This window comes from Equus przewalskii, chromosome 10, assembly GCF_037783145.1.
Source record: "Equus przewalskii isolate Varuska chromosome 10, EquPr2, whole genome shotgun sequence".
Taxonomy (NCBI): Eukaryota; Metazoa; Chordata; class Mammalia; order Perissodactyla; family Equidae; genus Equus; species Equus przewalskii.
The window spans coordinates 48,896,117-49,018,012 of record NC_091840.1 but is presented as its reverse complement, the minus strand read 5'-3'; the positions used below and the strand labels follow the sequence as shown (position 1 = coordinate 49,018,012).

The following is a 121,896-nucleotide window of genomic DNA, read 5'->3' as shown; positions in this document are numbered from 1 at the left end:
GAGCTTGGAGCTTTCAGCTCTGAGGCATATTTAATGACCGAGTTGTGTGCCACTAAAGACTCTTTTCTACATGTAGATCCTGATGTCTCTTGAGCCTTGTGCTCTCAACAGCTCGTAGATCCTGTGATGTGTGGATGACCCACCTAACAGGGAAGGCAGGACCTGAACGAACGAACTGCAGTGGCAGTGGGAGTGACCCGAGGAAAACATAGGCATGGCCTGGGAAGAGAGGATGGAGCCATGGGCTTCCCAGTCAGAGCACTTGTCTGACTCTGTGTCATTGCTCCATTCATTGCCTGTGAGTGACCATGAGCTCCATGAAGCCAGGGACCATGGGGATGTGGAGCCCTGGCCCCAAACCCTGCCGCAGAAACACTTCTAGTGTATAACGGGTTGTTTTGAATATTTTTGAGACCAGCCAAAGACAGCTCCTGGGCCTGGGCTTTGTGCCGGTGATGACTTGCCCAGCTACCCCCAGGGATCCTTTCCTTCAGACCAGGGCTTTCCAAGTACCTTCCCATCTCTCCTGTCCTCCTATAGTAGGTTGTGAACACACACATTTTCTCAAAGTGTTTGGGTGAGAGAAGAATTGTGCTATAGCCTGTGGCTTGGTCAATGAGGAGCTCGTAGATGAATTAAGAGACACACAGGACATTCTTGAATTCCATCAGACTCAGCGACAGAGGCAGCCGTGTTGATGTCCTGGACTGTGGGTCAGGCTGGGGACCTACAGCTAGGGTTACTACTGACTATGTGACCTTGGGCCAATCCTTTCTCTTTGGAGGGTCTCAGTTCCCCATTAATAAGTGAGGGAATTAATAATGCTAGAGTAGGTGAGGTGAGATTAGTCTATTCCAACATTGTCAGTGATGAGATAACTGGTGCCACCTCTGAGCGAGGCAGTTTGGCAAGACATAGAAAGTCATGAGAACATTCACGTCCTTTGATACAGTGATCTCACCCCTTAGTAATGACTTCAAGACAATGATCTAAAGGATAAAGAAAAGCTCTTTGCAGTGCTGTTTTTCATGGCAGAAAAACTGGAAGCAAACTCAATGTCGGAACAAGAGGAGAATAGCTAACTTCGTGATGGTGCCTCCACTGCATGGAATCGTGCGCAGCCGTCAGAGAGGATTGTTCTGAAAATTCTTAAGTAGCTTGAGGGATGCTGTGATGATCTAAACCAGTCAAAAAAAGCAGGATTTAAAACCACGTGTGCTAAGATGACAAGATGAAAATGTGTTCCCGCAGAGAAGGGCTGGAGGGGGAAGAGTAAAGAGGGTCATTTTTGCATTGTTTGGATGGCAAGATCATGGGGCAATTTGTTCTCATTTTTCCAGAATTTGTGTACCGTTGTTATATTATTTTTTTATGCAACAAAAGCAATGAATAGATGAGAAAAATCTAAGTAATTGACCCAGTGGCCACTTGCAGGATTAACAATACCCTGTGATGTTCTGATCAGTGCCCACGCAGACAGAGGACCTTACCCAACTGTCTGGATGACCTCATGTTGCCTGGCAACCGCCTGCTCCACAGCAGTTGCTAGGAAACCAGGAACAGAGCCAGGACTCCTGACTAATACCCAGCGTCCATACTGCCTGTCTCTTCCCCTCAGGTTCTCCCCGATAGGGTCATGCTCCTATTGAGGCATTCCTCTTCCTCTCCTGCTCTCCTCCTCCTGCCTCCCTACCTGCCTGGGGCTTACCTGCCAGCAGCACTCAATGGGCTCCACAGTCATAGAGCCCACGTGATCACGGGTTCCATAGGACCCTCTTCCTTCCCCTATTCCAGGATTAGGGCCTAGGCTAGAGTGTGTGCATGCCTGAAATCTTAAGTCTGTAGTTACCTCATCATTGAGACAAGTGGCAGCCTCTCAGTGGCTCTAGGGCTGGCAAACCCTTCTCCCACTGGGGAGTGATTCTCTCAGGAAAGGCACTGAGATCAGCCCACGCTCCCACCACCCCAGCAGAGTGCCTGACCCAAGGAAAGCATTAAATCCATGACCCTTGATTGAATTCTTTGGCTGGGCATCACACGGACCTCTCCCTGTTCTAAGTAGTTCACTTTAAAGAGAAAGAAAAATTCCTCTAGAGTGGATCCACCGGAACACAGTAATCCTGGAGAACCCCTAATCTTTCACCATTCTTGAGAATGATCCATGCTACCCTGCACTTCTCATTCCCACCACCTCCAACGCATTGCTCTACCTCCATCCTGAAGAAGTCACCTTCCACCTCTACCTGATCCCCAGTGAGTGCTCCACTTGGAAGGAGGTCCAGAAAGGCTGGGCCAAGGTGAGCTGATGGCAACCATGACATGCAGCCAGAAGGGCCTCTAGGTAGGTCCTCTTCTGGGAGCAGGGATGGGCTCTTATAAGTGGGAACGTTGATGTGAGTGAATGAACCTGCCCTGTGCTCAGCCCTGGACTAATTCCCTGGCTTATAGAGGCCTTTCTTGGATGGGCCCCAGCCTCACCACTGGGTCCTAGATTACCTTTTGCTGACCCACCCACAAATCAAAATGTTTCCAAAATCAGCAATGTTTCCAGTGTCCATGATCTGAGTTTCTGAAGGATCGCACGTGTCTTCTGAGAACTGAGGAAGTGGGGAGAGAGCCAGGTAAAGGGCGGGCCCTCTCTTCTAGGTGGGACGATTGTCACCAAAGATTGTCAGTCAAAGAACTCCTAGGATGAAGAGTGTTTAATGTGCAAGGGTGAGAGTTTTGAAGGATGTGACACGTTGTGTTTTCCAAAGGTGGTTGTACCAATATATATAACCCATCCTATGAGCTCTTCTTAAAATGTCACCAGCTGAGAGGTGGGGTCTAGTTTCCGCCTTTGAATCTGAGTGAGGGCATTGTGATTGCTGTGATCATCAGAAAATGGCGGAAGTGATGCTATGTGACTTCTGAGGCGAGGTCATAAAAGGACACAGCTTCTGCTTCTTTCCAGCTGGCAGTCCCAGCTAAGCTTTTATTTTTAGTGTCTTGAACAAAATAAATTTTGTCATTGTTTAAGCCGCTAAGGCTTAGGGTGCGTTGTTATATAGCCATAATGACTGGAAGAGTGGGCAACTGGGATTAAGGCAGAGCATGGTTACATGAGAAACTAGGCAGGAGACTAAGCTGCTTGCGGAGAGGAGTCACTCTGGGAAGGTTGCCCCAAGCCCTGGGCCTGATTTCAGGATGGTCGTCCCCACTGGAGGACAAAGGCCTCCAGCACGTGGAAGCTCTTTGAGCCCATGTAGACCAGCATCTGGCTCCCAGGAGATGCTGTCTTTAACACTGGGTCTGACTGCTGAGAAAACATGTGGGTCATCATATTCGGTGTTGACTCTGTGTGATCCATGGGGCTTTGCTGAGCTGCACAAAGATACCACTGTGCACGTGACTCAGAACCATCCTCCCCCACAAAAGAGGACAGGGCTCCACCTGCAGCGGAAAGTTCAAAGTCAAAGCTGCCTAGAGGTGGGACGAGATGGCTCAGAGAGTGTGAAATTATCACTTGAAAATTTCAAGCATGGGATGGCCACCTGTATGTGGTAGTGTTTTACAGCTTTCCTAAGGTATAATTGACTTACAATAAACTACACATATTTAATGTGTAAGTTTGATGTTTTGCCTGTGTACACACCCTCAAAACTATTGCCACAATCACAATAATGAAAGTATCCATCCTTCTTCCAAATTTTCTTGTGCCCCTTTGGAATCCCTCCTTCCATTCCCTCCCCAAGCCCCCTCCTCCTGCCCCACCCCCAGAGAACCACTAATCTGCTTTCTCTTACTATAGGTTTGTTGGCACTTTCTACAATTTCCTGTAAATAGAATCACACAGTGGGTACTCTTTTCTGTCTAGCTTCTTTCACTCAGCATCATTTAGAGATTCATCTTTGTTGTGTGTATTAGTAATTTGTCCTTTTTATTGTTGAGTAGTTATGTACTACTCAACATTATATGGATATGCCACAATTTCTTTATCCGTTTATCTGTTAATGGGTATTTGAGTTGTTTCCAGTTTTGGGCTGTTACAAATAAAGCATCTATGAGCATTTGTGTACAAATCTTTATATGGACCCATGCTTTCATTTCTCTAGGGTTAGCTCCCGGGAGTGGAACGGCTGGCCCTATAATCCTGGCTGGCAGCACCCAGAGAACCTAACGGGGAAGGGTATTTGTGTGTGTGTGTCTCGTTGGAAGGATGCAGACTTTCACTGAAGCCCCCTTACGCTTTACAACACGCTTCCTCACTCTGCTTTCCCCATTGTGGCTGACATTCCTGAACTGTCCATCTGGGTCGGTCTCTGCAGAGACCAAATATTCCGCCTTCCTCGGGGTCAGGGAGCAGCCGTGGCTCAGTGGGCTGGTGGGGGTGGGAGAGATCTGGGGGCCTATCTGCTCCTCCTACCGTCTTTCAACCAGTCCTGCGGCTCTCCGCTTCCCCATGCTCACTCCAGAGCTCAGAGCCGCAGCTCCCGCCCCTTTCTCAGATTGTGCGGTGCAAATCGGCTTCCTTGGGAACTGCAGGCCTGGCTTTCAGCTTCCCCTGAATGATGACGCTTGTGTTCATCTGCTTCCCATCTTCTAAAATTTTTGTTGACCTCTCTCATTTGTTGTATTTTCTCCAATTCCCACTATTCTTCTGGGATTGTACTTGTTCTATTCCTTTATGGATGTTTTAGTGGATGTCAGGATGGCACGCGGATAACTGTGTAGATAGATCCATATTTAACCGGCAGTTGATGATTTCCGCAGTGTAGACCATGTATATGCATGCATGCATTCGACCATTTATTGAGTGCTGTCACGTGCCAGATACTCCTCTAGACACTTGAAATACATCAGTGATTTATGCTTAAAAGATAGAAAAACTGAAACAATTCGGGCAGAGTAGAGGGGGTTGGGAGTAGAGGGTTGGGGTATATTGCACTATTGGAAAGAGCGGACACGGTAGGCTAGTTTGTGAATGTGAGATCTGAGTCAAGCTTTGAAGGAGGGAGGGAGTTAGATGGAGCTATGGGTAAGGGTGGGGTGGTGGCGATCATTCCAGGCAGAAAAAATAGCCATTAGAAAAGCCTTGAGGTGGAAGTCTGGCAGGAGCAGATTGAGAGGAGCTGGAGAGATTTGGCAGAAGGGGGATGAGGGGGGTAGATCCTATTTTTATAAACAGTCATGAACCCTGTGTGTGTGAATGTGTACGTGTTGTTAAAGAAAACTGTTACTCACAACACTTGTTAAAATGATAAGGCAGATTTTATTCAGGACTATTGTGTGATAGGTATAGGGACTACTGTGATGGGGTTTTGCAGGAGGGGAGAGAGATTGGGTTCAACTCTGAATACAGGGGAAAGTTGGAGATTTATAGCCAAGGAGCAGACTGGGGTGAGGGTGGTGGTGATGGTGGGGTGTTTGTTGGTGGATGGAAACTACTAAGAGGGTAGGGTAACTCTTTGCTAAACTGAAGTAGCAAGATTCTTGCTGAAGGCAGGCCAGTGATCAGCTATCACGTGGGGGATGGTGGAGGATGAGGTGGGTTGTTTTTTTTTTTTTGCTGAGGAAGATTGGCCCTGAGCTAACATCTGTGCCAATCTTCCTCTATTTTGTAGGTGGGTCACCACAGCACAGCCCCGCCCCACCACCACAGCACAGCCACCAACAGTAGTATGGGTCTGCACCTGGGAACCAAACCCTGGCTGCTGAAACAGAGTGCACTGAACTTAACCAGTAGGCCATGGGCCACCCTGAGGATGAAGAATTTCGGGAGTGATCAGATATCAGGGGTGATCACATAGCAAGGGTGGGGGATTCTGGCTAAACTGACTTCACAGGATTCCTGCAAAAATTGGACAATGCAAAGAAAGACGCAGAAGTTCGGAAGTCAAGGCTAGTTGGGAAGAGCATTCAGAGGAACCTGAGTAAAGTTTGGTCAAGGAGAGGCAGCGTGTGTAAACTACATGATCACAGAGATAGGAAATAGGGGTGGAAGGAGACATAGACGGTTATCAGAATCCTTGTGTTTGTAGGGCATGAACCTGCAGCGGTACTGCAAACAGCAAGGATGTCTGTGGGCAAACGTCCCACAAAACGACACCTCCTCGGGAAAGTCCTCCCTGAGCATCCCAGCCAGAGTTGTTGATCCCCCCCTCTCCCGACACCTCCCCCGCAACTATTACACTCCCCAATTTTTATTTTCTTAAAAGCCCCTAAGAGTACCTGAAATTATCTTACAAATGTATTTATTTACAGATTTCTTCGGTCCTTGTCACTAGAATATAAAGTTGCTTGAGGGCAGAGACACTGTAGCTTCTGGTACCACCAGCACCTAGGACAGCCTCAGGCGCAATGAAAGTAAGGTTTGTTGACTGACTGTCTAATGGTTGTTCACTGAATGAGTAGCTGTGTACCAGCCCTACACCAACAACTTCATACACATTGGCCCATGTCATCCTCAAACAACCCTTTGTTTGTGGTGGTATACCCGTCTTAGCAATCTGAAAACCGAAGTTCAGAGAAGTTAAGTTTAGACTTTTCCAAGATCACGTATCTAGTGGGTAACAGAGCCAGGATTCGTGTCCCAGCTCACTGCCTTTTCCTCAGAATTTCAACTGTCGCTATTGCAGACGTGCAACTGTTCCCCTTGTTTTTTTCTAGCCTTTCTTAGGGTCTTAGGGTCTCCAAGACCTGCCCCACTTATCCGCTGGCTGCCACGGGAACGGCTCCCGATTTGCCAATACATTTCCAGAGCTTCCGGCTGCGACAGGCTGGCGGGGAGGGGAGTGATGGTGGGGGAGATCCGGGCAGGGGCCGACGCACTGTCTCTGAGCCCCTCCTCGCGCGCCCCATCACGGCCCCTCTTCCTTTCCGCGCGCCCCCGAGCGTCCCGCGCGCCCGGCCCCTGCGCTCATGGATGAAGCGCGGCTGCGCGGGGTCCGCCCGGGCTTAGTCCGCAGAGGACCGGAGCAGGCCTTGCGCGTCGCCCCCGAGAAAGCTCGGCTGGACGCGCGCTCCTGGGAGGCCTCCCGTAGGAGGACGCGGCCGGAGCTGCTCTGAGAGGTCGCGGGAGGGCGCGGGGGCCTGGGCGTCTCCCGGGACGCGGGCGCCACTGTGTCCCAGGCTGCGCTCTCCGCTTCCCTTTGATGCGCTGTGGGAGTCACATCTTCAGCTCGCCGAGGCCTCCGCGCAGGTCGGGAGAGGAAGGACCAGACGGCCCAGAGGCGGGGGGAGTGGGAATGAAAATAGGCGAGGCACTCGGCTTGGCTTCCGCGGCTTGTGTTTGGGGGTACTCACTACTTCGTCACCTCGTGATTTGGGGGAACAGTCTCTATTCCATGTCTAGATATCCGTCTCTGTACCTATCTGTCCTGTGTTGTCTGTTCTCCCAGGAGAAAAGAAGAATCGATGACTGGCAGCTGCCATCAGCAGGCTAAGGTGCAGTTTGCACTGGGACATTTTTCCTAACTTTGTTTTGGGGTTGTTGCTTAATCATACTTTGTGCACTCACATGTTTTGTGATTTGGGAAGACGTCCTGAATACCCTACTTGTTTTCCGGTCCCTGTAGAACAGGATATCGGGGGATGGGGCCGCAGCCCACCAGCCGCTCTCCTGTCGGGACAAGTTCTTTCGGAGCTCTGGGGGTAACCTCACCCCTCGTGGTCCTTTTGATGGGTGGCCCTAGGGTAGTGGGTTTGGGGAGCCTGGAAAGTAGAGGCCCCTTTGGCCGCTCCCTCTCGGCCGGAGGAGTCTCTGCGCCCCTTTCCGTTCTTGCCCTGTCTGCAAGTCTGTGGGTGGGCTCGAGTTCTCTTAGGGATGAGCCAGACCCGAGCCTGCAGCCTTCCAAAGAAGGCCCCACGGGCAGGGTCGGCGCCCAGGCCCGGGCTGGGCCGGAGCCCTGTGATGCTGCATCGCCCCAGGAGGAGCCAGCTGTGCCCCCGAGCTGGCGCAGACAGAGCTCGGAGCGCGGGAACTGTCCGACCTGAGTGCGCAACGGGCGCCGCCGGAGCGCGAGACGCGGTGAGTGGCGTTTGTCTGGGTAGCGCGCTGCGCCCCCAGGGGTTCAGGCTGACCCGGACTGTGCCTTTTCCCTGCTTAGGCTTTCCTGCTGCTGCCAAGCCGAGCCGAGCCTCATTGCCAGAGGAGCTGTCCTGATGGGAAGCACGCTCGGGACGTGTTCTGCACGGCGTGGGACCCCTGGCTGCACACCTCCCTGGATGGAGACCTATAGCTCGCGCCCGGCGCAGAACTGGGGGGTCCTGGCCGGGGTCTGCGGGAGGGCTGTCCTCGAGGACTGTGGCGGCAAGCTTATGCCAGTGTGAAGAGATGCCTGGACGCTGAAATCCGAGAGATCTGTTCGGCGCTACAATACCTCAGGTGAAGGGTGGTGTTTTGTTGGAGAAGACCGTGGGAAGGGAAAAAGGATCAACAATGCACGGGGCGGGCAAGACCGGCCCTTATGGGAAAAATGCGGGGGAGGGTGGGGAGGGTGGGAGTGGAGGACAATTTATTTAACTTTTTAAAGAGTATCGTCACTTGAGAATTCATTCATTGCTGAACTTGGGCAAACGTTGGTTGAATGTCCGCCCTGCGCCTGCGCTGTCGTAGGCCCCGAGGGTGCTGGGTTCACGCGTGCATGTGCCGCTACCGGCGGAAGTAGTGGGACTGTGGGCGTTGGTTTTGTCTATGGGGGGTGTGTGAGGGGGGGGGGAGGGTGGGGGGGGCGGGGGAGTGGGGGGGGCGGGGGGGGCGGGGATACTATTTGGGTCACTTTATGAGCTAATTGTGTTGGGGGCCTTGTTGGTGGGTGCCTGTGCTGCTGCCCAGTCCCAGGCTAGAGGCTTTGTGGGTATTGCCAGGTTTGTATCCAAATGGCGTTGTATAGTTTGGAAATTGTCGCTTGGGAGCCGGAGCAATAAAGCTCTTTTTTCTGCACATGGACCAGCCTGAGGTCTTTTTGCACTCCCAAGGGCTGAAGCTGCTCACTAGCGAGCACTGAAGACCTTTGGCCCTTGAGCAAAGAGAGAGATCCCTGCCCTGCTCGGACAACGCCTTCCAAGGACTGGGCTGGCCTGTTCTGATGGGGGCAAGGTGCCAAGGGGAACAAAGGCTCTGGGGAAATTCTAGTGTCACGGAGGGTATTGCCGCTCACACTCAGGCTCTAATCAGTAGGGGCTGGCCCTGCAGAACTGAATCCTTGCAGCTGGCCCTTCTCTGGCCTTTTACTGACCTGTCAATATCTGAGCTCATCCTTCGGTGCTCCTTTCCCCCTCATTCCTCCTAATAGCAGGACTTCTCCTGCCTTTCCTGTAGTCTGTCCTTGTCTTCCCATTACGCCTCGGTGGCTCCCTGTGCTGCCCCTCCCTATTGTCCCACAACTCGATATACAGTCTAAATTCTGTCTCCCACATATTCCTCAATCTTAGGCCCCCTGTCCACCTAGCATTCTGCCCTGCTGTTCCCCAATTTGGAGAATGCAGTTTCATGATATACAAATGCCCACTGGCCCCTAATAATAGGGTAGGGGGGAGGTCATGCTGTGGCAGTGCCTGATTGGGACCGATTTGGGCCCCAGATGACCAAGGGTCGCTAGAACCAAATGTTGTTGTTATAATGAGGAGCTGGCTATAGCGCATTAGTGGGAGGGGCGTAGAGATTTAAGGGGGCCTGGGAAGGCATTAAGTTCCTGCCTTATTCCAAAAGGGATCAAAGGCAGTGTGCTTTTTTTTAGGATTCTTGGTTGCAAATAACAGAAAAGTCGTTGGAACTAGCTTAAGCAAAAGAGGGGAAATTATAAAGAAGCAGTATGTCTTACGAAACTCAAGAGCACAGATGTATTGTGGCTTTAGCAACACAGTGGAAGCGGCGACAGAAGACGGGGTGTTCCAGGGCGCACACGGTCTCCATCCCTCACCCCTGCTTCTCTCTGCCCACCTGCTTCATTTTCCTTCCTACTGCAGCCTGGCTTCCTCCATTAGTCCCAGAAGCTGCCCCCTGCTAACATCTCCTCTGTGGCCTGTCTGCTGGGGCTAGGGGAAAAGAGTCAGTTGGACGCACATGGCTATTCCTGCAGCAATTGAGCCTGTAGCGGGGAAAGGGGGCAGTTCTGAAAAAGAAGGGAGGGCCGGGCAGGCAGCTGAGTCCATTACACTCCACTCCTGACTGCCCATCACAGGAGGACACACACACCCCCCCTCACAACACACAAACGTTACACACACCACTCCCACAGCTCAGCTTTCCTTCATCCATAGTATTTCAAAGATGTCTGGGCCAACACAATCTACCTTTGTTATGCAAAACAGCAGTTACTGCAGGTGCTGAAGGGACCCAGTCCCCAGACGTGCCTGCTCCTGCAAGCAGAGGTGAAGGAGGGCCTGGATAGTCCCGCTGTCAGCTATCCTGGGAACGGGCTAATCTGGGGGCAGGAGGAGGTGGATCTCACCCCTGTGGGATACATGGGTCTGGTCCCCACACCAAAGTCATTTTGGTCAGACTTTGGTACAATACCTTGGCACGGATGATCACAAGTAAGGCAGAATACAGATCCTGAAAATACCTCTGCTTTTACCAACAGGCTGCATCCCACTGGTTAAAGAAAATAGTTTCTTGAAACTCAGTAGATGCCACAAGAAATTTAAAAAAAAAAAAAGAGAGATTTCAGAAGGCCTATGAAGAGGCATAGAAGCCTAAAGTTTTGGGCAGCTGAAGTCTGTCCGATAGTAAGACAGAATGACCTAGTCCCAAATTTATGTTCTCAGCCCGATAGTGGGCAATCGTAAACGAGTCCCCGGAATCTCTAGTTTCCCTGCATTTCCATGTCTAGAAGATGGTGAGTGGTTCATCTGACAGAGGCTTGCATGGTGGTTAGGAGGGCGGACTGTGCAGCCAGCCTACCATGTGTTGGATCCCAACTCCACCACCTACTTTCTCTGACACTTTGGGGACGTTACTTAACATCTCTCCGCCTCAGTGTCCTCGGGGAAATGAAGATGTCAGTAGTGCCTGTCATCATTGGGTTTGTGATGGTTGATTTTATGTGTCAACTTGACTGGGCCACTGTACCCAGATATTTGGTCAAACATTATTCTGAATCTTTCTTTGAGGGTGTAGTTGGATGGGATTAACATTTAAATGAGTGGACTTTGAGTAAAGCAGCTTGCCCTGCAGAATGTGGGTTAGCCTCATCCACTCAGCTGAAGGTCTGAAGAGAACAAGAGACTGACCTCCGCTGAGCAAGAGGGAATTCCGCCAGCAGGCGGCTGCAACATCAGCTCATCCTGGGTCTCCAGCCTGCTGGTCCACCTTGCAGATTTTGGACTTGCCAGCCTCCATGATTGTGCAAGCCACTTCCTTCAAATAAATCTCTCTCACTATATATATATGTGTCTATGTACACACATCCTATGGGTTCTGTTTCTCTGGAGTAGCCATTAGGGTTCCATGGTTTATACATAGAACACTTTTAGAACAGGGCAAGGATGGGTGGCCGCACTGGCAGACTCTGACTTCAGCGTCACACAGGTCTGGGTTCAGCTTCAAGGATGTCTGTGCCCTCTTGCTTGTTGAACATATCCCTGGGCTATTGAAAATAGCAAGGGAGTGAGGGCTGTTTGGGTCTCCCCAAGGTCGGGTACTCCTTAGAGATGACATGGCAGGAAGTTGAAGGCTGCCCCCAGACACCCTGCCTGCAACGATTCTCTACTGTGTCGCCTGCCCCAACCATCGTCACAGCCCCAGCTGGGAGCTAACACTGGAGGACAGTGTCAGGGGCAGGCCCTGAACTACCAGGCTCCACCTGTGGCTTCCTGGTGAACAGGATGAGAGCTTCCTCCAGGGTGATCTGGGTTTTACCTTGAGAATCCGGTAAATTAGAACCAGTTAATGGGCAGTGTCTATAGGTAATGTGGTGCCCAGTGCAAGGCAATGGAAGCAAAGAGTTTTGTCCTGAGAGAATTCTTCCCTGCTTCTGGGAGATCTACACGAGGGTGTTAGCCACATTTGGAGAAGAAGCAAGCTCTAAGACAAACATGGCATACCTTTTTTCCTTAAGATAGCCGAGGTTATCAAATTCAGAGTCAAGTCGTATACCTGCTGAATTCACCAGAAAACTGCTGACACAGGGAGCTGATCTGGAATCCATTCAAATCAGCAAGATCTCTTGTCCTTGGAAGCAGAGAGCCGGAGTCTTGGGTGCAGAATCCTGACAATATCATGCCTTCTGCACAGGCTTATCCTACCTGGGACCAGAAAGCAGTCATAGTTACCTGGATCTTAGAAAAAGAACATCCTTCTCAAATATGAGTGTCCTGCTAGACTCCACTTCCATCACAAGAGAGCTCCAAGAGCTGGGATCCAAAAGTTCAGGAACACCCTCGTCCAGAGGAAGGTCCTAACAGAGTCAGCCAAATTTATCGAACCTGTTAGCAATGTGGCCTGAGCAAAAAAGTCAATGAGTCCAGAAGGTGACACCTCTGGCACACGCTTACAAAGCAACTGGGACTGATGCCACAGGTGTGGACCCTTCCCTTCTCAATCTTTTCAATGTTCATGCACTAACTCTGTTGAATTCTCTTTTGGGGTGGTTGTGGGAAGTATAGATATGCTGACCTCTCTCACTCACCCAGTGAAGAGTGAAACCAAGAGATTATATCTACCGCTTATTGTGTACTTACTATGTGCTAAAGGCTGATCTGGGCACATCCATGTATTGTCTCATTTAACCTTTGGAACAGTCCTCAGAGTCAGGGAAGCCAGAGAAGAGAGACCCCCCCACCCCAGGCTGTGCAGTAGAGGGTAAGAGCAGGGGGTGAGGCCCAAGTGGACGGCAGGAAGGAGTGGCTGAGGGAGGAAGGTGACTGAGTGGGGAGGGAGATGCCATCAACGTGTGCTGCTGTGTGTTGGGCATGGGTAGCATGAGTGAAGCTTTGCTCTCGTGAGTTGAGAACAACATTGGTATAAATGTTTCAACATCAATGGATTCAATTCTGAGATTACTGAATCACTGGGGCCCTGGGGGTGGCCTACTAACTTGGGGATTGTTACTAGGGTGGGCCCCGAATCTCATGGATGGTATGGTGGCCAGGAAGGGAATTAAAGGATGTATCTAGGGAGAGTTCCTTTATCACTTACCTATTCATAAATCCTCACTTGATACCCACCATGTGCCAGGGAATAAACTGATGAGCAGATTAGACACAGTTCTTGTCCTCAGGGAGCTTACCATCTAGTAAGGGAGACCAGCAATGAAGCAGGAGGGACAATGCCATGTGCTGAGCACTCTGATGGGGTGAGGGACACAAGGTGTTGTAGGGCCACAGGGCCGTGGCACCAAAGCCAGGTCTAAGGGCATGGAATCACTTTCTACAGGAGAAGACATCTAAGCTAAGACCTAGACTCCGTTCCCCCTTTGGTCTCCTTCTTCACCCCGCTCCTCTCTAGGAATCCATCTAGACTTCAGAAACAACAAAGCACAATTTGGACTAATAGGAAAACCAAGCTCAACACAGACAAATGAAAAATAAATCTGCTTTTGCCCCTGTTCACAAGCCATTCAAAACCCCCAAGGTGTCCATTTCCATTGTCTGTCTCCAGCCAGAAGTGGCTAGTCCCATGTCCCCCGTGCTCCTCCTGGCATCTGGATGGCACAGGGAGGGCTCTGGGCTTGGCTGCTGTGGCCACCAGACCAGGCTCTTGGGTTAGGCTTCTACAAGGTCTGCAGAAGTCCTGCCAGCTCCAGATGGACATTCCCTGAGATGCTGCCATCCCACCTGGACAGCCGGCAGGTGAAAGCCAAGGGAGGCACTGTGGGTACCCAGCAAAGACGTCATCAAAGCTCCATAACTTTAAGGTTGGAACGCAACTCGGATGACACCTTGTTTCAAGATGAAGAAATGGAGACCTGAAGAGTGGTGAGGCCGAGCCAGGACTCACAGTGGTGTTGAGACTTCAGCTGCCGAGCTTGCTGGCAGTCCCCAGCTCTCCTCCATGGCCCCACTTCTCCCAGAGTTCCACAATTAGGTGAGGATGGGTCTCCTTCAGGGCTTGGTAGAATTTGTCTTTGCAGGCCCAGTCCCAGGACTTGCTGAAGCTAAACAGCTTGTGCATCTGGCTCGGCGTGGTGGCCTCAGCCCGCACTTTCTCATACTGCTCTTCGCTCAGCACCAGTCCATGCAGCTTGTCCAGGACGGGGTCCACCGATGTCACTCGAGCCACCAGCTGCTCCCGGTACCGGTCCACGAAGTGCAGCGAGGCTGGTGCAAGTCCGTGTGAAGGTGAGACTGCCAACAAACAAAGAAGGGCTTCACCACGGCTTCTACCTCCCATGCCGCGCCCCCCGCCCCCAGCTCTCTGCACTCACCTCAGCTGCATCCCTGGCTCCTTCTCCCCCTGTAACCACCAGAAAGGCACCTCTGCCCTCTGTCATGTCAGCATCTAGCCTAGCACTCTGCTTGAGCTGGGGGTTGGGGGGGTTAGTGGGGGGCGGTTCATGATGGAGGCGTTTGAGGCTGTCCAGTGGGAGGTGCCAGGGCCTCCATGGGCAGGAGTAAGGGGGATGGGGAGGGACTCTGCCCCAGGGCACACACCACTGTCCAAGGCTTGATCCCTTGTGAGGTTTGCAATGATGGAATCCCTTTCTTTCTCTCTTCCCTCCCTTCCAGGACCAGATAGTACACTCCAGAACTGCCATGGCTCCTGCGATCTCTAACAGCTGTTACTGACCTTTCAGGGCTGGAGGGACCGGAGTCGCGGTAAGTCTGAGATCTCCTGGAGGAAAACAGATATGAAGAAGCATCTGTAACAGTGCTAGTTATTGACACAAGTGATAATCCTCAAAACTCTTACCCACTTCTGAGATTCTTTGATTCTGAGAACTAGCTACAGACAAATTCTGATAGAATCTAGAGTGAGGGCTGGAAAGCTCCTTCGAGATTATGTGGGTGAATCCCTTCCTCATGACCACGGAGAAACTGAGGCCCACAGGCCATGACCATAGACAGGGAAAGAGAGAGAGAGAGAGAGTGGGAGAGAGGGAGAGAGAGAGAGAGAAGGCAAGTAAATGAGCAACAGCAGTTTCTTCCTCCACACTCTAGACATGGTTTAATCCAGTCTTGGCCTGAATGGAATCCTGGTGGAAAAATAACTAAGTCCCTTGCTAGGTAGCTTAAACTATCTGAGATCTCCTTATCCTGAGCAGAAATGTACCTCCTTGTCTTTGTTTGGCCTTCTAGACTCACACCGTTCTGGATTTTGATGTCAGAATTAAGAATCAAGATCAAGAAAATCTTAGCCCTTGGGAGGAAAGGGTGAATTTCAATAGGAAAAACTACGGCAACAACAACCAATGAAGAGGCTTAAACAATTACTTTCATAAGGAGAGGAAGGGGGAGTCCACAGCAGCTCGTGTGGACAAGACCTGAGATTCTGAGCAGACCCCCAGTTCAGTGTGACCTGACAGTGTGGGGAGGTGGACACCAGGAGAGGGCAGCTCCAGTTGCGGGACTGGGAGCACCGGGTTCATTCATATGGAGGGAGGATGGTGTTCCACATCCTTCCTGCTGACTGGACAGCATGGAGTCCATCCTGACTCATCTGCAAACTGGAGCATATACTGAGGAAGGTGACTGGGTTGCAAAGAATCCCAGTTATTCGAAATAGAAGAGCAGTGATGGAAGGAACTGGAAATGTTTAACTGGCATAAGAGGAGGCTTAGAGAAGGCCATGATCACAGTTTTCAAGTATATGAAGGGTTTTCCCATGAGGAAGGAAATAGACTTCTGTCAGCTCCAAGGGACAGAGTTGAGACTAAGAGGAGGAAGAGATTGGCTTAATATGAGGAAAAAGAATAATTTTACTACTGTTTATTAAGGGCCACCGCATGAAACATGTTCCTACATCATTTTATTTAATCCTACAAGTTAGGCATTATGATCCTCATTTTACAGCTGAGGAACCCGAGACTCAAATGAGTTATTTGATTTTCCCAAGATCACGCAGCAAGTAAGTGCCAGAGTGGGTTTCAAACCCAGGGGCGATGCTGGGGCTGCTTAGTTCTCTACCTGTGATGGCACCCAAGCCAAGACTGAGTGAAGCCCACTCTTTCCCACCACACTGTGAAGCCTGTTTGTCGCAGCTCGGAAGCCAGATTCACCATATTTCAATAGCTGACAATGGCTGGTTGTTCCTAAAACTGTTTAGGGTATTTTGGTTCTTGGGGGTATTGGTGCTGGACTAAGAGGCTGTAAAGTTTCATCCACCCCTGAAAATTCATTATTTGATTCCCTCTTGCCTACCTTGAAAATAACTGAATGATCCAGGTTAGAGTATCTGATATTGCCAAAATTGGCTCAAGCCGTACAACCCTATAACCACCTACTTCTTATTCTTTCATCTCACATCCAAGCTATTGTGAGAAACTTTGCCAAAGGCCTTGTGCATGTTGAAATCTGTTAATTAAAGGGCAGTGTGGAAACACCATGGTTCTCTCCCATGGTTCTTGGGAGAGAGCATGGAGCTTAGAGTCAGATTAACTTGAGTTCAAATTATTATCATATCAGCTGTCATGCAACTAGAAAAAGCCACGTTATTTCTTTGAGCTATTTTTTTCCCATCAGCAAATTGTGATTATACAAACTACACACACACACACACACACACACACATGCACACTTTAATTGACTTTCTCTCTCCCACCTCTAAGCTCCCTGGACTTGTCTCAACTTTACCTCGTTTCACCAAGGCCTCCCATACCACAGTCCCATCTTTCTTGTCTCTCATTTGCAGCTTGATCCCTGTCCCGAAATGGTCAATGTAGAACTCAGAGAAGAGCTGGGATTCCCCAGGGCTCCGATAACAGAGTTCCAATTCCTGCAGAGAGAAAGAGTCGTCATGTGAGAAGCCACCGATCATCCTGTAAGTGAGATCTTTCTCCATCTGACATCCTCTTGGCCCTGCTCAACCCCACAGGGACACTAGGATGATCAGTACTGAAATTAATCATTACCTTCAGACACTGCTCTTTTCCTAATTTCCCACAAATCGTGACTCGGAAGGATGAGGACACAGCTGGGACCCCATGGATGAGTCAGGACTCATCCTTAAATGTAGTGCTCGCACATCCTAAACCAGATCCTTCTCCCTCCACCTTGAACCAGATCCTTCTTCCTCTGTCTCCCCTATCTTGACCCCAAACCCTCATTTCTCCAGCCCAAATCCTCTCTTCTCATTGGATCCTAAACTTGACCCACTTTCAATCAACAGAAAATTTATATTCATCTCCTTTCCTAAATCACATCCAAGACAGAACTCTTGATTCCCAACTGTCTTCCAAACATTCTCTCTCCCCACTTTCCCCAAACTCAGTAAATGGCACCACTGCCCACTCAGCACTCAGTTTCCAGATTTAGGCATCATCCTTAACTCCTTCCTTTCCCTCCCCACAGGCCAAGTCCTATTGGCTCTACCTTCAAGATATGCCGTGAATCTATCAACCTTTCTCTGTCTCCACTGTGACCTTCCCAGTCAGGCCGCCATCAACTGCTGCCTGCAGTATTGCAATAGCCTTTCCACTTGTCCGTGTTTCCATTCTTACCCAGCAGCCAGAGGCATCTATATGAAAGTAAATCGGGTCTTGTATTACCAAGTTTAAGACCCTCTAAACGCCTGTCATTGCTCTTAGAACAAAATCCAAACTCCAGGTCAGGGCTAATGGGGTCAATGGACCCTACAAAACCTCTGCCTCTTGTCTGGCCCCATCTTCCTCCTCTCTTTTGCTATACTCATTAAGCTCTGCCACACTGGCCTCCACTTTGTCACCTGGAGGTATCAAGCTCCCTCCTGCCTCTATGCCTCTGCTCCTGAAGTACTCTGCCACAAACCTCCATGTACCTGAGCCCTTCTTGTCACTCAAGTCTCACAAATGTCACCTCCTCAGAGACACTTCCCCTGACCACCCAGTATAAAGTTGCCCAAGTCACTCTCTTACATGGCTTGGTTGTATTTTCTTTACAGAATTTCATGGTTCGTGGTCATTATTTCTTTAATTATTTATATAGGTCTCACCCCACCAGGATGTCATCTTCCCAAGTACAAGGCTTTGTCTTTTTCACTGAATTATCCCCACTGAAGATGGTGCATAGTTGGCACTGGGTGAATGTTTGTTGAATGACTGAATCATGTCTCTCATCCCTTGTTTACAACTGATATAGCAGGAAAATCCAAGGTATTTATCCTTGGATTCATGTTTCCCAACTCAAAAGATATATCACTTCCTCCTAACTACTGGATATCTATTCCATTTGTCATTGTCACATGAGATGGCTCAACGATTCATCTCACAACAGAAGGAGAAAAGAAGTCAACCACAGACTACCATTCAGTGGACCCTCTGATCCTAAGCAGCAAAATCTGGGCAGGGTGAAGATTGAATGTCATGGACGAATGTCCAGTGGCCTGATGTCATGCCCCTGTGGCTGAAAGGGGAGACTGAGAAAGAACAAAAGCCTGCCCGTGACATCCAGGGACTGATCTGATGCTCACAGCCAAAGCTCAGTGTTATTACAGTCTCACCTGAGGCTGCCATCCCAGCCATTTTGTCCTTGTAGGACACACGCAATTTCACAGAATGTCCCCTTCAGACAGGTCACTGTGCAACCCACAAAATGCCAAACATCCCTTCTTCCCACTAAATGAGTGACTGCTGTGTAAGCAATTATAGCTTTGTCCTTGCTGTGTCTGCCCTCCCTAGAGATAAGATTTGTTGAGGTTCCCAATCATAGAACTGCTCCTGCCTTCTGACAACACCCAATCTAGAGAAAATCTCCATTTCCTTAGGCTTTTCCCCAAATTACCCAACCAAGGCCCAAATCCTATACTGAGTTCTTTCCAATGCTCTTGTACTGAGAGGCCACGCCGTTCCCCATGGCTCATATTCTCTTACTGCAGTGAGTAATAAACCCAGAGTGTTCAGCTCCAGATGTGTTCCTGGTGCTTTCGCCTGGAGGACATTGACATCCTATAGCCCAACACTTCTCAGTACCCCTAAGTCAAACCCCATTGTCGTCCCCATCCTGAATGGGACCCTCCTTCTCACTAGCTTCCTTTCTCCCAATCTTTGAAGCATTCCTGCTCACCCTAAGTCCCTCTTGCTGTCTGCCCAACTCCATTTTGCCTTGTCCCTGGGAATGCTATGAGACCTGCCCCACAGGTATTCCCAAGCGTGACCTCTGATCCCAGTGAGGGGCGAACATCTGGGCTGCTCACCTTGGGGATTATTTCTAGCTTCTTTGAACCAGACACAGTGTAGCGGGAGCCCACGTAGAGTGGGGTCAGCGGGGGTGGCTTGTGTATTCGCACAAACTGGAACTTCTTTTCTTCATCGTCTATGGCCTAAGGAGCATACAGAACAACGATCAAGGGAGATGTGGCTGTGTCTGGTGTCTGGCTCAGAGATTCCGTCCTATGGAGTCTGGTCTGAATAAAGTAACGTGGTGCTTCTCTGTGTTTGTGTGGGAAGGGGGGGCTGTACCACCCCTGCACCCCTCTCCCCCCATGCACTGCTACACAGAAAGCCCACCCTTGGCCTTGGCTAAGTTCAGGGGGGGTCTCGGGGCATTGCTAGAGAAGAAGTGAGAACTGGGGAAAGGAGAGAGTTCTGGGCATGGGGCCTTCCCATCCTTTTGACACCTGGAAAGAGTCTGCAAAAGGTTGCCCAGAGATGAGTGAGGGAGCAGCAAACCCCACTGGGGGAGACCTTAGGGAGCCAGGAGACCAGTCCATGGCTGAGCAGGGGGCAGGATTATTCACCCACTTCAAGGTACCCTTTTATAAAGAGGCCTATCCTTATTCCCAGTTGACCCATCTGGGGGGCTCTCTGGCTGCATTTCATGATTGCTCACAGCCCACCCTGGCCCGCCCTTTCTGGCTCTTAGTCCACCTTCCGAATGGTGCAGTCGTTGGGGATCAGGTAGAGGTGGAAGGTGACTTCCTCAGGTTGAAAGTGATAGTACAGCAACACGGTGGAGGTGACGGGAATGAAGGGCAGGGCAGCATGGATCATTCTCAGTAGAACTCCCACCGGGGAGAAGCTGGGGTTTTCCAGGACTGCGTAACATGGCTCCACCCTGGCCGGCTTCTCCAGGAGCATCCCCTCCTCTTTAAAGTGGGCCACTTGGAACAGGGAGATGTCCACATGGGCCCCTGTCAAAGAATGGATTCAAGAGGTGAGGATTTAGTACCCTGACTGAGTCAGGCTTGGCTGGAGCAGTGGGGTCGCAGGGTGTAGGCTTAGTGGCCTTCATGGGGCACTCAGCCAGGGAAGGGGGCATGGCTGGGTCTGGAGCCTTTGGGGGATGTCGGCAATACTGTCTCCAGGGTGGGAGCACTGTAGGAACTCCCTTGAGCCAAATCCATACACAGGCCCAGTCCCTGGCCCTGGAGCTGGGACAGACACTGACCCCATGATAACCTGTGCTGGTGTGAAGTCTGTAACTGTGAGGGCCGTTAGTGATGCTGGCAGGTTTGTCTCCAGGCAGCTGGAGAACAAGGAGGAGGGAAGGATAGTGGAAATGGAGTGACCAAGCGTAGTGTACATTTGTCAAGTATTTGGCCACCCACCGTTCAGACTCTTCCTGTCAGGAAGAACCTCCTTCTCCACCATGTGTGGATCTTGGCAGGAGACAAGCTGGTCCTCCCACTCAGGAAGTCTCTACTTCCTGGTGGCTATGACACAGGTGTGCAACCAAGACTTGACTAAGTGGATGCTCCTAACCAGGCCCTTGATCTTGAGGGGGTGAAGCAAAGATGAAAAGACAGAGATTCTCTTGGCAGCAGCAGTAGAGTCAAGAGTCCAGTGGCCACCATGGCAGGAGGGTCCTGCTGTGGCTGTGTCTGCAACAGAGGTCTCCCCATATTTTTCTTTGTGTGACCTTGGCTATGTTCTTGGTTTCTCAGCACCTTTTGGTGCTGCATCTTTTTTTAAAGGCTTGCCTAATCTTTTGTTAAGTCTATAAGCTACTCAAGAATCATCCTATACATTCCTTTTCTGCCTAAATCAGACAGAATTGGTTTCTTTGATTGCAGCCAAGAACGCAGATCTGTGCACCAGGCGAGGATGTTAACACCACAAGAGAGAGCGTGAGGGATGAAGGCTGGCAGTGGGAGCAACCCTGGCCTAGAGGTCAGGAGTCCTGGCTCCATCCCTGTGTTGCCTGGCAACTGCCGCAATGCAGGTGGTTTCTGGCAACAGAGGGGCATCTGGCAAGCCAGACAAGGCTCTTAGGCTGCATGGGCTCCAATCAGAACACTGCTGAGTGATGTTAATGCCAGAAGGGGCCATGGAGACCATTACTTAAGTTTTCTCATTTATTAATGGCTTTTTTGGGGTGAAAAATAACACCACAGTGGTGTACACAATCTGAAAAAGTGTGGAAGAATTCACCTGTGATCTCATCAAACAATACAACTATTACCATCTTTCCCTTTTCCATTAGTCTTTCTCTGCAGCAACATCTTTCCACGTTTCCATTGTAGTCCACGTAGCTTTGTCTCCTGCCTTTCCCAGGTCAGGTTAAATTGTGGCAAGCATCTGTCAGACCTTTTTTTTTTGTGAGGAAGATTAGCCCTAAGCTAGCATTTGCTGCCAATCCTTCTCTTTTTGCTGAGGAAGATTGTCCCTGGGATAACATCTGTGTTCATCTTCCTCTACTTTATACGTGGGACGCCTGCCACAGCATGAGTTGATAAGTGGTGCGTAGGTCTGCACCCAGGATCTGAACTTGTGAACCCCGGGCCACCAAAGTGGAATGTGTGAACTCAACTGCTGCGCCACTGGGCAGGGCCCTGTCAGACCTTTCTAATGACTGCAGCATACACTCCCTGCTAGTGAATGCATCATCCTGGAATTCACCACTCACCTCTTGTTTCAGTGTTGAGGTTGCTTCCAGCTTATCTCCATCATAAATAGTGCTGCCATATGCACATATTTCTGCAGAGAGCTTTTCGATTTCCCTTGGGTTATTGCCTTGGAATCAATAAGTCCCAGGGGATGAGAAAAGTGTGTGAAACGATGAGAACATTTTTTTTCTTTTTAAAGATTGGCATCTGAGCTAATACCTGTTGCCCATCTTCATCTTTTTCTTCTTCTTCTTTTCTCCCCAAAGCCCTCCAGTACATAGTTGTATATTCTAGTTGTAGGTCCTTCTAGTTGTGGCATGTGGGACGCTGCCTCAGCATGGCTTGATGAGCGGTGCCGTGTCCGCGCCCAGGATCCGAACTGGTGAAACCCCGGGCCGCCAAAGCAGAGCGGGTGAACTTAACCACTCGACCATGAGGCCAGCCCCCTGGAACATTTTTATGACTTGTCCGCTTTAGCCAAATTTCTTCTCCAAGAGCGGGTGCCACTTTGCACTGCCACTGGTGTCACTAAGTGGATGGTCTCACCTTGCCCTTCACAGCACTGGAATGTCCTCACAGGTCAGATGGGGGGAACTGAAACCCTGGGAGGGAAGGGCTTTTCCCGAGGTCACAAGCCTGCCAGAGCCCTATGACAAGAACCCTGCCCTCTGACTACAGTGGTGGCACTTTCAGACTGCTCTGTGCCACGCTAATTTTGGCTGAATTCTGGAAGGTGCTGTGTGTCTCCAGCTCACCTTCTTGTTAGGGTGACCAACTGTCCTGGCTTGCCCAGAACTGAAAGGGTTCCAGAGATGCAGGACTTTCAGTGCTAAAATCAGATGACCCCAGGCAAACCAAGATGAGCTGGTCATCCTACTATGTGTGCATATTGCCCTTTCCATAGACTGTAACAGAATCCCTTTATCCAAACTTGCTGACTGAGTATATTTGTGCTAACCGATTGGAGGGAGAAAGGAAGCAACAGAGAAGATCCTGGTCTGAAGGGGAAGAAGGGTGAGTGGTGACTGGGACAGGTATCACTGGCATAAAGACTTTCTCTCTGGAGCTGCCTTTGACTGGTCTCATTAGAAATATTCAGAACCAGCCATCACAGGGTAGGAGGGTTTCTGTGGCAGGATCCGGGGCCCAGGGACTCACATCCCTTTATTAAACAAAAGTACACAATAAACTTCTGTTTACTTGTGCTCCTCAATCCAGGCCCCGTGGTTATGGCTGTGAAGAGGGACAGCACGGGCTCTGCAATCCTGGAGCTCATGGCCCAACAGGGAAGACAGACAGCAAATAGAACAACGAGCAAAGCTCACACGTGCTGTCCCTCCTCCTTCCCAGCCTTGGGCCACTGCCACTCCCACAGTCCAGGAGTCTGAGGGCTCTCTCTCATTTAAACCCTGCCCTTGGCCTTACGGTCTGATTCCACTGCCCTACCCTTCCTGCTGATGTGTTCTCAGCACCTTCCAGGCTCAGGTGAGCTGTTGAGGGTAAAGTGACTTTCCTGCTGGAGGAGGGGCACCGGGAGCCCCACTACATAAAGGTGGGGGCATAGAGGGCTGTCTGGCCAAGTGGTTAATGACATGGGCTGCCGGAGTTTGACTCCCAGCAAAACCACTTACTGCCTCTGAGAGTCTGAGCAGGTTACTTAACCACTCCTTGCATCACCTGCAAAGTGGAGCCAACAACAGCGTCCACCTCCTAGTGTGACTCTGAAGATTAAACGAGTCTGTGTCCGCAAAGCACTTGGATAGAAGGGTGACATGCTATGGTTATGGGTAAAATGCAGCTTGACCAAGAGCATCACAACCTGGCTGTTGTGGTTCTTTCTGTTTCTTCCTTAAATGACTTGGCCCACTCCTCCTGGTAACCCTTGGGGTCTGGGAAGGAAAAGCTACTCTGATCTTTTGAAGATGCATTTTGCTGAACCTGAGTAGTTTTTGGACTTTATTGCTGTACAGTTCAGAAGGCATTGGTTCCAGAGAAGCAACAGACTCGAGGCATGTGAAATATCATGGTAGTTCCCAGCAATCTAGAGCAGGTGCATTCCTGGGGCAGGCAGGGAGGGCGAGACGGAGGAGCAGGGAACGATCCCACCCAGGTGGCTGTGTGAGTACCCTCCTTCCCCACGGGCAGCACAGAGGAGCGAGCACACCAAAGTGAGTGAACTCACTTTCCTGGAGGAAGGGCTGTGTGGAGAGCAGGGGTCTGTGTGTGCTGGGGGAGATGGGTAGTGGGGGCGTGAAGGACCTGAAAGGACAGGGCCAGCTTCATGGGCACGTGGCCTATGCAGTCACACAGAGCTCTGTACTCATAAGGGCCTCACGCTTGGTTTAATGCTCTACTGTTGCCATCTTGAAACTTAATAACTTTTGAACAAAGGGCCCCCTGTTTTCATTTTGCTCTGGACCTCACAAGTGATGGAGCTGGTCCTGCAGGAGGATGAGACTGCCCAGAGCGGCGAGTTCTGTGAGGCCCTGGGGTGAAGCTGAGATACTAAAAGCTCTAAGCTCCTTCTATAGTGGGAGAAAACTCACCGTGGAAAGTTGATAACTTGATATAGGACCTCACCAATGACAGTGAAGAAGCAGCCAGTGCCCAAATCCTAAATTAGTATCGCATTAGGCAGTGAGGTCATTGTTTCCAGGACAACCGACAGCTGCAGCCCAGGCAGCAGGCAGCAGGGATTCCTGGAGGGGCTGGGATTCCTGGCTGGGCGTGGCCATGGTGAGCTACAAGCAGCCTTTGTGCATTTCACCTCTTGCCCTGTGTACGGAATCCAAAGGGAACAAGTGCTGTCCGGGCACAGGGTGGGGTCCAAAGGTGGTCTAGGGAAGGCTGATGGCACATGGGCTTGGGCAGGTGTGGGGTGGGTGTGGATGTAGCTCTCGTTGCAGGGTTAATAGGACCCCAGCTCTGGGAAGCATCCTCACCTCTCTGAGCTTCAATTTCCTCATTGATACAAAAGGGAAAAATCATAGTACCTAACTTACCAGGTCGTTACAAAAATTGAGATGCTACCAATACATATGGAACTGCCTTGTGTGATATCAGGCACAGAACGCTCAGTTAATCGTTCATTTGTTATGATTAGCCACGTCCCAGGAATCCTCAGAGAAAGTGCCACCAACTTGGTGAATTCACTCCTGTCCGCATCTGGCCTTCAGCCTATAGGCTTAGGCTAGATTCCTGTGCCCTTGGAGGGCCACTTCTTCCTTGGGCAAATCCCATTTCCTAGGCCTACCAGAAGGATGTACAAGACTGACCAGGGCATGGTTGGGGTGTCCTCCTGACAGGGCGTGGCGGGCTCACCCACCCCTGAGAGCTGGTGTGAAAGGGGGCCTGGGAGCAGGTGCTAAAGTCACGCTGCCCTCTCGGGCACTGCTGGTGCCTTCTGGCTCCAGGCCTTGGACGCAGCAGGTTTTTCCTAGAATGTCTTGGCGTAGAGTGGAGCGTGGCAGTGTAGCCCTGAGCATGGCAGGCCAAGGGCAGACCAAGTGCTCTCATTGCTGGGCAGAGCCGAACCCATTGACTCCATGGGCCAAGCCCCTCTGTCCCTGGCAGAGACCCCCTGGGCAAGGTCTCACTTTGTGGGAGGGGCAGGATGGCTGCTGTAGCGGCTATATTTACCACTCTGCAGATGGTCAGGTGCGAGGAAATAACTTGTCCTAGCTGTGGTCTGAGCCATCAGTGCTGGCTCCCCAGCTTTCCCCCATGTGGTGGGCCTCTACAGCCCCTGGAGCTATCTTGCTCCTCCCTCCCTCATGCTTTACTCTGGAACCTTCCCTAATGACCCTGTCTGTCCAGCCATGTGCCTCCGGATCCCCGAGTCTTTCCCCTTGGTCCTGGTCATTTCCCCGCCCCATGCTCTCTTCCTGGTGTGCAGCTCGAATTGTTTACTAAGCCTTGTGGTCTCAACAAATGAGCCTTCCCTGGTCCTGGGTGCTGGGCAGTTCCCTGCTTGTTATTTTTATCATTCCATCTTTTTCTTTCTACTAGTTTGTAAATTATTCTTCTTGCACATATATTCTTTGATTATAATATATATATATATATATATTTAAAGATTTTATTTTTTTCCTTTTTCTCCCCAAAGGCCCCCAGTACATAGTTGTATATTCTTCGTTGTGGGTCCTTCTAGTTGTGGCATGTGGGACGCTGCCTCAGCGTGGTTTGATGAGCAGTGCCATGTCCTTGCCCAGGATTCGAACCAACGAAGCACTGGGCCGCCTGCAGCGGAGCACGCGAACTTAACCACTCGGCCATGGGGCCAGCCCCTGATTATAATATTTTTGACCCTAATATATTTGACCCTAATATTTTAATGTAAACCTAACGTAAATCAGTCCCTTGACCTAGAGGTTACCAAATATATTTAACTATGGGGCTGGCACTATAAATTAATGTATCAATCAATATACCAATGAAACATTGAAAACATATCCCCCTTTATTTCATACATATCATAAAAGTGCTTATAACTGATATAAGCTGTAACACAAATTGTTTATTAAATCATTCTATCATAATTAAGTGATGCTCCTGTTTGAGTCATGATCTGACATGGGGAGCTGCATCAGACTCTTCTAACTTTCTCATTAAATTGATAGACTCTGGGTGCCTGGCACTCAGCACTGGCTGGGTGGGCCCCTGATGCCCCCTGTGCCCACATGGCCTGGTATGGAAAGCCCGTGCTGTAGCCCCTGCCAACAACAGTGCTCCTGATGCCCCCTCCTGCTGCCCAACAGGCTCGGACCCTCCTGCCTACCCTGAGTGTCTGGCCTGATACTGCCTCGGCCACGCCATTCATGCCTGCACCACACTCAGGCCCTGTTACTCACCTCTGTGGCCAGCACTGTATGATGTGAGGTCATTCGTGGTCTCAGAAAGTGGAGAATTTCTTTCCTGGCCAGTTCAGAAGTGTTTCAGCATTTTAACCTGGACAGCACTACTGGTGCAGTCTTTACCTTCCTTCTGAACAACACAAAGACCTTAGAATTCTGGGGCCGGCCCCGTGGCTGAGTGGTTGTGTTCGTGAGCTCCACTTCAGTGGCCCAAGGTTTTGCCAGCTCGGGTCCTGGGCATGGACATGGCACCGCTCATCAGGCCATGCTGAGGCGGCATCCCACATGCCACAACTAGAAGAACCTATTACTAAAATATACAACTATGCACCCGGGGCCTTTGGGGAGAAAAAGGAAAAATAAAAATCTCAAAAAAAAGAACCCTTAGAATTCTTTAACACTCTTCTTTGCTATTGTCGTTGGCATTTTCATTCTCTTTTAAATCCCTGGCATCAGACATTATTATTGTTGATTTATCCAGTTCATGTTTTCTTAGACGTACCCATACACATCTCAGAATCTTTGCTGACCGTTCCATCTTGCACTTCACACCTTCCGTGTGGGATCATTCTCCTTTTGCCTGGGGTACATCCTTTAGAATTTCCTTTAGTCAGGATTTGCTTGTAGAAAGCTCTCTTGGTTTTAGTTTGTTTTAAAAAAATCTGTTTTATTCTCTTCTTAAAAAAAATAATTTTTCTGTGGTTACAATTTTCTTGATTGACGGCTATTTTCTCAGTAGATTGAAGATGTCATTGCATCGTCTTCTGCCTTCCATTGCTGCTGTTCAAAAGTCAGTTGTCTGCCTAATTGCAGTACCTTGCTAGATAATTTATCTTTCTTTCTGGGTGCTGTCAAGACCTTCCCTTTGACTTTGGTATTCTGTAGTTTCATTATAATGGGTCTAGTGCTGATTTCTCTCTCTTTTTTTTTTGATTTTTGAGATTTCTCATTATGAGAAGTCACAACTTTCAGCAATTCTAGAAATTTCTTAGAAATTCTCTCTTTGAGTACTGCATCTTCTCCATTCTCTCTATCTTATTCCTTTGGATTCTGATTAGATGCATGTTAAGCCTCCTCATGCCATCCTCCCTGCCACTTAATCTTTTTTCCCCTATATTTTCTATAAATTCAGTTTGTTTCCAAACTCAGTTGACAATTTTTAATGGTTTATTGCTTCTTGCTCATATTTTTTAAGACTACTTATGGCTTTAAGCATATGAAACGTACTTATTTTGTGTTCTGTTCGTGGTCATTTCAATGTCTGAGTCTTTATGGGACTGATTCTGGTACCTGTAGTTTCCATTGATTTTCACTTATGGTACCTTGTTTGCTGTTCCTGAGATTTTTGACCGTGAACTTATATTTCTTGGCACTTTATCTGTGGGAAGTCTCTGGAGGTGAGCGAGGTGGGCATAAGTCCATTACTCTTTCTGACTACATATCCTACTGGGAAGCCCCCCTTTCGTGGCTGCAGCTCTCAAATGGAATCTGGTGACATGGTTTCTTCTCATTACTAGTCCCTAGGTACCCCAACATTCTTGTGAGTTCACTTAGACTTACTTTGTAAATAGTGCTGTCTTTGAAAAATCTCTTCAAAAACCTCAACAGCATATCATCTGTTTCCTGCTGGGACCGTGAGTGATACAAGCTATGTGAAGAGCACTTACTAAGTGCCAGTTCTTGTTGCTATGGAGGAGAACAGTTTCTATATAGGGAAACTTGCAAGGAATTCAGGCAAAAATAATTATGAGGCTGGGAGAGAAATATACTTCAAAAAAGGTATGCCCAGAGCACTGGGGAATGAGGGAAAAGCCGTCCCCACTCTACAACCCTCTCAGTGTCTCTAAGGAAGCCCCGAGCTCCTCCCCCAGCATGTTGCCATCCAAAGCCCCCTTCAGGCCTGTTCTCTCCACCATCACTTCCCTCCACCCCTCGCTCTTGCTTACCTTGGAGGACCACAAAGTGAGGGAGGTACACAGCTGCCACAGCTCCTGGCTCAGCCTTGATGTCAAACAGAGGCCCTACCACCATCCAGCTGTGCTGTGGGACAGTCCTGTCCAGGAATTGGCCCCAGGCACAGAATTCAATCTCGATGGTCACTGGCCCTCTCACCACAAAATGGAGACCTGTGTTGGGCCAGCGGTAGGAGCCAGCCATGGGGAGGTGAACTCTGGGAGAAACAGGGAGAGGTAGACACTGAATTACTCTACACAAACTCACTGAGCGCATCGTTGATGCCAGACCCCATGCAGGGCACTGTGGATTTAGCCGAGTGGCTACAAGCTGAGATGTTGGCGTCAGACAGATTTGACTTTGAGTCCTGGCTCCTTTTTGTGTATGTTTGAAAATTTTCCTAATAAAACCTCTTTTTCCATAATAAAAGCCCCCATCTGGTATCTCAGCCCTGTGCCTGCCTGCTGGCTTGGAAGGGGAGGGGACCTGATGAACTGTGGGTGGGGTGCTGACCGTCTGTGGGGGCCCAGTGTAGGGATGGTAGGGTGGCAGAGGCCAGCCTGGGCTAGCAGAGCCCGCTCACTCACCGGTACAGACTCCTCTCTTTGTCAACCACCTCGGTAGCCACAGGACCCATGGGGCCCCAGAAGTCATCTTTGGTCTCCAGAGGCTCCACGTGCGGGTCCCCCGGAGAGGCAGGAAAAGGCAGAAAGAGGGGTTGCACCTGTACCACTTGAGGGGAGCTGCTCTCTGGAACAGGCAGGGCAGTGGTCAGCTCTAGGTTCTTCTGTCTGGTCTCCACCAGCCCTTGAAGGCTGGACCTTGGAGGGGCCCCTCCCAAGGTTGATCTGCCTGGACTGTGGCAGGCATGTGTCTGCAGCCTCTGTTCCTGCTTTTGGGTTGCCCGCCTGCTCTCTGGGGAGGCCCAATCCTGCTGCCCCCTGACCCAACCCCTGCCCACCTGCCCTTTCCCAAGATCCAGAAGTGTCGCTTTTCCCAGCATGCCCCAGGTGGGCAGCTTATGAGAGGAACATGGCTCAAAAGATGAATGGGCAGGAATGGAGAGGTGATGCCCAGACCTCAGAAGCCCAGAGTGGGCCTTCGGAGACTGGGCCCTGGCTCAGAGTCTGAGACATGCCACATATGTTCTGGAGAGGAACAGCCCCAGTTCCCGAGGCTGGGAGAGAGGGAAGCAGAAAGTTCTAGGAGTGGGAGACTTTGCATGGGGCGGGCTCTCTTAGGTGAGGAAACTGCCCTGTCCTGAACCAGAGGCAGGGGGATGGAGGGGATGACCTTCCACAGCTGCCCCAGGAGCCATCCTGTTGTGAGGCTGTCAGCCTGGCCCCTTCAAACTACCTGATTCTGCTCTCTGCCGCTTGAGTGAGCACCTGTTTTCACTCATCTCTCCTCCATCCCGGCCTTCGTTAGGGGTCGTCACACTCGGCTTCCTAGACACAGAGTTAGTTGTTCATTCTCCTTGAGATCTTGGAGGAAGCTAGACCTGTCTACGAGGCATCCTTGCTTAAATTCAGCTCATCTGAATTTGAACTCATGGCCCCCGTCTGAGCTTTTCCATAGTTCCTGTCTCTGTGAATGGCCCCCCATCTGCCCAGTCATCCGTGCCAGAACTGGGGTGTCGTCCTGACTCCTCCCATGCCCCCTCCGAAAGCTGACTGATCTCCTAGTCACTACCTCCAAAATAGCTTTCCATTCTATTCTCTTCTCTCCACCTGCATGGCCTCCACCCTAGTCCCAGGCCTGGCGTCTGTGCTTGAACCACCGTAGCATCCTTCTGCTCTTGCCCCTCTCCAGTGCATTTTCTACACAGCAGCTGATCTTGAAATATGAATCTGGCACATCACTTCACTGCTGAAGCCCTGAAATGTCTCTTCATTGCTTTTGGGGTAAATTGAAAGTTCTTAACATGGCCCAAAAGGCCTTACTGTGCCCCTGTGTCCTCCACCCCCTAATCCCACCTGTGTCACTCTCCCCTACTCACTCACTTCTAGACCAGCGCTGCTCAAACGCGGTGTTGAAAATCACCTGGAGGGCTTGTTAAAACACACATTCCTTGACCCCCCCAGAGATTCAGGTTCTGCAGGTCTGGAGTGGGGCCCGAGACTGCATTTTTGACGAGCTCCCTGGTGATGCTGATGCTGACACTGCTGGTCTATGGCCTACACTTTGGGTAACACTGCTCCAGACACCGGGCCTTCTTCTATTCCTCAAAGGAGCTAAGCTCAGAGCCTCTACCTCTGCCTGGAGTTGACCCCTTCTCGGCCCAGCTAACCCCTCCCATCTTTCAGAGCTCAGCACAGTTCCTCTGGACAGGTGGGCCCAGCAATACACTCACACTGACCCCGGGTGCGATTATACAGGCTGGGGGTCGCTTGTGCCCGTCTCCCTCCTGGACTAAGCTCCTGGCCCTTGCTCACTGCAGTGTGTCTAACATACCGCGGGTCTGCAGGGAACCGTTTCACCAGTGATGAATGGCTCTTCCTCCTAAGCCTAGGCGCCCTTTCCCTTCCATTTCATCTGAGACACAGTAGCCAAGAACCCCGGGGCAGGCCAAACCTCACTCTGGCTGCTGTGGTTTCTTGGTTTTCTCCCGGCTCTGCTCCCTTTGTCACACCCCAAGTCTCTCCCCCATCTCTTGGCTTTGGGCCAGCTGCAAAGTTCTGGGTCTCCCCGCCTTACCATCTGCTGAGGATGAGCAGCTGAGCGTTCTTCTCCAGGGCCCGCAACATCTCCGTCACCTCCTCATTCAGCTGGGTCTGGTCCAGCCTGCAAGCACAAAGGAAATCGAGTTCTCCTGGGACCCCCATACGACCCTGAGGTCCTCAAGGCCCAGAGGCGAGGAATCTGCCACCTCCTTTGGGAGCCTGTCACAGGTTGGTTTCCCTGGGAATCGGGCTCTGAGATGGAAAGTAGAGTGAGGAGGTTTATTAGGGTGTCTTCTTGGGTCAACATACAGGGCAAAGGAAGAGAGGGAAGCAGGATTGCACAGAAGGGGAAGTTGGGCTGTGATGCAATCTCAACGCAGACCTCAGCCAACTCTGCGGGGGGTTCTGAAGCTGGGATGGCCCTTCAGAGCTGTCCCAAATTAGGATGAGGGGCTGGGTCTTTATACCCTATCACCAGTCAGTCATTGGACGTAGGCCACCCCAGGAAGGTGAGGTCGCCTTGGTTGAGATGGCCATCGTTGGCAGAGGCCAGCCCTGTAGTTGGCTGCCAGTAGCATTCCCAATGGCTAGGGGTTACGGCTTCGTTCCTGAAGGGGATCAGGGCAGCTCTTCACAGCGTCCGCCACAGAACAGCCATTTGCCCAAATGACCACCTGGGGGTAGGTCCTGGGATTTGCTTCCCAGGGGATAGAGGTTTGTTGGAAAGAGAGTGCCCTGTTTCCATCTCGCAGGCCGTGTGTTCTGGGGCTTCCCGTTGGATTTGGGATAGCCGTTGCCCTCTCTGGGCCTCTGTGTCCTCATGTCTAGCACGGAAGGACCTGCTCTGTCTGTTGTGAGCCATGGACAAGGCAGGTGAAGAGACCTGGCGCCCTGTAAAGGGTGGGGCACACCTCACTCATGACTGCCATCAGAGCTGTTCTCCGCCTGGGGAGGGGATGGAGCCCACGATGTCAAAGGTGGTCCTTCTCAACCAGGTCCCGGGTTCCAGGAAGGAAGGAGGCAGAAACCTTCACAGGGCATCAGAGAGCAAGCTGCCCTGAGGCAACCAAGATTTGACCAGTCCCTGGTCAGCTGGGGCATGAACCGGATCTGCCTGCAAAGGCCCAGCTCTGGAGAGGCCCTTCAACACAGAGGAGATGGAGAGAGCAGAAATGCTCGGTGGGGAGTGGGCTGGGGAGCGAAGGTGCCATCCCCAGGGATGCAGTTCCCTGGGTGGAAAGGGTCCGAGTCAGCGTGGAGAGCTCCCACAGGCGGACTGCGAAGCCGGTTACCCTGCTCTGACCCCTCCTCCTTTAGGTTGCAGAGTCAATGAGGGAGGCCTGGCTGAGGAAAGCCAGGGCCCCGCTTCACAGAGCCCCTTCGAGAGCTGGCTGGAGCCTCAGTGCAGGACCAGAGGGGTCCAGACAGGTGGGGCTCTGGGGCCCCTGTCAGCTCTCTGAGTGTGTCCCAGGGCCCCAGCCAGGAGCTGCAGGGAGTGTCCAGCCAGAAATAGCCTGTGGACTTGTATTCAGGACGTGAAGGAAAGAGGAAGCGGCCGAGAGACAGCTTGGGGAGTGGCTGCTCAGAGAAGGACGCGGCTCTCGGGGCCTGCAGGATGGGAGATGAGGGCTGGGGTTCACCGCACTCTGGCCACATGGGTCTCCCGTGCTCTGAGCCCGTTTCTGTCCCGGGGCCTCCCCCATATATTCTCTTTGTCTGGACTGCACCCTCAGACTGGGCCCGGTCAACTAGTTCTGCTTTAGATCTCGGCCTGGTGTCGCTTCCTCAGAGAATCCCTCGCTGGCCCCTCACTCTAGTTCCGTCCTCCCCGCATGTTACCCCTCACATAAGGCACTGCGCTTTCCCTTCACAGCACTCCGTGGAGTTTGGAAATACATGTGTGCGTGTTAATATGTGAGGAAAGTCTATCTCGTTCCCACTAGAGTGTAAGCTGCAGGAGGGCAGGGCCGCGTCTGCGTGCTCACTATTGCATCCTCAGGGCCTGGTCCAGTGCTTGATAGGAGGCGTGCAATGAATGAAGGAACGAGTGAAGGGACGGAGGAACGGAGGAATGGAGGAAGCACCGCCCTGGAGTGGAGAAGTGAACCTGGGAGTCCCCTCAGAACACTCGGCCTCACTAATAGTTATCCTCTCATCCGGCTCAGCTCTATTCCCACCACTGTTCTGGTTTTTACATGCCTTTTGTTTCATTACAGTCGATGAAGCAGTTATGATAGACCCATTATACAGATGAAGAAACTGAGGCTCAGACGAAGACCTGCCCAAGTCACGCGGCCTAAGTAAGTGGCAGCGCTTGTAAGGAAGCCAGGCTGACTGTGCTTTTCTTTGTCCCTTTCCCTTGCCCTGTCCAATTTCATGGCACCTGCCTCCCTTGCCACCCCTCCCCACCACTTCCCTGCCCTCTGCCCAGAGGCACCCACAGGGCCTTACCACAGGAGCATGAGTTGGCAGGTAGGACGTCTGAGCCCTTCACAGAGCAGCTTCACGCCGAGGTCGCCCAGCTTGTTCTGCTGCAGGTCCAGCTCTGTGAGCCTGGAGCCGGCACTCAGCACGGAGGCCAAGTCCTGGCAGAAGCCAGACGTGAGGCCACAGCTGACCAGCCTGCAGGAGAGATGCACACAGGCCCACAGGCATTATCCTGAGGGCCCTCTCCTCCGGGTGACTGGGGTCTGGTTTCCCTTTCTAGTACCTGTGGCCCTTTGGTGGTCCGCAGTGACATTAAAGGAAGATAAAGAGATGTCTGGCTTGCAGTGAACTGGGAGACTTACATTTTCCTGCTGCAGCCAAGGAGCCACTCAAGATGCAGGCAGCCTTCCTTCCTCACCCCTGCATGAGTCCCATGAATCCTGCCCACTCGCCATGCCAATCTCGGACGCTTAATTGACCCATTGTCCCATTGTCCCACTTGTCTAAGTGTTAACCACTTTGGCCCTGCCAAACACATAGCGTCAGCTGACGTGGGATGCTTGGTGGGTTTCAACATCCACTACACGGGAGAAAAAAGACCGAGCTTCTAATACAAGAGCAAGGGTTGAGGAGGAATCTGATTGCTTTAGTTGGAATCAAGGGTGCATCCTGGCCACGCCCCTGAGCTCTCACCTTCTCTCTGCCCCGTGGTGGGAGGGCAGCTCCCTCCGCCTCCCTGCGCCCACCCCACAAAGTAGTGTCAATGAGGAGCAATTACAGCAGTCGCTGCAGCACGCAGCTTGGCTGTCTCAGACCCTGGCAAAGGTGCTTGACTCCGGCGTCCTCGAGCACATTGCAGCTCAGCTCCAGCTCCGTCAGGGTCTGGCTGGTGCTCAGCCCGGAGGCGAGGTCCTTGCAGCCTTCAGCTGTGAGGCCACAGCTGGCCAATCTACGGGAGACATACACCGGTGGCCTTGACTTTACTCACCTGTTGATTCCACAAACACTCACAAGCACCCATTGAGCAGCTACTCTGAGCCAGGCCTGTGGGCTGGGCAGAGGTCAGTAAGACCCCAGTGCCCCTTGAAATGCATAGGTTCTGAGGGATAGACATAGAAACAAATAACAGTAAGTCAGTTTTCGGCTGTCTTTTGATCAAAACCCTCCCATGTCTTCCAATGTCATCAGAATTAAAATCAAGGTCCTGTCCTTGTCTATGGGACCCTGGAGATCTGACTCCTTGTCATCTCTGTCCTCATCTCATATCCCTTTTAGCTGCATCTTCACTGTTCCTTAAATATTCCAGGCATGGTCCCACCTCAGGGCCTTTGCACCTGCTGTTTCTTCTGCCTGGAACGATCTTCTTACCTGCTATCTCATGGCTTGTTCACTCACCTGCTTCAGGTCTTTGCTCAAAAGTCACCATGGTGAAGTCTTGCTTCACTGCTCTCCCTGTTTAAAATTACACACCCAGCCCACCCCCTACCCTTTTCTGCTTTACTTTTCTCTATAGCCCAAACCACATACAATATATTTTACTTATTTATCTGGCTTTTTGTCCCCCCTGCTCCAGAATGTAAGCTCCATGAGGAAGGAGTTTTGCCCATTTTCATTGCTAGTTGTAGCTGAGTGCCTAGGGCAGTGCCTGGCACATAGTAGGCACTTAATAAGTATGTGGTGAATGAATGAATGCAATAGTGTCAAGGAGGGCAAGCCAGGCGCAGCTGAAGGCAGAGAAGGAGTGACTAATTTTGACGAGGGAAGGAGGAGAAGACGTATGTGTCCTTGAATGACGAGTAGTTCACCAAGATGAGGGTGGAGGAAGGGGACCGGCTGGCAGAGTGGATGTGAAATTACAGCGTGTGTTTAGTTTAGTGACATTGGCATAAAGGCTACACGAGGGGAGATGAAGTTTGAGGGTAAAGCTGGAAAATATCGAGATAGTGGTAGGTCTCCCATGTCATTATTAGCTGTCTGGACCTTGTTCAGGTGGCAGTGATGAGCCGGTGACAGTTCTTGAGGAGGGTAGTGATGTGTTCTTGGCACTGCTTTGGAAAGATGCCTGACAGCGAGTGGAGGATGGTTGGATGGGGCGAGGCAGGAAGCAGTGGTCCAGGTGGGAGCGGATGAGCACCTGGGTCAGAGCAGTGGCTGTGGGAGACTTTTCTGGTGGACCCAACAGCGCTCGGTGCCTCTAGATGTGGGGATCGGGGAGGCTTCTCCAACAGGTGCAGAGCTGAAGCTGCTGCCACTTACTGAGAGAGTCAATGTGAGAGGAGGCAAGGTCAGCTTCATGGATGTACAACCAGTGCAGTTGCACATGGTCCTGTCCTTGGGGTTTAATAATCTGGCTGCCATCTTGAATTTCTTAATAATTTTTCTTTGAATTTGTGTTTTGTAATTAAAGTCTGATGGGACACTGGAGCTTTGGCTCCTGTGTGTCCCCATCTCCTGCCACCTCCCTCCTTCTGCCTGAAGAGTTCTTGGCCACCCACTCCCCTGTCCCCTGATGCAGTGGGACCTACCCTAGCCTTTCCTTCTGCCCATTGACCATTGTCCCCATGGGCGCCCGGATCAGGCATGGTGAGGATCTGGGTTGGGCATCTTGGAGAAGGGCATGGAGGCAGCCATCCTGCTCTGGGCTGGCAGCACCACGGCACATTTGGTGATTTGGTGGGGGCAAGTCTCTCACCCACTGCTGATCCAGATACCTCGTGCGTCCTGGTAGTAATCTGGTGGGGGATCTCCTATCTACTTTGGGTTAGGGTGGCAGTCCTTGGGGGTCTCCCATGTGCTGTGGGTTGGGGTGGTGGGTGTCTGGCTTAACTTTTTTACCCACTCTAGGGCACGGTGCATGGGTCTGGCGGCTGGTGGGAGGAGAAACCTGGCATCTGGTGGGCTGTGTGCACACGCTGAATTGTTGGCAGTGCTTCCAGGCAGCTGCAAGGGTCTGCACACATCTGCTAGCATCCCCGTGTGAGAGACAGTGCAATATTAAACAGCAAATAAAAAACACCACGATAGGTTGAGAGAGAGACTGTGGAAGAGGAAAAAAATTTCTATCTTAGTCTTGTCAGTGGCATTTTTTCCTGATTTTTGAGCAAGGGCACTGCATTTTGATTCTGTTTCTGGATCCTGAAACTTTGTAGTGGTCCTGAGAGGAGGAGCAGGTTTTCTTTGGTTGGGGGTAAGGTCTAGTTTAGAATACGCTGAGCTGAGGAGCCTCTGGGACACTCTGGAGGGGGGCATTGGGTTTGAGCCTGGAGCAGCAGATGGAGACTTGACAGGTGCCTGTGGGGAGGGGTCACGGGGTGTGGTCGTGGGAGAGGCTCTGCCTGAGGAGGGAGGAAGCTGAAGGTGGGGCCTGCTTATCGTCCTGGTTGGACATCAGAGGCCCCCACTCGAAAATCGCTGTCTTTCCTCGCTCACACAGGACCTGCTTTCCCTCCTCCTTGGTCTTTCTGGCTTCCTCCTGGATTTCCCCACCCAGCCTGGAATCCCAGGTCAGCTTTATCAAAGACACGTCCCAGCGCCTGACATTTCAGAACGCCCTTGGCCATTGGTTGTGTCTCCCCAGACAGGCTCTGGCTTCCTTCTCTGCCCCCAACCTTGAGCTGCAGAATGTGGCCCAAGAAAGATAAGGATCCAGTTGGCAGATATCCCTACTGACGTGGCTCTGTGCCCCATCATCTACCACGCCTCGTAGCTTCGCGCCTGCTTTCCTGACGGCTTCCTCCTGCCAGCCCACACCCTCCCTGGCTGATGAGTTCCACCCATCTTCTTGTCTGATTTCCTGCTTGTTGACATGCGGGTTCCCACTGGGCATATTCCTGCCCCCAGGACCCATCTCAGCTTCAACAAACCCTTCTCTTGAGGGTTTACTCATCCTTGAATGACTCATCATTCAAGCTATGCTGTGTGTTTTCCCTTTCCTCAAATCCCCAACTCCTCCCCAGCCCCACCCAGGATGCTTGGCCTTGGACTTCAGTGAGGAGGCTGAGGTCACCTGACCGGGGCAGTGGAATGGGCTGGTGAAGGACACAGGCTGTGGAGCCACATGGACATGGGTTCAAATCTTGCCTGCCAGTTCGAGTTGAAGACTGGGGGCAGGTTTCTTTATCTTCAGGTTTACTGATCTGTAACATGGACTCACCATGCGTCTTGCCCAAAATGGTTGCAAAGGTCAAAGGAGATAATATATGCCATGTGCTTAGAACAGTGCGTAAAGAATGCTGCTGCTGTGGGACCTGAACTCCTCGACTTCCCTCCACCTCTCCGTCCTCAGCTTTCATGCGGCCTCACATTTCAGTTTTCATGAAGCCCCCCTCTTTCTCTTCTGTCCCAGAGGGGGCCAAGGCTCTTCCTTCCTGTGTCTTTGATTCCACGCCCTTCTGCTTCCCCCGTGACATTGCTCTTTCTGGCATCCCCTCTTTCAGATGTCCAGCCTCTCCTCTACCAATTTCTTCTTCTTTGTCTGTGGAATATGCTCAATTCTGCATGCACACAAAAAACAAACACCCCAGCAACCTTGGTTCTAGCCTATTCAACTTATTTCAAGAGAAACTCAATCATTAGTTAGGTCTTTGCTTGAGGGTCTTAGATAGTCTTGCATCCACAGGCAGTAAAGCTCTGAGTTCATCCGTATAGAGCCAGTTTTTCTAGTGGGAAAAATATTCACATCTGCCTGTTCCAGGATTGATAATCTTGGGGAAAACTCCTTCTTTTTATGACAGAACCCCAGTGAGCCAGCATGAATCAAGTCCTGGCTTTGCTAATAAAGAGGTAGTGTTGGTGCTGGGTTGTGCCCTCAATGGGTTTGTGTCCTGGTTCTCTCATTTCTAGCTGTGTGAATTTGGGCAAGTCAGTTAGCCTCCCTGAGCCTCAGTTCTTATCATCTGGAAAATGGAAATAATCATCCCTGCTCTGCCATTTCCATAGGTTTTATTTGAAGGTCCAAGAAGATGATGGATGGAAATTGTGAAATTCTAAACCAATGTAAGAAGCACATTGTAGATTGGTGTCTTCCCAATAGGGTGGGAAATTTGAGGTGGAACCAGGATTTCTGAGTCCCTTCAAAACCATTTTCTCTTTCCCTTTCCTACACTCGGGGGGTTAGCACTGGAATGGTTTTAGGAGTGATGGGGCAGCCTCCTGTGGCCACAGGAAGTTACAAAGGCTGGCTTTACCTCCTTACTCTGCTTGCTCAACTTCTCCCACTAAGACCTTCTTCAGTGAGCAATCCCCAACCCTCTGCTTTCTCCCAATCTCTCACCACTTTCTTTTCTTCACTTGGAATCTAGCTTAGATTCCATGGTCCATCACTGGTGATATCATGAATGTCTTACCCTCTTACCCTTTAATCACATCCCTCTGGCTAAACCCAAACTCTGCCATTCTCCAGCTCCCCCATGCCCACTGCCACCTGAGTAACAGGGCTGATGGCTGACATCAAGAATCATGGCCACAACTCTCACATGGGACTCAACAAGACCTGGCAGGCAGAAATCTCCGACTCCACAATGGCCACTTCAAGATTTTACCTTCCCCAAACATGTAACACCCCAACCCTCACACTCTCAGCAGAAAACTCAACTCCTACTTCACAGAGAAGAATGAAGCCATTAGATGGGAACCTGTCAGCTTCCCACACTCAAACCTATGTGCCTATGTGCCTACCTTTTCCCTGTCTTTACCCGCCCTCCTGTTACAGTAGAGGAGCTGTTGCCTCACTCCTCCAAGGCCAGTCGTCTGTCTCTCCCTCTGAGGAAAGGGAGACCATTAATTACTCCTTCTCCTTTTGTATCTTTCATCATCCCTTCTCCGCTGCCATTCAGACTAAGGTCTTTTCCTTCTTAAATGCAAGCAAGGATACACACACACCCCGCTTCCTCTGGCCATTCCCACATTCCCCTCTGCTTCAGTTCTTTCCTCTTCTTCACTACCAAAGTCTTTGAAAAAAGAGTTTGTATTTGTGGTCTCATTTTCCACCTTCATCTCCCTCTTCCATCCAGTCCAACCTGGATTCTGGTGCCCTCACATCACAAAAGCTGCTTCTGCTAAGGTAATCCAATAGACAACTTTCAGCCCTTATTTTACTTGCCCTCCAGCAGTAATGGCCCCTGCAGGTCGCAGCCTCTTTGAAATCCTCTGCTCCCTTGGGTTCCATGACACCACATTCTCCTGGTGTTCGTCCCACCTCCCTGGCTGCTCCTTCTCAGGTGGCTTTGTTGACTATTCTTTTCCTGGTCATTAAACACTGGGGGAGGGGGTTCCCCAAGGCTAGACATGAATCTTATCTTTGCATCTGAATTTTAGGAGCAGCTTGACCATTTCCACAAAAAAGGCAGCTGGTATTTTGATAGGGATTGAATTGAATCTATAGGTCAGTTTGGGGAGTACTGACATCTTAACAACGTTCAATCTTCCAATTCATGAACATGGGATATCTTTCCATTTATTTAGGTCTTATTTAATTTCTTCAATTACGTTTTGTAGTTTTCAGTTTACAAGTCTTGCTCTTCTTTTGTTAAATTTATTCTTAAGTATTTTATTCTTTTTGATGCTATTGTAAATGGAATTGTTTCTTAATTTCATTTTTGGATTGTTCATTGCTAGTGTATAGAAGTACAATCGATTTTAGTATGTTGACCTTGTAGCCTAAAACCTTGCTGAGTTTGTTTATTAGTTCTAATAGGTATTTTTGTAGATTCTTTAAGATTTTCTACATACAAGATCATGTCAGTTTAAAATATAGTTTTACTTCTTCCTTTATAATCTGGAAGTTTTAAATTTTGTTCTCTTGCCTAATTGCCCTAGATAGAATCTTTAGTATAATGTTGATTAGAAGTGGCAAGAGTGGATATCTTTGTCTTGTTCCTGATCTTAACAGGAAAACATTCAGTCTTTCACCATTAAGTATGATGTTAGCTTGTGTTTTTTGTAGGTGCTCTTTATCAAGTTGAGAAAGTTCTCTTCTATTCATAGTTTGTTCAGTGTTTTTAACGTGAAAAGGTGTTGGATTTTGTCAAATGCTTTTTCTGTGTCTTTTGAAATGATCATGTGGTTTTGGTCCTCCATTCTATGAATATGATGTATTACACTGATTGATTTTCCTAGGTTAAACCAACTTTGCATTCCTGGGATAAGTCCCACTTGGTCATGGTGTACAATCCTTTTTATACGTTTTTAGCATTTTGTTAGGATTTTTGCGTCTATATTCATAAGAGATATTGGTCTGTAGTTGTTCTTTTTTCTTGTGATGTCTTTTCTTGTCTTTGATTTTGTTATCAGGGTAATGCTGGCCTCACAGAATGGTTGGCAAGTGTTCCCTCTTCTATTTTTTTGAAGAGTTTGAGAATATTGGTGTTAACTCTTCTTTATTTTTTATTTTATTTTATTTTTCTTTTAAAGATTTTATTTTTTTCCTTTTTCTCCCCAAAGCCCCCCAGTACATAGTTGTATATTCTTCCTCGTGGGTCCTTCTAGTTGTGGCATGTGGGACGCTGCCTCAGCATGGTTTGATGAGCAGTGCCATGTCCGCGCCCAGGATTCGAACCAATGAAACACTGGGCCGCCTGCAGTGGGGGGCGCGAACTTAACCACTCGGCCATGGGGCCAGCCCCTAACTCTTCTTTAAATGTTTGGTAGAATTCATCAGTGAAGCCTTCTGGGCCTGAGCTTTTCTTTGTAGGAAGGTTTTGCTTACTAATTCAATATTTTTACTTGTTATAGGTCTATTCAGATTTTCCATTTCTTCTTGAATCAGTTTCAGTAGTTTGTGTTTTCCTAGAAAATTGTCCATTTCATCTAGGTTATCTAATTTGTTAGCTTATAATATTTCATAATATTCCCTTAAAGTTCTTTTTAAATTTTTCTGTGAGGTCAGTTGTGATGTCCCCTCTTTCATTCCTGATTTTAGTAATTTGAATCTTCTCTCTTTTTATCCTAGTCAGTAGCTAAAACTTTTTCCATTTTGTTCATCTTTTCAAAGAACCAACTTTTGGTTTCATTATTTTCTGTATTATTTTTCTACTCTCTATTTTATTTATTTCCATTTTAGTCTCTATCATTGCCTTCCTTCTCCTTGCTTTTGGTTATGCTTGCTCTCCCTCCCTCTCTCTCTTTTTAAGTCTTTTAAGCTAGAAGTTTAAGTCATTCATTTGAGCTTCTTCTCCTCCCCCTCCTTCCCCTCCTCCTCCTCCCCCTCCTTCCCCTCCTCCTCCCCCTCCTCTCCCTCCTCCTCCTCCTCCTCCTCCCCCTCCTCTCCCTCCTCGTCCTCCTCCTCCTCCTCCTTCTCCTTCTTATTCCTTCTTCCCCTCTCCTCCTTCTTTCTTAAACAGACTTTATTTTTTAGAGCAGTTTTAGGTTCACAGCAGAATTGAGCATAAAGCATGGAGAGTTCCTATATACCCCTTGATTCCACATGCATAGCCTCCCCCATTATCATCTGGCACCACGGTGGTGCATTTGCTGCAATCAGTGAACCTACATTGACACATCATAATCACCCAAAGTTCATAGTTTACATTATGGTTCACTTTTAGTGTTGTACATTCTACGGTTTTGGACAAACATATAATGGCACGTATCCACCCTTACAATGTCGTACAGAATAGTGGCACTGTCCTAAAAATTCTCCATGCTCTGCCTATTCATCCTTCCCTCCCTACTAACTCCTGGCAATCACTGATCTTTTTACTGTCTCGATAGTTTTGTCTTTTCCAGAATGTCACATAGTTGGAATCATACAGTATGTAATCTTTTCAGATTATCTTCTTTCACCTAATAATACACATTTAAGTTTCCTCCATGTCTTTTCATAGCTTGACGGCTCATTTTTTTTGTGCTGAATAATATGCATTGTATGGATGTTGCACAATTTATTTATCCACTCACCTACTGAAGGACGTCTTGGTTGCTTCCAAGTTTTGGCAACTGTGAATAAAGCTGTTATAAACATCTGTGTGTAAGTTTTTGTGTGGACACAAGTTTTTAAGTTATTTGGGTAAATACCAAGGAGAATGATTGTTGCATCATATGGTGAGAGTATGTTTAATTTTGTAAGAAACTGTGAAATTATCATTTAAAGTGGCTGTACCATTTTGTGTTCCCACCGGTAATGTATGAGAGTTCCTATTGCTCCATATTCTTGCCAGCATTTGGTGTTGACAGTGTTCTGGATTCTCACCATTCAACTAGATGTGTAGTGGTATCCTTTCTTCTTTTTTTTTTTGACATAGGCATTGATAGCTATAAATTTTCCTCTAAGCACTGCTTCAGCTGCATCGAATAACTTTTGGTATGTTGTGTTTTCATTTTCATTCATCTCAAAGTATTTTCTAATTTCCCTTGTGATTTCTTCTTTGATCCACTGGTTATTTAGGAGTATGTTGTTTGATTTCTGTGTATTTGTGAATTCTCGAAATTTTCCTTTGCTATTGATTTCTAATTTCATTCCATTACGGTCAGGGAATATGATTTGCATGATTCCAACCTTTTTAAATTTGTTGAGGTTTGTTTTATGGGGCAATCTTATTTTTGCATAGAGATTTTTTTGATACCTGCTTGACATCTCCACTTGGATACCTCAAAGGAACTTAAAAGAAACACGGCCAAAATCATACTCATGACATCCTATCCTTCAATCACTCCTCTCCCAGGATTTTCCAACTTAGTGAAGGTGCCACAATCCCATGAGTTCTTCCAGCCATAAACCTCAGGTCATCCTTGATATCTCCATCTCCCTTTCTCCATAAATCCAGTCCATTACTGAGTCTGGCTGACTTTACCTTTATACATCTCTTGAACCCACTCACTTCTTTCCATCTCCACGGCCAACACTACAGTCTTAAGTTATCACTATCTCTTACAGAAACTATTGTAATTTTCCTTAGTCCAAGCTCTCACCATCTTTACAGGAACTACTGAAATTTTCATACGAACTGGTTTTCTAACCTGAACTTCTGCTCTCCTGCAATCCATTTTTCACATTGCCATCTGTTTCTACTTTGAAAATGTACCCATCTTGTTAACTTCTGCTTAAAATCCCATTGCATTAGGAAAAAAACCCCCAAATTCCAACAGGGCCCTGGAGGCCTTGCATAGTCTGGCTCCTATTGATTTCTGTAGCCTCATCTCACCACTTTGCTCTCTCTACCCCCCAGACACATGGTCTTCTTTCAGTTCCTTGACTGCCCATCTTCCCTCCTGCCACAGGGCCTCTGTACATGTTGTTCCCTCTGCCTGAAACTTTTTTCCCTCCTGCTTCACTTGGGTAAATCCTCTGTATTCTTCAGATCTTTTTCAAGCTTCACATCCTTCCTTAAGGAAGTTTTCCACTGGAGCCCTTATCTGGGCCTGTAATTACACATTTGTTTGTGTGGTTCCTTGATTCAGGTCAGTCTCTTGCAAACTCTGTGATAGAAAAAAATCCTGTTTGTGACTGTTTCCTGTAGTAGCCCTGGCACCTGGCACAGTGCATGGCCAGAGAAGGGTGCAGTGAGTATTTGCTGAATATAAAGACCGATCTCCCATCCCAGACTTAGGTCCATCCCGGTTTCAGAACAGAACACAGGCCAGACTCACCGCAGGGTCTGCAGGTGGCAGCGAGGGTGTCTCAGGGCCTCACAAAGACTCTGTACTGCAGAGAGGCTTAAGAAGTTCCCACTCAGGTCCAGCTCCTTCAGGCTCCCAGTGACCTGGAGAACGGAGAAGAGAACCTTCCAGCAGGCATCTGTGACTGGGGCCCGGCTCAACCTGAGGGAGGGAGAGAGGGACAGGAGAGATGTGACTTGTGTGTGTGGTGTCTGAGGTGCACAGCCCTGCACAACACAGTGGGGCTGTGCTCTCTGAGAGCCAGGCACAACGGACAGTGCTGTCCCCAGGACTGACCAGCCTCCCCTACTGCCCCTGCCGCCCTGGGCTAGGTGCCCCTCCTCTGTGTGGCTCCTCATTCTACAGCCCTTGCCATTCTGTACCGAAGTGTTCAATTTGTGTGTGTGTTTCTGCCTCAGTGTGGGAGTTCCTTGAGGGCAGCGGCCGATGTTTCCCATCTATTTAATCTGCAGTGCCCAGCATTGGGCCTGGCACAGAGGAGGAGCTCTGGGATCCGGACAGCCTTCCTCCTTTCAATGCAGACACACCTGTCTTCCTTTGGCACAGACATTCTGAGTCCCAGTGCCAGAAAGGAAAGGAGGAGATGGGAGGAGGGAATCAAGCCTGGGATTGGTGGTTTGAGGATGACTGTGTGATGGCAACGTGGTACATGACCATAGATACTGTTGTCCAGGTTGACTCACGTGGGACCCTATCCCCTTCCAAGGATAGCAAGACCACAGAGAGAGTCCCCAGGAGAAAGATGGCCAAAGGGAATGTCCCAGGAGAGACCATCTGTAGCTGGACGGGGGAGGATGACAGGCTTCTCCTGGGAGTGTTTGAGTAGGTCGCCTCATGTAATTGCCACCCATTTAATTCTCCATTTTCACACACTACTTTCTTAGTCTCGTCTACTTCCTGGGCTTCAATGACTCAAACTCTATTTCAAGGTCCAGATTGGCATCTCTACTTTCTTGACAGATATCTCCACTTCAACACCTCCATAGCACCTTGACCTAATACATCCCAATATGTCCCCAGCTTGATTCATCTTCGCCCTAAGTCTGTGGGGCTGTGCAGAGGTGAGCAGCAGAGGCCCTGGAACCAGCTGCCTGCATATGAATCCCACTTCTCTCTGCCTCATTTATTCTCCTCGCATGCAAAAAGAGGCAAGAGTTCCTACTGCAGAGGGTTTTGTGAGGATCAAAAGATATTACAGAGTATCCCAAAAGTCTTAGTGCTTTTTTTTTTTTTTTTGCTGAGGAAGATTAGCCCTGAGCTAACGTCTGTGCCAGTCTTCCTCCACTTTATATGTGGGTCTCTGACACAGCATGGCTGACGAGTAGTGTAGGTCTGTCCCTGGGATCCAAACCTGCAAACCTGGGCTGCCGAAGTAGAGTGACCAAACTTAACCAATACACCATGGGGCCGGCCCCTTCATGCACTTTTAAGCTTTAACAGCTCCAGAAGTACAAATGCTTCAAAGATACCCCCAAAACGATCATTGCCGACAGCCATCCAGGGCATGTCTGAGCAGCTGAGGGAGCAGTTGCTCAGAGAGAAACATGTCAAGAGAGAGAAACAGAGGCAGGTGGGCTGTGTGGAGGGGAAGTACAAATGCTTCAAAGATACCCCCAAAACGATCATTTGAAAGTTTAATTATTTGAATTTCTTTCACATTTATTTAGTTTTGGGAAATTTGAATAATACATTTTTTAACTTTTTGTTTTGGTCAACATTTGCTATCTTTAATCAGAGGGACTGAAAGAAAAAATTAAAGATTTATTATTCAAAATGCACAATGCTTAATTATAAGCCAAAGACCTGGAAGCTGCCCATCCTTACTGTCTCAGGTTGGCCCTCCTCTCCCTTCCACAGCCCTTGGCCAATCCACAACGTTTCCTCCTGGCATTTTTCTTCGTTTATAGCAGCCTCCTTGTTATTCTGCCCGCCTTGTCTGGCTGACTCAGTGCCTTTAAAATCTCCCTCCTCACTTGCAGCTGAAGCCTCTGACTTCCCCATGGGCTCTCTCAGCTCATTTGCCACCATCTATTCCAGACTCTCTTGCTCCAGCCCAGCGTCACTTGTTCCTCTTACATCCCACCTGGCCATGTCTCTGTGCCCGCTCAGGACACTTCTGAAGGTCTGCACGTCATGCCACCATCACTTGTAACACCCATACCCAGGTCCTTCAAGGCCCAGTTCAGGTTTATAACCATGAAGAACTAACAGGAAACAACCTAAGTACCCAAAATAGAGGAATGGTCACATCTGTGGTGGCATCTTCCCTATTGAATATCACGTGGTCATTCAAAATGATGTTGTACCAGGCTACTTAATAACATGAGAAGATAGCCTTGATATAAACATAAGGAAAATAAAGCTGACTGTAGAATAAAATGTACAGTGTGTTTCAGTTTTGCCGTAGAAATGTGCATAGAGAAAAAACTGGAGGATATACTTCAATTCTTTTTTTTTTTTTAAGATTGGTACCTGAGCTAACATCTGTTGCCAATCCTTTATTTTGAGGAAGATTAGCCCTGAGCTAACATCCACCGCCAATCCTCTTTCTGCTGAGGAAGACCAGCCCTGAGCTAGCATCCATGCCCATCTTCCTCTACTTTAAGTATGGGACGCCTACCACAGCATGGCTTGCCAAGTGGTGCCATGTCCGCACCTGGGATCCGAACCAGTGAACCTCGGGCTGCTGAAGCGGAACGTGTGCACTTAACCGCTGCGCCACCAGGCCAGCCCCTGTTGCCAATCTTTTTTTTTTCTTATTCTCCCCAAAGCCCCCTGGTACATAGTTATATATTCTAGTTGTGAGTGCCTCTGGTTGTGCTATGTGGGACGCTGCCTCAGCATGGCCCGAGGAGCCGTGCCATGTCCGTGCCCAGCATCTGAACTGGCGAAACCCTGGGCCGCCAAAGTGGAGTGCACAAACTTAACCACTCGGCCACAGGGCTGGTCAGATATATTCTTTATGGCGATCATCTCTGAGTGATGGAATTCTGGTTCGTATTACTTTTTATCATTTTGCTTGTCTACATATCCTTATTTTTCTACAATGAGCATGGGTTTTATTGCGAGAAAAAACTTAAAAAATCTGAAAATAAAAAACCCAAATCCAACATTTCTTCCCCTGAGACCCTTTCCTTTTCTGGTCCACTGGTGTGGTCACTCCCTTCCTCTGGCCACCATCGGGCTGTGTCCATGCCTCTGTTACTACAGGCATGGCATTCTCTTCTAATTATTGGACGGATGGCTCTCTTCTCCCCCAAAGTCTGAGCTCCTTGAGGGGAGGGACTGTGCTTTGTTAATCTGTGATCTTCAGGGCCTGGCATAAAATCAGCGCTTAGTGAATATTTATGGAATGAATCATCTGAAGGGGGAGATAGACACATAACAGTACTAAATGACCAATACTGCAGCGAAGTCGGGGAATCTGGGTGGGGAAGTTAATAGTGGTGCTGGGGTTGGAAGATGGTTAGACAAAGCTACTGTCATGCTCAGATGGGGCATTTCAGGTGGAGTGCCTCGGGCAGCCATGCATCACCGACACAAACAAGGAAGTCAGTTTTGCAGGAAAAAATAGAGACTCCCTTTCGAACACACACATTCCAAGGTGATGGGAGAGAGCTCAGGGCCAGTGTCATTGCCGACAGCCAGCCAGGGCATGTCTGAGCAGCTGAGGGAGCAGTTGCTCAGAGAGAAACATGTCAAGAGAGAGAAACAGAGGCAGGTGGGCTGTGCGGAGGGGAACTCAGGACAGCGTGCGGGTGGAAGCACGCCCAGAAGGGAAGGTGGCGGTAATCACAGAGGCAGGAGGAGAAGCAGCGGTACAAGGCAGGGCCACAGCGGGTCTGCCCTGAAGTAGGCGGGCACGCCACACAGTTGGATGCTGCTGCAGAGCATCTTAGGTAGATAGAGAATGGCAGTCAGATTTGACAGGTAGAAGTCACCGGTGACCTTGATCTTTTAGCCCCCAGTGCTGAGTAGGGTGGAACCGACAGAGCAGCTGGAGAGAGGGGTGGGTGGGGGTACTCACAGAACCACACTGGAGGGCCTCCACGCCTGTCTGTGTGGTCCACTCTCATTCAGCTGAAGCCTCTCCACATGGTGGCAGAATTTAACACAGAAAGTGAACACCAGGAGCTCCATGTCGGTCTGGACGTACATCCTTGTTCTTTGGAAATGGGCCATTGCCTGCATCAGGAAGTCTTCGTCCTGAATCTCATACAAACAGCGGAGCACCTGCAGCGAGTATGGTGGCAGGGAGGGATGCCCTCGCCGCACCTCTGCCTCCACCTTCTGCAGCAGGTCCCCCTTCCTCTCTTGAGACAGCTTGCACCTGAAGATGTGCTCCATCTTTCTCACCCCCTGCTCACTCAAAAGGCCGAATAGGAAAGGTGTGGTTGGTGTCCCAAACGGGTCATGCCTCTCACATTTTTCTAGCAACTTTTTTATGCGTCTGGTGCTGTTAAGATGATCACTTTTCTCCTTATCCCCCAGTGCATAGGACATTGCTGCAAAGAACCCCTGGAAAAACGGGTGAATGAAGCTGTATCTCTGAGAGGTGGGGTGCTTTTGAAGAAGACCCATCTTTAGGAGAGTGGAGATGCAGGCTCCATCTAACCTGTGCTTCCTGAGGTCGTTCAGACTGAACAGGGTCTCTCCTTGCCCGACTCCCTCAGCAGCCAGAGAGCAGAGGCACCTCAGCTGAGTCCTGAGGGGCTGAGCTGGGAGAGCCTGGGAAAGGTAGTGCAGACAGAGGGCCGTGGTGGTCTGGGATGTCAGTGAGAGTTCTTCCCCCCGCTCCATCTGCTGCTTCAGGCAAGTGCAGACCATCCAGGACACGAAGGGCACGAGACACAGGGTCAAGAGGGCTGGGTTTGACTCAACCAAGCTAAAGGCTTGAACTGCTTGGCTTTCTTCTGTGAAATATCTGTAGAAATATTCCTTCCTGGAGGACTCGGAGAATCCAAGGACTTCCACCCAATGTGGGTGCTCCAAAGAAAGAATGAACTTCTGTGGAGCTGGGGTCCGAGCTGTGACCAGCAAGGATGCCTCGGGAAGTAAGACTTTCCTTAGCAAACTGTGCAGTACTCTGGGCACTGGCTGCCGTAGGCTCCAGTCCTCACAGAGAGGCCTCTGCTCCTCCAGGACCAATTCTGGCTCATCTAAACCATCGAGGATGAAGAGCATCTTTTCCTGCTGAGACCGAATGGGAGGCGCTGGGGCAGCGCAGTCTTCTCCCATGAGCTTGGCAAGACTCACTGGCTTGGATTGGGCCAGCTCTGTGCAGTTGAAGTAGAAGACGTGCTGGAAGCGGTCCCTGTACAGCCGACCTTCCTCCCAGGCTCCTCTCACCTGTCTGGCCAGTGTCGACTTCCCGATTCCAGTAACCCCATGCAGTACGACTGTGTGAGGCCCTCTCTGGGTACCCAGGCCCGGGCCAAATAAGTCTCCAATCTCAATCAAATGTCCTTCCTCTTCTACCACCCCGTGAGGACAGCATCTCCTGACCAGGGACTCATGACTTCCGGGGTCAGATGTGTGTAGAAGTAGTAGCTGCACGAATTTTTGGTGCAAATCTTCATTTTGCCTTGACTGTGTGGGGCAGGGCGTCTCTCTCCATTGCTTCTGGTATCTTTCTCTGATTCCTGAGTAAGGGAGGGAAAGATGGAACATAAAGGTATAGAACAGATTTGTTCGTTTCTTCCTTCATTCACTCATTCCACAACTGTGTTACGCACCCACTTCGAGCCCCACTCCGTGCTGGCTGCCGACACCAGTACACTCTTGCCAGGTCAGTGGAAGGAACATGGGCTTTGGGGGAGAAGATCTCAGCTCAAGTCTTGACTTCACCAAGTCATATTCCCTGTGTCACTTTCCTTCATTCTACAAATACTAGTCAAGGGCTTACTATGTGCCAGACACTGCTCTAGAGGCTGGGGATAAAGAGTGGACAAAATAGACATGGCTGTCTGCTCTCGTTAAGCCCACGACCTGAGCTGTTAGCCCCACTGAGCCTCAATATTCTCATCTGTAAATTGGGCATTGTGACCTCTCCTTTTAGGTGGGCATGGAGGAGTAAAAGAGACAATGGGTGGTGTAGCAGATACTATTGGTTCCTGACAGTGTCCCCCTCTGCACCCACCGTTGAAGAACATGCCAAGCACGTCCTTCTGCAAGCACCTGTGGTTGTCCGTCAGAGGGCTCTCTCTCAGCCCATGAGTGGGGCGGGCCAGAAACACTGGGGAGTTAATGCTCCAGAAGGAACCCTCAACCAGTGACAGATGGCAGTCCGTTGTCCCCCCAGAGAGTGTGTTCTACACTGTCTTCTAGAGATGCCCAGCACTTCGAACCTTGGTTGCTCATAGAGGTAACCTGCTCCACAATGCAGGTTGCATTGGTTTCCCACCTTCCCTGCCTCGCGTCTCCCTCCTGCTTGTGCTTCCAGGGAATCACTTTTTATCAGGTAAAATCACTTTTTACCTGATAAACCACCTACACTCAAGTCCTGTCTCAGGGTCTGCTTCTGGGGGAACCCACCTGAGACACACAGGAAAGTGCTTTGTGAACTGTGAGGAGCTGAGCACATGACAGGGATTGTCCCCCAGGGAGGGGCCTCAAGCTTACACCTTAGTCAGATTCCAAATAGAATAATTGTTACAACTCCTTCCTTTCTTCCCTTCAGAATATTTTGAGTGCCTCTCACTTCTCTCCTTAGGGGATTTTTTTTTTTTTTTTTTGCTTGAGAAAGATTGGCCCTGAGCTAACATCGATACCAATCTTCCACTATTTTACATGTGAGACACCGCCACAGCATGGCTTGATGAGTAGTGTGTAGGTCTGCTCCCAGGATCCGAACATGTGAACTCTGGGCTGCCAAAGTGGAGTGCGTGAACTTAGCCACTAAGTCACTGGGCCAGCTGCTCTCTTTAGGTGAATTTTTGAGAGGATGCAAGTGACTCATCTGGGATCCTGAAGCCCAGTTCATCTTGGGGAACCTGTTGGGCCCCCAGAGTTCAAGGTTACCTGTTCTATATTTGTGGGTGTACTGAGAAAAGTCTGGGGGAGAGTGGGGCATGTGGGATCAATTCACACTTTTAGCATTGATGAGACAAGAGTGTCAGATGGCCACCCCAACCCGTGAAATCATAATCTATAGATCCACTTTTATTGTCTCTTGTGAGAACATTTCTGGCAACGTGAAAATCTTCTTGGAGCATCTGGGTCGTGGCTATGGCCTACCCCACTCAGGGTCTTGTGTCTGCCCAAGGTGCCAAGAGAGAGCTTAGCTCTTCTTCGTGCCATATTCTCCAAAGCATCCTAGTTTAATGAATCTGTTAGCATGCCACATAACTAAATCCTCTTGATTTAGTAAAACTTAAAAAATACCCCCCCCGACCAAAACCTATAACAAATTGCATTTTAATATTATGCTTTAGACCACGGATTGGCAAACTCTAGCCAAACCCAGCTGGCCATCTGTTATACGACGTGTGACTTAAGGACGTCGTGTCACTTATACGACGTATTACATTTTTAAATGGTTTGAAAAAATAAAAAAAAAAGAATAATATTTCATGATGTGAAAATTATATAAAATCCAAAATTTAGTGTCATAAATGCAGTTTCATTTGTAATACAGCCACGCCTATTTGCTTATGTTATGTATTATGTATTAGTTGTTTGTGTATTATAGCCTATTTTTATGTGGTTACTTTCAGGCTCTGAGGGAGAGTTGAATGTTTGCAAAAGAGACTGCATGGCTCACAAAGCCTGAAATATTTACCACCTTGTCTTTTGCACAAAAATATTTGCCTATTTTTGCTCTTCATATATCAAAATGCTCACCACATAGTTTTTGCACTTGCACTGTTTTTGGGATATTATTTGGTTCAAGTTTTTCACTTGAAGAATTCCCTTAGAATTTAGAATCAGAGGAGAGTGGCATCAGTAAGATGGTGGAGTAGAAGATACTAGTCTTTGTCCCCTCACAAAAAACAACAATTAGACCCCAGAGTCCTGGATGTTCCGTGTGTGCCTGTGGTTCAGACCCTGGCTCTGCAGCCATTCTGTGTGCATCTGTGCATCAGACACCAGTGCCATTACCACTGTAAGGGTGCCTGCAAGCTGGACCTAGCACCAAGAGGAATCCCTTCAGCTGTGATATCCCCTGTGGAAGAAAGGAAGATCAAGAGGTCTCCAGCACCCTTGGGCACTGAGGACCCCTGCAATCTTTGCCAACACTGACTTCAGCTGACGGGGCTACACCAGGACTACACAAGAACTTTCCCTGGAACCAGAACTGCCACACCTCACCCAGCTGGCACCCTTGCATCTACACTTAGGTAAAGGTCTTTCCCCACCAAAACCAGTCCATAAAGTCTAGAAGAGGGGAATATTCCATCAAATGCACAGACATCACACAAGGAGGCTATAAGAAACACAAAAAATCAAGGGCAGGACACCACCAAAGGAACACAATAATTTTCCAGTAACCAACCCCAAAGAAATGGAGACTTACAAATTGCTGAACAAAGAATTAAAAAATAATTGCTTTAAGGAAGCTCAGCTACAAGAAAACACAGATAGACTACTCAATGAAATATGGAAAACAATACATGAACAAAATGAGGAGTTCAGAATGAGAAGTTGAAAGTGAGAAATCACAAAAAAGAACCAAGAAGAAATTCTGGAACTGAAGTATACAATGAATGAGATGAAAATTGCAACAGAGGGCATCAACAGCAGACTTGATCAAGTAGAAGAAAGAATCTGTGACCTCAAAGACAGGTCACTTGAAATTATCCAGTCAGAGGAGAAAAAAGAAAGAAAAATAAAAAAGAGCAAAGAAAGCCTACATGAATTATGGCACACCATCAAACAAAATAATATTCACATTATGGGAGTCCCAGAAAGAGAAGAGAGACAGAAAGGGGAAGAAAGCTTATTTAAGGAAATAATGGCTAAAAACTTCCCAAATCTGGGGAGAGAAATGGACATCCAGGTACATGAAGCTTATAGGTCCATAGACAGATTCAACTTGAAGAGGACTTCACTTATACACATGATGATAAAACTGCAAAAAACATCAAAGACAAAGAGAATTTTGAAAGCAGAATGAGAAAAATGACTAACCACATACAAGGGCACCCCTGTAAGGCTATGAGCAGATTTCTCAGCAGAAACTTCACAGGCCAGGAGAGAGTGGGATGATTTATTCAAAGTACTGAAATAAAAAAACTGTCAACCAAGAATACTTTACCAGGCAAAGCTTCAGAAATGAAGGAGAGATAAAGAATTTCCCAGATAAATAAAAGCTGAGGGAATTCATCACCACTGGACCTGACTTAGAAGAAATGCTAAAAGGAGTTCTTCGAGTTGAAATGAAAGGATGCTAATTAGTAAAATGAAAGCATGTGAAAGTATAAAACTCACTGGTAAAGGTAAATATATAGTCAAATTTAGAATACTCTGATACTGTAATGATAGTGTGTAAATCACTTAACTCTATTACAAAGGTTAAAAGACAAAAGTATTAAAAATAACTATAGTTACAGTAATTTGTTAATAGATAGACAATATAAAAAGATGTAAATTGTGACATCAAATACATAAAATGTGAAGGGAAAAGTCAAAGGGTATAGGTTTTCTATGTGAGTGACACTAAGTTATTAATAGCTTAAAATGGACTGTTGTAACTATAAGACGTTTTATGTAAGCCTCATGGTAGCCACAGAGCAAAAACCTACAGCAGATACACAAAAGATGAAAAGAAAGGAATCAAAGCATACCACTATGGAAAATCATCAAATCACAAAAGAAGACAGAAAGAAGGGAAAAAAGGAATAAAGGAACTATAAAACATCCAGAAAAACAATTAACAAGATGGCAGTAGTCATTCTTTACCTATCAATAATTACTTTAAATGTAAACGGATTAAATTCTCCAGTCACAAGACATAGAGTGGCTGAATGGATAAAACAAACAAACAAACAAGACCAGACTATATGCTGCCTACAAAAGACTCGCTTCAGCTTTAAAGACACACAAAGGCTAAAGTGAAGAGATGGAAAAAGATATTCCGTGCAAGTGGAAACCAAAAGAGAGGAGGAGTAGCTATAATTACATCAGAGAAAATAGATTTTAGGTAAAAAGCTATACCAAGAGATAAAGAAGGTCTTTATACAATGACGAAGGGGTCAATTCATCAAGAGGATATAATAATTGTAAATATATATGCACCCAACATTGGAGCACCTAAATATATTAAGCAAATATTAATAGATCTGAAAGTGGAAATAGACAGCAACACAATAATAGTAGCGGATTTCAAAACCCCACCTTCAATGACGGATAGATCATCCAGACAGAAAATCAACAAGGAAATATTGGACTTGAACTACACGTTAGACCAAATGGACCTAACAGACATATACAGAACATTCCATCCAACAGAAGGAGAACACACATTCTTCTCAAGTTCACACAAAACATTCTCCAGTATAGATCATATGTTGGGTCACAAAACAAGTCTTAACAAACTTAAGAAGATTGAAATATATCAAGTACCTTTTCCAACCACAATGGTATGAAACTAGAAATCAATAATAGGAGGAAAGCAGGAAAATTCACAAATACGTGGACATTAAACAACACACTCCTAAACTATCAATGGGTCAAAGAAGAAATCAAAAGAGAAACCAAAAAATATCTCGAGACAAATGAAAATGGAAACACAACGTGCTAAAGCATAAGGAATACGTCAAAAGCAGTTCTAAGCGGGAAGTTTATAGTGAGATATGTCTATGTTAAGAAAAAAGAGAGATCTCACATAAACAGCCTAACTTTACACCTCAAAGAACTAGAAAAAGAGGAACAAACTAAGTCCAAAGTTAGCAGAGGAAGGAAATAAAGATGGGAGCAGAAATAGATGAAACAGAGACTAAGAAAACAATAGAAAAGGCCAATGAAATGAACACTTGGTTTTTTGACAAGATAAACAAAATTGACAAAAGTTTAGCTAGATTCACTAAGAAAAAGAGAAGGCTCAAATAAAAACAGGAAAAGCAGACAGTACGATTGAAACTGCAGAAATACAAAGGATCATAAGAGACTAATACGAACAATTATAGGCCAACAAATTAGATAACCTACCGGACAGCAGCGCGTGCCCCAAGCTCTCCGCCTCCCCCCGCCCGCCAGCCCGAGGCAGCCCGAGCCCAGCCCGCGGCCCCAGCAGCAGCGCCGAGAGCAGCCCCAGCAGCAGCGCCATGGCCGGGTGGAACGCCTACATCGACAACCTCATGGTGGACGGGACCTGTCAGGACGCGGCCATCGTGGGCTATAAGGACTCGCCCTCCGTCTGGGCCGCCGTCCCCGGGAAAACCTTCGTCAACATCACGCCAGCTGAGGTTGGTGTCCTGGTTGGCAAAGGCCGGTCAAGTTTTTTCGTGAATGGGCTGACACTTGGGGGCCAGAAATGTCCTGTGATCCGGGACTCACTGCTGCAGGATGGGGAATTTACCATGGATCTTCGCACCAAGAGCACCGGCGGAGCCCCCACCTTCAACATCACTGTCACCATGACTGCCAAGATGCTAGTCCTGCTGATGGGCAAAGAAGGTGTCCACGGTGGTATGATCAACAAGAAATGTTATGAAATGGCCTCCCACCTGCGGTGTTCCCAGTACTGACCTCGTCTGTCCCTTCCCTCCACCACTCCCCACTGCTTTTGCACCCCTTCCCTTCCCTTCCCATACACACACATACACCATTTTTATTTTTGGGGCCATTACTCCACATCCGTTATTGCTGCCAAAACCACCTGGGCTGGGGGCCGGGGCTGGATGGACAGACACCTCCCCCTACCCATACCCCTCCTGTGTGTGGTTGGAAAACTTTTTTGTTTTTTGCGTTTTTTTTCTGAATAAAAAAGATTCTACTAAAAAAAAAAAAGCAAATTGGATAACCTAGAAGAAATGGATAAACTCCTAGAAACATACAACTTGCTAAGACTGAATCATGAAGAAATAGCAAAATTGAGTAGACCTATAGCTATTACGGAGAATGAATCAATAATTAAAAATCTCTCAAAAAGGAAAGCACAGGACCAAATGGCTTCACTGGTGAATTCTATGAAACGTTGAAAGAGGAATTAATGACAATCCCTTCTCCAACTCTTCCAAGAAATAGAAGAGGAGGGGGCACTTCCAAAGTCATCTTCTGAGGCCAGCTTTAACTTGATACCAAAGCCAGACAAGGACGCTACAAGAAAAGAAAATTACAGGCCAATATCCCTGATGAACATAGATGTAAAAATTCTCAACAAAACACGAACAAACTAAATTTAACAGCACGTTAAAAGGATCGTACACAGGGGCTGGCCCCATGGCCGAGTGGTTAAGTTCGCGCGCTCCGCTGCAGGCGGCCCAGTGTTTCGTTGGTTCGAATCCTGGGCAAGGACATGGCACTGCTCATCAGACCACGCTGAGGCAGCGTCCCACATGCCACAACTAGGAGAACCCACAACGAAGAATACACAACTATGTACCGGGGGGCTTTGGGGAGAAAAAGGAAAAAATAAAATCTTAAAAAAAAAAAAAAAGAAAAAAGGATCGTACACAATGATCAAGTGGGATTCATCTCCGGGATGCAGGGAGGGTTCAACATACAGAAATCCATAAATGTGATACATCGCATTAGTAGATTGAAATATAAAAATCATAAATCATTTAAATAGATACATTTGACAAACTACAACAACCTTTCATGATAAAAACTATTAACAAATTGGGAACAGAAGGAACGTACTCAACATAATAAAGGTCATGTTTGACAAACACACAGCTAACATCATACTCAGTTGTGAAAGGTTGAAACCTTTTCCTCTAAGATGGGGAACAAAACAAGGGTGCCCACTCTCACCACTCCTATTCAACGTGGTACTGGAAGTCCCAGCCAGAGCAATAGGCAATAAAAAGAAATAAAAGACATCCAAATCAGAAGGGAAAAAGAAAAATTGTCTCTCTTTGTAGGTGACATAATCTTATATTTGGAAAACCCTAGAGATTCTACCAAAGAAACCTGTTAAAACTAATTAATAAATTTAGTAAAGCTGCAGGGTACAAAATCAATGTATTAAATTCAGTTTCATTTCTTTACATCAATAATGAACCATCTGAAAAAGAAAGAAAGAAAACAATCCTACAATCCCATTCACAATAGCTTTAAAAACAATAAAATACTTAGGAATAAATTTAACCAAGGGGTTGAGAGACCTGTACACAGAAAACTATAAAATACTGATGAGAGAAATTGAAGAAGACACAAACAAATGGAAAGATATTCATGTTCTTGGATTGGAAGAATTACATGGTTAAGATGTCAAACGACCCAAAGTGATTTATAGATTCAATGCACTCTCTATCAAAGTTCCAATGACATTTTTCAGAGAAATAGAAAAAACAATCCTAAAATTCTTATGGAAACACAAAAGACCCCCAAAGGGCAAAGTAATCTTGAGAAAAAAGGAACAAAGCTGGCAGTCCCACCCTTCCTGATTTCAAATGTTATTACAAAGCTATAGTAATCAAAACAGTATGGTATTGCCATAAAAACAGACACACAGACCAATGGAACAGAATTGAGAGTCCAGAAATAAACCCACACGTACATGGTCAACTATTTGATTTGGTATTCGACAAGGTAGCTGAGAATACTGAATGGGGAAGGGATGATTTCTTTAATAAATGGTATCAGCAAAACTAGATATCCACACGCAAAAGAATGAAACCAGACAACTATCTTACACCACTCACAAACATTAACTCAAAATGGATCAAAGACTTAAATGTAAGATCTGAAATCATAAAACTCCTAGAAGAAAACATAGGGAAAATCTCCTTATCATTGGTTTTTACAATGAGTTTTTGGATGTGACACCAAAAGCACAAATACCAAAAGCAAAAATAAGCAAGTGGGACTACATCAAACTAAAAAGCTTCTGCACAGCAAAGGAAACGATCAACAAAATGGAAAGACAACCTACGGAATGGGAGAAAATATTTGTAAACCATATGTCTGCTTAGGGGTCAATGTCTAAAATATGCAAGGAACTTAATACAACTCAATAGCAAAAAAACCAAATAATCCAGTTAAAAAATAGGCAAAGGACCTGAATAGACAGTTTGGTAAAGAAGATATACAAATGTCCAGCAGATGCATAAAAAGGTGCTCCATATCGCTAATCAATAGGGAAATGCAAATCAAAATCACAAGGAGCTGTTACCTCACACCTGTCTGAAAGGCTATTATCCAAAAGAGGAGAGATAACAGATGCTGGTAGGGATGTGGAGGAAAGGGAACCCTTGTGCACTGTTGGTGGAAATGTAAATTGGTGCAGCCACTATGGAAAACAGTATGGAGGTTCCTCAAAAAATTAAAAATAAAACTACCATATGATCCAGCAATCTCACTTCTGGGTATACACTGGAAGGAAATGAAACCAGTGTCTTGCAGAGCTATCTGCACCCCCATGTTCATTGCAGCATTATTCACAATAGCCAAGACATGGAAACAACCTAAGCGTCCATCAACGGATGAATGGATAAAGAAGATGTGGTGCATATTTAGGATGGAATATATTTCAGCCATAAAAAAGGAAGGAAATCCTGCCATTTGTCATAACATGGTTGAAACTGGAGGGCATTATGCAAAGAGAAATAAGCTGGACAGAGAAAGACAAATCCTGTATAGTATCACTTACATGTGGAATCTAAAAAAAAAAAAAAATCCCTAAACGTCATTTAAACACAGAAGCAGAAAGAGGAACTTCGGTCATCAGGCCCGGAGGCCGGGGTGGGGTGGGTGGAGGAAGTGGGGATTTGCTGGTCAAAGGGTACAAACTCTCATTTGTAAGATGAGTAAGTTTTGAGGATCTAATGTGCAGCATGGTGATTATAGTTAGTAATACTGTGTTGTATGTTTGAAATCTGCTGAGAGAGTAAGTCTTAAGCATTCTCACCACACACACACACACGTATGTGAGGTGATGGATGCATGAATTAACTTGATTGTAGTAATCATTTCATAAAGTGCATGGACATCAAATCATCATATTGTACTCTTTAAACATAATAAAATTTTATTGGCCAATTATACCTCAAAGCTGGAAAAAACAAAAACTTAGAATCAGGGAAAAATGTATTTTTCTCTAAATGGTCTTTTCTTTTCTATTGAGTAATAGGTATCATGTAACCCATTATATTTCTCCTTTTGCCCTGGTTGCTAGGATGCTCAGAATTAATAGATGTTTAATTACAGCAACTAATTAGTCCCCATGACTTTCACATTTACGTTTTCAATTTTAAGGTTATTGCATTTGTATATTTCTGTAAGATGCCTCTTACATCTTAATCATTCTTTCTTCCTTCCATCCTTTCTTTTCTGAATGGGAGGCAGTGTGACTAATTAAGCCAATTGATTCATTTTGAGTCTGGACTGCATTTTAGGACCATGGATTCTACCAGTTTACTCCTATCTGGGTGCAGAAAATATCCTTTTAACTTAATATTGCTCAGATTTCAAAGGAGGCATCTCTAAGCATTGGGATCAATGCTAGAGAGGTGCCTTAGCAGAGGGTAAGACCAGGACACCAGGAGCCTGCGTTCCTGTGACTGTCCTTGTTGCCTATATGGCAGAGGGAGTGGGCTGTAGGGGTTAAAGGCAGGGATTACGGCGTTAGAGAAAGCGAAGGTTGAATTCCATCTCTGCCACTACTCACTGAAATTTTGCCTTTTTGATCCTCAGTCTTCTCATCTCCAAGGTGGGATAATAACAACATCCATCTCATGGGGTGGTTGTGAAATTTCAGTGCACTATGCAGGTGAAGCACTGGGCACAGAACCCCACACAGAGAGAGTGTCCAGCAAGCCCATCTGGCCACGTGACTCGTTCTAGGTCACTTGGAGGGTAAGAAGCTCAGTGGAAATCAAATCCTTCTCTTCTGACCCAGACCAGTGCCCTGTCCACTAAACCAGGTGATGTGTTTTCTGTACCGGATAATGCACCTGCATTTTTGTTTCCAGGGGCCTTGTGGACACGGTGCCTTAGCCAGCTGGAGAGACTCCAGAGGTGGGATTTCTGGAGAGAGGTTTCAGATGTTTGTGAAACTCTCTGTGCTCAGCCTGCCAACCTGGCCCCCATCACACCTTTGCCTCACTCAGTCCTCTCCAGAAGCTCGACAGGGCCTCACCTGTGCTGTGTTTTCCAGATGTTTCAGCCAGAGGCCACGCAGTCCTGGGAGGCTCCTGCTTTCTGCACGCCAGCATGGACTGAGGTGGGAATTCCCAGCCCCCTAGCACCGCTGTGGACGTGGGGGCATTGGGTGACTCCTGGCTTGGTGACTCACAGACTGGGGAGTATGGAAAATCTTGGAAAGGGAATGAGGGTGGGTTTTCTGGGGGGAATGACAGGAAAGAAATTACCATTTACTAAACATCCATTTTATTTCAGGCTTATACATTTTGAACTCTTACAACAATCCTGTGAGAAAGGTTTTGGTCATGCAACTTTTAAAATCATAAAGATAGAGATACAATTTTATTCTCTCAGTGGCTGGTCTGGAACTTCCTCTTGGTGGAAAATTCCTCTGTTAGGTAGAATGATTTTGATAAGCCACTTGGGGGGCTAACTTCCCCATTTCAAGTAACGACAAATAGTTACTAAGTGGCATTCTAAGGAGGTGGGTCCTCTTTATTGCCAGGCACTGACACTTGGGGCATGCAAGTTGGGGGTAGAGCAGAATTGCTCCATGTCATCAACAAGGGAAGAGCCAGTGAGACTGGGTACTGAGTGGAGGAAGGGCAAGAAAGAAGAATGCTGGTGGGGGCAGAAGAGGGGACCTTTGTGGGGAGAGAGATGTGAATGGTCTAACCCTCTCCTCCTTCAGAAGAGTTTATATCACAAACTCAGACTTCTGTGCAAACGGATTTTTAGTTTGGAGTTCAGAGACTTGCAAATTCTGTACTGTGGAGTGGGAGGTGGTGTGCAGAGTGAGAACTGAGTAGTATGAAGGCTCAGAGAGGAAACTGAGACACAGAGGGATGAAGCAACTTGTTTCATCTCACACAGCAAGCGGGTGAAGTTAGGGTGAAAACCGAGGGCAAAGGAGCCTGGGTTGTGACCGTCACTGGCAGGGCTTGGGAGTGGGAGGGGTGAGAGTGGGCACAGAAGGAAGGGAAAGAGAAAAGGGGCACAGGGGGCCGGCCTCATGGCCGAGTGGTTAAGTTCATGTACTCTCCTTCGGCGGCCCAGGGATTTCACTGATTTGCATCCTGGGGATGGACATGGCACTGCTCATTAAGCCATGCCGAGGTGGCATCCCACATGCCACAACTAGAAGGACCCACAACTAAAATATACAACCATGTGCTGGGGGGATTTGGGGAGAAAAAGCAGGAAAAAAGAAAAGATTGGGAACAGTTGTTAGCTCAGGTGCCAATCTTAAAAAACAAACAAAAAAAAAAAAAAAAGAAAAGGGGGACAGGGAAGCTGGGGGTGGGGCCTTCACAAAGCAGCAGCAGAGTGGAGGGAGAAATCACTGCTCCAGGAACACCTGGTTCTAGGCTCGAGCCCCGGCTCTGTCTCCAGTGCTGTGTGAGTGTGGACTACGCACTGGTATAAGAAGAGGAAGAGGCGTGGGTGTAGTTGAGCTTTGCGGTTGGATGACTCAGGATGGCAGAGGTCAGAATCAGAGAAGTCAGGAAAGGAAACTGGTTTGGGCTGAGGAATGAGCCTACCCTCCTTTTAGGGTTCATCTGGAGAACAGAGTCCTCCTTGGAACTTTCTGGACCACCCTGACCCCAAGAATCTTCAGAGTCCACAGAGATTATGCACTACGCTCTTCCTGGGTGAGGACCATGTCTGCCATGGCACCCTGTTGCCTGGCCTGTGTGGGTCTCAGTTTCCCCATCTGTCAAATTGGAGGTGGTACACTTTCAGCACTGGAATGTTCTTGAAAAGTCATTCCTAGGCCTGCGGCTCCCTCTGCCCCATGCTGGCTCCTCCATCACTCTTTTGCAATTCCCTCTGCCCAGGGCCCCATGCAGCTACAGGCCCACCCAGGTGGGCACCTGCTGGCTGCCTCACAGCTCCACCCAGGGGGCCAACTCAGTGAGCCTCACCTTTCCAGGTGTGTCCAGATGTGCCAGGCAAGTGTCTCAGATTCTTTCTCTGTGAGTCTTGGAGGAGCCCCGGGGCCTCAGGGACCCAGTGCCCCAGCACCATGGTGGAGGTGGGGGCACTGGAGAACTCCAGGTTGGGTTTACCCAGGGAGGCATGGAGTGAGGAAACTTGGACTGTGGGAAGCAGAAAAGGAGGTTGGAGATTGCCAGAGAGCAGGGGCTGGAGCCAGGGGACTGAAACCAGGGTTCCTCATATGCAGCAGGTCTCCTGCCTTAACCAAGAGCCGTCAGGAGAAACCAACGAACCCACTGCAGCCTGCCCTGACCCCTCCAGGGGCTCTTTGGAGAAGGATGCCCTGGCACTGCTGGGCAAACGTCCTGATCTGGGGTCCAGGAAATCTGCATCTTTGCCCTGGTTCTGCCTCTACTTTCCCAGGTAAGTCACGACTCCTCCTCAGGCCTCAGCTCTCCCACGTGGGGCTCAGAGCCTTTGCCTGCCCAGGCTGCTGATGGTTCTAGCAACAGCAGGGGCAGCAACAAGAGCAACCGAGCTCCTATCACTGAGCACCTGCTAGGTGTTAGACGCTGTGCTAAACATTCACCATGGATGACCTCTTCACCCCTCACACAGTCCAAGGAGGCAGGCACTTACTCCCCCAGCTTACAGAGGGAGAAGCAGAGGTGGAGAACAGTGAGGCCACTTGCTCACTGTGGTGGTGCCAGAACTGGAACCTGCTGCTGCCTGATTCCTGTCTGTGCTTGTGACACAAGGCCAGGCAAGTGCCCGCTTGGGAGCTGGGCGTGAAATCCACACCCCTCCTTCTGAATGTCAGCCTCCCTCTCTGGCCCTCTGAGCACTCCCTCCCAGGTGCTGTGAGGACCACAGGAGATCCTGGGAATGCACTTTGCTAGAACAGGGGTCCAGCAAGCACCCCCAGCAAGCCTCTTAGCTCCAGCCTAGTCTGAGCCTGGATTACCCCATTGACAGGGCTGTCCCAAGTCAGAGGAAGGTCTGGGGCGGGGGCCCAGGAGATTGACAGCGGGCAGAGGGTGATTTATGTACTCACTTGGTATGGAGGCTGCCTCTCTGTGGGCCTGGATGCTCACCCTGCTCAGGTCCATCCTCCTCTGGGTGAGGAGGGCCAGGTCCCAGGCCTGCCGCTGTCCATACAGAGCCACCAGGCGTGAGGCCACCTCTGGGCCACTGGCCTCTACTTGAGCCACAGTCTCACCGGGAGAGTGCCTGGAGTGTGCATCAGGCAGCCGAAGCTGGAACTCCTTCGGCTCCTTCTTTTCCCTTGACTCCAAGTACCAGGGCCATTGCAGCTCAGCTCCACCGGCCATCTCTGCCTGGGCTGGGGGGGCCTTGGGGATGTTCACAGGGGAGGGGTTGGTGGTGAGGGGCGGCAGGCAGGGAATGGTGGCCTCCCTTGGCCCATACCATCTCCCAAAGCAAGACTCCCATGGGGATCATTCCTCTTAGCCTGGTAAACTCCTATTCAGCATTCAGAACCCAGTTTTGTAAACCCCAGGGCATCTGCCAATAGATGGTGTTGGCAGAAGGGAGGGAAAGGGGAGTGGTAGGAAAAGCCTTAGGAAGGAGGAGCCCAGAGATAGCTGGGAGACACTGGAAGAGGTCAGGTTACTTGGGTGGGGCCAGTCAGGAGAGTGAAGGGGTGGGAACGGGAGGCTGGGTGAACGGGACTTGGGACACTCACTGTTCTGTGCTCCTCCGAGTCTTCTGTCTCCTGGGCCTGGACTCCTGGGACCAAGTCTTGAGCTGCCATGCTGACAGGAGGAGGGGTTGGGGGAGAGGCGGAGAAGACGGTGGGCTTTTAGAGCCCAGGGTTGAGCTCAGGCCTGCCGACTCCCAGGTCTCCTCAGACCTCTCCTGGCCCTGGGGCACCAATGGAGAACTGAGCTCACTCAGCCAGGGCGGGAACAAAAGTCACCCAGAGAAAACCACATGGGGGTGTGGCCAGGGGAGGGAGCGGCATCACACGCCTGGGCAGAGCAGGGACACACAGCAGGGCCCGCAGGCCACATCCGCGGGAAGGCAGGGGTGGGCTTCGGCAGGCCGCTGTGCCTGGAGCAGAGTCTTCCAGGAGCACCCCGCCAGCCCACCCCCAGGGCCTGCCCACAGAGTGGGTGCAGACTCTCCAGGCAGGTGGGTGTGGGGTCTGGCCCGCTCTCAGGATGGAGGGAGCCCCCTGAGTCTGCCAGGGCAGCTCCTTATTGCGAAAACTTACAGCCAGGTTAGGGAGCATCTTTTCCAGCTTCCCATGGTTTTTGGGGCTGCCTGAGCCCCGCTGCATATCCTGCCATGATACGAGGGGCACCCAGCTGTGTGTTCCGGGGCCCAGGGGGCTGTCTGCCTTGTGGGCAGCTCAGCGCTCAGCTAGTAAACACGCCCTGAAAGGGGGACAGCCTCTGCCTCCTCGCTGCAAAGCCAGGCCTCTGGGGAGCTGGGCAGGGCTTTCCTCCTCTTTATGGTCAACCAAGGAAGACTCCCACCAGCTGAGCTGTGTGTCAGAAATGGAGGGCAGACGGTAACTTACCCATTTCCTGTGGTGTAACAGTTTCTAGAGATGCTCTAATTTGACGTGGGCTGCAGGAGCCCAGGCCTACAGAGCTTCAGCCCACGGCTCACCTGGACACCGGGTCCTTGTGTGGCTGATCCATTTCTCTGAGCCTCAGTTTGTTCGTCCATTAAATGGGAAATCGCAGGTTTGCAAATTAAGCAAAAGCTCTGAGTAACCTGTAAAAATGTTATGTAAATGTTATTATTGTTATTATTATTATTTTTTTTTAATGGCCAATGAGCACCCTTGAGGACATTCTAACAGCCAGACTTACAAGGAGCGGAAAGTGCTGCCCTAAAAGGTGAGATGATCGCAGAGATTCGCTCCCTCCATGAAGGGCCCTGTGACCCTGTGTGGTGGGAGTTATGGCCTGGGAGAGGGATGTGGGTTTTTTTTCTCCTGACACCAACCGATTCTGACATCAACACTCTGGACTGAATTCATTCCTGACAGGAATCCCTGAGAGTTAGTGCAGACCCCCGGGTGGAAGGGCTCCGTCCCTCAAGACTGCTCCCCACTTCAGACACCAGTTACAAATGGCATCCCCAGGTTACCCCCTTTCTATCTGACCTAGTGACAAATTCAGAGGTCCCCACAACACCCCATCAGGTTCAATGATTTGCTAGAACGACTCACAAGACTCAGGAAAACACTTTACTTACTGGTTTATTATAAAGGATGCAACTTAGGAACAGCCAGATGGAAGAGATGCAGAGGGCAAGGGTTAGAGGTTTCAGGAATGATTGATTAAACTGTGGGCCTTGGTGACTAACTGATTCTCCAGCCCCTCTCCCTGGAGGTGGAGGTCGTGCCTTGGTCTTTCTGGCCACCAGCCCCCATTCTGGAGTTCCCTAGGGGCCTCCAGCCACCAGTTGTCTCATTGGCATACAGAAGGCTCTCTCCTGATTGCAGAGATTCCAAGGGTTTTAGGAGCTGTGCGCCAGGAACTGGGGACAAGAACCAAACATTTGTTTTTTATCGTATCACAAGGGGGCTGCCAGGATTTTGGGTAACATGGGAGACCCCAGGTCTTGGAGGCCAAGGCCAGGCAGAGAGAGGCCGATGGAGCAGAACAATAGCAGAGAAAGATGTTCCTGCCTGTCCTCACACGCCTCCCCAGCCAAGCAAAATCCCTGGGGGCCCAGTCACCTGTCCCCCTTTCTCTGTGACGTGAGTGTGTGAGCCTCAGTGCCCCTATGCTATCAGACATGGAGTCCGGGAATCCTGGACTAATCCTTTCATTTTGGGCACGTCAAGAAAGACAGCGGAAGGGGGCACGGGGGCCCAGAGAAGAAAGCAGACGTACTCAGATCAGACAGCACGACAGTGGCCAAGCTGGGGCTGGGAGCCAGGTCTCTGGATACCCAGGTCAAGGATTTTTCCTCTTCTAGTACATTCTATTTAATTCTGGGTCAGCCGGGTTGGGGTGTAAGGATGTGGGATTTGGAGTCAGAAGGCCCAGCTCTGCCCTTAGCAGTTTTATAACCTTGGACAAGTCATGTAACTTGCTAGGCCTCAATGTAGTACCCACATCTGTAAAATGGGGGTAATAATGCCTACTGCACAGGGTATAAAACCAAGAAATGCATGTGAATGCAGGAAACACCGCTGCTGGAGCGCGTGGTTGGTGCTCAGTACGAGTTCACCTCTCCTTTTTTTCTTATTTCGTCTGCCAAAATCCTACTCCTTTTCTAGGGGCCACCCCAAATGGCACTTCTCCTGTGAAGCCTTTCCTGCTTTGATCTTCCATCCCACGATTCATTAAGCATATCCCAGGATGCCTTGCAGTTCAGCCATCAGTACCGGGAGGCTGGGTAGTGCCATGGAAAGTGCAAGGGGTTTTCATCTGGTGGGTCTGGGATCCAAGGCTGGCTCTGCCACCAGCTGAGTGCGACCTTGGGCAACACCTGCCTCTGTCTCTTGTCTGTAACGTGAGCTAAGTCCCAAAGTACTTGTGACAGTTAAATGAGTAAATACGAACGTGCCTAGCGCAAGACCTGGGACGCAGCAGAGGGTCAAGAGACCTCAGTTAATTTCTCCTTCTTCTTAAGATTGTGGGTTCCTTGAAGGCAGGTAACTGAGTCTTGTTTGTTTGGTAAGTAGAAAAACAGCTTAATACTTTGTATGGCATTGGTATCTAGATAATCTAGTTAATGAAGAAGTAATTTAAAATATTACTTTCATTTAATTTTAATTTCCAAGTAATATATGAATACAGTGCCATCATGAAAACTGCAAGCAATACAAGACGTTGCTCCACAGAGGTTACCACTGTTCCTAGTATGTTCTATGTCCTTCCAGATAGACAGACATGTAGACACACACACACCTTTATAAAATATACAGCTTGGTTTTGTAACCCAACGTATGTTTTGTTCTACAACATGCTTAATTTTTTTGTTGCATGATACTTGATGCTTACAGAAGAACCCTGCAGGGCACGTCGTCCCATGTGCCTTCTAGGATAATGCTGATGTCTCTTGGGATACAGGACTAGAAGCAGAACCCAGAGGTCATGCACCTTTTATATTCTAGTAAAAACCCTCAAGCCACCCTTCCAGATGACCGTGACCATATTCCTGTCCAGCTGCCAAGGGTGCATTGTTCCCCCACACCCTTGCCCACAGGCAGGAGGCGCAATGTACCTGTGCCCATCTCCCCGATGAGGAAGGAGGTAGAGCTGAACGTGGTGGGGATTTGATTGCTGATGGTGCGCTAGATGGTCAGAGCCCCAGGCTTTGTTCCCAGACTCCTCCTCTTCTCTAGCTGGGCTCACTCCCCTCGTGGCCTCATCCAGAGGCTTCTGATGCGGGGGCGGTGAGCCAAGGATTCGAAAGAAAGATTTCTTGGACTCTCAAGGTCTGGCAGTAGTGCTCTTTTATTTAGTGAATAGTATGGAATAGCATAGGGAAAGGACCCATGGGCAGGAGGAGCTGTTGCTGCTGCAAACGTGGGTTGAGAGTAGGGCTAAATTTAAGGCATCTGTATGTGAGTTATCTCTTTACAAGACAAAGGAAAGAATATGTTAAAAAGTCAATAAATGGTATCAGTGCAGGTGGGGTCTGGTTATTGGGTGGTCCTATAACTTTAGATAAGAATTGGACCTGATTAAGTCAGGATGTCTTATGCTTCCCCGAGGATGTTGGTGGTGGGGGGAGTCAGCTACATGAGGTTACCAGACAAGCACAATAAACAAGACTTAAGTCCTTGCTGTCCCCATTAAGAGTTTCTAGAGATAAGGTCATCCCCCCTTCCTCCTGGTGCAGAGAGGGAGACACCCCCACACGTGGAGACTTCCTTTACAAATGCAAATGTCTCTCATCAAAGAGTAAGCAAATTCCACTCCTCAGAGCCTCCTTCCTGTCTGCAGTTTTTAAAAGTAACCAGCCTAAAATAATCCTCATCACCCTCCATGGGCCGATGATTCCCACATTTGTATCTTCAGCCCTGATCATTCCTCAGAATTCCACAATCTTTATCCAGCAGCCTCTTCCACCTCCCCACTTGGGCAAATCATAGCTGTCTCCAGTTGGACACCCCAGGTTGGAGGTCCTGATTTCACCACCTCCATCCCCTCCCTCCCTCCAGCCTTCCCTGCTCACACGCTCTTCATTTCAGGAAGGGACTGCTTGGGCCCAAAACATTGGGGCCATCTTTTTTTTTTAAATTTAGTTAATTAGTTAATTTTTATTGCAATAACATTGGTTTATAACGTTATATAAATTACAGGTATATGTCATAATGTATTTCAGATTCTGTGTCGATTACCTCGTGTTCACCACCCAAAGACTACTTACCACCCACACCACAAACACGTGCCTAATGACCCCTTTCACTCTCCTCCCTACCCGCTTCTCCTCTGGGAGCCACCAATCCAATCTCTGTCTTTATGTGTTTGTCATTTTTATCTTCTACTCATGAGTGAGATCACATGGTATTTGACTTTCTCCCTCTGACTTACTTCGCTTAGCATAATACCCTCAAGGTCCATCCATGTTGTCACAAATGGCCCAGTTTCATCATTTTTTTATGGCTGACTAATAGTCCATCGTGTATAAATATCACATCTTTATCCATTCATCCCTTGATGGGCGCCTAGGTTGTTTCCAAGTCTTGGCTATTGTGAATAGTGCTGTGATGAACATGGGGGTGCATGCATCTTTACACATTCACGTTTTCATGTTCTTTGGATAAATATCCAGCAGTGGAATAGCTAGATCGTATGGTAGTTCTAGTCTTAATTTTTTGAGGAATCTCCATACTGTTTTCCATAGTGGCTGCACCAGTTTGCACTCCCACCAGCAGTGTATGAGGGTTCCCTTCTCTCCACATCCTCTCCAATACTTGTTTACTGTCTTGTTAATTATAGCCATTCTCATGGGAGTGAGGTGATATCTCATTGTAGTTTTGATCTGCATTTCCCTGATAGTAAGTGATGTTGAACATCCTTTCATGTGCCTATTGGCCATCTGTATATCTTCTTTTGAGAAATGTCTGTTCAGATCTTTTCCCATTTTTTAACTGGGTTGTTAGTTTTTTTGTTGTTGACATGCATGAGTTCTTTGTATATTTTGGATATATTAACCCCTTATCAGATATATGGTTTGCAGATATCTTCTCTGAGTTGTTATGTTGTCTTTTCATTTTGTTGATGGTTTCCTTTGCTGTGCAGAAGATTTTCAGTTTGGTGTAGTCCCATTTGTTTATTTTTTCTACTGTTTCCCTTGCCCGGTCAGACATGGTACTTGAAAATATGCTACTATGACTGATGCTGAAGAGCATGCTGCCCATGTTTTCTTCTAGAAGTTTTGTGGTTTCAGGTCTTACATTCGAGTCTTTAATCCATTTTGAGTTGTTTTTTTGTGCATGGTGTAAGATAATGGTCTACTTTCATTCTTTTGCATGTGGCTGTCCAGTTTTCCCAACATCATTTGTTGAAGAGACTCTCCTTTCTCCATTGTATGTCCTTGGCTCCTTTGTCGAAAGATTAGCTGTCCATATATCTGTGGGTTTATTTCTGGGCTCTCAATTCTGTTCCATTGATCTGTGTGTCTGTTTTTGTGCCAATACCATGCTGTTTTGGTTATTATAGCTTTGTAGTATATGTTGAAATCAGGGAGTGTGATACCACCAGCTTTGTTCTTTTTTCTCAGGATTGCTTTGGCTATTTAGGGTCTTTTGCTGTTCCATATAAATTTTAGGATTCTTTGCTCTATTTTTGTGAAAAATGTTGTTGGAACTTTGGTAGGGATTGCATTGAATCTATAGATTGCTTTAGAAAGTATGGGCATTTTAACTATGTTAATTCTTCCAATCCAAGAGCACAGAATATCTTTCCATTTCTTTGTGTCTTCTTTTATTTCTTTCAACAATGTATTATAGTTTTCAGTGTACAGGTCTTTCACCTCTTTGGTTAAGTTTATTCCTAGATATTTTATTCTTTTTGTTGCAATAGTAAATGGGATTGAATTCTTAATTTCTCTTTCTGCTGCTTCATTGTTAGCGTGTAGAAACACAATGGATTTTCGCATGTTGATTTTGTATCCTGCAACTTTACCATATTCATTTATTATTTCTAAAAGTTTTTTAGTGGAATCTTAAGAGTTTTATATATATAAAATCATGTTGTCTGCAAAAGGTGACAGTTTCACTTCTTCCTTTCCAATATGGATCCCTTTTATTTCTTTTTCTTGCCTGATTGCTCTGGCTAGGACTTCCAATACTATGTTAAGTAAGAGTGGTGAAAGTGGGCATCTTTGTCTGGTTCCTGTTCTTAGAGGGATAGCTTTCAGTTTTTCTCCATTGAAAATAATGTTAGCTGTGGGTTTGTCATATATGGCCTTTATTACGTCGAGGTACTTTCCTTCTCTACCCATTTTATTCAGAGTTTTAATTTTATCATACATGGATGCTGTATCTTGTCAAATGCTTTCTCTGCATCTATTGAGATGATCATGTGATTTTTATTCCTCATTTTGTTAATACAGTGTATCATGTTGATTGATTTGTGCATATTGAACCATCCCTTTATCCCTGGAATATATCCCACTTGATCATGGTGTATGATCTTTTTAATGTATTGTTGCATTCAATTTGGTAGTATTTTGTTGAGAATTTTTGCATTGATGTTCATCAGTGATATTGGCCTGTAATTTAATTTTTCTGTGTTGTCCTTGTCTGGTTTTGGTATCAGGGCAATGTTGGCTTCATAGAATGAGTTAGGAAGCTTCCCCTCCTCTTCAATTTTTTGGAAGAGTTTGAGAAGGATAGGTATTAAGTCTGCTTTGAATATTTGATAGAATTCACCAAGGAAGCCGCCTGGTGCTGGACTTTTATTTTTGGGGAGGTTTTTGATTATTGTTTTTGTCTTCTTCTTGGTGATTGGTCTAATTCAAATTCTCTATTTCTTCTTGATTCAGTTTTGGGAGGTTGTATAATTCTAAGAATTTATCCATTTCTTCTAGATTATTCAATTTGTTGGCGTGTAGCTTTGCACAGTATTCTCTTACAATCTTTTGTATTTCTGAGGTGTCTGATGTAATTTCTCCTTTTTCATTTCTGATTTTATTTATTTGAGCCTCCTCTCTTTTTTTCTTGGTGAGTCTAGCTAAAGGTTTGTCAGTTTTGTTTATCTTTTCAAAGAACCAGCTTTTGATTTCATTGATTTTTTTTAGTCTTTATTCCATTTATTTTTGCTCTGATTTTTATTATTATCTTCCTTCTACTGATTTGGGGCTTTGTTTGTTCTTCTTTTTCCAGTTCCTTTAAGTGCGCTGTTAGATTGTTTATTTGAGATTTTTCTTGTCTGTTGAGATAGGCCTTAATTGCTATAAACTTCCCTGTTAGAATCACTTTTGCTGTATCCCACAGGTTTTGGCATGTTGTATTTTCATTTTCATTTTCATTTGTCTCCAGGTAATTTTTGATTTCTCCTTTGATTTCTTCATTGACCCAATTATTGCCAGTAGCATTTTGTTTAATCTCCACGTATTTGTGGCTTTTCCAATTTTCTTCATGTATGTGATCTCTAGTTTCGTACCTTTGTGGTCAGAAAAGATACTTGGTATTATTTCAGTCTTCTTAAGTTTATTGAGACTTATTTTGTGGCCTCATATGTGACCTATCTTGGAGAATGTCCCATGTGCATTTGAAAAGAATGAATATTCTGTGGTTTTTGGATGGAATGTTCTGTATATATCTTCTAAGTCCATCTGGTCTAACATGACATTTAAGGCCAATGTCTCCTTATTGATCTTCTGTTTGGATCATCTATCTATTGGTGTAACTGGAGTATTAAAGTCCCCTACTATCATTTGTACTGTCTATTTCTCCTTTTATGTCTGTTAACAATTGATTTATATATTTAGGTGCTCCTATGTTGGGTGCATAGATATTTAAAAGTGTTACATCCTCTTGTTATATTGTTCCCTTTATCATTATATAGTGCCCTTCTTTGTATCTTGTTACAGTTTTTGTTTTGCAGTCTATTTTATCTGACATAAGTATTGCTACCTCAGCTTTCTTTTCATTGGCATTTGCATGGAGTAGCTTTTTCCATCCCTTCACTCTTCAGTCTTTAGGTCTGAAGAGTGTCTCTTGTATGCAGCATATATATGGGTCTTGTTTTTTTATCCAATCAGCCACCCTATATCTTTTGATTGGAGCATTTAGTCCATTGACATGTAAAGTAGCTGTTGATAAGTATGCACTTATTGCCATTTTGTTACTTTTTTTCTGGGTGTTTTAGTAGTTCTTCTTTATTCCTTTCTTCTTCTTTTGCTCTCTTCTCTTGTGGTTTGACCTTCTTTAATATTATGTTTGGGTTCCTTTCTCTTAATTTTTTGTGGATTTATTATAGGTTTCTGGTTTGTGATTACCATGAAGTTCATATATAATAACCTACATATATAGCAATCTATATTAAGTTGATGGTCTCTTAAGTTTGATCTCTTGCTAAAAGCTCTGCTCTTTTACTTCCCTCCTCCCACAGTTTATGTTTTTGATATCATGTCTAATGTCTTTTTTTTGTGTGTATCCATTACCCTCTTATCATGGAAGTAGGTAATTTTAGTACTTCCATCTTTTGACCTTCATAGGTGGTTGATCTGCCACTTTTACTGTATTTTTGTCTTTACCAGTGATTTTATTGCTTTTTTTTTTTTTGTTGAAATTTTCTTATTCCTATTTGTGGTCTTCTCTTTACCACTTAAATAGGTCCCTGTAGCATTTCTTGTAAGACTGGTTTCTCAGCGATTAACTCCTTTAATTTTTTCTCTCTGGGTAACTCTTTATCTCTCCTTCCATTCTGAATGCTAACCTTGCCAGGTAGAGTTTTCTTGGCTATAGTTTTTTCCCTTAAAGAATTTTAAGTATATCATGCCACTCCCTTCTAGCCTGTAAGGTTTCTGCTGAGAAGTCAGCTGACAGTCTTATGGGGTTTCCTTTGTATGTCACTTGTTGCCTTTCTCTTGCAGCTTTTAGGATTCTCTCTTTATCTTTAATTCTTGACGGTTTAATTATAATGTGTCATAGTGTGGGCCTCTTTGGGTTTATCTTTTTGGTGCTTTCTGTGCTTCTTGTACCTGGATGTCTGTTTCCTTCCTTAGGTTAGGAAAGTTTTCAGCTGTGATTTCTTCAAGTAGATTCTCTGCCCCTTTGTCTCTCTCTTCTCCTTATTGGACACCTATACTACGAATGTTAGTGCCCTTGGTGTTGTCTGAGATGTCCCTTAGACTGTTCTCATTCTTTTAAATTCTTTTTTCTTTTATCTGTTCAGCTTGGATGATTTCCTCTAGTCTTTTGTCCAGCTTGCTGATTGGTTCTTCTGTATCATCTACTCTGCTATTGAGTCCTTCTAGTGAATTTTTCATTTCTAGTATTATATTCTTCATTTCTGATTGGTTCTTTTTTATGTTTTCTGATTCTTTGTTGATGTTCTCACTGTGTTCATCCATTCTTCTCCCAAGATCAGTGAGCATCCTTATGACTTTTTGTTTGAACTCTTTGTCAGGTAGATTGTTTATTTCTGTTTCATTTAGTTCTTTTTCTGGGGTTTTGTCCTGTTCCCTTACTTGGAATGTATTCCTTTGTCTCCTCATATTGGCTCTTTCTCTGTGCTTATATCTCTGTATAAGGTGGGTCAGCTACACCTCCTGATCTTGGAAAGGTGGGCTTATGTAAGAGATGCCTTATGAGGCCAAGCAGTGTGTTTCCCTCTTGTCACCAGTCCAAATGTTCCATGAGTGACCCCTGTGTGGGCTACTTGTTTCCTTCTATTGTGGCAGGGTTGTTCTTGCTGCAGGTGCCTGGGGAGGCTAGACTGTCCTCCTGGCCAGCTGGTTGTAATGCTCAGCTCTGTGTGGCTGCTATGGACCCTTCAGTCACTTTATCAGGCATGGGGAGCCCCAGCAGAGTTAGCCTCAAAGTCTAATAGCACATTCCTGTTGCAGGTTTTCTCTTAAGTGAGTAGGCCCCCAGCATGGCTGATTGCTAGGCTGAGGGGCTTACAGTTGCTGTAGGCCTCCATCCTGCAAGGCTGTTGTCAGCTCTCTCAGCATTGCAGCTGCATAGGACTGGCCCCAGGCACGGAAACACCCAATTGTTTCAGGCCTTGAAGGTGAGACTGATCCCCTATGTGGCTGTTTGAGAAACACAATTCTTCTGCAGCTGACAAGCCCCACTGCCCACAGGGCCACACACACCGTCAACACGGTCCTGCCTCATGTGCGAGCCCTGACCCCCTGAAGCAGACCCAGTCGCCCCACTGCAGAGGCCTCACACACTCCACTGGCTCCTCACACACACTCTGCCCCACTTGCCTGGCTGCAGAGGTTCTAGGCACCCCGCCTATGCTGGCCCGCAGGTTTCCCCAGGGCTTGCTGTTGGGTGGGGCCAGTCCCTAGGGCAGGCTGCCTGCCCTGGCTGAGCTGGATTAAATCAGTGCTCTGGTGGGTGGGGCACACCCTGTGCTAACAGACCAGGGGAAGAACTCCCATGGTGTCTGCCAGCATCTGTGTCAGCGTGCCTGTACTTGGTCACAATAATGGCTGCCACCCATGTCTCAGTCCCTGGAGAGCTCTCACCGAGATGCACCCAGAGCTTATCAGGTGAGTCTCTTTTCATGAAAGGACTGTGCACCTTTCTTTCTGTTGATTTTAGATTGCTTTCCAAAACAGGTGAATTTGTGCATGGGCCCTTTAAGAGCTGGCTTTTTTTCCCCCCTAATGACTCACAGCTTTTCTAGGGGTATTCCCCGTTGTTGTTAATGGCCAGCAAAGCCAGGTATTATGACACTCATCTGGGTTGTGCTGAGTCAAAGGATGCTTATAGTGGTAACGCTCCCTCTTTGAGGTCCCCTTTCCTCCAGGGAAGGCTGCGTACCTTAGGATTGCTCCCGGCTGGCCATGAAGCACGGCAGCTTGGGAAGGTGGCTTTCTTTTCTCTCCAGAGAGGAGTTTCTGCCTCTTCTACCTCAGTTAGGGCTGTCCATTGTTGCAGGGGTTCTTTTTATCCAGTTGTCAGTTCTCTCTCAGGGCTAATTGTTCCAAGTAGTTGTAAATTGGTCGTGTCCATGGCAGGAGGTGAGTTCAGAATCTGCCTATGTGGCCATCTTGACACCAACCTGGGTCATCTTTGACCCCTTTCTTTCTCTCAACCCCACATCCAATCTGTCATCAAGTCCCACTGATGCCGTCTTTTAAATAGATCTGAAACCTGATTCTTCTCCTCAAGCCCACTGATACCATTCTGATTTGGCCCGCCATCGTCTTGTACTCAGATCACTGCCGTCACCTCCTGACTATTCCCCCTGACTCTGACGTTACTCCTTTACTGTCTACTCTCAGTTCAGCAGCCAGAGTTACCCATTTGAAACATGAACCAGGTCAAGTTTCTGCTCAAAATCTTCCAACACTCCCCCATTTTACTCCAAGTAAAAGCCAGAGTCCTCCCAATGGTTCATGAGGCCCCATAAAATCTGGCTCCTGAAATATCCTACCTCTGTCTCCCTCCCTCTGCTCCAGCCCCTCTGATCTCCTGTCTGTTCCAGAACACACCAAGAATACTCTCACCTCAGGGCCTTTGCACTGGCTTTTCCATCCTCCTGGAATGATTTTCCCTAGAAGGCATGTTACCTCGCCTCCTAGAAAGTAGCAATCCCCACATCTCCTAGACCCCTTACTCTGCTTTATTTTTCTGTCCAGCTCTTTTCATCACCTGACCTTATAGAGTTATTGCTTTGTTTACTTTACTGTCACCTCCACCTGCCAATCTAATATTAGCTCCCTGAGGACAGAGACTTAGACTATTTTGTTCACTGTTGTACTGCTTGGGTGTCAAACAATGCCTGGCCCACAATATTAGCACAGTAAAAGCTGAATACGTTTACTACGTTTGAACGATTTTCTCTTTATCCTTCCAAACAGCTACTCACTCTGGCCACTAGATGGCACTCAAGTACTTTCCGGGCTTAGAAAAGAGGCGAGAGTTTGGTCAACGGAGGACCCATGGGGGCTCTCCCTCTGAGGTCTGAACTTTTGAAGTTATGTTTCTGGTGCTTGGGGTCTTTGCTCCCTTCCTGATGCTTCAAGACCTTTTACAAGTACATTAAAAACCCACATTTATTCCAATAATGCTAGTTTCTATTAAAAATGAGCGTGTGAGGATAATCCATATGTCCCACGTCCCACCAGAATAAAGTGATACTTTCCTTTTATATTTAAATGATTATGACTTGAATCCAAACCTGGATAACTTCTGGAAATTGGCCTCCTTGAAATTTCCCTCCTCCCAGCTGTGTCTGAAGTGTCCCAGGTGTTGTCTCAGGGAGGTTGTGAAGTCACTCAGTTTCTTCTCTGACCTCCTGGTCTTGCTACCTCGCTATTGCCTCCATTGTCTCAGACACTGTCTCCATCCTCCTGAGATGCTGGGCCCAGGGGTCTTCTCTGATCCACCATTCCTGGGGCACTCCTCTTTTCCTGTCCACTTCTGAAATGTGGGGCAGGCTCTCTCCAATTCTCCACGGCACAGCCGAGACCGTGATAGGAAGAAATGACTCTGAGCAAGACTCTGCTGAAGGATCACAGATAAAGGAAAGTAAATACAGCAGAGGGTGCCTTGCAGTGGCTGCTGCTGACATTGCTCCTAGAGCCTGAAGGCCAGGGCCAGCCCCGGTGCCCTTTCCCAGCTGGCAGTCTCTGTAGCTCTGGCTGGTCTCCACCTGACACTGGCAGATCATTCCTGAGCCCCAAGGCTCTCCAGCATCCTCCACACCTTGGAGGCTGGTCAGTCTGGCTTCAGACCTCCAGAAAGAGACCAGATTTCCCTCCATGTCTCCTCCACTCCTAACATAGACCCCAGCATGACCTCCTTCTAGGACGATGGATGTGGAAATGTCTGTTCTCGTCAGGCGTGTGGTCGGTCTTATGAGCCAACAAGGCAGTCCCAATGGCTTGACAATCCATTTCCCCAAAGTCTGTATATTTCAGGCTTAGATAAAACTGTGCACTGAACACCAATAGTTAAAATCTTTTGTTAAACAATATAATCCAGTCCATCCAGTTCCTCTCCTCTTCCCCCTCCTTCTAATCCTTTTCCCAGTGGGAAGTGAAGGAAATACCAGGACTCGGTGTCCCCCCCTACCACGGTCTGCTTTTAATCTGCAAACTTTGACAAGAATACGTACACTCACATCACCATCTTCAAGAACAGACAGTACCCTATAGGTGCAAAGCAGTCCCGAGGCATATTAAGGAAAAACACACAACTCCCTAGTTCTTCCAAAGGACACAATCAATTTCCATCTTTTACAACAGAACACACCCTCTGGCTCTGAGTGTGCCCATTTGACTTTCTCGATTGCATTTAAGTCTCACTCAAGGGCAATGATTGGTGCCTGCCTTACGTGTGCTAAAGGACCCACCATCAGGGTCCTCCTAGAACCCAGGAAAGACACATCAAAGTGTCCACTCTAGAAGGAAGAAATCACATGTAACTTTTTAGAAACACTTTTTACTCTGAAGACATTTCAAACTTACAGAAAAATTGCAGGAGTAGTACAGTGAACTCCCGCTTAACCTTTCCCTAGATGTCCCAATTATTAACATTATGACACACTGGCTTTCTAACTCTCTCTGTACACTTACTATTATTTTATCTTATTTTTAATTTTTAATTTTTTTGGTGATTATTTGAGAATAAGTTGCAGTTGTCATGACTTTTCACCTTTAAGGACTTCAGCATGTATATACTAAGAAAAGGACATTTTCTTTTCTTTTCTTTTTTTTTTGAGGCAGATTAGCCCTGAAATAACTGCTGCCAATCCTCCTCTTTTTTCTGAGGAAGACTGGCCCTGAGCTAACATCCATGCCCTTCTTGCTCTACTTCATATGTGGGACGCCTGCCACAGCATGGCTTGCCAAGTGGTGCCATGTCCGCACCTGGGATCCAAACTGGCAAACCCCGGGCCACCAAAGCGGAATGTGCACACTTAACCGCTGCACCACTGGGCTGGCCCGAAAAGGACATTTTCTTACATCACCATAGTACAATGAAAAGATTCAGAAAATTTAGCATAGATACAATACCACTACCCAATTACATGTGAATTTTAAAATGACACTTCCCCATTTTTCTTTAAATTAAATTATTAGAGTTACAAAAATAAAGTGTAGAAATATGTAGAGTAGAAAGTAAAAATGTCCCTTCGAATGGATAAAGAAGATGTGGTACATATACACAATGAATACTGCTCAGCCATAGGAAATGATGAAATCCGGCCACTTGTGACAACTTGGATGGACCTTGAGGGTATTACGCTAAGTGAAATAAGTCAGAAGAAGAAAGTTAAAAGCAGTATGATCTCACTCATAAGTAGAAGATAAAAACAACGACAAGCAAATACGCAGCAACAGGGATTGGATTGGTGGTAACCAGAGGGGAAGTGGGGAGGGAGCAGGGCGAAAGGGGTGATTAGGCACATGTGTGTGGGGATGGATGGTAAGTAGTCTTTGGGTGGTGAACAGGATGTAATCTACACAGAAATAAAAATATATTATGATGTACACCTGAAAGTTACATAATGTCATAATCCAATGCTACTGCAATAAAAATAAATAAATTAAAAAAAATAGTATCACAGAGCAATTAAAAAAATATTTAACACACACACACAAAAGTGAAAAGGTCCTTTAACTTCCCCCATCGTCCCATACACTCCCCAGGGGTAATCAGTGTTACCATTTTTACATGAATGCAGTAAACTTTTCTACAAAGTACATATATAAGACATGATTTTTTTGCAAGTTGAATCTTTTTCTCTTAGAGTCTTTTGCAGATCGTTCCATGTTAGTGCATATGGATCCGTCATCCTTTGTCCTTTCTGCAGTGGTATAGTGTTCCATGGTTTGGATGTACTAGAATTTACTTAATCAGTCCAGTTTGATGGAAATTTAGCTTGTTTTCATTTGTATTTTGCTGTGACCAACCACTCTGCAACAACCAACTTTGTACACACATATGTCTTTGTGCACACATGTGACTACCTCTCAGGGTTAGAATCCTAGAAAAGGAATTTCTCCATTGAAGGGAACACACGTTTAAAAATTTTGGTTCAGAAATGTGCTTTCCTTGGGAACTCACTTATTTTTCTCTTTCAAGCACCTCGTCAAGCAGCTGGCCATTGTGCCTCTTTGGTTTGTCCTCTAGGAAGGTTTTACATCAAGCATTTGGTCCATCTCTTAAGATTATGTACAAAATACAATCTTAGAGCATAGGCTTCACGTACCGCCTTAACTTTTGGTTCCATCTTATCTCTACTTTCATTTTAACTTTGATATATGTGGCAAATTAATACAATTTTTATTTTACTTTATATCTTTCTATGTATGTAAATTTGTATATCCAGTCCTTCTAGAACAAGATGGACTGTGAATACATAAAATGGTTGGCTTGAGGGTTTTAACGACAGTCCTGGGGTGTGGAGAGGGGCAGACGATAGCGTCTATTGAGTGGCATCTGCTTCCCGCCAGGCACTTTGCAGAGCTGGCTCACTTCATCTTCCCAATACTTTTCTAAGATGGGGGTCATCATCCCTAGTTTGCAGATGAGACCAGAACTGGGAGACTCCAAAGCCCATGTCCTCATCCCCGTGCCTCCCGCTGCCTCCGATGAGCCAAAGGTGAGCTCTCAGGGTACTGGTGAGTGTATCCACCTCCAAAAAGTGTACCCCTCGTCACTCCCAAGGCTGTATCTGAAAGGCAGTTGGGATGTGGGTAAGGATGTGCACCTTGAGGTTGCTCTGGCCCTTGCCACTTGGGGAGGCCTAAGCCTCTCCAAACACATCTGTGCCCATTGCGTTAAGTGGACTGTCATCCACTCCCTCTTCCTGGAGGCCTTGAGCTGTATAATACAGAGGTCAGATGATGGTCTCTTAGTGTGTGTGTCCAGCTCCATTGACAGCAATCAAAGCAAAAGGGCTTTGACTGCAGCACAAGGAACTGGAATTAGCTCTGGGATAGGACTTCTGCCCAGTGAGAGGTGCTAAGTGCAAAAATGAGTTAAGCACAGAGGTAAGCGTGGAATTCCCTTCTAGGAGCCTTTAAGAACAGGCCAAATCCTCAGCTGTCCGGGGCTAAGCGGGGAGAATTACTGAGGCCCCATGTGACAGCCCTGCTAAGCCTCCTTAGAAAACTATAAGTCCATGATGTCAACTGGTCATTAAACTAAATTACTCAACTCTCTTTTCTTTTTCTTTTCTTTTTTTTTTTTAAATACACTTTAACTTTTTATTTTATTTTATTTTTTTTTAAGATTTCTTTTTTTTTCCTTTTTCTCCCCAAAGCCCCCCGGTACATAGTTGTGTATTCTTCGTTGTGGGTTCCTCTAGTTGTGGCATGTGGGACGCTGCCTCAGCGTGGTCTGACGAGCAGTGCCATGTCCGCGCCCAGGATTCGAACCGACGAAACACTGGGCCGCCTGCAGCGGAGCGCGCGAACTTAACCACTCGGCCACGGGGCCAGCCCCTCAACTCTCTTTTCTTGAAAAACTCAGTTTAGGCCACCAGGTGGTGATAGTTCAACAGAAATGAGACTTTGCAGATATTTCTTTGAGCCACGAGAGAATGCATCCAAAGCAGTCTGGAAGGCTCTGGGACCAAAAGGGGGAAGCTTTCTTTGATCCCAGCGGGCCCATGGAGTGGGCTGGTTGAGGTGCAATGGGAGGTTGAGGTCTGTAGTTATTCCTGTTCAGGCCATAGAGAGAAACTCAGAGTTATGAAAGTTCTGAGGAGGAAGCAGCTGCCACCCATGAGATGTCTCTTCTACTTCTCAAGGATCTCCTGGGCTCCCACTGTGACTCCTTTTGGTCAGAGCACAGGACAGGGCCGTGTTGCCCAATGAATCTTGGGTGAGTCCACTTTCTCAAGGAGGTATGGCCTGGAATAATCAGAGCAAGGCCTTTTGACCTGAAGAGTTTCTCAGACCAGGGAGGTCGATGGCTGTGGGGATAGTCTCCAGGGAGATGTCACTGATCTTTGATTCTTGCCTGTCTTCTCCCTGGACTGTACCTTCTCTGAGGGCAGGGATCCTGTCTATCTTGTACACAACCATACTTCCCAGCATCTAACACAGTGTATTAGTTGTGGGTAGGAAGCTCAATATGTATTGCTGAATAAACAACTAAATAAATATGTTGTAGGACAAGAGCTGGTCTTTGGGGAGCTGTCCAGGGTCCTTACCTGGTCCTGGCTTCCTTTGGCAAATTGGTCCTTTGCCTTCTTGTCTTCTTCCCGGGGTTTTGCCACAAAACCTGCTCCTAATGTATTTGAAGAATTATATACTCCCTTGACCATGTTACTGTGCCCGTGGTGGCCACCAGGGATATTGCTGAATTAGGTCCAAAAGTGATTCTCTTTGCACAGAGCCAAACGTGTTAAATGTTTCAATCCTCGTCTGCATCTGTGGAGTTTTAAGTTCTCAATTCCAGTCCCTCCTACATCACTACAGTGAAGGGTGTGTGGTGGGAAAGTGGCAAGAAGTGGTGCTGGAGAAGCGAGCTGGGGTCAGATTGCAGAGGACTTAAGGCGTGAATTCACGGGGCAGGGAGTGTGTTTTGTCCATCTCTGAGGGCTCACAGCATCCAGAAGAATTCCAGGCATAAAGTAAGTGCTCAATAAAAGATACAAAATTTCCAATTGTGCAGAACTATCCAGAAGATATGGAAATTGCAGATGTGGCTCTATGCTCAGCCCCCTGGAATGGCTCAGTTAATGCCCTCTGGGGAGTAGGAGGTGAAGGATCCTTATTACCATTGATTTCTCACCTGTATGTGTTTACTCACATCTGGATTGACTAAAGGGGCCAGTTCTTGGTTCTTCCACAAGGCTTCACACTATCTCAGATCCTCATATAATGAGAGGTTAATAGAGAGAAGGTGAGAATCAGGAACACAGGCTAGAGCTGGGACTGAACCTGAGACCAGAGACTGCAGCTTGGCAAACAGGCTCTGGAGAATGGGGTTTTCTGCTGTCCAGCTCAGAAGCCAGTGGGTGAAGAGGTACAATTTCAGAGCCGCCCATATAAATGAACCAAGAGGTGGGTATAGGGAGTGATTTGGGGAAAGTGACTCAAAACTTGCAAGTCCTGGTATAACGCAGGGAACCCTGATGTCAAGTGCCCAAGATACATCAGCAGCACAAAGGGTCCCCAGGGCCAGGCACTGCCAGACAAAGCATAGGGCATCAAAGGCCAGCTTCTCTCTCTTTGCACAAACGCTGGGGTGCCCACTCTCAGGACTCTGGCCTCACCTCTGGGCTCCTCATCACCTTGGAAGTACGCTGAGACTGCAGAAACTCAGAGAAAGGCCCTGTGTCAGGCGCCCTGCATCTCTCCGTCTTCTCTCATATTCGTCTGTCCCTAAGCCATCCCTATTTGCTGCATCTGCCGCTTCTCTCCATTCCTTCTGCTCCCCATCATTTCTTCTCTGGATTCCCGTGATATTCACCCCTCAAACTCTTCACCCTGCCTCTGATATCACCCTTTCCAGCCCATCCTCCACCTAGACAGCCAGAGAGATCTTTCTAGAACACAAACCTAATCATGCCACACCCCTTGATAAACACATTCCATTACTCCCCACTGCTTGTGGTATTCAAGGTCCTCTAACATCTGTCCACCTTTCAGGCCTTATCTGTATCCCTCTTCCTGTGCCCTCTCCATTCCAGCCTGGTTTTCTCAGTGCACCACGAGCCACCATGTTCTGTCACCCGCTTGGTGCCATGGGACAGAGTCTTCCCTCTATCTAGGATGCCTTTCTCCTACTTGGTGAACTCTTTCTCATCTGAGGTCCAGTTCAGATGCCACTTCTTGCTGGAAGCCTTTTCCCATTTCTCCAGGCACAGTTTCTTCTTTGGCTTCACGTAAATTATCTATTTCTTGTTATAGAGAGCCGTACCTTATCTGTGAGCTCCCTGACCGTGAGCTCCTTGAGAACAAGAATTGTATCTTCTTTCTTTTCATATTCCCTTCCTCCCACTGCCCAGCAGAGTGCCTGGCATGTATTTGGTGCATAACAAGTATTCGGAGAACAGTAAAATTAATTGAGCCCGTAGGATGGACACAGAGACTGCCCTGTGGGGACCGATTCTTCAGTCTAGAAGGGTGGAAGCTGAGAAAGGACACAACTGAAAGCTATGCAACTCTAAGGAGAACATAGAGGGGTACATGAACTAATGGAGTGTGTCTATTTCTTGGTCTCTGGACTCACCATTGTCTCTTGCTTTCAGATCCATCCCTACCTTTTTCCTGAAAGCTGTGTTTCCCAGACTGCTCCCACTGGTTTCTGTCTAGGTACAGCAGGAGATTGGAGCTAGGGAGGAAGGGAGAAGTCAGGGCATTTCCCCTTCTCCCTCTGCTCTAGGTGAAGAAGAGCATTTTCGGGCTGCAGGTTCATCTGCATGGCTGTTCCAGATCCTTGCAAGACGTCCCTCCCTCCATGGTCTCACCTTCTGCCAGGCAGCCTCTGCTGTGGTCCTAGCTTGGGCTGATGGCCCTGGCTTCTGGGTTTTGGTAACACCATCACCCCATCTGTGTCCTGCAGCCCTGGAGGGATGGTGACTTCCTGCTGTTGCTAATTTTTGGATTGCTTCACCATCTCCGTTTGGACTTTTAGCCCTTTTACAGCCACTGTGGCCCATCTTCTGTATTAAATTCCCCGTGTTTGAAATACTAAAGAGTTTTCAGTTTTCCCGAATGGCCCCTGACTCTTATAGTCCTCTTGCTTAGACCAGTTGAAGGTTAAGTCCTGGGTTTCCTGAACCAGTCTCTGTTCTTGCTTCCTCTCACGGGGGTCCCTTGCCATGACCACAGTATTCCTGCAGTCCAGCATTAGCGGCCCATGTAAGAGCCAGAGTAGTCCCCTGCCATCGCATGCCTTATGTTCCCTGTGGGTGATTTTGGAGATGTGAACCCCGGGCTGAGCCAATCCTCCCATGCCCTTTGGTTCTTATGAAGGAGGATCTTGGATCCTGGCAGAGTGAGGTAGGGATGGTGGTGCAAGACCATCTACTTCCACTGTAGCCATTACTTCCAGGATGTTAATTGCCTTCTCTGCCTTGACACTTGGAAGAGGAATGTTTGAAACACATTCAGAGGGTAGTAAACTTCAGAAATTCATTAAGCCAAGAGCTGGTGCCAATAGGAAATATAAAACCCTTCCTGTGAGGCCTGGCTGAACTCACCAATTGATTTGTGTAGGATTATTGAGGGGAATGAGTCTGTCATGCAGCCATCTGCACTGTGGGGCAGTGATAACGTATCTTAGGGGACCCCATTAGAGCCAGAACCTGGGCTGAGTGGACCCAAGGCTGACCCCAGGGGTGGTTCCCACACTCCTCTGCAGGATGGCAGGAGGTAGGGAGCTCTTCCCAACCAGTCATGGAGTTAAAGGTGTAAGGATTGAGACGAGGGGAGGGGAGCTGGAGAAGAGGTGGACGGACCACTCGAAGGAAGTGGATAGGACCATGTGCAAGCTTCCAGGAGCAGAGAAATAAAAATATTTAAAGCTTCCAGTTTGACAAGTCAATAAGACTCTCACTGAGCAAGGGGAGAGAAGGAGAGAAAGAGCTAAGAGAGGGTGAGGAAAAGAGATCTGGGGACCAGAAAAGAGAGGGGCGTTTTTACAAAATTCATTGAGGAAATATGATGTCAGGAAAGACAGGAACTCAACATGCAGGGTGCGGATGACCAGGCTACTAGACAGAATCTTTTTGCTTCATTGATTGTGTACCTCCATGTGCTGGGCATATGGGAATGCAGAGGTGGTGTGGGAACAATGGACATTCATGCTTTAGTTGTGGAGATAGATAATAAAGCAGATGATCATGATTCCATGTGGTAAGTGTTCTTGCACATGGGCGTGCCGGTTGCTATGGAAGCTCAAAGAAGAAGCATCTACTCAGGCCAAGTTGGGAGGCCAGAGAAGGCTTCTAGGAGGAAGGGACTTGGGTGGAGTCTTGAAGGATGAGTTGCAGTTATCCAGGAAGAGAGGAAGCAGTGGGGATGGGGAAAGGTGTCAGAGGCAGCTGGAGAGTGACACCAAAGGTCTTGGATGAGGGGGAGAGCAGGGCCTGTTTTGGGAGCTGGAGTGTAGGATGGAGAGGTGAGTGGGTGAGAGGTGATGGGGAAACTGGAGAGGTAAGTGATGGTGGAGGGCGTCCTCAAATGCCTGATGCTGTTCTAGGAGTTTGGGGGACTGGTCTCCTGTGAGCAATGGGGAGCCGATAAGGAATATAGCAGAAGGTGATGTAATCAGATTTATGGTTTAGAAAGGTTACCCTGGCTGCAAAGGGGAAGCACGATGGCAGAGGGATAAGACGGAGGTGGGAGACTACACAGGTGGCTGTTGTGATGGTTTGTCTGACAACTGCTTCCTGCCATCCCGGGCTATGCTGAGCATCCAAACCATCCAGCTGTAACACGTGGGTGGATAGATGGGGCTTGTCTTGTCCCTGACCAGGACCTGTGGGGCTCCAGTGGGGCTCACTCGGGCTTGCAGAGAGAGGGGACTTGGGGAGCAGCTATGGGAGCAGAAGTGCCAGAGAAATCAGGGCTGGCTGGCACAGCGCACTCTGTCCTCTGCAGCCGACGCGGGGCCACGTGCTGTGACTCGGTGGGGCGAGCGCTTTGCAGGTGGAGGCAGAGGTTTAATGGCTGCTGATGAGCTGAGAGACTGCGGGTTTTTCGGGAATGTATGTGAAGGAGCCATCTCTATACAGCTAAATTCCTTTATTAACTTAATGAGTTTGGCTGCTTTCCTGGAAATGCAAGTGCCATTTGGCACCATCGCTGCTACTTCAGAAAGGGTGTCATTAAACTAAGAATCTGTAGGAACGCACAATAGCGATAAACGAAGCTGCCTGGGAGATTACGGAGCAGCACGCAGACTTCGCGAGGACCTTCAGAATGGAGAACGCCCGCCGGTGTTCCGAGGTCAGCGCGCCCTTAGGGGCGGGGCTGGGGGTGCTGGAGTCTCGAGCGATTGTCTCGATAATCTAGTCCGTGCAGGTAATGATGAGCAATATTTGGAGGACTAATATTAAAGTCATATTAAAGTTGAAGCAGAGACCTCCAAGGAATCAAAACGCGTCCCAGCCCTCCTCCGCCCCCATTCCCTGAGGCAGCCGGGGATTTCTGTAGGCGGGACCCACGTGCTGTGGCTTGTTCTTTCCGTGTCCCCGCTTGGCATCAGATTGACCCGGGGTTTCCCAGGCCCACTGAGAGAGAACCTTGAGGCAGGTTACTTCTTCCAAACACTAGATTCAGAACATCAAGGCCTGAGACGAGATCACAGGGTAAGATGGGAGCAAAAATCTCTCTTCTTGTCCCTTTTCTTCTTTAGAAAGGGAGGGGGCTTGAAATTAGAGGGAGACTTGGGGAGTCAGTGGCCTTTGGAATTCACAAGATTGCTATGAAACCCTCTGTCTCTGAGTTGTTTGGACCTGAGAGTTGGATGTGGACACTGTGGGACAATGAAACTTCCCGGATGATGTCAGCCAAAGAGTTCATCTTAATTCACATGATGCCAGGTCCCCAGAAGCCACACTGCAGAGAGCATGGGATGGAGCAGCCACAGCAGCCACCTCTCACTAACCACCTGCTACGTGCCAGCCACTCTCTCTCTGACCCCGCTGCAACCCCGTAATGGTGGTAGTAGTACTTTGCAGCTGAGAAGAGGAAGCTCAGAGAGATTAAGACACTTGGCAAAGTCCCCTCAGCTGGTTGGTGGTGGAACAGGATTGAACTTAGATTGTCCTACGCTGGAGTTGGACCCTTTCCCCTGTACTTCTCCTTACTGACGTGGAAGGTGTGTATCAGGGGATCCACATAAAGCCAGGTTTGCACTCAGCCCAGCCTGAGAAAGTGTCTGTGGTTCCCCCCACTCCCTCTTGTCCCCCATCCCAGGCAAGGATTCCACATGGTTGGGCACTTTTATAAAATTTTTATTTTTCAATTACATGCTCACTGTAACAAACCCAAACAACACAAAAGTGGATAAAGTGGGCAGAGAAAGGCCCCTCTCCCCCTGCCAGTTCGAGACCTTTTCCTTTGCTTAGGGCAGGTGGGGTTGAGCTCGAAGGAGCTGCCTCGGCCGTCAGAGCACCAGGCTTGGGTCCGGACTCCGCCAACTCCACAGCCCTGAGAAAATCGCTTCACTTCTCTGGGCCTCAGTTTCTTCATCTGAAAAATGGGCTAATCGCATTTACGTCATGAGTTTGTTGCAAGGATTAAATATTTAGATAAGTGCCTGGCGAAGAATCAGTGTGCCATAAATCATTAGCTATTTGTATTATTTATGGCTCTTAAAATCCAAAATCAGTATTAACACGATACATATTGTGCGGCGACTTCCTTTTTCACTTTACAATATGTTGTCGACTTCTTTCCAAGTCTGTACATATGGTGCTTTTTAAGAGGGTTGTATAGAAGTTTATTTGTATGGAGGTTCTATAATTTATTCATTCAGATATGGACAGACATTTAGATCATTCCCCTGCTCCTTTTTTTTTTTTTTTCACAAACAATGTTGCAACATTGTGCTTTTGTAAGAAAGAGTTCTAGAAGTGGGATCATAGGATTTTAGGGTATATATATATATATATTTTAAATTTGATTATATATTTACAAATTTTTGCCGAAACGTGGTGCGAATTATATTCTCACTGACAGCGCAACAAGAAAGCCTGCTTTCTCGACCTTAACCAACTGGGTTTACTCATCTCGTAACTGCTGGATGAAAGAAATACCCATCTAACTTTGCACGTGATGAAGATGTTCACACAAAAGTTAAATCAGATCTCTGCTTTACACCATAGAGATGCACAAACAGTAGAAAAGAGACCAACAAGCCCTTGAGAGGGGGCAAAAGACATAAAACAATTTTGAACTGAAGATGCGTGTGTATAGGGAGCACTGGGCAGACATTCTCTAATCCGTGACACCTACTCATCATTACTCCCATTTTAGAGATGAGAAAACTGAGGCATAGAGCGATTAAGTCACTTGCCCAAGATTGGGCAGCGGGTGAGTAGCAGAACTTAGAAGCAGAACTCCTACCTCCCTGATGCCAGCATCTGTTCTGTCTATTCCAGCAGGCTGCCTCCATGTAGAGCTCCGCAGAAGCAAATCCTTTGGATCTGAAGAAACTGGAGAGGCTCAAAGAAGTGAAGACGGCACTGGGTTGGGCTGCAGAACTCCGAGTGGCTTGATTCTGCCTCACTTCCTGTGGGGCGTTAGAGGATTTTCCCAATTGTGAAGCAGAGGGGCGGAGCTGTAACAGGGAAGCTTTGGGGCCAGCAGAAAGTGCTCTGGTTCCTCTCTGGCCCTCGGGACCGTGGGGCTGGGAGGCAGGTGGCGCAGCTCCTCTCCAGATAGAGCACAGCAGCATCCCTGTATCCCTCCCTCAGGCAGCCTGCAGCACCTTCTCGCCTTCATTTTCTGTGCATGCCCATCAGTGTAGTAAATCCTGAGAGCTTCTGCCTTTTTTTTTTTTAAGCAAAATAGAATCAGAGCCTTTTGTGTTTGAAAACCGTGTCCATAAATCAGTGCTCCTGGAATGAAGAGACGTGTGTGGACCCACGAAGACAGGGCTTTGAATTATTTATCAAGAACTGATGCTACTTGGAGCCTCAGGCACACTCAGCCCTACAAAGAAACTGAGCAGCTTCTCAAGATTTTTTTGTGGCCCTGACGGATGATGACATGGGTTAAGAAACATACACGGGGCCCCATACCATTTGGTCCCTACCCTGTTCTCCAGCTCCCGAATGCCCTAAGCTGCAGCCACATCCAGGGACTCACAGATTCCCGGATGCATCATGATTTGCACATACTGTTCCCTCCCCTTGGAAGTCCTTTTCCACTTATCCACCCTGCAAACTCCTATGTGTCTGTTAAGAGCCAGCCTAAAAATCCCCTTCTTTCAGGAATGTTTCCCTCCTTCTCCTGTCCGGGTTAGTAGCTGGCTGGATATCAAATACTTCAAGGGCAGAGTTAGTTATGTTCGCTTATCTAGCCATAAAACCATGTCAAGCACATAGCCAGAGTTTGGGATTGTTGAGGGAATGGTGTGATGTGAGTGGAGTCAGCTGTTCTCGGTCAGCACGATATGTCTGGCACATGATACTTATTTAATTTCCAGCTCAATGTGTCTAATACTCCCGTGAGGGGCTCGGATGAAGACGCCAGGGATGAATGCTTTTCCCGACTGCAGGTAATGCAAACCTGGAAATGATAGCAAACACTTTGAATGATGATTCAGTGTTTGAAATAATCTTGATAGGTTGGCAGAATTGTCTACAATTAACAAGATGACCCTGAACACGGATACATTTGAAGTGTTACTAATATAAAGGTCTGAATTGATGACATTCCGTGGGTCAGCGATTTGGGCCATGCTTAGCATGATGGCTCCTCCTTTGGGCCAGGCTCTCTCATCAGCTGCTGGGCCCGCTGGGGTTGAGTGGTTTGGGACATCTTTGCTGAGATGGCTGGGATGACTGGGGACTCTCCCCAGGGTTGTCATCCTCCAGCGGGCTGGCCTGGGCTTGCTCACATGGTGGTCTCAGGGTTCCAGGAGCAGAAAGAGAGGACAAGCCCCAGGGCACAAACACTTCTCCGGTGTCTTCTTGCTGCACATTTGCTATCCTCCCATTGGCCAGAGCAAGGCACATGGCGAGTTGAGAATCAGGTCGGGGAAGATAACTCCATGGGGTGGATATAAGGAACGAACGAATTTGGAGCCGTAAATGCAACAATTTACCACAGCGAGGAGAACTGATGTTGGGAGAGAGCCATGATTTCTACAGAGGATGCAAATGGAAAGCAGGATTCTAGAGAAAGCACAGGGTGTGGGGGTCCTTTGATTCCAACACAACAGGGGCTAAATAAGACATACAGGAAGAAATGCTCTGATGCAGTATAACATCTGGAGAGGGGAAGGGTTAATTAAGCCCATTAGGGGGCGAGAAAAGGATTTCCATTTAAGGAACAAGGGAACCGAATACCTGTTCAGCTTTTAATCAGTGCCAGGCTCTGGACCAGGCATGTTGCATGCGTTGTCTCATTTAATCCTTACAGTTGCAGGTGAGGAAACAGGCTCAGAGAGGTTAAGCAACTTGTCCAAGGTCATACAGTGAGTGAGTGTGGATTCAAGCCCAATTCTCTCCGGCTCCCAGGCCTGAAAGAACCAGAATTTGGCTGAAGCAGGATGGCAGCGAAGGAGGAGAGGAACGGAGTAAAGGAGTGCTGAACTGCAGGAGTTTGTAGCATCGACTCACCTCGGTGTTGGGGCAGAATGAGCCTAGGTGAAGATGTCTCCTGCCAGCTTGGAGTCCTGGACCGTGAGGTGGTGATCACGTTTCTGCTCTAGACCTCCTGCCCCGCAGCATCGGGCAGAGTAATGATACCTTGCACTGAGGGGGTGCATCTTGTGCGCCAGGTGCTGTGCTGAAGGCTTCCTAGCCGTCATCTCAGTCCCCACCACAGTCCCAACGTGGGAGGTGCTCTATCAGCCCCATTCTACGCGCAGGACCACTGCAGTCAGAGAATTAAGTAGCACGTTCATGTTCACAAAGTGAGTGGACGAGCAGGGCTTGAAGGCAGGGCTGTGGGGCCCGAAGTTCCTGCTCTGAAATGCTTGGCCGTGCTGCCTCGTGGAGGGAGCATGTGTGCCAAAGGTAAGGGTGGTGGGAGGTGGAGGGTCTGGATGTGGTGACCCTCATGGTGAGGAGTTTGAAACGTCACCATCATAAACATATGAGGGCTTATTACTACTGACCAAGGATGGGACTGTTTTATATTTTAAATTAACCCTCAAAAGTGCTTGGGGATAGATACTATTAGTTTGCCCATTTTAGAGATGAAGAAACTGAGGGTCAGAGAGGTAAATTTGTTTGCTGAGAACCACACCACACCACGAACCAGTTCCAGAGCCACAGGCCAACCTGTTCCTGGCTGACCTCAGCCCACGCTGGCCCAATGCGCTATCCACGACTGCGTTATCATCAAACTGTGGCCCCTCCTGGCTGAGTCCGACAGTTACACCCAGATGCCCTTCACGTGTGCATAGGAGGGGCGAGGACCCAGACCTCCAAGGACTAGGGACTCAGCCCAGCTTGAGCAGGCCAGAGGCAGTCCCTCTGCAGGAAGGGCAGGTGAGCTCCCGACCTCCCCGTTCTGGGAGGCGAGCTCCTATGAGCGTGGACAAACCGGATCAGGTCCTGTGCACGGACTTTTCTGCTTTTCACACCGTACTATAAACCTCCCAACGCTGTGCAGCCAGACAGGCAGGAGTCGAGCAAGAAGCGTGTCCTCCTTCTGAATCAAACATTTCCCATAAACCTGTTTTCTCCCCAAAGTCATCAATAACAATCTTCATGCCGGCAGCATCTGCTAACGATTTATTCTTACACAGGTAGTATAACATTTTCGTATACACGACATTTTTCATCCCAGGTTGAGTTAATTACAAATGACGCACAAGCAAGAAGCATTTCCTCCAGCGATCTGCTGCAAACAATGGCGCATTGTTCTCCCCTCCGCTGGAAGCGAGAATTTGCAGTCTTTCTCCAGCTTCCACAGCCCTCCCTCATTTATCACCATTGCTCTAAATGAGTCTCATAAACCAATAGAAAAGGCCTCTGAAACATTGGACTCAGTAGCTTCTTCCTGCTAAAAGCAGGTTCTAAAAATATGTGGGCCCTTGAAAACTGAGTCCTAGATTTTCACTGAATGGACGAAGAACCACAGGCGTCTCTCTCACCACCTGTGTCCATATGATGTACAAGAAATCGTGGGGTCTCGGACGTGACTGAGGGACCTTAAAGTCCATTTAGTCAATAACAGAATGCTGCCAGCGGCAGCAGGGCTGCACCGAGCACAGCTCTCCAAATTGGTGCATTTTCCACAATTTTAAGGTAATAAAATTGTTATAACTAATAGTGAATGTTTATATAGTTCTACTGTGTGCCAGGCTCTGTCCTAAGTCATATATATATATTACACAGCATCCTCACAATCGTTCTGAAGTGTTACTGTTAGTATTCCCATTTTACAGATGAGGAAACTGAGGCACGGATTGCTAAGTCACTTGTTCAACATCATGTAGCTGAGAAGGGGTTGAGTCAGGATTCAAATCCAGGTGATCTGGCTCTAGTCTGAGCTCTTAACCACTCTGCTATCCAGCCTTTCTGTAGCGTGTAACCTATTTACTTTCATATGTCAACGATGATGGTTCTGAAGACCATACAGAAGAGATGTTGAGTGCAGTGGTGTGAACAAAGACCATGAGTTTTGTAGAAAAGGCAATCTCTCTGTCCTCACCAAACAATGGGAACTGCCTCTCTCCTTCCCCAGTGGAATCACCTCCCTCAGCTCTGCCTCTGGGAGGGGTCCTGGTGGAGGGGATATTCTTGCCACAGACCCTGAGAGGGGAGCAATAACTGCTCTATGAGGTATTTCACACTCTAGTCCTGCTAACCTCCCTTTTCTGGTGAGGAAGCCAAGGAATAAAGAGGTTAAGTGATTGTTCCAAGGCCTCACAGTGAAGCGATGATGGAATTGGGGTCCGAAGCCAGTTCTTTTGCGTATGTGCTATTTAACAATCATTGTATTTGGAGCTGGCAAAATAGCTAATAAAGGCTGACATTTGCTGAAAACTCACTATGTCCTTACTGTGTATAGTAGATTAACTTATTGTTCATCACTCATTCCTTTGTCCTCTATCTCCAATCCAGAGAAAAGTGAGCGAGAAATATGTGCTGCTTGTTTTATGACCCTGAGATTTTTGTGATTGTTATGCAGCAATAGCTAACTGATGCAGAAATTGGTACCTGAAGTGGAATGCTCCCATAACACAAACCTGAAACATGTGGCATTGGCTCCAAGACGAGGGGGCGTGAGGGAGGGAAGTGTTACAGGAGGCTGGCAAAATAGCACTCATGTTATGTAATGGTGAAACCCTTGGTAGAGCTCTCACTTGCAATAACCTGGAAGGTAGAAAAATGTGCCTAAAGCATTTGTCAAGTTGGGTGAGGAGATTTTGAGGCAAGATGTTGAAAGTATGAGCTGGCTGCTGCTAATTGCATGAAAGAGATAATTTCAAGAAGGAATTGGCCAGTTTGCAAGCAGAATTTCAAGGGACTGCAGAGAGCCCAGAAATTGCCAGGTTGGAAAATAAAATGATTTCTCACCAAATCAAAGGCGAGGCCATTACAACACAGCCTTGGGGAGAAGACCAAACGTAGGGCCTTGTATGTAAGATTTGGTGGGTTGTTTCACAGCAACAGCTGACCCATAGTTATCACTCTACTGATTACTTTGCATACATTATCGCATTTAATTCTTATAATAATCCCATAATATAATAACCCCATAAAGTGTAGTTTTATTATGATTCAGGTATGGTGGGGCCAACCAACAGATCAGGAGATGACTGCCATTGAAAAGATAGTTTGTCACTCGCATTCTGAAGAGGAAGGGCCAAGCCTTGCCATGCAGGGCTCCATGGGGAAGCACCAGGGTTGGCCAGGAGATGGAGGGAGTGAGGGAAAAAAGTGACCAATAGCCTTCGTTTTGGTTTCCATGGGAAGGAACAGGCAAGACAGAATAAGCAGATTTAGGATTGGCTAGTTTGAATAATTTCAGCAGGCTCTGGGGTGTAGGGGCTGTCTTGAGTTGTTTGGTATCTGGCCCTGGGGTGATGAGATTAGGGGAATATTAGCCCTGAGGGTCAGAGCCAATTAGAGGAGGTGGTGGGTGTAGGGCTCTGGATTGGTTCATTTGCATATGAGAGCCTCAATCGCAGGCAACTCTTGCTATCTCTAGGCCCTGGCTAGTCTTGGAAGGGGCAGTCTTTCCAGGGTCAGCAAGGTCCCCCCCCCATGTCGAAACATCAGAATACAAAGACATGCTTAATGCAGTAGGTACTATTATTTCCATTTGACAGAGGACGAAACTGAGGTTTAGAGAGGTCTTGAAACATGCCCAAGGTCACGCAGCTGTAAGAGGTGGAGCCAGGATTGGAACTGTTGGTGGCTCAGGGTCCAAAACTCATGCTCTTACTCAGAAAACGGTCCTGCCCCTTACTCCATAAATGTCTCTATTCTCTTTACTGTAAATATGTGTGTGACAGGCAGGATAATAGCCCCTCAAAGATGTCTAGTCCTAACCTCCAGAACCTGTGACTATGTTAGGTTACATGGCAAGGGGGAATTAAGGTTGCTAATCAGCCAACCTTGAGATGGGGAGATGATCCTGGATTATCTGGGTGGGCCCAATGTGATCACAAGCCTTCCTATAAGTAGAAGAGGAAGAAAGAAGAATCAGGGAGAGAGAGAGATCGGGAGATGCCATGCTGCAGCTTTGAAGATGGAGGATGGGGCCATCAGCCAAGGATCACACGCAGCATCCAGGAGCTGGGAAAGGTGAGGAAAGGAATTCTCCTCTCGAGCCTCCAGAAGGAATGTGGCCCTGCTGGCATCTTGATTTTAGCCCGATAGACCCATTTTGGTCTTCTGTTCCCCAGATCTGTTAACATGATGAATTTATGTTGTTTTAAGCCATGAAGTTTCTGGTAATTTGTTACAGCAGCCATAGGAAACCAATAAAGTGAATATCCCTGAAGGCGAGATTTCTGTGTATGGACATATGTAGTTTTCTAAATGTGTATGTCTTCATAAAAGTCTAAATGTCCTTGAGTGAAGGAAGCCCCCTGGGTGACCAAACATGGGTACAGAAGCAAGAAGATTCCTGGGAGGGCTGCAAACTTTCCATCTATTTCCTTATTGATTGACCATAACCCAACCGAACACTGTAATTTAATTCAAGAAATGTGACGTGTCAGCAGATCTAAAAGTGAATGTCTATGGAGCGCGTGGGTACAGGCATCTGTGTTCAGGTACTTACATGTACATGTGGACATTCACATGTGCCCGTGTGGATGGATACATGTGGCGTCTTTGTACGTGCATGTGTAGACAGACGTTCTTATGTTTGTGCATGTGTAGGCATACATGCAGGCATGGGTGTACACGTATGTGCATGCATAAGGCACACAAGAACACATATGTATGCCTCTATATGGTGTGTGTGTATGTGCACGTGAGCACACACTGTATTCACTTGGGGATCTCAAGCCTGAGATTAGAACCCTTCTAACCTAACGGGCCCCTCCCTGAGCCAGGCTCTGGGCATAGAGATAGCACAGGGCCCCTGATAGGAACCATTAATTTGCTCTTCCCTCCCTGGGGCTGGAGTAAAATGAAGCCTGTTTTCCATTTCTACACAATGAGAAGAAGTGTATTGATTTTTCCTCACTTCTGGTTGTTCACATTAGAGGCTTGTTTCTAAGTAATTGACACCTAGATGATTCGTTTTACTGCACAAACATACTTTACGGGTCGCTTTTCCCTTTGAGACATGGTCCTGGGTGGACCCCAAACAAGTTCATTTTGTAGATCAGTGTTTCCCTTCATGGAGATGACCCCTCAAAGAGCAAGTTCAGCTGCTCTCGTGATCCCCTTTCAATTGTTTATTTGTTCACCCATTAATTTGTCCAAGAAATTGTATGGAGCACCAGTGATGTGCAGACAGAATCCAGGCCGGAGGCTTGGGTTGTGGTCGAGGGGAACCAGCAGGTCCTTGCTGGAAGAACCATCAGTCTGGGACAGCCATGTCAGCCTAGAGGAAGCCTTCTTCCCATCCTCATTAGGAAGCAGGAAGGAAATTCAGGGCGGAGGGAAAAGGAAGAGGAAGAAGGAGAGGGCGGGACAAAGAGTTGAAGCACCAGGCCAGCAAGGTGCCTTCTCTTAGCCTTTGCTCACCTGTGCTGACATCTCAAAGGATGCTGCCCCATCTTCCCATCCAATCCTCTCCATCCCATGCTCAAAAAGAGTTAGGCTTCTCTGAGCCTGTAAACTAGGAGGATGTCTCCCTACTTGGACCCCTTCCCTCCCAGGTCAGCATCTGACCCCTTTCCTCACATTCTGACTTGGGTTTTGATACAAATTCCTTGTGATGTAATTGCTTTAAGGGCAGGAGCCGTATCTCATGGACCATCTCCAGTTTCCCCACGTGGGATATCTAATACCACCACGTAGATGCTCCGTTCACCCGCGTTCCCTGTATGGACCCTGAGAGAGTTACCTGGGATGGAAAATGGCAGCCACCACTCCCAGACAAGGCTGTTTGTCTGGACACTGAACCCTGGTCTCCCATCCCAATCCCTGGGGTGTTGTTGTCTCCCTGGGGTCTTTTTAGTTTGATTCAAGGCCAATTTCCCCTTTACAAGGTGGAGCTAAGAGCAGCAGTTTCTTCACCTTTTTCATGGAGAGCTCAGGTTCCTGAGCTTTAGTGTCACCTCCTGCCACTTGGTGAGGAGAAGGGAAGATCTAGGCCCAAAGGCACCACCCAAAGGGGTAGGCTTCTTTCTGGCAGCCTGTGGGCCCCTGAGGATCCGGGTCTGCTTTCCGTGCTCAGGGGAAGGTCAGTGATCCTTCCAGGAGGCCTCAGCAGGTGCAACAGCTGTGGTGGGTACTGGGACACATTTCCTATGGCTTCAGGTGGCCCCAGAGAGTCATGGAACCTTCTTATATGGCATGAAGCAAGGAATGCTAATTGCCTCCACAGCATCTTCCTCCTCTTTGTCCTTCCTAGCAGAACCCCAGTTCTGTTCCATGTGGCAATGGACCTAACTAAAGGACTAAGCTTTCTTGCAGCTAGAGGCGGCCAATTGGTTGGGAACAGAAGCGGTTGGGCAGAGCTTCTGAGAAAATGCTTTAATAGAGGGACAGACAGTCCACATGTGACTTTTCCCTCTTTCCTCTCTTGCCTGATTTCTGCCTGGAATCTAGACATAATGGCTAACGCTCCAGCAGTCATCTTGGGTCATGAGTGGTCTTGAGGATGGAGGCCATGTTCGAAGGATGGTGGAACAGAAAGATTGAAGATCCCAGCTCCTAGTTATCGTGGAAGACTTTCTACTGCCTATCGTGGGGCTTCTTTCAGATGAGAGAGAAGTAAGTTATTTTCAGTTTCTGTTACTAGTCTTGGATTGCAACTCCTGCTGTATGAGGCTATGTAGTCACAGATCTTAACCAGAATAGCCAGGTATTCAGGGGCTGGGGGGCTTATGCACAAGTCATCTACCAACCTTTTAAAACTCTACTACTAAAAGCCAAACATGCTCTTTCATTTCCAGCGGAACACGGGGCCTACATCTAGACTGGGGCGTCATTATAACAGTGCATCAGCCAGCTCTTAACTTAAGGCTTACAGGCATCTCTCTAAATTGAGGATGGTTAGGTGACCAAAGGGAGAAAGCTTTGTTATAAAGTGGCAGATGCAAGGGGAGCCTGAGCCCCCAAAGGGATTTGGCCAGAGACTCCTCCAGTGCAGGTCTCCAGAGTAAAGTTGCTACCCAGGTGGGCTAAAAGTGCCGGGCATGCTGGGCCGCCGGGTTGTGCAGCCCAGCAGAGCCCACTCCGCTTCACCCGTGCTGTGCGTGGACACGTGCGGGGCTGGCTGTCTGTACCTGTTTGCCTGGACGGGTTATTAAGGTCTGTGGTCATTGAATGGTTAATGGCTGTGCCATGCTGGTTAACTATTTTGAATGTCACCTCTGCGTAGTACAAGGCTTTTAAACCTGACTACCTCCTCTCTTGTTAATATAATACTTCATCCCCACGTCCACCCTGGAAACATGGCGTCCACCAGAGTTCAAACTATACGCTCATGGAAATGATTTATTCTATGCTTGTGCAACTCTCCAGAATGTTTAGAGGAGGGCAGTGGCCTGAGGGGGTGTATTAACGGGGCACAGAGGTTTTTACTCCGAGTGGATAATGCTCAGACTGTCTCTGTTGTTTGCTTTAATTCCCTATTTGGTTGTCTTTTCATGAGCACAGATATGCTTTGATTGGGAATTAATTATATTCCACTGTTAACCACCTTTTTCTCTGTGGTAAAAATGTCGAGCTCTTTACCTTCAAACATGGACAGCCACCTATTGTACGGTGTTGTGTCCTTCAAATAATATTCTGCCTCCTGAAATGGACATCCACTCAGCATGAGCAAGTGCCAGCCCCTGGGCCTTTGCCAGCCTGCTCCCTCTCTCTGCAGTTAACCTGGCCTTGCTCAGCCCCACCCAAGGCATGGCATGGCTTGCACTATTGTGGTTCCAGTCCTTCATTCCAGCGCCATGATGCCTGGCTTCCTCGGGGCTCAGATCATTATCTCCCTGTTAAGCCCTTTGAGTTGGTTACTCAGAGCTCTAAATAACCTCTAACCGGGGGTGGGTTCAGAGGCCCCCACAGCCTGTTTCCTAGTGTGGTTGGGGTGTGGGTCCTCAGGTATCTCTTTAATAGTCCATCTTGAGTGGAAGAGGAAGTTCCTGTCCCTTCCAATACTGAGCTGTGCTGTTTACTCCTTTTGCTCCATCCTGACTCCTACAGGATGTCAGGGATGCTCCCCATCCCAAGCATTCACCTTGTCCCTGTACATATCAGATCCCTGAGGGGTCTTGTTAAAGGTCCTCTCTCTTAGCTGCATGTGAGAGTCTACATGTCTTGGTTTGGTGTCTCATATGAGTATCTGAAATCTATGCTGCAGTGTCCAAAATGGTAGCCATTCCCCTCATTCCAGTCTGAGGAGGAACACAATGCAAGATCATAAAATGAGGAAGAGGCTTTGGGAATTTCCTCTAAGAGGTAGTCAAGATGGGAAACCTTCTTGAGTTCAGGAGAGTTTAAAGACATTCCTGGAAGACTTCGTGTTCAAGATGCTGAACCAAGCACTCATACTATTTCCTCTCCCACCACTAAAATGACAGTAGAAGGATAAAAATAGTATAATCCCATAACAAGGAGGACATCAAGGGGGGCAGCAGATGAGAGATTTTTAACAGATTTCTGGAAGGCAGAAAGCACATAAAGAAATGCTGGCTGATGAAGCAGAGTAGAGGAACTCCCAGCTCAGAACGCGTGCAAGAGGGGTTTGGAGGGAGAGTGAGTGACACGCTCAGTGGAGCTTGGAGAAGCCCTCAGACTTAGAGATGACAGGTAGGGCTTTAGGCTGGCCTAAGACGTGAAAGAGTGAGGCTGAAACAGGAGGAATAATTGAAGATCTATACAAAAACCGTTGACCCTCGCAACTCTCTCTCTTCCCAAAGGTAGATGAGATGACAGTTTGGAATTTACCTCCAGGACAAAACAGAAATGATTTCTTAAGAAATTGTGTGAACTGTCTGGGAAGAATTAGGGCAATGAGTGTGAATTGGGGCCCCAGAGGAAGGTCCTTCATCTTCTGGCATTTTGTGGGGGACCTGGAGTAATTGTAGCTCCCTGATCATTCGTGTGGCATGAAGCCTACAAGCTCGTGACCCCACCTTTGGACACTGACCTCCTGGTCAGGCTGCCAATCTCTTCATTTGGGAAAATGAGTGAATGACCAAGGATCCTCAAACATTTGAGGAGAATCCGAATTAATCAAGAGACAGAGTGAGGTAAATAGAAAAGTTGACTTCAGAGGAAACAGAGATGATTAGGGAACAGAAGAGAACCTGTAACACACCTCCCCACCCCAAGCATTCACCTTGTCCCTGAACATATATGACTTCCTGAGTGGTCCTGTTGAAGGTCCCCTCTCTTGGCTCCATGCCAGAGTCTACATGTCTTGGTTTGGCATCACATTCGAGTATCAAATCCATGCCGCAATGTCCAAAATGGTAGCCATTCACCATATGTGGCTATTTACACTTAAATTTAACCTAATTAAAATTAGACAAAATAAAAAATTCAGTTCCTCAGTTGCACAAGCCACATTTAAAGTGCTCAGTACCTGCCTGTGGCTAGTTGCTGCCACATTAAACAGTGCAGATATAGACCATTTCCATCACTGAAGAAAATTCCATTTGACAATGTTGATCTATAGCTTTAGGTTTCAGCTCAAACTTGCATTTAACATCATTATGCAGATTTATACAGACACAAACACACATCAATCACTTCTTTTAAAAATTATTTACTTTTATATGTTTTAAAATTGAGGTATAATTTATAAATAGTAAAACGCACAAATCTTAACTCTACAGCTTGATGGATTTTTAATATGTATTTACTACTGTGACTACCGCTCAAATCAATATGTGGAATATTTCCAGAATTCCGGAAAGTTCTCTCATGCCCCCTTCACAGTCAATATCCTGTCTCATCTCCTTACCCCTCTCCCGGATAACCACTGCTCTGAAATCCATCACCATAGATTGTTTTGTCTGTTCTTGAAGTCATACACAGGGTCATACAATAGGTAGTTTTTTTTGCGTCTGGTTCTTCTTCCAAGCATAGACTTTTTGCCATTCATTCATGCTGTGCGTGGATCAGTAGTTTGGACTATTTTGCTGCTGAATCATGTCCCATTGTATAAGCAGACCACAATTTGTCTATCTGTTCACCTGTTGATGGACATTTGGGTTGCTTCCTGTTTTTGCCTATAAAGAATAAAGATACTATGAACGTTTGTTCTCAAGTCTTTTTGTGCTACGTCTCTCCCTCTTTAAGATGATCTTTAGGAATTTTCTGACTCCGACATTGTCATCCCATGACCACGGAACTGACCTGGCCTGGGTTTTCTTGGGTAAGAATTTGAAGGGAAGTTCTTAGCTGAGCATCTGTCTTCCGGGACAGGCGAGGAAGACGGTGAGTATAAAATTTAGCCAAGAGGAAGACAAGGAAGAACATTTGGAGTAGATTCATTGAAGGCTTAAAAAGGGGTTGATGCCTTGAGTGTTGCTTCTAGCGACATTATTTATGTATTAGGGTTTCACTGTGAAATCATGGGCTTTCAGATAAACAAGATACAGGGAGCCTCAGGTCCCCGAAGGTCCTTGGGAATGAAATGCGTGTCACTGGACACCAGTGACGGAAAATTGAAAGAGAAGGGTCTGCTGTTTACTTGTCTCTGATGCCCTCTGGTTCCGAATCAGCACCCCCAGGGGTCCTGCACAATTCAGAAGACAACACATTTGATTTCAGCCGGTGTCTGTCAGGGCCCTCTCGCTGGACTCCGCTCTGGGTAACGGGGCATGGGGAAGATGGTCTTTGCAGAACGAGCATTCGTTTTTTTCTGTGCCGGTTAACTCTGTTGCCCTCATGACCCCTCTCTCCCTGGTGGATACCCAGCGTAGCTCAGGGCCAGCCACAGGGCAGCCTGCCCGACTCTGCGTGGGTTCCTGAGTCTGCCCAGACTCAGCTTCCTGCAGCTTAGTCCTGGGAGCCCTGGCAATGCTGCCCACCCCAGCCTCCATCAACACAGCCCCTGCCCTAGGTCAGGCCTTGTCCCTTCTCACCTGACCAATGCACCAGCTTTCTTGAGGGCCTCCTTGCCTCCAGGCCGGCAGTCAGGGCGGTCTTTCTAAGACACAAGTCTGGCTTTATAACACTTTCTTCCTTAAAGTACTTTTGGGGCTCCCCGTTTCCCACAGGATAAATCTAAACTCCTCGTTAAGGCATAGAAAGCCCTCTGTGATCTGGCCCAAAGCTGCCTCTCCAACGTCCTTTCTTCGGACTCGCCCACATCCGCCCCGCGCTCCAGCCCTGCGAGGACCCTCCTAGCTTTGCCTACGCAGCTGGAGCCAGGACTAGGGAGAGTTGAGGGAGCACTTGCCACAGGTGTAAAATTTAAGGGGAGCCCCAAAACTTAGGATCCTGGACAAATAATATTAAAAAAAATCAAAATCAATGCTAAAAAAAAATCTGTGATGAACAAAGTATCAGAATTTTGCACAGAGACAGACTCTGACAATGTGGTGCTGAGCCATATTGGAGCCTGAGGCAAAGGGAAAATGTGCATTCTTCTGTGTGTGTTTTTATGTGTTTTTTAAAAAGGTTCATTTAAATATTGAAAAATAGAAAAGTGGGTGTATTAACACTCACATTATTTTAAGTTTAAATATTTTATTTTTACTCAAACCAGAGTTTATCATAATTTCACTTTCTTGGCTTTAACAGAAGCATCAGTAACATTTTCAAAATCTAGCTTTTCGGGAAAGAGTAGATTTTGCATCGGCCTGCACCACGGCTCTGCATGGCGCTGGTAGAATATGTCCTCTTTATCTGGGTACCCCCTTCTCCTGCCTAGGCCAGATGAGGTGATGCCTAAGAACAAGGCCTTGACACTGGGCCATCTTGGTTCCACATCCTGTACCACTACTCACTAGCTATGTGGTTTTGGGCAAAGGATTTAACTTCTCTGCACCTTAGTTGTTTTCTCTCTTTTTTTTTAAAGATTGGCACCTGAGCTAACATCTGTTGTCAATCTTCTTCTTTTTTGTCTTCTTCTCCCCAAAGCCCCCCGTACATAGTTGTATATTCTAGTTGTAGGTCCCTCTGGTTGTGCTATGTGGGATGCCGCCTCAGCATGACCTGATGAGTGGTGCCACGTCTGCGCCCACGACCCGAACTGGCGAGACCCTGGGCCGCTGAAGTGGAGCGCACGAACTTAACCACTTGGCCACGGGGCTGGCCCCTAGTTTCTTTGTCTCCAGAAAAGATATAACAATAATAGAAGCTCCCTTATTGGGGCTGTTGTGAGGATTAAACGAGACAGTCCATGTGAAGCGCTTAGAAAAATGTGAGGTCCAGCGTAAGTTCTCAAAAGAATAAAAAGTGAGTTATTACTATCCCCAGGTGCATTCTTACTCATCCCTCAAGACCCAGCGTAAGCCTGGAGGAGCCGTCTCTGACTATTCTAAGAAGAGCCAGCGCTTCGCCCTTCTCCCGATCCCTCGGCCCCCGTGCTTCCCTCCAGCATCTCCCTGACCACACGGCATTGTCCTCACGTGTCTATCTTCTGGCTCCACCGCTGGACTGTGAGCAGCCCCATGCAGTAACCACAGGGCATCTTCTGGAAAACCAAGGCTCAGCCATGTGTGGTGAACATGCTCTGCCATGAAGGGTGCACAGACAATTCCTAGTACTCAACTCCAGGCTTGCTCTGCTGTGAAGGAGAGAGAAGATAAGGTTTCTGCCCCGGGGAGGTCACAGGCTGGGGAAGAGTTGACTGAGAGGAGGAACAGTGACCTCAAATCACAAGTCAGTCTGGAATTCAGTCCCCAAATGGGCTGGGTGAGGGGTCCCTAAGGGTCAGGAAGGCCCGACAGTGTTCTAGAGGAAGGAGCGGCCCTGTCATTATGCGAAGGCCCTTGGTGTTTCTTGGACACCGTGAAATGAGCCATTCTAAGGAGTCGTGGAGACTCCAAGAGTGACCCATGGGCTGTGAGCAACATCTCAGGCCATACATGGGGGATCCTGGGTAGGGCAGGTACCCACCTTATGGGCATCCGAACAGCCAAAAAGAGGGGATGTCCATTGGCTCTAATTTGGGGTTTCCCACATCCTGTGATGTGGGCAAAACTCTTCATCTGAAGAGGCTCCCAGCCTACTGGTTCTGCTTCCAGCCTCAATTGTAGGACCTCTGCGATTGTCTCCTCTCCTCCTTCCCTCTGTCAGTCAGGTTCCAGCAGAGAAACAGAACATGATAGGATGTGTATGCATATACGTATATATGTGTATATGAGTATGCATAGGTCTGTGTCTTATCACGAGGAATTGGTTTGTGTGACTGCGGTGCTGGCTGGGTAGGCTAGGCCATCGGGAGGGACTGGCTGGGACTCTCAGGCAGGAGCTGAAGCTTCAGTCCACAGGTGGAATTTCTTCTCTTTCAGAGAAGCCTCAGTTCTGCTTTTAAGGCCTTTCACCTGATTAAATCAGGCCCACCAAGAGTATCGAGAATAATCTTTTTTATTTAAAGTCAACCGATTACAGATATTAATCACATTTACAAGATACCCTCTCAGCAACACCTAGCTTACTGTTTGATTGAATAACTGGGGGCCAAGGCCTAGCCAATTGACACGTAAAACTGACCATCACATTCCCCAAATTCATTTCCTGGATCTGTGGAGGAAGAAGAAACCAATTTAGCCTCTTTGCTCCTGGATAAACATAGGGCCAAGACTGAAAAGGAATTCCCGTGGGTTGGGACCCATACCTCTGATCAAAATGGCTTACAGTTGGAGGAGGTGACCACAGGCTCTCCTTAATGGCTCAAACAGAAACCACACTCCTGCAGAGCTGTGGAAACCCTCAGTACCGCAGATAGGAACAAGCGCCTCCTTCAGGTGGTAGGAAAGGGTCAGTGGAGCAAAAATGAGAGGAAGCATACATTTCCTGGGTACCACGCACTGCTGGAGAGCAGGGTCGGAAAGAATCTCAACCTGGAGCTAGTCTAGTGAGTGATACGTCCTTCTAACAACCACATATGGGAGCTACCGCATCTCCTCCATCCACTCCTCCCTCTCTCCTTCCATCCATCGACCAACCCATCTATCTACCTTCCACCCACCTATCCATCCATCCACTTATTTACTCATCCATATACCTAACTACCTGTCTATCCACTCTTCACCCATCCACCCACCTATTCATCCATCCATCCCTCTATCCATCCATCCACCTCTATCCAACCACACTCTTATTCATTCATCCAACAGATATTTACAGATATTTACTAAATGCCTACCATGATGCAGGCACCATGCTTGGTGCTGAGGGGGTGCAATGGTGAGAGAAACAGAAACAGCTCCTGCCCTGAGAGAGCTTACTGTCTAGGGGGCAGACATTAACACGGACAAATGCCAAACTGCAACTGAGATAAGTGCTGACAAGGAGAGGTACAGGTGCGATGAAAACCTGTAGTGGGGCGGGGCGCGGATTGAACCTAGCCACGGAGGAAAGGAAAATTCTCAGCTCAAGCTGAGATCGAAAGATGAGGAGAGGACTTGGTGAAAGCAGAGAGGCAAGTGCCTACGTGGCTGAAGGAGGAATGCTGAGAACACAGAATGAAAGGTGGCTGGTGTGGCTGGAGTGCAGGGTCCGGGGCGAGGTTAGAGGGAAAGCGAGGGGTCACCTATTTAGGACCATGCTGGGAAATTTTAGTCTTTTTCCTGAAAACAATCAAAGCAATTTAGGGCAGGGGGAGTGAGGGATCAAATGTGTGTTTTGAAAAGATGGATTGGAGGGAGGGGCAAGACGTGAGGTGGGGAGACCATAGAGGAGGCTGGAGTGGTTGTTCCGCAGAGGGTTTTGTTAAAAATGTGGTATTGAGTTTTTGGGACAAACATTTTTTCCTACATAAATATCAGCCAAAAAATGTTGTATTGAGAGATACTTGATGCTCTCTGAGGTGTGCGTCTTACAAACTGAGAGAGGTTGAATGGAAATCGTTCCCTGGGGAGAGGTTCTGCGGGGCAGGCGGTGTCTGGTTTTCATCTGCTCCTCGAGGCGAGGACGCGTCTGATTCATTTCTGTGCCCCCTGCTCCCAGCGCAGGGCCAGGCCCGGTATAGACACCTGCTGACGTTGAGCTAACAAAGGGATGAGCGAAGGGTTTAGAAGACCTTGCTGGTCCTGGGGGGGTTTGCTCTCAGACTTGGTCCTCCTCTTTCTCTGCTCTGCTCCGTCTGACCCCTGCAGGCGGCATTTCCCAGCCTTCTGTGTCAGCGCCTTCCAGGGGCTTCAGCCAACGGGAGGCACTGGTGGCAGACTTGGGGCGCGGGGAAGGAGGGAGAAACAAGGTTATTTCTCCCCACCTCCGCTGCTTTGGGGGGAGCCTCCAGGAGCTGCTGCGCCTTCTTTGTGGGTCCAGCTCCTTCAGGGCGACCCCGGTTGTGTCCCCCGACCTGGTCATGCTTCCTCTCTGTCCTTGTGGCCTGGGGGTGGTAGTGGCTTCCTGCTCTTGCTGACCTTTGGTTGCCTCACTGTCCCACTCAGCTTCTCAGCTTTCCCATCACCACGCAACCCAGTCCCTGTATTCACGTCCCTCTGCCTTTAACAGACAAGTGGCTCCTCTCCTGGCTGGATTCTGATTCATGCACGATTGAACTGTGGACGTTGCTTCTCTGCCCGGGACTTCAGATCTTCTGCGGAATTTCCCACTCTCACACGAGGAGCCAGGAGAAATTCTTCAGACGCAAATGAGGGGAGGCGCCGTTTGCACCTAAAAGAAGATACTGCTGTTTTTCTGAGAAATGTAAGTGTAGATAAATGTGTCAGGGCGATGGAATGAGATGAAGTTTGGGGGGAATAAGTAATAATCACAATAATGACAACTTCTAATCATGAGACCCCTAGTGTGTGCTCAGTGCCTCGCATCCATTCCCGCGATCCCTACAAAGAAGTCTTACTGCTCTCAGCTGACAGACGAGCGACGGAGTCTGTGAGCGGGAGAGCTGAAATTTGAACCCCTTGCCCCACTCCCTCCAAATCCCATGGCCATTCTGTGTAGCACACTGAGAGAAGAACCTTCACAGAGAAATAGTAATGTCTACTGGGAAAATATGTAAATATATATGTAAATATAAATGCATATGTGTATGTACTGCTAAGAAGCTTATTAAACCAGGACTTGCCCCTCAGAGTTTGGAACGCCAAATCCTCAGTGTCTGAATCATGGGGTTGATCTCTGCGATGCCTGCCTTGTCTGTTTGGGCAGTTATAACAAAGCACCATAGACCGGGTGGCTTATAAACGATGGAAATTCCATTCTTACAGTTCTGGAGGCTGGTAGTCAGAGCTCAGGGTGCCAGCAGGTGGTGAGGACCCTCTCCTGGTTTCACAACGCCAACTTCTTGCTGAGTCCTCACAGGTGGAAAGGGGTGGGGAGCTCTCTGGAGTCCCTTTTATGAGGGCGCTGATCCCGTTCATGAGGCTGTACTGTCATGGCCTAATCACCTCCCAAAGGCCCCACCTCCTAATACTGTCATGTTGGGGGGTAGGATTTCAACAAGTGAATTTTGGGGTGACACAAACATTCAGTCCCCTGCAGTGCCAAACTCCCAGGCCAGGGCTCAGACATCCGCCAACACGACCAACAGCCTGTGCGACACCCCGGACACCCGGGTACCGCACTGGCTGGTACTCGAACAGTGGCTTAGAACTCCATTTCCAGGGGACACGCACAGCAAAATCCCAGGCCTGATTGTCCAGGAGACTGTGTTCCCCTCACAGGTCACAGAGTAAACACCGTGAGAACCAAACCAATTACACGAAGAAAGAGAAGGTATCAAAGAGCCAGGAGGGTCCTTGCAGTGTGCACGGCGTGGAAGTCGGACTGGAAAAGCCAAGAAAATGCGCCTCAAAGGCCATGGGAACACCTATCCCTTCTTTCAGGGGACTCGGCGTGGAAGTCTGCCCACAGGCTTTAACATTTACTATGTTTTTAAAGGCTTTTAACAAATGTACAGAGCAGAGCAGAGCAGAGAACCCTTATCAAGAATGAATTGGGGCCAAATAGAGGCAGTAAAGAAGTTACCGTGGTCCTTTTATAAAACTGTTTTTATTTATTAAACAGATTGTTCCTCCAGCATCCTCCTGGGGTCACTAACAATGCAGGGCATATATGAAGGTTACCATGCCCTCAGCAACACTGGGTGGGTTACTCAATCTCTACTATTCACTTGATAATTCTTGTCCTCAATGGTGGCCTTGTGGGTTAATCTGGGGCCACAGATAAGAGAACAAGCCCTTGGCCATTCACGTGGGGTTAGATTGGGCACCCCGGGCCCAGTGGGTCACGTCGCTGCAGCCTGCGAGCCTGTGCCCGAGCTGTCTGTCTCATGTGGCAGGCCCCCCTGCTGTCGCTCCACTAATCACTCCCTTTCTTTTCCGACTTCAGATGGGACTCTCCAAGGAAGGCCCCCTGGGCCTTAAACTCCCCCAGGACTGTGTTATGGGTTTAATTCAGTCATCAAAGATTTGTCTCCGTCTTTCCCTTATCTCCAAATTGCCCTACACACCACTTCCAGATTCCTTTCTAAAACACAGCTCAGACCTTAGCACGTATTGTTGGAGGCAAACACTCCAGTGGCTCCTTCTTGGCTGCAAGGGTCGCTGGTTGATTTCCCCCCTCTTTGAAACACTTCTCCCAATGGTGTTCAGGATACACACTCTTCCAGGTTTCCTCCTGTCTCAGCAACAGCACTCTCTCAGGCTCCTGTCGACCTCTCAGACTTCTCAGTGTTGGGGTGCCCCCAGCTCAGCCTTGGTACCTCTTCTCTTCCCGTTGCTGTGCTCACACCCTTGGTGATCTCATCCTTTCTCAGGTCCTAAACGGCATCTCCTTGCCAAGGACTTCCAAATTTATATTTCTAGCTCAGATCTCTTCCCTAATCCTGGACTCACATATCTAACTTTCTTGGGGTGAAAAAACAAGCTGGGTGAGTCCAGTGTGTTATATTGATCTTTTCAAAGAGCCAAATGTAGCAGATCATATTTTCCCAGGATGGCTGTAATAGTATCCCCATCCCTCATGTATGCTGACGATGTGCCCTTGGCACTGCTTCCGTGTGGGATTCAGGTCCTTTTCCCTTGAGCCCAGGGAGACCTTTGTGACTATCTTGACTGGCAGAGTGTGGCTGAAATGATGCTATGTGATTTTCCAGGCTCAATTATCAACACACCACGCTCTTCTACCCTGTTCTCTTGAGGTGCTCTTGGAACCCAGCCATCATGCTGAGAGGACACCCAAAGGAGCCCACGTGGAGAGACCATGTGGAGAGGTCACATGGTGGCGTTCTGGCCAACAGCCCAGCTGAGGTCAGCAGACAGCAAGCTTCAACCACTGGACGTGTGAGTAAAGATGGCTCCAGATGATTCCAGCCTCCAGCCATCGTGTTACCCCAGCCGTTGAGTCTTCCCAGCTGAGGCCCCGGACATTGCGAGAAGAAGCAAATTGTCCCTGCTGTGCCCTGTCCGAACTTCTGACCCACGGAGTCCACATGCACGATAAATGGTTGCCCTAATGCTGCAAAGGTCCAGGGTCTTTGCTATGCAGTAGCAGGAGCTGGAGCACGAGCTCCCCCTGGGGTCAGGGAGTGCCCTCCAGTCTCAGCCTCCGTGAGGCCTGCCCGCACCTCTGCAGCTCCCTTTCTTGGGTTTACTTCAGGTACGATATCCCTTATCAGGTGCTCTTATAGTAACCTACCTCTTCCTCCAAACCCCTTATTCAGGCCAACCAGGGGGCCAGGCCAGACCCCCACTCCCATTCTCTAGCCACACTGAACCCAGACTGACACTCGGTGCTATTTCATGCCCATGTGCCTTTGCATGCGTAACTCTCCCGTTCTGGCTAGTCTTCCGCTTTCCCGCACCTCCTAACCTCTCAACCTGGAGAAACTCTACTCACCCTTCAATGACCAACCTAACAGTTTCCTCCTTAAAAGAAGGCTCCAGACTCAATGCTGTGGAGTAAAGTCAGATCTGGGGTGTGGTGGGTGCTGGAGAACCTGTGTTTATCTACAGGGCAGTTGTTACCCGGCTCCACATAATTGTTGCCCCCTTGGATAGTAGACTCCGTGTGGTTAGAACTTCTGATTTTCCAAGACAAGTCTGAATTTTTGTGTGAAATCTCCTGACTTTAAAACTTGTAAGCAGGCCAAACAAGCCGAGCTGCCTCCGGCCTGGGGGCGACCCATTTGCAATCCCTCTTCTAACCGATTAGTCCCCTCCTGCCGGAGCACGTTCCCCACGGTGTTTCTAGAGAGCTTTCCAGACTGTAGAGAGAGAATTTTTAATAACGACATTTAGCTGTGAACTTCCCAAGGGCAGGGTTGTGCTCGCCGTTCTAGAAGCCCAGTGCTTGGCACAGGGCCTGATGCATCCCAGGCTGTGGAGGCCGTTTGTTGGGTCAGGACTGGCTCGGAGCCCTGCCTCCTCTCTGACCCTCTGGCCCTCTCCTTTTCTTCTGCACGCTGCACTCCTCTGAAGCCGCTCTCTGCCCTCTGAGAACTCCCCTGCTTCCCCGGCCCCCTCTACACTCCTGGTAGCATCTTGGAGCCCTAGCTAGTCAACAGCCCGTCTGGTCCCACTGTGTGAATCTACTCTGGAACAGGTGCCTCTCCAGACCTGTTGTCTCAGCTCAAGCAGGATGCTTACGGCTCATTGTTGCATTACCGCGGTCCTGGTGTACAGCACGGATCCCTAAGTTAGACCGCACAACGCTGAGAAAATTAGCGCTTCACAAGAAGTTGTCTGCAGCATCACCATGCTCCACCATCAACAGTGTTCCAGCATTCTCTTCAGAGGAACTAATGATGCTGACAAAATACATTGAGCTGCCGTTCCCCTCCACACAGCCAGATAAAAGGCGGCGCGTCTGGATGCGGGGCACATCATTTGGTGATGGCAAAACATTATCTTTTCTTTATGAATAATAGAAGACATTTGGCTTGCGCATAATCTTTTAAAACCTGTAGTCATAGTAACTTGTGTTTTGCCTGTTAATGTGAGATTTTTCTTCCCTCTTAAAGACAACAGCCTATCTTTCAACGTATTCTCCTCGCGCCAACGGTGCAGTATCCATTAGATTCGCAACCTGACCAAAGTCAGAGATAGAAAGAAAGATTGTCTTTGCTACTGGTGAGATTCTTGTCTACTACCCCTGTGGGGTGATGTAAAAGCCGGATTCCTTTTGGCCAAAAATTGTAGTTTAGAACAAAAGAGAAAAGTCTCTGATGGACAGAATCACCAGTGATTGTTCATGATGTGGGAGGCAGTCTGCCTGCGTCTGCCACTTTCCGAAGGAAAGGATGCAGGTTTTAGGAGAGGTAGCCACATGGAGGAGAAAGTCCGTGTGTATCTGAGCTTGAGAGTGTCCTTGCCTCTGGCATCAAGGTGGCCCTGCTGTGTGTTTTGGTGCAGGGAAGAGGTGTTACACAGACGTGGGGCGTAGTTGCTGTTTGTGAAGCTGACACGCTGCGATAGGGGCATGGGGAAGTCGTGAGAACCAGCCGGAAGGTGTGGGTGCCCAGTGTCAGAACGGTTGAAGGAAGTGGGGTGAGTTGGCTTGGAGAGGGCAGCTCAAGGCTTTCAGGAGACATGGTGGCCAATTTTTTTTCTTTTTTTAGCTTTATTGAGATATAATTGATAAACAAAGTTGTAAGCTATTTGAAGTGTACTTCATGGTGATTTATATATATATACACACACATTGTGTAGGACTCCTCCCATCGAGTTAATTAACGACAATGGCCAGTTTAGAATATCTGAGAGGCTCTTTGGGGGCAGAGGGATTTGATTGTTCTGTGCAGCCCTGAGGGAAAGAAGTGGGGTCTATGGACGAGAGGACCCCAAAAGGAGGCCTATTTCAGGTCAGTCTGAGACAGAGATTTCTCCCTATTGGTGTCGCCCAGAGACGGGATGGACTACAGGAGTAGTTATGGTGCCTTGGGCGGGTTCCCTGCGACATGACTCTGAGGTGTATTGATGAATGATCTAGTGTATAAGGAAGTGCCCTTGTGAGCAATACCTATGGGGGAGGGGAAAGGAAGGCTGAGGGGCAGAGGGAGGCGTTGAGCTGTGATGAGCTACAACACAGGCCCATGGGGAGCCCTGGAGCAGGGACGGCCCTTTAGCTGCCTCCTGCATTGAGGCAAGGGAGCTGGCCCTTTTGAATCTTACACTGACTGCATGCGGCTGTCTCCCGAGGAGGAGGTGACCTTAGATGAAGCTGCTCTCCTCAGCTGAGGGCAACTCCAGGAGAATAACCCAGCTGAGGGTTATCAGCTGCCAGTGTTCCTGGAAGCTGGGGAGGTGAGTGCCTTGGGCCTGAAGGGAGATCTGGGCAGCAAACCACAACAACCACTAGAAATGGCTGCTCGATGGGAGATGTTGTAGTCTCCCCATCATGTGACTTCTAATGATCCTTCCAGTGTCCACATTCTGTAGTAGAATATTATAAGGCCCATAGAAGATCCTATTCGTTCCCCATAGGGTCTCCAGCATGGGTCCTGGATGGACACAAAGTACTGTTTGCTTCTCTTCCAGCGTGAAGCCCTTGGCTCCTGGGCAACATCTGACCAATAGTCCTTGGTTCCAGAAAGAACAGTTTATTGATTTAACTTTCATTCAAATAATATTATCAAGTGCCTTCCTTTAGGAGTTAGAAACAGAAGTATGAACAAAGTCCCACCCCTGAAGGAGTTACATTCTAGTGGGAGATACAGAAAACAATAAACGAAACAATCCTGGTAAGGGAAGGTAGAATGATTGAGAACACATACCCAAGGAAGGAAGTAGTGATACTGGAACAATCTAAATGCTGTGAGGGAGGTATGTTTACGAATATCTGAGGAACAGAGTTCTAGGCAGGAGGAACAGCAAGTGCAAAGGTCCTGAGGCAGGCGTCACCTTGGTGTTTTCAAAAAGACTTGTTTAGCTATGTAGAGTAGAGGAAGATGAACCTGAGTTTTCTGCAGTCCAGCTGCTTCGTAGTTACATTTGGGGATGTGGAAGGCATTTTCAATGCTAGTAGTCAAATAGCGTGTGGCTCTCTTGAGACAAGACCCCCGTTCTGTTGCAGAGTGCTGACGTGAGACTGTCCTTGGAAGTGGAATCCCAGCTGATGTGGTTTGTTTCCTCATCTGAGAAGTAGAGATGATTGCAGTACTTGCCTGGTAGGGCTCTTGTGAGGACCAAAGGCTGTGATGCACGGAAGTGCTTAACTTAGTGCCTGACTCATACTAAGTGCTCCATAAATGCTAGCTCTTATTGTGCTGCTTAATTCAGAGAGCTGGGGAGCTGGGGCTTAAACCTAAGACTTAAAATTCTGTCCCACTCCTTTCTCTGTGCGATCTCTTTTTTTCTCTCTCTCCCAGTCTCAATCTTTGTCTCCTTCAGTCTCTGCCTCTTTCTCTGTGTATGCCTCTTGGTCTATATGACTCTGTACTCTATCTCTGCTTGTCTGTCTGTCTCTGTCCCTCACTCTGTCTTTTGGTGTCTCATTCTAACTTTCTCTCTCTGTTTCCCTGTCTTTCCCTCTATCTGGTCCTTTCTTTCTCTTTCTCTGTCGCTGTCTCTCGTTTCTCGCCTCCTGCCAGACCTACAGGCCCAGGAGCAGGCAGCTCTCCATGGTGCTGACGGGGATGGTGCCTCCAGGCCTCCGTCCTTCACGAAGGAACGGAGATGGATGGCAGTGGTTTTTCTTGAGCAACCGATCAGCAGGGACTCTCCATCTGCTGATGCAGGTACAGGAACTTCCCTTAATGGGACCAGCTTCCGTAGAGCACACAAGACCCTGAGTGGTGATGAGAGCAGCTACCTTTCTCCCCCTTTCCCACAAACACACTTCGTCGTGTCACATACATGCCCAAACAGCCTCCACAGGGGACTGGAGCAGCAGGTGCTTCCTGGTCTCTGGACTGCAGCGAAGCAGATTGGAAGCGGATTTATTTCTCCTGCTCTAGTGGTGCAGAGCAGCTCCCCGGTGAGGGAGCCAGGGGCTGGCCTTCTGGAAGCACGGGCACTTTCTCCATGGAAACCCTTCTCGAGGAGAATGGTGGCAAAAAGCTGTGCCACTTTATCCCTCAAAGCAGCTTTCTTTAATATCCCCTAAAGGGAATTAAGTGATGAGGGCCTTGGGATTTCACCTCTCCTGATCCCTTTCAGCTGGTGATGGGTGGGGGGGCGGGGGGGGGGGGCTGAGGGCTTCGGGGAAGGCGGGCAGTGCTCTGGGAAGGGGACACGTGATCACAGATCTTAAAGCAGCCATGCATAGATTTCAGTCCCGGCCCCACCACTAACTCTGAGTGATCTTGGGAACAGGATTGATCAGTTTCCCCATCTGAAACTGGAGCAAAAATATTTGCTTCAGCTTTGTCGTAGAGCCATTGTGAGGATCAAACAGAAAACGAGACGAGAGAATCTGGAAACTAAGTGTTGTGCACATTCCAGTAGCTCACATTTTTTGAGTGCTTTCTAAGGCCAGACTCTGTGCTAAGCACTTTACATGCATGATCTCATGTAATCCTTAACGTCCTAATGAGGTACTTCCCATTATTGTCCCATTTAAAGGATGAGGAAACTGAGGCCCCTGAGGAGTTATGTGGCCTGCCCAAGGTCACTCAGCTAGTGATAGAAGGAGCTGGGAAATGAACCTAGGTCTGTTTGACTCCAAAGCTCTTGTCTCTTTCTTTGTGTCCTTCCCCCATCCCTGTCTTGGAAGATAAGCTGCGGATGAGATCCCTACAGCCCAACGGTCCTGATAGACTAACTGAGACCCTGGCAGATGGCAGGGCTTGAGTTGGCAGGTCCACTCTGAGATGTCCAAGAGGCTGACCTTGGACACACCAGAGGGCACTCGGAGGAGAGGATTTAGTGTTCCTCACCTCAGGGAAGGCACCATCTGCTCTGTACTCTTTCAGACCAATTACCTTCAAAACTTGTGACTTTCACTAACTCTTTTGGGCAGGAGAGGTTAAGGAGACCAGGTGTCTGCTGCCTTATTTGTCCAGGCAGAACAGAGCTGTGTCTGAAAAAGATGCTTCTTGGAGTCCAGAAGGTGTCTTTCATTGGCAACAAGGACCCAGCCTGAGGATTCTGCAGACGCCTGGAGCCCTTCCTCCGCCTTCTTCTGTCTGCAGCCTCGCCTTCCAGCTCCAAGGCACAGTCATCAACTGATGGCCACTGTTTCTATTTTGAAGAAACCATATGCTTTTAAAGTCTCGGGTTCAAATTCTAGGCAAGCCCTTCCAGGACAGATGAATCAGTTGGACCCAGGGGGAGCTAATCAGAGAAGGGCACTGAAGTGAGTTGAATTGAGTTTCTACAACTGGGATGTCCACCTTCATAAGCATGGGTGTGAATTTGGTCACATTTCATATTTTAAAATCAAAATGGGTTTAACCCCTTCATCCTAACTTGCCATCTTTTAAAAAAGCTCAGGGAATCTCGTGGAGCTTTTGGATTATTAAAAAAACCTCAGGGTGTATTCTGTCCATAATGGTCAGCCTGCCTTCCATATGCGTGTGCTGGTAGAACTGGGACGTACAACCAGTCCGCCAGCAGGCAGGCTGGGTTTCAGCTGCTGTTGACGCTGTTGCTGCCACACAGGATGGTTACTGAAAACTGGTCCAGGGCAATGTGATGTTCTCCTGTCCATCTGTGATGCTGCACCTGCCAGTTCAGATCGCTGCACCGATAAGTTGTTCTCGGGGTCTATGACTCTTTTCCCTCAGCACTACTCTTGGCTCAGGGCACTCCAGACTGGGACTCTTGAGCCAACAGTTCCTTGCTTCACACTTGGGTTTTCAGCCACATCCCTGTCAGATGGTGGGCTGGCAATGGGGGTTCTGCCAACCTCAGTCAAGCATGGAGCCAAGACCAACTCCCTCTTACATAAGCTTGGGTTGCCTCTCCAGACCTTCCCTTCCCTTAGGGTCGTTCTCAGCCCCACAGGGTCATTTCCTGCTGATTCATCTCAGCCAGGATCATCAAAGTCCCTGAGAGATTCCAATAGGTTTGAGCTCCACTGTGGAAGAGGACGACATTGGCACATTTGCTGAGAAGCTGCCCGAGGACCCAGTCTCCAATACTCCTTCTGCTTGGCAGGAGCAGCCAAAAGTTTGGCTGAAAAAATGTCCTATTGCAGCCCTCCCCCGAAAGGTAAATGGGCTTATTATTTTATATCGGGACCAGGGGAGTTTCCCCAGAACAATTCGCCTACATGGAGAGTAGCTGCAACGTTTAAATTTCACTGCCCACATTTGAATTCTGTCTAACCAGGTATCCCATCGCGCTTATAAGAAACCAGAAAGAAACTCTCACCCTTCCAGCCTCCTTTTTCTTGCTCTTACAGGTTCCTAAGCCTGGGGCCTGAGTCTTCGTTGAAGCTTTGGGTTTGGTTACTGCTCCAAGTTCTGGCGAATAGCTTAGTCCTCTGCCCCCTTCCTGCAAGGGAGCCTTGTCTTGCTCTCGCCTGTTTCCCATCGGATTGGCCCTGGTCTTAGGGGAAGGGATGGGGAATCTGTTTTTTGTTCTTTTTAACATTTTAAATAAAACCTTTATTTTCAAGTAATTCTAGATTTATATAAAAGTTGCAAAGATAGTACAGGGAGTTCCTGGATCCTCTTCACCCACATCATCTGATCTTAACATGTTACGTAACTAAATACTCTCGTGGGAACTAAGAAATTAACATCGACGCAACGCTATGAACTAAACTACAGACTTTATTCAGATTTCACCAGTTTTTCTACTAACGCCCTGTTTGGCTATTCTGGAACCCGTTCCAGGATACCACGTTGTACTTAGGAAAAGCATTTGTTTTTCTCCCTGTTTCCCCCGAGTCCCGCCCAAGTCTGCGCACAGAACAGGTTGTGTGGGAGTGAACGAATGAATGAGCGAATGAATGAATGAACAAGTGCTAACAAAGGACAGCACTTCCACCCTGATTAGACGCTACTAGGGTTCATGGTTGTGTCCCCTACACATGCTGGGAGGGCCCAGGGGTTCACTGAGGCCCAACCACCTGAGGCCTGGTCAACCCAGCGCTAGTAGGGGCTCATCCTGTCCCTCTCAACCTGGCTGCTCTGCCAGGCTGAGAACAATAGTCCAAGCCCTGATTTGCACCATTGCACCCCATGGCCATCTGGAGCTGTGTACATTCGTGCAGATGTGCGGGTGTGTCTGATATAGGAGCAGCTTGGAAGATGGTGCATTCATACAGGATTGAGAAGCGGTCACAGCCCCTGGATCTTGCTGCAGGGGTGGCCAGCATCCTCTTTGGCCTCATGAATGCTCTTTACTTCTGAATCAGTCAGGGCTCAGTCACAGAATCAGAAACATGCTGAATTTTATAGAATGAGGGATATATTATAGGAAGGATATATTATAGGATATATTGTGGGAGCTGGTTAAGACCTCCATGTGAGGTTGTGGCTTTGTGTCTGCTGTTGGGTCTGAGGTCACTTTAATTCAGCAGGGCCCATGGGTAGAAAGGAAAGCTGGATGAGAACTTGTGGAGAACAGAGAGAAGCTGGAAACCAGGAGGACAACCGGAGCCACTGGTGTGCCAGAGCTGGCTGGTATCAACTTGTGAGAGCCGATGATTAAATTTTCAGGAATTTTGTGATCTGGTTGTTAAACACAGCCATTCCTGGAAATTAAATCATGTAAACTTACAATTAAATAAATTACATTAAAAACAAGGATAATAAATACTCAAAACTTATTACTTTCTAATTATTTTGCCATGTCTTACTACTACCTATGCTCGAGGTCATTTATGTCTATGATATCTGTGTGGTGGAAACACTATGCAATCGTGTGCTCCCGCACCTCTTCCCTACTCCACGGTCAGTGATGTCATGTTGGTGGCTTTAAGTCAGCCCTTGGGAGTATTTATACCATGAAAGTGGCAAATGCTACAAATTGGGCCTTGATTTATTATTTTGTTGATTGTCTAGACTTAGGAAGGTGATGGAGAAAATGTTAACAAAGCAGATTAAACTTAAAAAATGTGTAGTATTTTTAGCAGTTACATTGTGAGTAAAGGAAATATTCTTTTGGTATTCAAAACTATTTTTCGGTTTAGCAAAGAAGTAGCTTACTATGTTGACAAACAGGTGAAATTCCAACGTACGTCTTCACTGTTTTGCTTTAGTCTTACTCGTTGTCATAAACAGGAAAACCAACCAACATTCACAGTGGAACTGCACCTGGAGAGCTGGCTGTCAAACACAGACCAGCACACTACTGACTGTGTCTGCTTCTCGTGGCCTCCAATCTTGACCACACATGCGAATTGGAGAAGAAGCCGGCATCCTTTATTGCAGAGCTGAACATCACACCTGGCCCAAGACTGGGAAAAATCGAAGAAAAGAGCCAGCAGGAGCTGGAGGAGGTAAGCCAGGTGCTCCCCCACACCTGCAACGTGAGCCAGTGGTGGAGAGACATGGTGTATGAACGGCGGCACTGCCTGGGGCCCGCCCTTCTGAGAGTAATGTCTGGTGCTTCATACCTGCCTCCCAAATCTGGGGTAAATTTCTCTTGGGGTCACCCTGACTGGAAGCACGCAGGAGAGGGGATTCTGAGAACTCAGTTCCGGTTGAGCTAAGTTGACATAGCCCCACATCTTCCCTGTCTCCAAGACATGACGTGAAGCTGGGATGTGAACTTCACCAGTGACACAGCTGTCTCCGGGCCTGGGGCTTCCAGTGCTGGCTGTTGTCAGCGTGCAGGTGGGGGCATGCGTACAGACAACAGCCAGGATCAGGGCTGTGCGAGATGGGGCTGCTGTGCTAAAGCTCTGCCTTTGTCATCAATCCAGAACCTGGAGGTGGGCCATACTGGGAACTGGAGCGTCTGCAGGAACAAATGGAATGACCCATATTAAGGGGCATATAAATAGTCTTTTTGGGGGCACGCTGTGTTAATTACCATGGTGGGTATGACAAGGTGTCTGAGCTGAAATGTTGAAAAGGCTGGAAGGAGAAACCATGAAGAAATTCCTTCAGTGGGGAGCTGTTGGATGAGCCAGCACAGGCCCCCCTCGATGGGCCAGCTGGGTACCACTATCAGAGGAGAGGCAGGGGGCTCATGGAAGCACATTGACATTCTGGCTTTGTCAGCTGGTGCCCTGGATCCTCCCGACAGGCTGGCTTCCAGGTTGTTTGCCGGCACCTGCCAAGGCTTCTGTGGGCCCCGCCTGCTTTGCCAGGCAGGAGGGTGTTACATTCAGGGCTGTCAAGGTCCGGATCTTCATTTGCTTGGCTGTGAGCTCAGTCAGATGGGCCAATGTCTGCTCTGGGGTCTGAGTTGGGGACTGAGCTTAGAGGATTCAGTCAAGCATGACCTTGGCCAGCTGGTCCCCTGGCTGGTGTCTGAGTCAGCCAAGCTAGGGGTGGGTGAGATTGTGGGGGAGGGGCCCTGGAAAGGACTCAAAAGGGGACAGGAAGCATTGGCCCAGCCAACCAACATGATCATGTCCTGGATGTGTCTCACTTTTTCCCTCAGTGACTGTGAACTAGAAACTTCCCCCTGTGCTCCTTGAGCCTCTTGTGTCACACAACAGGTGGGGACGTGAGTAACACAGGCCCTTGGCACTTGCCCCGTGGCTGGCGCTTCTTCACCAGCATGGCCACATGGGTCCGTCAAAGCGGGGCTGCTGGAGGCATGGGCAGTGGTGCTGCCTGCAGCCTGCCAAGCTCACGCTTCTGAGTCCCTGTGCTCCTGCACCTGCCATGACCTGTGTCCCTGGGTGTGTTGGCTTCCAACCCGCTGTAAGCCTCTTGTTCTGACCCTTGGTCTGGGGCTCCAATGCTAGTTTTCTTTCTCTGATGGGCTCTGGGTCTGGTGTCTGGTGCTTGCTCTGTGTCCTTAGAACACAAAGACCTTTCTGACAATCCCGGTGCTGCTGTCCGACCAAGCTGACCTTCTCAGTGGGGCAGGCAGGGACTCATGTGTCACAGGAGGATAGGGGAAGATAGGGAGTGAGTGCCCTTTAAGAAGGCAAAGCACAGTCTTTCATATACAGCTGCTTCGGCCTGCGGTCCTGTCTGCTCCCTTCCTTCCCTCCTCTTGTCAAGATGCAAAGATGGTGAGACTGGAGCGCCATTAGATGGTGTTGTGGTCAGAGGACTCAGCAGCTTCATTCTGCCCTTGTGATTCCCAAGGTCATTCAAAGGTTCATTCACACACAAGTTTGGTGGTTGCTGCTGGCTGTTGGCTGGGGGACTGGGTTCCTCTCCATGTGGTCTCTCTGCGTGGGCTAGTTTGAGCTTCCTCCTAGCATGATGGCTGCTTTCTCTGTAGCGAGTGTTCCCAAAACAGTGAACTAGATGGAAGCTCCGTCCTTCCTGTGACCCAGCCTCAGAAGTCACACAGCGTCACTTCTGCTGAACCCTATTGGTTGGAACAGTCCCAGGCCAGACCAGTTTCCAGGGGGAGGAGCGTAGATCTCACCTGTCAGTGGGAGGACCATTAAAGTCACATTGCACGAGGGGCACGTGAGGTGAGAGATATGTTGCATTATTTAGGGCAATACCACCTGCCACAGAGGCAAAGTAACCCTTTTTTAAGCAGCTGAGGTTTTGTTACCCAAACCTTGAGGCAGAATTCAAGTGAGCTGGTGGCACTCTGTGGATGGCTTCTTTCTTCTAAGCTTCTTAGACTGAATAGTCTCAGACCCAAGGCCAGGAGGGTCACGCTGTCTGTTTCGCCCCTTAATACTTGAACCCAAATCTTAAATCTTATCGTACAATGCAAGGAAAAGCCAGCACCAGGGGGAGTGGATGAGAGCAAGAGGAAGAGAGGATTTCTTCTAAGTCCGAGGGCATACGTGTCCCAGGCTGTCCTCCCCGTGCCCTTCCAGGCCTGGGCAGCGGCCCCGGGCCTGACTGCCTATATTCATCAGTGTTCTCCAGAGAAACAGAGCACACACATATATACACCTAGATATACACACATATATGAACCATAATAGTTATGAATAATAATAATTATTGTTATTATAGATCTTCCTCAACTTAGGAAGGGGTTAGGTCCTGATAAACCCATTACAAGTTGAAAATATCGTAAATCGGAAATGCATTTAATACACCTAATGTACCAAACGCCATAGCTTAGCCTAGCCTACCTTACACGAGCTCATGGAATCTATTGAATACTCTACTGAAAGTGAAAAACAGAATGGTTGGGTGGGTCCAGAATGGTTGTGAGTGTGTCGGTTGCTCACCCTGTGATCACGCGGCTGTCTGGGAGCTGTGGCTCACTGCCGCTGCCCGGCATCACCAGAGCGTGTCATACCATATACCACCAGTCTGGGAAAAGATCAAAATCCAAAATTAGAGATATGATTTCTAGCGAATATGGCTTTCGTGCCACTGTAAAGTTGAAAGATCCCGAGTTGAACCATGGTAAATCGGGAACTGTCTGTGGAAGGAATTGGCTCATGGGATTATGGAGGCGGACAAGTCCCAAGCCCGTGGTCTTCAGGGTGAGTCGGTAAGCTGGAGACCCAGGAGAGCCGATGATTCCATGCCAGGCTGAGTCTGAAGGTCTGAGATCCAGGAAAAGCCGATGTTTTGGCTCAAGTCAGGAAAAACCCCCATTTCAAAGGCAGTCAGGCAGGAGGAATTCTTTCTCACTCAGGGAAGCCTCAGTCTTTTTGTTCTATTCAGGCCCAACTGATGGGATGAGGCCCACCCACACTGGGGAGGGTAAGCTGATTGACTCAGGCTACTGGTTTAGACGTTCATCTCATGCAGGGAAATCCTTACGGAGATACCCAGAAGAACGTTTGACCAAACAGCTGGGAGCCCCATGGACCAGTCAGCTTGACACAGGAAATTAACCATCACGCTGGGGTGCGGG

The 121,896-nt window shown here is 48.0% G+C and overlaps 1 protein-coding gene and 1 pseudogene across 3 annotated transcripts; one reads left to right on the top strand and one right to left on the bottom strand.

Moving 5' to 3' along the window:
* Positions 1-13,502: 13,502 nt before the first annotated feature.
* On the bottom strand, positions 13,503-64,509 carry NLRP1 (NLR family pyrin domain containing 1). 3 transcript variants are annotated; one of them, XM_070563080.1, is made up of 17 exons: positions 64,285-64,509; positions 63,634-63,931; positions 62,567-62,740; positions 60,637-60,840; positions 48,418-50,032; positions 44,361-44,531; positions 34,555-34,725; positions 33,801-33,971; positions 31,384-31,470; positions 30,043-30,134; positions 29,274-29,436; positions 28,680-28,903; positions 19,923-20,185; positions 19,250-19,375; positions 16,714-16,855; positions 14,711-14,755; positions 13,503-14,268 (listed from the first exon to the last, which is right to left on the bottom strand). In XM_070563080.1, exons 1-17 carry the CDS (start codon positions 64,351-64,353, stop codon positions 13,937-13,939), a joined length of 4,347 nt encoding a protein of 1,448 aa, XP_070419181.1. In that variant the 5' UTR covers positions 64,354-64,509; the 3' UTR covers positions 13,503-13,936. The 3 variants fall into 3 exon arrangements, with proteins under 3 accessions (XP_070419181.1, XP_070419182.1, XP_070419183.1); XM_070563081.1 differs by lacking the exon at positions 60,637-60,840 and having other exon boundaries at positions 64,285-64,496; XM_070563082.1 differs by lacking the exon at positions 63,634-63,931 and having other exon boundaries at positions 64,285-64,494.
* On the top strand, positions 51,113-56,344 carry LOC139074131 (profilin-1 pseudogene; annotated as a pseudogene).
* Positions 64,510-121,896: the final 57,387 nt, after the last annotated feature.

Bases quoted from the DNA above. Each gene is read 5' to 3' on its own strand.
- NLRP1 (XM_070563080.1), bottom strand. From the start codon at position 64,353: ATGGCAGCTCAAGACTTGGTCCCAGGAGTCCAGGCCCAGGAGACAGAA. The intron at 62,741-63,633 runs GTGAGTACATAA...TGCTTCCCACAG, and splicing joins AGAGGCAGCCTCCATACCAA to TCCAAGTTTCCTCACTCCAT. The intron at 50,033-60,636 runs GTGAGGCCCTGT...TCCCTTACTCAG, and splicing joins ATCTGGAAAACACAGCACAG to GAATCAGAGAAAGATACCAG.